We start from the raw sequence: 144,179 nt of genomic DNA, 5'->3' as shown, positions 1-144,179 counted from the left end.
ACTCCTGATCGAATGGGAGAAAAATATATTCCAAAGATCATCATTTTGGATGAAGTGTTCACAGTGTCGTTGGAAATATTAAAATTGTGATAAAAAATCAACACAAACGCCGAAAATTCTGTGCAACTAGTTTCGCATTTAATGTATGCTTCTTCAGGCACGAAATGTTTTGAAAGTAACGGATGACGTCTTTTATTTTAAAACAACAATTACGTCATTACGTAACGTCATAAATGATATGCATCATCATAACAATTATATATGACAGGATCTAAAAGATACACGAGTCTCTAATGAAACTTGAATTAGTAAAATAATAAAATAAACTAGAGACAAACATTCATACATATAATTATATTGTTATAAAGGATATACAATATATCAATTTAAATTATACAATTTTATATAGTGCATTAGCATTAAGTCCATTAGGATACAGAGTATCTAACTTATGAATCCAGTAAGTTTCTTTTATGAGTCTATTCATGTCACCATGCACAATATCTATTGGCATGAAAGATAAATCAAGTAGAGAGTGATTATTGGTGTTAATGTGTGTTGAAACATTAGAGGAAAACTGAGGATCTCTATAGTTTTTTATATGAAAGCGATGATTATTCATTCTCTAAGAAACTTGTTAAAGTGTTTGCCCAACATATTGCATGCTACATTTTTTACAGGTTATTAAATAAATCACATCAGTTGATATACATTTAGTGTTATCGCGTAGAGAAAATACCTCTTTTGTATTAGCACTACTGAATGAAGTACTTTCTCTTATGTTTGCACATTGACAGCACCGGTGTCTGTTGCACTTAGATGACGAAAAGTGTATTTTTTTATTTTCTGTATGTTTAGTTCTGATTAAACAATCTTGCAAATTCTTGGGTCTTCTATAAGCGAGAATTGGTTTACTTTTGAAAAGTGATTTGACGCTAGTTTTATTGGATAAATTTAGGAGACTATAATATTTATTAATTATACGACCTATATTAGGTAATGAAGGATTATATTGTATTGTGAAAGGAATTACATCTCTCTCTATTTTACAATCTGCTGTGTTTAAAGCCTCATGTTGAGCAAGATTACGGGCTTTGATAAGTGCAGAATCAATTATGTATGTAGGGTAATTTCTATTTTGGAAATAAGTTCGTAATTTATTCAAAGAATTTTGTAATTGACAATCATCTGAAATAATGCTTCAGTATCTTTTAGCCTGGCTATATGGTATACCGTTTTTACATGACATGGGATGACATGAAGAATATTCTACATATTGGTGGATATTAGTTTCCTTGATATGAATATTTGTAGAGATAGTGTTATCAATATTTTTTATTACATTTACATCTAAAAATGAAACATGCGTACTTGATGCAGTATAAGTAAATTTAATTGTCGGATGAAAATGATTCAGGCGATCAATAAATTTTTTTAGTTCTTCATTTTAATGGTTCCATATCATAAATATGTCATCTAAAAATCTGAACCAAACAGATGGATTAAACTTTTCGTTTTGAAGAAAATCTTTTTCTAATTTACCGATGAAAAGGGAAGCGTATGAAGGAGCCATGGGACTACCCATTGCTGTACCCATTATTTGTATGTAATTCATATTATTGAATTGAAAATAATTGTTTTCCAAGATAAGTTTTATTATTTTACATATATCTTCACTAGATAGTGTGCTATTATTAAGATTGTTATCAATAAAATATTTACACGCTTCAATACCATCTGCATGCGGAATGTTGGTATATAGTGATCTTACATCTAATGATACAAGGATTGAGTTATCAGATAGCTGTCGAATAGACTTCAACTTTTTAATGAAATCAGTGGTATCTTTAATGTATGAAGGAAGTGATTTCATTAAAGGTTGTAAAATACTATCAATATATTTGGATAGGTTTTCAGTATATGAATTATAACCTGATATAATTGGTCGTCCTGGATAATTTAAAGGTAAATTATGGTCAGGATTTTTATGAGATTTGGGTAATATGTAGAACTGAGGTGTACGTATGTTAAGAGAGAAAGTATCAAATTCCTCAATTACGGAATTATTATTTTTAACAATCTCATTAATGCATGTTGAAATATTTGATTTAATTTCTATTCACGGATTTTTGTCAATATGTTTGTAGTATTTTTCATCTTTTAATTGACGTTCAACTTCTTTAACATAATCATCTTGATTCATAATAATAATAGTGCTTAATTTATTAGCCTTTTTAATAACTATACTGTCGTCATTCATTAGATTATATAAAGACTTAATTTCGTCCTTAGAAATATTACTATGATATTGCTTTCTATGATTATCAGTTAATATCTCTTTTGTGATCGCGTCAATATAAAAATCTAAATATGTATCACGTCCACTAGCTGGTGTAAAAGATGATTTAATTGTGTTAAAATAACCCATTTTTTTAGAATGAAAAGAAATCGATTTACTCTCTGAATTGTTGCATACTTTATCATAAAAAAAAATTCTTTTAATTTTAAGCGTCTAGAGAAATCAAAAATTTCTTCAGCTAATTTAATATTATTGTGACATTTTGGTTTGGAAAAAACTTTTAGCTTTTGCCTAACAGTATATAGTCATTATCAGTTAATATTCTACGTGAGAGGTTTAAGACTGTTTCTTTGCCTCTCTTAATTTGTTTTCTTCGCTTTGTTTCTTTTTTCCACTCTCTTCTACTTTTGAATCTGTGGAACCTCCTATTATTTTGTCTTGTGATGTCGTCTCTATTAGACCTTGTAAAATCTTTACCAGGTTTGTCAGTGGCTTTTTAATGGTCACTGTTTCTGATTCCCCCCGTTTTACGGCTTCTGCGTATGTCTTCTTTGTTGTGCCCTGGGGAGTCAAGTTTTTTCGCTGTTGTTCATCCTGTTGGTTCTTGTTTGAATTTTCAAAATTCCTACTTATGTTGACTGTCTGGGTTACCGAAGTTTTGGGAGGTGCTATAGGAATATTACTCTTCCTTGCAGTAGTATCTACTGGTTTTGAATACTTCTTTTCTTGCTGTTTATTACTCTGTTGTTGTGTTGATTTGTTGCTTTTATGCTGCTGTTTATTCTGTTGTTGTGATGATTTGTTGCTTTTCTGCTGCTGTTTTTTCGGTTGTTGATGGATTATATGCTGTTCTCCATCTTTTCGACATGTTTATTTTTCTTTTCTTTACTCTTTCGTAAATTGTTGAGTTTTTCATTTTGCTTCAGAAGTATGTCATTTTTCGTTGATTCTGTTTTTTTGATATACTTCTTGGTCGAAACTGAAAAGTCTTTGCCCATCTATTTTCTTCCTTAGATCATCCCTAACATTTTCCATCTGTTTTCCGACGTTTTGTGATATTTTTTGTTGTTCTTCTGCTAATCTCTCAACTATGTTTAGCGAGACTTTATGTAACAGTCTGTCAATAGAATCTTGGAAATCTTCATTTCCGCTTCCTATGTATATCTTCAGTTTCAGTCGTAAACCTGATGGAACGATCCTCTCCTCAACACATTTGTTCAAGAAACTGCTGTGAAGGCTGCTTTTCATTTGTTTTTCAGATAGTTTCAGTATTTGATATTTCAAAGACGTCATTACTCTCGGCGGATCATAATTTGATGCCAGTATGTTGTTGAAAAAATTGGAAATATTAAAAACATTTCTCGATTGGTTGTTATTGAAAAATACAGCTGTGATAATGTGCGGTGATCACGGTCAACCACCGCCGTTTGTTGGGCCATCTCCACACGATTGGTTGAAGAATTGTGTTGATTATTACTCGGAGATAACTGATGATTATAGATCTCTTGATGCAGAATTAAACGAGTTCAAGAAATTAATCAGACTGCAACCGAACAAAATTCAATGTGAAATAGCGCGTAAAATAATTTCAGAAACTTCTATGAACGACTTTTGGGAAACATGGAGACCAAACGATTTAATAGTGGCAAGTAGAAAGATAGTCAGAGACACACTTCAACAGCGGTTGTTTCAGTTACATAAAGAAAAATTTCCAACGTTGCCAGTGCCGCTGTGTTATCGACCAGTTGATACGCGACGGCAGAATATTGACGTTGATATACCAGGACAGACCGAGTCAAGGAAGAATCTCGTATTAAATGATATTGTCGCAGTTGATGTCAGTGTTGTTGAGGATGCTCTACACGCTGACCAATCTCCGTGGACGCTAGGATATACGATGACAATTCACTCATCACAAGAACTGACTATCACTGACACAGTTGTTTGGATCGTTGATGATCGCATCGAATGGTCAAGCTTAGTTTACTTAGCGGTGTCCATAGTCAGAAGAATATCTCAACTGCGAAGGATTATCTTAGATGAGTCAATGACCGATAAAATTAGCGACAATGACAAGTGTGACAGTGATATAATAAGAAAAAAATTAGCTGGTTATAAACAAAGCGACAAAAAAAACACGACTTTGATCTCGACGTTGAATTTATTAACACTCTGAAACAACAGCAAAAAAATTACTGTGCGAGCTCTAATTGTATAATGTTATGGCAGTATTCGATTAAACACCCAAGACAATTTACCGTAGACAGAAAAGATAACCGTCTTGGTCATACACGAGAAAATGTGATGCTGACCTGTCTTGAATGTAATCGACGTCGGGGTGCTAGTTAAGTGATCTGGGCGGTAATTGTGTGTCTTCGGGAATTGCTTGTAATTGCTCACGTATAAATCCACGTTGAGGAGCAGTTGAATCCAGTCTCTAGATTGCTGGTCTACCCGAGGATCTTGTTATGTTAGATATCTTGTGTGTCGTAATACTCCAAATAGGATCAGTCGCTCTTTTTTTACCACCTTCAGGTTCACTGGGTTCATATAAATATCTCACAGTGTCATTGCCCAGCACCGGTTGTGTTGAAAAATCACGTCATTGTACGGGTATATTCTTTCTGGTAATTGCGTTAATAGGTTTCATGTTAGTTGTTCGAGTAATTTCATTATTTAATGCAGTTATCACGCTTGGTAATCTTGCAACCCATTCACGAGATCTCTTGTCTTGAATGAATTCCTTCGCGTATTGATATCCAAATAACCGCTCAGCAAGTGTTCGATTAAATCGTTCAACAATTGCCTCATCACGGTGAATTTCAGTATGTCCTCGTCTGATGGTGACGTTATGTTGTTTCATAAGCGATGATACTGCTCCCTGAAATTCTTTGCCAGGATCAGCTTGTAACAACTGTGGCCATTGCAACGGTCCACGTTGATAAATTCGTTTAAACGCAGAAGCTACTTCAGTTGCTGTCTTTGTTGACAACGGTTCTGCTTCTTTATATCTACTTGCAACGTCAACTACAGTTAGCACATACTTGTATGTTATTTGACGTCTTTGGATTTTAACGGTATCATGTGGTAGAAATAATATATCAGATTGATGAACTTCATTAGGAACACTAACATCAAAATGTGCAAAGTGAATTTGCTTAGGTGGTGGTAGATAATTTGCCATATTGCCTGTTTGGATAACCTTTTTTAAGCAGTAACACGTGTAACTTTTGCTGCCTCAGCGAGTTTACTAATCGCTGCGGTACCCTTCCAGTATCCTCTTGGGGAATAATAAATCGATTCCATTTATAAAGTACCAGCACCTAGCGCTAATTTACCTTTCATTGCGGATTTTATTAACCATCTTGCTAACCTTTCCTTGAAAGATTTATCAGTGATGGAATTTAACGCGTGAATTAATTTCACATCTGCGAGATGTCGCTGCTGCAGATCCTTACTTTTATAAGCTACATCATGAGCATGACACGCTTTATCAATAGCGTTTTTTGGTTCCTCGCCTGGTTTTGGTTGGTCTTGGTTGTCAAGTCTGATATCAAGTCGGGTTCCAGGACCGCAGTAATTATATTCTGGAAGATGTTTTTCTCCTGGATATTTAGCCCACAGAGTTCCAGGTAATTTTCCTAATTTTGCTGCAATATCACCTCCGTGTTGCTTTTCTTACTTGACTTCGGCTTGTCGCCTGAGGGAATAAATTTAAATTGTTTTTGTACCGCATCGTTCACACTTAACTGTAACCGCAGACCTGTTATTTTTTGTTGTAATGGTTGTTAGATGACCTGTTGGGGTACGCTCCCTGCATTTCACACAATATAAATCCATATTATTTTATATATTTTCTATATGGAAATCACTTTTCTGCAACAAGGAAACGAGAGCCAGTTAAGCATCATGCAGCGCTATCAAATTCTGTTCGTATGCTTATTATAGGCCCATCTGGAAGTGGTAAGACGCAGTTGTTACTTAATTTAATAATGAAGTGGATGAAGTGGGATAAGGTGTATTTGGTAGCACCTTCAGTTGATGATCAACGACGCTACGATGTAATAAAGGATTTTAATGAAAGCGCAAAATCGTTAAATGAGAATGGAGATGATGTTGTTGAATTTATCACCGATATTGATGACGCACCGAGCGTTGATGATCTTGATGCGAGTATTAATAATTTAGTTGTTTACGATGACGTAATGCTGGACAAACAGTCCAATCCAGCTAGAATATTTTCTCGAGGAACACATAAAAACACGGATGTGATTTATGTTACTCAAAAATTTACACAAATACCACCAGTACTCAGAGTAAATTGTAATATTCTTGCTGTGTTTAACGGAGTTGGTATGCATACGCTACGATTATTTATCAGAACTGGTGTGACGATTATATGGATATAAATAAATTTAGAAATTTCTTTTCACGAGCGCAAGCTACTCCACACGGATTTATAACAATAAATCTACATGATCCCAAAACAAGATATCGTATCGGGCTTGATAGAATTTTTGGATAAATGATAGCAGCAGAGAAGGCGCGCCTCCAAATTGGCACCGACACAATCGCGTATTTTCCTTCGATGTATCGCTGGTAATCGCGATAACCAGTAAGTGGGGTTGGAGACGAATAAAGTTCTCTGAACAGCGTTGTCTCATGTCGGAAACTTAAAAAATATCGCGATCGTTGGTGTTTTCCAGGAAGTGCGTATTTTGCGAAAATACGGGTGAACCATTTAGAGGCTGTTCGCCCTCTCTGCTGCTACTTTTAACGTAGCTTCAACAATTTGTCAGTCATATCCCTACAATGTCTGCAGTCTGGCAGGTTATAGGAATGGCTAGCACAGGGGCATCATACCGCAGACATGTGACAACATGTCCCTCCCTGCCCCATTATCCTAACACCAGACCAACCTGTCCTAACACTAACCTCATAATGCTGAGGAAGATGCGAGGAAGATGTTAGTACCATTTTTATAAGCCTTGCTTATCTCTCGTCCCGGATCCGAAACCGCGACCTTCGCATTCTAGGCTGACGTTCTAACCACGTAGGCCACTGGAGCGTTTTGAATATGTTGGTTATTACGCATAAACAATAATATGTAACTTGTATGGTAAGATGTTCATTGTAATCATCTCATTTCGTTTTGTGAAAATATGTTGAATTTTACAAAATGAACATAAAAATGTGTTTGTATCATTTCAAGCACGACGCTACATAATAGAGTACTCAAAAAGAACCTTCAGACATAAGCCTTTGAAAAGCTATTAAAATATCGAATCGCCGAGAAAGAATTAATCTTCACAGTCGTTTTGAAGAAAAAAATTGGGAACTATCGTACCTTAAGCATGAAAATAGTTAAATTAGCATATGTACCAATTCACCGCTCAAAACAAATTATGAAATTTGTCCAGGTCCAGATATCAGCCATTGGTAAAATATTTTAGCGATCCAACAATGTTTCACACACGTAATCCAAGTCCAAATACCTTTGTAAAAAAATTGCTTCCCCTGACTTATAATCTACTCGCCCGAGAAAGCTTTATAATCTACTTGCCCGAGAAGGCTATATGTTTCCTATTACTTTTCAAACATACACCCCGTCGATAATAAGTTATTAGGACATAGGTCACTGTAACCTAATTCGCATTTTGCTGAAGAAGGCTCGATACCAATGTTTCCAGCAATTTCATTGTGTCCGCGTCCTAAGGATCAAATGTCGAAACATTTATGGAATACAGCTCTGATCTTGTGATGTCTGACCCTTGGTCCTCATGTCAAAATGCAGTATATATTTCACCAGAGTCGATATGTAGCGATGACTACTCGAGGGTCTTCGAGCAGTTCGGCTGCAACAATCTCCACGTTTCCTGACCAAAGATCATGTATATAGGTACCAATCTGTGTGTAAAATACCAATATTTTTGTAGATACCAATCTGTAAGATACTAAAATGTGTTTTGTGTACAAATTTTATAGCCACAGAAACAATTATGTATACGATCTTCATAATGTGGAGCAAGCTACAGCTGAAGCACAGGAGTGAGATAAATAAGAATAATTTAGCAATGTCTTTCAAGACCTTTAAATTGTTAAAATACAGCATTTCTTTGACGAGCTGAAAGTTCCTTTCAGGCAAATTAGAAATCATTTTTCTGGAAAGGCCCCACGAGCAACTCGCGTGTTGTAAGAGTGATGCATAATCTAGATTTAAAGTTGATTCTGACGTCAGGCTATTGATTTTGTTTATTTCTGGTATATATCCTACTATTTCGATTGATTTGTACTTGTTAAGTTTTCCAAATAATAAATATGTCCAAGGGACAATTGTGCCAGTGATAGTTGATAATCATAATTTTAATGGCTTTATCATATGTTTCAACACACGTAGGAAACTCTTTTATGATATAATGTGAACTGATCTGCTTTTTCTATGCAATTTTCAAATGCATAAAAGTTGCTCAATGGCTATAATCAATGTTAAAGGTTGTATTGGATAATAAACGTTTGAAGAAACTTATAATATGCCTGTTCATGATATTGCATTATGATAGGCATGTCTGGAATAGGAATGCTATGCATCGTCACAATTCTGGATCAAATGGCTTTCACACATTTTTGAAACTTAAGAACCAGTATATTGGTTGCTGTTAAAACAAACTGCGAAAATCTGTCATCACCTGTATATTATCGTGCATAATGTTACAGGTAGTTTACATGCCTGACTCTTTAGCCGATGCACTAGAATAAATGTTCTCCTTGTCATCGAACTCACCATATCTGCCCCTCCCTTTCGATATAAAATGGGGTCATAAGAATAGGCAAAGTGGCATATATGACTCTGTTAATAATTACGAAAATAGTGTTAGATGCATACATTAAGAAATGGATGGGTAATATTTAAAGGAATTACTAGTTACATTTGTTTAAAACTATTTTAATCAATATGAAAACTAGGTTTTGGTCTTTTAAGCTTAGAATTATCACTTGGTTATATCCCTTGATACTTTTTGGCGAAGTGTATACCTTTCGTTTGTTACAGATTCGTCTGAGACATGAAAGTAAAGATGGGATCTACGGAATCAAGAGATTCGGTCATCATTAATTTGCATTATTAATAAATACCTCATTTTACGTGATGGTGGTAAATGTGTTCTCTAGATTCAATCCTGTTGACTTTTTATTATTAGATGGATAAATACATTTAGAATATCATATGGTCCCTATTCAGTCATGATGCCATGTTCTTTTTTTTTTTAGCTTTGTTCTGCAAACATTCAAGGGATTATGACAAATCGTCATCTGTCTTTTTACACACCGAGAATTTTCAAAACAATTTTGTGAAAAATTTACTCCTAGTAGTAAGGGACCAGCGGTATAAAGAATAAAATGTGTTCAATCTATATTTTGTAAGCTTAAATTATGTCCAAAACTCACTTTACCCATTTTAGTATATTCGTTTCTAGTACTTAATTAGAACCTGACATTTAATTGGCAGATATTTATAATAGTATGCTTACATCCCTGATATGTAAAATAAAAACATGCATGCATACGAATCTTTAAACACATATTCACTATTTATATTACTACGTCTTATGTAATCTTCTATCATAACTTTATATGATTTGGTCATAAAGATGTAAATATAAATATTCCATACCTACGACTCATTTTTTGTACATTACAGAAAAACGTAAAATACCTGTGTTTGTTCAATGGTATTTAATTTTTTTAATTATATGCTGAAAGAGTTCTAACAATTCATTAAAGTGCATGGCGGCCGTGCGAATTACCTTGACCAAACGTCCGAGGGAAGGGTTAACACTCTCAGTTAGATATATTATAAGGCAGAAAGACACGAAGAAAGAAAGAAGCGTTTTATATTTCTGATATGTAATGTAATTTATTTAGTTATTTCAAGGAATACTCGCCATTTTAAAACTCGGGCATACATTTAGAGTCTGAGAATAGTCTTTGGCGTACTTGATTCAGCCGTCATTGTTTATTTGTATCTGATGAGTGAGGAGAAAATCTATTTATTTACTTTTTATGTGTGATTACAGTGGAACAGAGTAATTAGTTAATAGTGTATTGCCTATTATTCTAATATAATATTGTTAAGAATTACAATAATTGCGACCTAATGATGGAACTAAACATTTGACAAACAATAGATTACTGAATCACTGAAATTGTGACTATGAAATACACGCAGAACGAAAAGTCAAGCAAGGCCCAGAGAGGTTTGGTATGTAGTTGTCGCGTGTTTAACCTAAGAAAGACTTTGATAAATTAGCAAAACACCTCAACTCTTTGGTAAGTTTGTAAACAAGGGTAATACAGTGCAGTAAATTCAACATTTAGATTCATTATTTGACTGAAATTAACAATGGAGTCATTGTTCAACTGACAGTTATCCGTAGGGCCCGAAATCATGTACACACATTTTTATACCTATAGTAAAAACCACAGGAGTCTGACGTTGTATCAGTAAAGTACGGCGAAATCTCTGACAACATGAAATCACCTTATCGGTAATATAAGTTTCATTTATATTACCGATAAGGTGAATTCATGTTGTCAGAGATTTCGCCGTACTTTATCGATAAAACGTCAGACTCCTGTATAAAAACATACTGAGTACAGGTCAAGTAAGCGCATTTACTCCAACTAAAATCAGTTTTAATCGTTGTTCTAAAATTAAATACTAATATAGTTTAACCAAAGCCTATTCAATTCTAAATGTGTAATGATCTGTATCGTAAATGCCATCCCAAAAACTTCGATACGAAAATTATCGCTACAACAGGCACCTAATTCATGGGGAAGTCAATGAGAACACCCCGAATTGGGGAAACCAATGATAACACTCCCAATTTACACAAGGTAACTAACTCTCGCAGGTCACAGTCTGACCCCTTGAAGGCTTGATGGCTCCATTCTAATTTTTACATACTATCTGCTTATTTAGTCATGACTTACACCACCGTAAAGGAGTTATTCCATGCCTTTAACTGTGCAAGTTATCATTGGTTCCCCATTTGGGAGTGTTCTTCTTGGTTTCCCCATGAATCAAGTGCCTGTGATCACTACAGACTTTTACAATGGTAGCCTATCGTCCTACAAGGTAGGATGCATCCCCTGACTTTTACGTTTAGGTTGACGTCTTCACAATTGACAGCATGCTGTAGTATGTACCCCAATGCCTTAATACAACAAGCGCACTAAGTATTCATAAAATAATGATACATTATACTAAAATTCCTATAAACATTAAGAATTATTTATGTCCCTTTGAGTTTATTTTAAGTTTACATTCACTTTCTGTTGCAGTTTTGTTTAGCCGGGGAGTTCAGGGGTATTGTAATTCATTTTTGGCTAACTTTGATTTCTGATTGCTCATTTTCATTTATTATCATTGAGTAGGCTTGTCCTATCTGAACTATACCCTGTAGGACCCTCGAATATCTTGATGATAAAATTGAAGCGTCAATTAGATTACAAAATACTTGTGTGGTATTGACCCAAAAATGTATAAAATGGATTTATTTATTCTACCTTATTTAACGTCTAAAAAAATGAACAATGTGTTAAAAGTACCCCTCATTAAAATAGTACTGTACATGTAGTTACTCTGCAAAATATACAGACAGCTTCACTGTAAATTATAGTTTTAAAACAAATTCTAATAGCAGAGTGGAAGCCCCCACAAGAAAAAAAAGACATTATCTTTTTTTAATCTTTTCTGTGTTATAACCTTGAAAGAAAAAAATTACAGTTAAAATTTTCCACTCTGGAACTTCATATCAGCACGTGCACTTTGAGAGTTTTGTATATGCTTATAGTGGTACGCATATGTACATGTATGTATGTTATAAAAATTGCACGATTTGATAACTGATGGAATTAGATAATGTCACATTTCTTTTTATCTCCATGCTTTTTTTTAAAAGCATCAAGGTTATTATTATACCTTGTTTTGACCATCCATTCATCTATCTCTCCATCAGTTACTGTAGAAAATTATGTAACTTTGTACTTGTGGTGTCCTCTGCATAAGGGGTGTCATTATTGGCTTCTCACTGTGGAACCCCAGGAATGGGTGAAAGGTCAAATGCACACTATATGCAGATGCAATTATATTTTTTCAAAATTCATATACAAAGTCAAAGCAGGAAGATATATACAGATTACAGATTTTGCATTCTGGTCTCTTGGTCTGCAGCGAAGTGAGATTAAGAATATGCATTGAAAAGCACATGGTTTTGTGATGGCGAGTCATTTCAGTTGTTTTAGTCATTCTTTCAGTAACAAGATAATGTTGGAGCCAGTCTGTACATTAGAAGGCCACCAGGAGACTGTGTGGTGTGTAGCCTGGAACCCTAGTGGAACACTGCTGGCATCTTCTAGTAGTGACAAGACAATACGCATCTGGGGACAGGAGGGTGATCATTGGGTGTGCAAGAGTGTCTTGATGGATGGTCATCAGAGGGCTATACGCTCTGTCGCATGGTCACCGTGCGGAAATTACCTTGCCAGTGCCAGCTTTGATGCAACCACTGGGATCTGGAGTCGAAAAGAGGGAGAGTTTGAATGTATTGCCACACTGGAGGGTCATGAGAATGAGGTTAAATCAGTTGCCTGGTCACAAAGTGGGAGTCTACTTGCCACATGTAGTCGAGACAAAAGTGTATGGATTTGGGAAGGTGAGGTGGTAATTTCATGTTGTATTTACATGCAGAGTCATATATTCATTGAAGAATAAGATTATTGTGCATAGAAGATGTGGCTTATCTTACTGTGAATTAAAATCAGATGCAAAGAATGTTGATGGTAGAATTTTGCAGATCTGCATATCCTGCACTTTTCTCAGTTACATTTAGTTCCTCCACCCATCACACCCCAAACCTGAAGTCATCATCCAATGACTAATTGAAAGAATACAATGCTGGAAATGTGAATATTGATTGCATAGTGAACAAATCCATTATATGAGTGCCTCTGATAACGATATATCTTTGAATTTCTTTAATAAACAAGAAACAAGCACACCTCTGCCTCGATAACTCGCGCACATCGGGGTCCAGAAACATCTACCACATGTGAGGCACGAGTTATCGAATGACATATAATAAAAAAAGACAAAAGCAGTAAAGGGATCGACGTAAAGGCAAAAGGGGGTGGGGATGGCAGGTTATAGTGTTGAATACTCACTTTATAATCGTACTGAGATTAACTGTGAATAAATATCTCTTCATAATGGTATACTTTGTTTATTTTATCCTCATAGAGCAACATTAATTCAGGAGATCATCAAAAACATTATTCCACATGGTTTCCATTCGCTTAACACGTGTACCACTTCACACATTGTGTACTGCGTCACTAATTTGTGTGTTGAATTGGATACATTCTAGTTTTATTGTTTTATCCAAATTAGATGGGTTTTTTTAAACCCTTTACCTCATGCAAGTGCCTTTGGACACCTCTATTCGCATGGAAGTGCCTTTTGACGTCTCTACTCATTTGCATGGAAGCGCCTTTTGACGTCTGCTGTAAACATCAGTCATTTTAAGCCGGTTTTTGTAGTGCCTCCTTCGGGGAAAACCCCCTATTAAATACTACATTCATTTCTGCGAATGACAATTACTTCAGATCATATGGTCACTGTTTATGCTTTGGTTGATATCTGCTATTTAAAGTAACTGGGTCGTAATCTCCACTCTCCAAAATGGAGGTCACGGATTTCATTCAGTACTTATGACGTTTTCACAGTTAGAATCACAACTATGAAAGCGTCAATAACTTAGGTAAAGGCTCTGATATTGATGTAGGCAGCAATTAGTTTTTATAAATTGTCAAATTCAAATGACTTAGTGATGTAGACGCAGACAAAAAACTTTTAAATTTTGAGTATGAGAAATAGCAGCTACGGTTGGTCACGCCGTCTCACTGACTTGACGGTGAACGAGTTCTCTCATGATTTTAAAGCACATAAAAATTCTTCCATGAAAAATAATTGCACAGCTATAACAATCGGACTTTACTCTTAAATTTTTCCACACATAATAGATGTGTACCAAAAATGTAAAATGGTTAAAATTGCTGTTAAACGTAACATACCCTACATTGCTTAACAGTTAACAGGCAGGCCTATGCATATGGAGTCGAATAGGTAACAGATGTTCTATTTACAGCGTGCTGTACTTTGTAACTATGCTGTATGAGGTAAAGGGTTAATATAAAAGATTGACACTCTTTTCAAGAAACAATGTTGAACGTTCAAATGAACAATAGATAGATAGATTTGATTGTGGTAGAAGTAAAATGAAAAAAACTGACAAGGGTTAATCATTATCAACATGAATTTAATGGGTCTACAAATTTAAAACAATGTAAATTTGAACACGATAGTACTTGTCGTTTGTGACACGGTTGACAAATATAACTTCATATTTTGAAAAAAATCAGTTACTTTTTTTGTTACTCCTTGATTTCTCTGTCGCCGAACAAAATCCCACAGATTTCTCAACTATGTGATCTTTACATAGGCAACATTTTGGGGGGGCCCCGAGTGGCCGAGTGGTCTAAAGCACCCTCCGTTACGGATCACTGCCATCTCACCTCTGTCTGCGTGGGTTCGAGTCTAGGATTCGGCTTATGTGGGTATGTGACAAATCTTGCCTGTAGCTTCTCGTGGGTCGGTGGTTCTTTCCAGGGTTTTCCCCGGGTTCTTCCTCCACCATTAATACTGGCCGCCATGTATAGCCTATCGTGTGCTGAAAAATGGCGTTAAACCCCACAACAACAACAACAGCAACATTTTGGGTCTCCACCCACCATATAAAAATGTGAAACCATTTTCAGTTGGTCAAATAAAATGAACTTTGATAACGGTAGTGAACACAAGAACTTATGATCAGATTTGCATGCCTTTGAATTTTTTCTTTGTACCTCCCTTGCTTGATTTGATACAAAAGACATATTCAAAGTGATAAAACAACACAGGTCTCTTTTAATTGATTTTTTAATGCAACAAACTCTTGCCCAAGTTGTTCATCAAAACAAAGCTGGCATGTAATTAGGTTCTCACAGAAGTACTTACGGGTGTTGATGTGACGGTCGATTGGCTCTTTTCATTTTTTCATAGAACAGAACATGTTGCGATTATAATGTTTACACTGAAACGAAATTAAAGGATCAGAACAGGACTTTCCCAGAGCAAGACATTTAATTGGTGTTGATTTCATTCTCTGTTGTCACCTGTTAGCATTTACCAGAAGTTTTCATTTATCGCTATTTCACCAGACTATTTATTTACAGTGTATTGACAACTATTTATCATACAAAAACTTACATAATATATGATATCTTGTTTAGAACTTGCAAATTTCACAATATGGATTCTTTCTTTACGGGCATTAATCACCATTTTCAATGATAAAACGATGTATCAAGGTTTAATTTAGTAATTCTTATTGTAATTTTTTTCACGTTCTGCATATTTTAAAGATATTTAAAATATATTTTCTTTGGAAAAAAAATGGGCCCATGCTGGACACCGCGTTATAAGTGGGATCGCGAGTTATCCGGGCACGAGTTATCAAGGGAGTGGTGTATGGATGTTTGTGGCCCATTTTTCTAAATGACCCCACTTTTTCACCTCATAGGGACATTGGACCCTGCTTTTTCACCTCATAGGGGCAATGACCCTACTTTTTCTATTCCTGGAATGAATACTGCATAAACTCAAAAGTAATGATGGTAGTATTAAGCATCAAATATAAGACTCATCCACAAGGAATTATGGTAGTTTTAAGTATTAAATATAAAACCCATCTGCAATGTAAGTATGATAGTTTTAAGTACTAAATATAAGACCTGTCTAAAAGGAATTATGATGGTTTTATGTACAAATATCAGACTTGTCCACAAAGATCGAGGGTAGTATTAAGCACCAAAATATGAACTGTCCACAAGGCATGAGGATAGTTTTAAGCAAATGCAAAAGTAATGGTAAAAGTAGTGGATAAGTAGGCTTTGTTTTTACATCTGTCCATTATTTGATGCATATTCAAACATCCAATTGACCAAAGCCAGTAGGTTGCTATTACTATGACATATATATATATATTATCATGCAAGTGCTCTTGTTATTTTAGAGCTGTATTTGTATGGCATATACACTGGCAGCTTTCACTACACAATATATGAAAGTTTTTACTTATATAGTTTCACTTTCCTCCACCTTATAAGCACAAACATTCCAACATAGGCCTGAATTTTTGGATAATGTTTAAAGATTTTTCTGGCAAATAGTTTCTTAGCCCATTATCAGAATGATTTTTCTTTGCTGTCTGTTTTCAGTGACTGAAGATGAGGAGTATGAGTGTGCCAGTGTGCTAAGTTCCCATACACAGGATGTAAAGCATGTGACATGGCACCCAACAAAGGAGATCTTAGCTTCCTGCAGCTATGATGATACCATTAAACTGTACAAAGAGGAAATTGATGACTGGACCTGTTGTAACACTTTACAGTCACATCAATCTACTGTCTGGAAAGTTTGCTTTGATCAAACAGGGTCAAGGCTTTTGTCATGTGGGGATGATAAAACTCTGAAAATTTGGCAAGAATATCCACCAGGAAACCCTGAGGGAGTTGCAACTGTTGGTTCAGACTCAGCATGGAAATGTGTCTGTACACTGTCAGGATATTTTAGCAGAACTGTTTATAATGTAGACTGGTGTCACACTAGTGGCTTGATAGCCACAGCAGGTGGTGATGATGCTATTTGTGTTTTCAAGGAAGAAGAGTGTTCAGATAAAAATCAACCCTCTTTTTCTCTTGTCACAACTGTAGCAAAAGCACATTCACAGGATGTGAACTGTGTGGCATGGAATCCTAAAACTCCCGGACTCCTTGCTTCATGTAGTGATGACAGACACATTAAACTTTGGCAGATTACAGGACTATAGAATCTTAAATTTTCATAGAGCAATATATAATTGTCAGTTTAAAAATGTTGAATGGAGTAAATTGTATATTAACAAATCAGTTAATAAACAATCAGTGCTTTAATGAAATAAAATCTTTACCTTGGTGCTTTAGATTTAGGTGTGAATTATTTATTGCTAATCATCCCTACCAGTGTTATTAAATATTACTTGAAATGTAACAATCCAAACTTGAGCAATGAGTCTAGTTTTTTTTAATCATGAAGGCCAATATAATGCTACCTTGCTCAACTTCATGTGAACTACAGTTAAAAAGATCAAATTTATATGTAATTTTGTGTGATTGTTAACTTCTCTCTCACTGTTGCTCACCTGACACTGGGATGTGAGGTCAAGCACATTATGACAGACTGAAGTTGCCACAGAGACATCCAAGCAGTAATGCACTTAGTTGTTTGCCTGATGTTACGATAACCTTTAAGCAACTTAGTAATTAGTATAGGTAACTGTAATGTAGTTTCTTTTGGGGAGGATCACAAGATTGCATGGAACACCTCGACTAATTTCCACATAGATACCATTCTTGCAGTTGGAGTTTTGTCAAGACAAAACTGTTACATTGGGATAAACCTGTTAATTACAGTCATTAGTGTCAGAATAGTAGGTCACTGTGACAGACACTTCCCTGGACTCATTTAGAACAATGAAGTAAAGATCCAGAACTAGTTCCTTGGCATGTCATGCCCACAGCTGGAGATTTACTAGATAAGTCTGTAAACAACAAATGTGTAAGAAAAGTAGGTTACTGTAAACTAATTTCTCTGGAAGTGGTTCAGCATGATGCAAGGAACACCCTGACTACATTACAGGTAATTACCATGCCTACAGTTGGAGGTTGACCAGGACAAAACTTTACTCTGGGCTTAACATGTTAACAAGAAATCATTAGCTTGAGAAATGTAGGTCACTGTGATAATAAATTTTAATAACGCACTTTTTCTAATGAAGTTGTTCATTATTCTGTTTAAATAACATTTATTTTCAAAATATCCAACATATGAAGGATCTTTCCAACTGGTTTGAACAACCATCACGTGTACGTGAAAAATCTGTATTACATCACTGCTTTTTGTTTTCTTGAGGAGTATGGTTCCCGTAGTGGTGTTTAATAGTAACCTGCCAAATCAGGAGTCCACAAGCAGGAAACTAGACTAACTGTTGATATACCACTAAACAAGATTCCTTATTTTTTTCAAAAATGAGCGACATTTATTTCATGACATGTCATTGTTGAAACTTAATTTTTTTATTGTTCAATTAGTACAGTAATGATGTCAAAAATTTCATTGGAAGTAATAATTAAATTTCTTATCATCCCTGAGGATATCTCTAAGTGCCAGTTTAATAATTCTCTGAAACTAGCTTGCCCACAATGGTTTGTATCTGTGAAATCAAGCTCTTTATTTTACAAAGTATTCATTTCGCTTGTCTGCCTTGTTATCTTTGATCACAGTTATGAAAGAGTTGGTTAATTTAAGGTAGTTTATGTTATATACACAATAACATTTATAAAAGTGTTTGATTGATCAAACGAAGTGAGTTCACCTGACATACGACTGAGGCCGCTAGATTTAAAGCTTGTAGGATTTTCGTACCTTTTAACTTTTTTTTATTCAAAAGACATAATTAACATGATAATACAAAGGAGGCCAGCTTTTAATTCATTGCAACAACACAACAAATACTTCTGCAAGTTAGTTATCAAAACACTGCTGGCACTTAATTAGGTTCTCGGAGAAAAGCTTGTGGACATAGCTGTTACGGTAATTGACGCATTTTACGTTTAATTACAAGAGGACACATTGCATTTATGATGATTACACTTAAAAGGAACTAAAAGATGGAACTAGAACACAAATTTCAATTGATAAAAAAATTATTTAATTTGTATTTATTCATTAAAATACTATGTTGTTCTGCTTGACCTTGAAATCAGTGACGATTCATTTCTAACTACCCATTCTGCATATGCTGAATTCTTTCAGAATAAAGACTTTTTGGGTCCAAATCCATATCAAAGCCTCGGAACTATTATTTATAATCAGCCTGCTGTGGAATTGTTCAAAATGATGCATATATGCATGCAGATTGCTGACACTAAAAATGAATGTGCACATGAACAGTTATTTTTTTCTACATATCACATATCCTCAGTTCATTACTTTAGGCCTATGCTAGATAATTAAAACTTTACTTTCAAACATGTTTCTACATTTCAGTATGTTAAAACATTTAGATGATGCAATATTTATGTAGTTATTCACAACTTTTCTCCATATAAAATATAATTCTATTCCCTTATAGTTCATTGATAAGGAACCAATACTAATCATACATAAAATGATAAATAATTATAAATTTACTTTGGTTGCCATGGCAATCAGAAAGTAATGTTAGTGTTTGAAAGGTTTAAGACTTTTTAAAATAATATTGTTGGCAGAATCTTTTATCCAACTAAATACAGCATTCATTGTTCAAAGAACTCAATGTTATCAATATGTTTTAATTATGATTGTAAAAGACTAATTATCATAATGTAGAACAATTATATTGGTCATGTTTTAGTGTGAAGAAGGTACTGTTTATTCATTTCAGTCCGACTAATGAAAAACTAGTTTTCTCATCTGAAAATTGTTGAAAGGCAGATGTCTTAAGCATTACTATTGTTTGAAAGAATAAATTTGATGAATACAAGTATATCTGTAGATGTGACGAATGTAATAACCTACAAAAAATTCATCTGCAGGTTTGTCATTGAGTACAGTGGGAGTTTTTCATCGCATCATATAAAATGAAATAATTTTTTAAAAATTCTTTCAAAATAAAAAATACTGTTGAAAAATGTTAGGATTTCATTCATGTATTTAACAACTTTTAGGGTTATATCTAGACTCATACTACATAAAATTTTCTTTTTGCATATTCATTACTAAATCTTATGTATGTCTTAACTTTCCTTTACCATCTATTAACATGCAAACTGAATGAGTATTAATAGTATGGGATACATTATGTGTTTGATTTCTTTGTTTGCTTTTATAATGAATGCATTCTTTAACATATGACAGCACATATAGTTTTAGAATAACTTTCTCTGTTTTAAAATCTTATTTTTAATACATGTTCAGCTAGTTTGAGCACCACTGTCAATGTCCTACCAAGTAGACATATATTATTCTGTAACATTCTGCATCTGTACGATATTAATGTAATATCACCAGGTAGAGCAATATTATCAGTCTGACATTAGTTTGGGTTTTTTCTCAACTATTATTATAATAGTGTACTATTTTTCAGTTATAAATGGTAACAAAAGACCAGCTGAGAAATTCCAATGTAATACCATGTCCAGTGAGTCCTTTGATCTTTACAGCCAAGTTAGGCAGAAATAAACAACAATATGAACACCAAGATGCAAGTTTGCACAACTGGATGGGAGTACTTATGTCAAGTATACAAATATGATAATGACATTGGTTGTCTGGTATTTTTTTGAGTGGAGCTGTACATTTGAGAGGCCTAAAACTCATTATTACCAAAGATTAACATAAATATTTCTCATCGATTATAAATTATAGAGCTGTGAGGTTGACAATGATAATTATTAATGCAACCTGCCAAAAATATTTTAAATAAAATAGATTTCTCAGCAACCATGATCACATAACTGTGTGGTCAAACGTTTGAGGAAAATTTTAAAAAAAGAACAAGTTTCACTGACCTACCTCTGAAACTAGCTCTGTAAAAATAAAACTGATGAGGAAAAATGATTTCCACCAGGTCGAACATTCAGCTATTGAATGAAGGTCTTGATTATTAGATTCCCAAGCCACATACATTTCACACTGCTGTCATGATTATTAGATTCCCAAGCCACACACATTTCACACTGCTGTCATGATTATTAGATTCCCAAGCCACACACATTTCACACTGCTGTCATGATTATTAGATTCCCAAGCCACACACATTTCACACTGCTGTCATGATTATTAGATTCCCAAGCCACACACATTTCACACTGCTGTCATAAGAGTGGGTTAATTAAGAAGTGGATATCTCCCTCATTCATTTCCTTTTCAACTTGATTGTAGAGAGAGAGAAGCAGAGCAAAATGAAGCTTATAATACAAGAAGAGTATTGTGCTTTTTGATTTTTTTTAAAAAATTAAAAAATATATTTAAAAAAGCGAAGTTTTTAAAAAGTTGAATAGGCACAGAAAGGAATACCTCGGAGTCTAAACTTTACACCCCAAAAATATGAATGGTTTGTCCCTTTCAAGCTTGTACACTTCTCACTCTTGATGATGCAAAGTACCCCCAATATAAGAAAAGACTCTGTACATGGCAGACTTGTTGATAAACTTGGCTACTAGTTTAAGCTCGATTTAGTGGAGCTTTAAGTTGTTATTGAAAGGGATGGCCATGTATATCAACACGTGGAAATGTGGGAAACTCTGCATATTGCTATTTATACCTGTACACTTTCATACAAAACCCTAACGAACCTTTATTCTAATTCCGAATATCCCATTCATATATATGGTAATCAGCGGCAACTGGCTATGAGATGCCTGTGAGACTGCGACTACTTAACAGCCACCATATTATTTACATCAACATCCATTGTTGACATCAGACTTTCCTGGACAAATAAGTCTGTTGTAATATTTGTTTCACTGATGTTCTGTTACAGTAATACAGAACCGTGATCTACTGGACTATTACATGTGCTATCTCCCTGCCATTATTAGCACATGATTAATGATTGGCATAGATTGGACATCCATAGATATCACTGTTCTGTGCCATACAAATATGATATCTGCACACAGAGCTAGGTAATGTTTGACCATAAATGTATGTTTTCGCATGCAAAGCCAGGTGACGTCATCCATACATATATGGCTCCCGCACTACCAGGGTTCAACGCCTTTACAAAGTTTGATCAAAATCTAAACCAGAAATTACATTCTCTAGAATTTTAACAAGTGCATTCACCTGCAATATCACCTCATTAATATACAAGGATTCCACTTATTATCAGACTCTGAGACCTTCATCTAATTAGCCTACATTCCAAATTTGATCAATATCATTATTAATATGTGGATCTTGCTCATTACTAAAGTCATCTTTATATGTCCATATCCCAAGTTTGATTAAAATCTTATAAGAAATATTGCTTCCAGTGTGGTAACAGGCTGAGCCAACTAGATGCACGATCACCTACTTAATATGCAATCCTGATCATTTCAACTTATGCAAGGTGTTGATCTAATAAGCCAACATTCACAGTTTGATCAAAATCATTGGAAATATGGCTGCCAGAAGGGTAACAAACTATGCCAATCAGATGCAATATCACTTCATCAATATGCATAAATCTCATTCATCATAGAAATTGTGTGATATCCTGAAGATAAAAGTTAAATTCCAAATATGATCAAAGCGGGATCTTAGAAATGTTAACCTGAGTGGTAACAATACTAGCTAGTCAGATGAAATGTCATTGCAGCATTATGCATGATTTGTGCTCATTATCAAAATCATCCAAGATCTTGATGATAGAAGTCCACATTCCAAGTTTGCAAGAAATCTAATGAAAAATATGGTCTTATCAAGCGGTAACAAGCTCAGCCAATATGATATAAGCTCACCTCATTGATATCTTGATGATATAAGCACATATTTCAAGTTGAATCAAAACTGAACCCAAAATATGAAATTTAATTTAGAGCCAGACCATAAAAATAATGTAGGGACATGCTGTTAAACTCAATAAATATATACTAAATGTGGTACACAACACACCTTCTAGTAATAATATATACCTGTAGTCAACAAGTTACATTTTTAAAAATAGCTTTACAATTACAGTGGAAAAATTATCAAGCAGAAACAAATGTCACAAAGTGATTTATGCAAAAATAGGTCACTATGACCTGCTTTAATCAGGGGTGGTTCAGAGAATGAAAATATAATGTCTAAAGCTGGCAGTGGTTGTAATAAAACAAAATTCTTACAGGGCGTAAGCTTAACAGTAATTTGTACAAATGAAACAGATAATTGATTCAACAATATTTGTTGATAATCCTACTTTTTTGCATCCTTTAACCAAACTGCAAGTAGGTATTTTCAACTTGGTGATTTGGCCTTGTAAACACATTACATCACAAATGTACACTTCTGGGACAAAATTTAATAAAGTACTGTTTACATTGTGAAGCAGTCCATTTAAGCACGACGTTTCAAGGAAGACAGTTGCTCAGTTGAAAAAATTACAGACCTGTAATCCCAGGGTTGCGGGTTTGACACTCACCCAGGCCAGCAAGAGTTGGCAACTTCTGTCTGTTAAAAGTGTTGTTCCCTGCCCCCACCATGGTAAACTTTGCAAGCAAGTTGACTGGATTTAATACAACTAACACTTTATGTTATTGCAAAGCAAAGTGTTGTTGGCAAGACCAATGTACCTAACTGCATATACCCCATTAGTTTCATCCAGTTCTTAAGCCACATGTAATATATTCAAGGCATTTATATGCAAGGATGCATATCTTGCGCTGAGGCGCATCAGCTCCATTCGCAAATCTTTCAGTTGATGCCACTAAAACACTTGTGTGTTCATTAGTACTTTCAAGACTTAACTATTGTAACTCAATTCATTTGGTTCATCTCAATATCTACTCCGGAAACTTAAAAAAGTTAAAAACACAGCTGCTTGGATCATCCTTAGAATGCCACGATCAGAGCACACCTCCCCACTGCCCTGTACCCTATACTGCCTATCCAGTCGATCCAGAATCAAACACAAATTTTGTTCTCTGTGCTACATTTCACTGAAAGACTCCAGTCCAACATACCTATCTGACCTCACCCATGTGTACACACCAGCAAGATACTTAAGCTCCTCTTCTGACACTTGTATACTCATTATTCACACTATGAAAACAAAGTCATATGGACAGCGTTCTTCTGCATACCAGGGCCCAGCAACGTGGAATGAATTGCCTACTGAACTTAGACACAAAGACAGTGATCCCATTCAAGAATGCTCTTAAAACTCGAATGTTTCGACTGCAAGAACAAACTTAAAGAACTAATAATGTTTTCTAACTTGAATATTTTCATCATGTTTTTTGTTTTCTAATTACATGGTGTTTGTTTTTTGTAATCATATTATACGATCTTTTTGTTATAGATGTTGACTAATGTTGAAAAGGGCTTAGAGCTTGTAAAGATTAGGCACTATACAAAGTCCTCATTATTATTATTATTATTCACTCTGAGTATTTCTAATACAGTCCAGATCATTTGTAAACTGAAGTAACTTTGTTACAGGTCTGAAACTATAGCTTATTCAAAATTGATTGAGGGCTCTCTGCACATAGAGCAGAACAAATCATGATAGAACTATTCTGAGGTTATACAAGTCTGACAGGAGTAAGTACATGATTTAAATTAATAATTGAGTAAAACTGCATGTTCTCAGTGTATTAAAAGATCTGTTTATACAAATACATGTACTGACAACTCTTTCTCACCCAACCCCTATGCCTAAAGTTGAAACGAGTCAGATGCAATGACTACACTGAAAACAAATGAGATTATTTACCTCCATCCAATAGTTAGAAAAGGCAACACTTCCTACCATAAATGGAAGACAGGAAGTCATATGCACAGCCTCCTACAATGACAATGGCGTGTACCAAATGAAATTGTTTTTTTTTTCACAACACTATAAAACTGAAATTGAACTTTTTCTATGTTATCAATGCATAAATTGGTACAAAAATGGAAGAAAGAACACATAACTGTTCAGCATGCCATTAAAAGAGAGTAATGCTATTACATCTGGCAAGATCCTGTTATCAGGCATTTGATCCAACTGGGGTTTTTTTTCCCATTTTTAATTTTGGAAGTATTTAAATTATAAAAATGATGAATCTAAAAATTTTGAACATTTCACATTTTCTCTAATAAATTCAAGGAGTTGTGGGAAAGATCCAAGTTTATTTTAAAAACAACTTGAAGGAGATAAGCCAACTTTTTCCAATTCAATGAGTTTTCAAGGCAACCAGCCTCCAATACAAAACAGTAATAACTGTAACAAAGATCAACATGGCAGTCACTAACCAACAAGGCCATCTTCTTGTGATAGTCATAACATGTACCAAGAATGACAGGAATCCATCAAAACTGAGTCTTATTCTGATGGTCAAATTAACTGTAGCTGGACATGGAAGGGCAACAACTCTTAAATTGTGGGAAAATGGTGACTAGTGAATATGAGCAGACAGTATATTATGAATCTATGGTCTTTAAGTAACAGAAAAGAAGCGAAACCAGCAAGTTTAGTGAAATTCACAATTTGTTTTATTTCAGTTGCAAGTTTCATTAATTCACTGCATCCATTTGCAAATCATAGCACAATAATTGGTCAGCAAGCACATCTTCAGATGATAGCCATGTTAGTACTAAATGTCACAGTAATTGGTCAGCATGTACAGCTTCAGATGATGACCAAGTTGTACCAAGTTTCATAGTAACTGGAGAGCATGTACATTATCAGATGATAACCATGTTAGTACCAAATTTAACAGTAACTGGTCAGCATGATTGTACACCTTCAGACGATAACCATGTTAGTACCAAGTTTCACAGTAATTGGACAACATGTACGTTATCAGATGATAACCATGTTAGTATAAAGTTTCACCGTAATTGGACAGCATGTACATTATCCAACAATAACCATGTTAGTACCAAATTTCACAGTAATTGGTCAGCATGTACAGCTTCAGATGACCAATTTGTACCATGTTTCACAATAATTGGACAGCCTTTACATTATCAGACGATAACCACGTTAGTACCAAATTTCACAGTAACTGGTCAGCATGTACACCTTCAGATGATGACCAAGTTGTACCAAGTTTCACGGTAATTACAGTAATTGGACAGCATGTACATTATCAGATGATAACCAAGTTAGTAAGAAATTTCACAATAATTGGTCACATATCCATCTTCAGATGATGACCATGTTTGTACTTAGTTTCACAGTAATTAGTTAGCATGTACATCTTCAGAGGATAACCATGTTAGTACCAATTTTCACTGCCGAGTGGTCTAAAGCGCTCCCCGTTACGGATCACTGCCATCTCACCTCTGTCTGCATGGGTTCGAGCCTCGGATTCGGCCAATGTGGATATGTGAGAAAGCTTGCCAGTAGCTTCTTGAGGGTCGGTGGTTCTTTCCGGGGATTTCCCGGGTTCTTCCTCCACCATTAATACTGGCTGCCATGTATAGCCTATCGTGTGCTGAAAAATGGCGTTAAACCCTACAACAACAAAAACTGAGACAAGTCCTGTTTACAAGACTTTGACAGACTGGAAGATGGATGGACATGAGGAATTGCATATACCCATCATCTAAATAATTCACACATGGAATGTAAAGACAGAATCTGAATGAATACCTTTATATTGAAAGCATACTTTGAATTCATTCTTCTCCTAGATTTTGTTTTTGTAGAAAATTGCATTTTCACTGAAATTTTAACTTAAAAATATTTGTCATAACTCCATTCTTTTTAGTAGGGATCTGGTTTGTAACAGCATTAGTGTGATGAAAATTGGTACCTCAAGAATAAATTACACATCGACATAGACTCTACCTAGATATTCCCAAAGAATATCTATCACTAAAATGGGGAGCAGAAAGAATGAGCACTCAAAGTTTTCATAAAATCAGATTTATTACCACCAATGAGAAAAATCTGGACATATCCTCTCTTCAAACTATATGCCCAGTTGAAAAATCCCTGAAATATCAACGTGGGGTGTATTTATGCCAGCTGGTCACACGAGCATATAAGCTGGCCAAAATAAGTATGCAAGCAAAAATCAAAATATGACTGCCACGTGTGCCACATCTGTACTGATCACAGTCTTCTTTAACTGTGAAACTTCTTTACAAGTGTCTCTGTGGTTTGCAGACATTTTTGTCAAAATATTGTCCACCTATATTAAATGCTGAATCAAGCTGAAGCTAGTATGGTCTCTTTCTCTCCATTACATTATTTTCTTTGCTCTCTTTTCACCCATGGGATGGTTCACTGCATCCTTCAAGTAATGTAAAATTGCCAGTGTGGTGAAGGCTCACAAACCCTGCCATTGGTCTATGGAATGCAGATCTGTGCAAACCATGTGCAGCCATTCATAAAGCAAAGATATTACTTTGTTACTAAATAACTGCATTATCATCAACATATACCATATATGCCTGTGTACAAGTTAGAGCCAACTGCAATTAGTATAGACTCCGATCTGTTAAGATAATTAGTAAAGCAAACAAAGATCAAGATTTGCCTGTAAAACATGTGACAGCAGATCTGGGTCCATGTTGATGGAGTTGGATCTGACTTGTGCATGAGTATCTATGGTAACCAGTTGTGTGTCAGGGTCACCACTGTTTATTTTTGAAATTGTAATACAACAAATGAAGTCCCTGATTTGTCACATATCATGCAAGGCCATACTGTTCAGAGTTACCTGAATAAAATAATACAAGAGTACGTTTGGTAAGATCATAATAATGTATGTAGTTTCATGGCGTCACAACGAACAATATTTTTTCTAGTACAATGTCTATGATAATGTACCATATTTACTCGCGTACTAGTCAGATCCAAATGCAAAATGCAGACCCAAATTTGCAATTGCCTATTGTTTCAGCACATCTAGGTCCATGCAGTTTATTAGGAGTAGAACAAAGACCCTGATCTACTGGTAAATTCTACAATGGCAGATTAGGTCTATGTTGTTTGCAGTTTGTTCAAATTTATGAAGATGTATATACAGTAATTAATGACTGAGACCTGTCTTAAACTCAAACTGAAAGCACACAATTTAGCAACCAAACATTAAAAACTTCATACAGCCTACTCCCATTTATCTGATGAAATCTGCTAATTAAAAACAAATTCTGCACAGTTCATGATTTGATACCTCTGCTTTGTTTACCTATTGCTAATAAGGCAAAATTTGGTAGTTATAATACTCCTTGAACATTGCACTGGTTGTTGTGTCAGCTATTCACTATACTAACATGATACATTACCAAAGCAACTCACCTGACATCACAGACATGTACTAATATATATAATGTAAGTCAAATTGTGAACAACACTGCTCTGGATCAGGGTAGGCCCTGATATGATAATCTTATATCGTACACCCATAAATACTGTTATCTATACTCTTTTACCCAATGGTTTTGCACATCATATATTTTTTCTTCTAATTATTATGCTGTGATTATTCTTTAATGAAAATGGATTCTCTAACAACCTTATAATGCTAGGATTTAAACATTTTGCTGTAAATTTTGTTTAACTCTTGTAGTTACACAATAATTTTCATCACCAAGTCAGACAGGAGTCCAGAGAAGAAACTGATGCTCAACTATCTTCAACGCGAAATCTATGCTTGTCTAATGTTTGATGCATATTTTCCTTATGGATGCTGAAAAATGAGTTAAAATGTGCTGATGCAGTTTGAAACACTAAAACTAAAATTGTATTTTGTTTATTTAGGTTTGACATGAATTTTTTTTTTACATATAACATTCCCTTAAGATGCAAGTAAAAAAAATCCTTTAATTACCCCCAATAATTATACTAGATTTGGTCTACATAATCTCAAAATAACACATGCATGTAATCCAACAATGTCTATGTACATATGTACACCTTAAATACTGCTTGGGAGTCGCAGTGCTTCAGTAGTTCGAATGTGTTGGACACACTAACTACAGGATGCTGGTCTGCACCTGACCATCAGATCATTGTGGATCAGCCAGTGCAGTGTGAACTGTGGCAAAAAAACTTGACTCTTACCACCTCAGCACTAAATAACCTTGTGTTGCTAAGCCTTCAAGCGCCAAACCAACTGAATACTACCTGGTAGCTTTAACACTATGATCTGAAATACTGAGACGGAGTAATATCTATTTAGGGTACATTCATCAGTGGACTTGATTCTGGATTAAACACATTCTCTTTTGCGGACGAAGTCTTCCAAGAGTTTTCACCTAAATGAGCATAATGCCAACATGTGATATTTGTGCTGACGTTGGAAACAAAGTGTCCAACTCAAAAACAGTATCAATCTATTGCTTCATTCACCCAATTTGGAGTATAATAAAATGTGAAACCACGAAATTATATTTATTGATCAAGGAATGAATGCTGTGACACATCAAAAGATTGTTCTTTAATACACAGCCTCTGCCTAAAAAGTCAAATAACAGCTCTACAACATGAATTCATTTCAAACTCTTAATACAAATCCTACATAGAAAGAAATGATTAATCTGTACACCTCACTGTAAATGATTATATGTTTAAGACTGAGGAAACAAATACATACGATTTAAGACAAGGATATCATTGTAAACTCATCATAAATCAAGGAAAGTCTAACACTCGTCATGCAAAGTTCATCAAAATTCTAAATTGACAATGATCAAAGTAATGAAACAACAATAACACCTTTTTTCCATAAAACACTCAGCTGTATAAAAAGATTAATTAAAAAAATAATAAAATCAAATATGTGTCAGCATACATTCAACTCTGTGCTTATAATTGAAATCAATGCAGAGAATCAACTCTTAAACTCTTATAATGAAAATACTGATTTTTTGGTGGATTTTTTTATTTTTTTTAACAACTGCATTTTTGTCTGTACTTAAATTTGTTCATTAGCAATTGAGTCCTATACTTTTTCACAAAAGGATCAGTGTTGGGTCTTTAAATGTGTGGACTGGAGATGGAGTCATATATTTTTTCCACAAAAGGATTAGTTTGTTAGATTTTTAAATTTGTGGATCAGAGATGCAGTCCCATATATTTTCCATAAAAAGATCACAGTTTGTTATATTTTTAATTTGTGGACTGGAGATGCAGTCCCATATATTTTCCACAAAAGGATCACAGTTTGTTGGCTCTATAAATTTTTGGATTGGATTTGGAGTCCTGTATGGGGTTTTTTTTCCAAAAAAGATCACAGTTTTCTTTGAACTTTCAATTGTAGTGACCATAAAATCATGAAAATCTGTACCCCACTAAAAACAGTGAATTCACAGCATTTCTAGAAGACAGGTATTAGGGCTGTTCCAGAAAAACATACATGGGACCCAGGGAAGGCACTTTATTGTGTGGTACTCACCCATATATGCAATTTATAATTTTCTTATTATTTTAATATTTACTGTGTGATATCAAAGTACCCTGGCATATATTTGAAGAAAAAGAAAACTGCCTTCCTTGTTTAAATGGAACAGCCCTATCATGAATGCAGCTATTTAGCTGATTTTCAATGGTGCAGATTTACATAATTAAATCTACACAAATCTTTTCTCATTAAGCCGTTATCTAATGCTCCAATGAGGTAGTGTTGCCCTTCTGAGAATATATACTATATATATATTGGATCCCATAGCAGATTAGACTCTGCATTACCGTATTTCATGTTATTTTCTGTACATGAAAAAATAATGATTAATTTCAGTGTACAAAAAATTATATGCAAATTAAATAATTACCATTTGGTGGTACTGACCGTGTACAAAAAATAAAGGGATCATACCTGACCAAGTTCTATGGATGGACCACGTACTACATGACAACCTAACGATACAAACATACAAAGTAAATATATATTTTCCGTCCCATTCTGCTCTCAACTCAAGAATCTAATTACAATAAAAATAAAAGTACTCTAAAGATTTTTGTTGTCATTAGTGAACAAGAGAGAGATAGGATTATGTCTCAATGTGCAAGCTCGTCTGTATTTAGAGCATACGTAGCTGTTATGCTGTGTAATGTTCACAAAATGATAGTCCTACATGTAAGATGTATCACATGTTATTATGTTTTAGTGTGCACAAAAGTCAAAACATAAATATCAGCGTCATGGTCTTACATGTAGGACTAGCAAAATGATTAAGATGGTTTGAACATGCATTAGTTAAGTGTATTATTTATTGGTAAATTGTATGCAATGATACGAGTCCACATTGTCAAGAAATTAAGTGCAACTTGTATTTTTACAGCAACAATAATCTCATCATATTGCAATAAAAAATAAATAACTTGAAATCATGTTTAAGTTAATGCGCATGAGCATGTGCGCACATGTGTGAGAGAGAGATGAAACAAAATTTTGTAAGGGTACAAGACTGTATTTATTCAGGGTGTTTATTATTTGTAGCGTTTGCAAAGAGAAAAAAAGACTGTTACCTGATGATTGTGATAATCCTCATGTATTATGACAGTACTATATTCCATTATCAATAAACACTGCTAAATCAATGATTCATTCTTGTTTTAATTACGATGTACATTGTCACAACAACCACATGGCTATGGTTATTTACACGGTAATTAAACATGCATAGTGCTTTGGTTATTCCAGTTGAAATGAGGTTAAATCTGTGAGGCTGCCATTAGGGAAATGAGGTTCTCTTTAGGGAAATGAAAATCTGTCAATGTGCTATTGAAGCCATTGTCCATAAAGCAGATGTTATAAGAACAAGCAATCATATGCATTACTTGTTATTCGAACTTGCCAATAAAGATAATAGAGGGGTATATTGTATAATAGATTTGCAATAAACTGTTATGTATATCCAAGTTAAAACAGAACAAGTACTTAAAAGATAGTCTAAATATATATATGAACCGATTTAACGGAGTCCATGACATTCACATTCACAACAGAAACTGAATAGGTTTTATTATTTTATGTTTGTATATCTCTAATGAAACAATAAGACTAGTTGACCAACAGTCTGTGGTCTTCACTTAAGCATGTACGGAGATGTAATTTTTGTTGGATAAGAAAACATCAAAGGTCTTTGAACTCACGTCAAACTGCACATGGTGTTTTGTTATGGTGATGGACTTAAAAATGAGAAATAATTTAACGATAATATTTAAAGGTACGGTCTGTTAAGTTCTTTGTCCATTTGTTAATAAACACTAGTAGATACTGTCATGACAATAAGAGAGCTTATGCACATGGGCACCCACAGGATTTTTTGCGGGGGTGGGGGGGCAGTCAGTCAGTTAAGGCAGAAGAGTTAGTATAGCAAGCAGTCTGAAACTAAAGCTAAGATTTACAAAACATTTTGAACAGAATCATGTGACATATTTTCAGCTTCATTTGCATGATTAAATTTGTTGGAATATATATATATATATTTTTTTTTTTAGCAGTATGATTTCCAGGGGGTGGGGAGCACGTGACCCCCTTGACTTATGCTGCGGGCACTCATGCTTATGCATCAATCAATGTATTTTCTCACCAACAATTAATTAATTTTTGTAAATGCAAAATGGCAATATGCTATTTTCTTAAAAAATTTGCAAATGTAAATCTTCTTTTTACAAATTTTATATCCGATAATTTAACGGATTTTTTCGAAAAATAATGTGATATGAACGAAAAATTATGATAACATTTAAATATTATTATTTTGATAACTGGTATGTGTATAAAAAATTAAAGGGTACCAAAAAATACATAAAATACAGTAATTGCAATTGGATCTAACTTGCTACTTGACTGTACATAATATACGACTAACTGCATGAACCATACAGTACTGTCTTTACTACAAGATGCACCCAATGGCAAACAACACAGTCCCTGACTTCCATCACATAATTCTCCAAACAATATGCACACAAATCTGGCTTTACATCATTAAATAAGCAAACAGCACTGTCTGTGAAATGACACAAATGGTAAAAATGAATTAATGCTGTTTGCAAGTTTGGTGTATATTACATGTAGATATAAATAAAATATCAGTTAGCTACATCATCAATGAAATCTTTAACAGAAAAAACATGACATGGAACCAAACATTGTATTGCTGTTGTTAAAACCTGCTACTTTGCAAGCCATGTATGTTTGCAATTCTGAGCAAACATCAAAGAAGCTCATTACCAGAAACAATAAAGAAAAACTGTACACACTTGCAAATTACAGACAAATATATAATGAATAAATACATGAAATAACTTTTAAGGCTATTGTGTTAAAAGAGCTTGACAACATTTACATGCAAAGAAAAATATGCACATACACTGACTGAACTGAGTAATACTAAGAAGAGAGTTGAAAATCATTCTTTCGTGATTAAATTTGCCATGACTGGCACTGTTTACAAACTGTTTCCTGTCTATGTACAGTGTTCACATAGTTTCCAATACGTTACAATGACCTTGATGGTCATCCAGTTGGATTCAATTTATATGCGAGTAAATACAGTAACAACTAACTTGATGTTATTTACTCACATACAAATTGAATCCATCTGGAAAATATATAAACACATATCTGCTATTACAGATCTCAATTAATGCAATTTGTTTGGCTTTATCAATAAAACAACACAGACCCAAATCCGCCCATGCATTATGCTGAAGTAGAGAAAAGTTTATGTTCCTTGCAGTTGGACCCAACATAATATGCAATTACATATGCGACATTTATTTTACATTTGTGTATTACAATTAATACTTGCACTTATGATTTAACAAACTTCACACCACAAATTCCAAGAGTCGACTAGAGCTAATAATGATGACTGCATTATAAAGGGTACTGCTTTCAACAGTTTGTTCAGCTGAGCCTGAAGCAGAGGAACTTTGGTGTATATCCAACATTAATGGGCCTTAACTCCACACTGGACCGATGCAAAATGCAGCCAATCACAATCGCGCAATAGTTAAAGATCTTCAGGCTAAAGATAAAATTCACCTTAAATCCTTGAAGATCCTAACAAATACGCTGAAGCTGGAAAAGATGGTCAATCTCTTCAATATTTAATATTTTAACTTTCCAATGAACATGATGGAAAGCAGACAACTGACAAATATGCACATAATGGAAAGCAGACAACTGAAAAATAAGCACATCAAGATCTTTTCAGTATAAAGCAGCAAGCCAAATTTTGTTGAAATATGACAATCTTAGTTAAAGATATACTGCAGAAAGTTAAGGATAATCAGGGGAAATAACTGCCATAAATGATAGCATGGAACAATAGAAATAAAATGTATTCAGAATCGGGGGCCATAACTGCCATAAATGATAGACTGGAACGATGGAAATAAAATGTATTCAGAATCAGGGGCCATAACTGCCATAAATGATAGCCTGGAATGCTGGAAATAAAATGTATTCAGAATCAGTGGCCATAACTGCCATAAATGAAAGCCTGGAACGATGGAAATAAAATGTATTCAGAATCAGGGGCCACAACTGCTATAAATGAGAGACTGGAATGAGGGAAATAAAATGTATTCAGAATCAGGGACAATAACTTTCATAAATGATAGCCTAGAATGGAAATAAAATGTATTCAGAATCAGGGGCCATAGCTTCCATAAATGACAGCCTGGAACGATGGAAATAAAATGTATTCAGAATCAGAATCATATCGATAAAAATGCTGCATTTCAAATTTAGTTAAAAATCAAACAATCCTTATTAAAAATATGTCTGGAAACCAAAGTTAAGAAAATGTGCAAGGTAATAAATAATTACATTAAATGCTGGAAATTTAATTGTGCAAGGTCTCATGTATGCCAAAAGCTGTGCTGCATAAAACTAGAGTTAGGATGACATGTAATCTAGGGCCATTAACTCCTGCAAATTATGTTATGTAAACTGAAAATCAACCTTAGGGCTGTTCCAGTAAAACATAAATATATTTTACTGAAAATACCCTAACAGAGAAATGTAACATTTTTTCTGGCAAAGAACAATAGAAAGAACAGACATAGTGAGAATCTAATGGTCTTGTTTAATAATTCAATATGCAAACCATTCTGCTACTAGCAAGTAGCAACGATGCTTAATGTCCGATTTTTTTCACAGGATTCTGAAAATGGTTCATGTTTTTTAAAATGGGTACTTGTCTAAAATTAAGATATGCTCAGGTGCCTCACCAGAAGATGCCTGAGTATAACATGGTCCCTTTTTATTAGGTGGTATGGTATGGATCCATTACCTTATGTAATAGTAATAGAGTTGTATAATGCATCGCCATATTAAGTCACCTCACACACAACAGAGAACACTTATTACTCCATTAATATTAAAGTGACAGATCATTGTATTTCTCACATGGTAATGTAGGTGTTGGAAACTCCACATATCATATATACTCCGTTATAAACAAACTCCAACTTCAAACTGCATTGATGCAGATCTACCAAATCATAATTCACCAGCAGATCTGTGACTACGAACTTTAAGAATAATCAGTAGCACAAACATTCTACTCTGCTGTTGAATTATGTGACAGCAGATCAGGTTTTATGTTATTTGCAGTTGGATTCTACTTATAAGTGAGAATATATAGTAAATATTTCGACCATTATTCATTCTTATTCTTTTTGTCGGTGGGTTTCATGGTAAAAAAGGATCTGGAAAAAAAGAACCTGGTTTACTTGTTATGGAAGTACAATCTATTTGATGAAGTCTCTCTCAAAATGCCAATGCCTACTATGAACAGCATGAGCCAAGATCTGCAATCAGATGGCAGAAAGATGCAAAGTCCTGATGGATTCAAGCATTCAAGAATATAGTATATTTAAACAGGATCAACATAAACTGAAAGATATGCATGTTCCTTTATTAGAATTGTATGCAAATGCTAATATTGCTCAAAATACATGCCCCTGAAGGATCAGGTAGACAGCTCCCTTCTGGTCTTAGAGTGACTAAATTAGAGAACCTATCTACCTGTGATGTGTTTCACATCAGAATGGCTTAAACTTGTTTAAGAGATTGTGCTTGATATAGAAAAATAATTACATTCTACTTTTAGGATTCTGTCCTAGTTTGCTTTCGATTTGTATGAGGCCTTGCATCTTTTATATTTTGTCTCAAGGGACACTATCATTGGTGTATGGCAAGTTTAAAATCTTTTGTAACTAGCATTTCACAGCACTATAAAGCCAAACTGTGTTGATGTACTATTAAAATCCACATATATATATATATATATATATATATATATATATATATATATATATATATATATATATGTATAATCTGTATCATAAATAATTTTACAAGACCTGCTAGGTATTCAATAAGGTGATTTCCACTATGCCCAAAGGCAATGACTTGGAATTAAAAGTTGCTCGAAATGTTTAAACTGGAGAAACTTATATGTCACATGTGTTGTTGTGTATGGAGCGTGTATGGAGCAAAGATGATCATGTATTGTTCCATCAAGAACAAATCACAGTGGATTTAAGTGATTTGTCCTAACTGCAAAAGTATGGAATCAGGCTGCTGCAAGGGCAAATTAAAATATGTATTAAACAAGTGTTATGAATGTTAACCAATGAAACTCTTCCATGATGTTCTATGCTGATGTGCGATTACATCTCTGTCAAACTCAGATCGGCAATCAATAATATACCTGACCCAAACCTAGAGATGAACATTATGTGCCACCTCTACCCCCCACTCCCCAAATAAAAATGAAAAAGAAAATCTAGATATCTATGATTTCTGATTGCCAGACCCCATTATGACAATGCAAAAGATGCAAAACAAAACAATCTATATCTCTACGAATCGGATTACCAGACCCAACTCTGACAATGCAAAAGCTTCAACTGCACTGGTATAAACTGTCTACTCACTACCATGCAAATTAACAGACAGATACTGTGGTACCTACACATCGTGAATGACCAGGGTCTATGCTGTCCAAGTATGTATGGCAGGTCACAGAATGACCAACAATCAATATGACACAACACTAAACTGACCATATCTGCTGGACCTTTCCCTTTGCACTCACAGAGTACAATACAATAGGAAGGTTCCCAGGAACTATTTACTTTTTAATAACAACCCTTGCATTTAACTATAATACCATTAATGTAATCATGATTTTCTTCTTAGTTAAGTTCCATCAGCAAATGTGAACATGGACCTTTACTGCTTTTAATGAAGACATTTAATGACACATGTAAACATTTCCAAAAAAGCTGTATGTACAGAGGGTATGAAGAGGAGAGCTTGTTATAGCAATGTACACATCTGTGGTAGAAATTACAGTATGTACAGTATATAAAATGAACCATGCAGAATATTTACTGTATATATGTGATAAAGTTACTAAATGCTTTGTCAAATATCAACATTATTAACAAAACACTGCTGGATTATACCAGTTCTTCAACCTGTCTTTTGTCCAGTACGGAGCAACACATGGGGATCCTAACGCTTCCAGTAAAACAGCTAGATGAATAGATGAATAATAGCTAGAAGAAAATCCCTCTTGTGACTTTCACAAACACTTATATGTATACAAAGGGCTTGAGGGAGTCTAATGATACCATACGCATGGATCATAAATACTTGAGATTAAAAATATCAGCAAAATCTTTGCACTGAATAATGACAAAATATACATTTCCAATATCAGTCAAACCAGCAAGCACAGAGGCACAAATATATACACATATGGAATTAATCTACATCATGTAAATGACAAAATCTTGCATGATTCGAAGTTAAATGTGACAACTGTATCTGATTTAATGATAAAAACATGGATTGTCATCTTATTTTACAAGTTGGAGCCCAACTGGTATAGACACTGATCTGTTGCTACAATATGCAACAACAAAAAGAATCTGTTTTCATCCTGACCCACAACATATAGTCACTCCTGGTCACATCCAATATATCTATATATACACACACACACATTCCCCTTCTGTGGCCCAGCTGCTGAATGTGGGACAAGTCAGTGAAGAATCAATAGTCCACATATGAGAAACATCCAACTAAAGATGAAGGCAGCATCATTCAACAGTCTTCAAAAGTAGAGTGACCAGCTCTGAACTTGGGTCTGTTAAGAGAAAAAGAAATATTGTGTCATCAAAAAATATATAAGAGGCCCAAGTGGATCTTTCTTGTATCATACTGCTAACAACCTTAAGCTTCCGGGTGCAGAATGGAAATGATCAAATTAAGGTGGCCCAATAAGCAACACTATTTAATGAATTTAGAAATTATTCCCACCAGAATATTGTTCCCTGAAACATGACAACTTGTGACTGTCAAAATTATTTAAAAAGTAACATCAACATCTTGTTCAATTTTAAAGATCATCTGCAAGATATACAAGTTAAATGGGAAATAAACCATGTCATATATTTCTTCTTTCACTTACTGATAAATGATATATTCGTACTATGATTAGTACAAAGGCCCCAAGTTGGATTAGATTTTGTGAAGTAACTGAGACACCAATAAGAAAAAATGAAATTATTTTTATTATTATCATTATTATTATTATTATTATTATTATTACCTTTGGCTGCCTCTATCCAGAACCTGGACCTATCTGTCATGTATCGTAAGACCTACAACATATTACAATAAATATGAAAACAAATTGTTTCAATGATAGTAGAGTAATATAATGTAATGTGGGTTAACAGTAAACAAGGTTTATTAAAAAAAACTTCAGGTACAAATAACCGGCCTTTCAAGGGATTGTTATAATTATTTCAAGGACTCTTACTTCAACTTACCCACTTTTAAAGTTGAATTCTACTATCTCTGATACTGTATTTTTGTTGAGTTTTTTAAAAAAAGTGTGAAAAGTTTGTCTTGAAATCTAAACATCAACATATATACAATAATGACAGTCAACAAAAGTTATTGACACTAGTAATTTTCCAGTTGCTGGTGTACTTTGTCAAATGGCTGTATTGTAGCCTCCAAGCTATGTCAAATCTCCACATGTTAATTCTTCAGAGATTATACCTAATAAGTGAATTTTTCATCTAGATTATCAAATTCCTGGGCCGTTTCGTTGCATTTTTGCCAACCCCAATGGTAAATGTTAACTGCAACATGGCTTCTGCCTTTGCACTAAGTCTGTCAGGTTTAAGTGTGATGGCATGTAACGTAAATCTGATGTAAAAAGGAAAATGTTGGAGTATGGCCGGTGACCTTTAAGTGTGATGGCATGGGATGGGAATTTGACCAAAATAAGAGTTCTGATTCATCAGGAGGTTTTGTCTTAAAACTGACTAATTATATTTCTCACAATGTGCCTTTAAAAAAGAAATCACCAATGACTTCCAAAGGGCACACAAATGACTGGTGCATTTTACTCCTGATATGTGACTAGAAAGTATGATCTCCCATTTCCCCCCATAACTATAAACATATTACACAGAATACACACTGCTATGGGCTTATCCTCTTTGAGCTCTCCAGACCATGAGAGCTTTTGTTCTGTGAGCCATTTGTAACTGAACATGCATTTCCCTATTGTTAAAGGGATGATTTAATCATCATTCATCATGCTTCATCCTTTTGCATGGACTGTTTTGCTGAATGAAACACCATTATGCATGCTTTGGGAAGTTCAAGAACAAGTAATCACAGTCTATCCAATTGACAAGGGATAATACTGAATTTGGTGTAATTCAATCAGTATCACAATTTAAACCATATAACTGTATTGTACAAACCTCATCTGTGAGAACAATTTGTATAGAAGAAGGACCTTCTATAAAGATGTCCTTGATTCCCTCCTGTGGAACCTGGAAAAGCTGTGCGATTTGAGATAAAAGTTCATCCCTGCTTAGACTCTCCAGGTACAGGGCATGGTACACTGGAACAGAAAGTATCCGGCATATGTATTCATTATGTATGCAAGTCATGAATTTCAATATTAACTGCCAGACACATCACAAATTTTGCCATAAATTTCAAATCAGATGAACACATTTTAGAAACTGCTTATAACATGATCATAAAAATATGGGACATTAATGAAGTAATTGTCAACTCCCCCAGTTATTTGTACCCTCTCCCTATCTATTATTGAGAGGAAAAAAACCTCATTGATATAAAACAATGCATAAAACATATTTCATTAAATTCTTTCTTAAATTCTAACTTTAATACTGTCATACTGCTTATATTTTAAACAAAACAGGAGTTTCTTTACTAACACGCCATCGATATTTGCATGAACAAGTCTATTTCTTCAGACAACTGTAGTTCATCAGCTTCTGTAAGCTCCGAATAATTCTGTAAATTTCTGTAACTATGGAAGTTACATCCCTTTGAACTCATGTACATAAAGAGATAAACTGCCTACCATTTTTATTTTGTTAAAATTTTTTGAAGAAATATTACAAGTAGACATTGCAAATATTGGATGTTGATGACACAGGTTTACCTTCACTGTATTTGTAGCCCTAGGACCATTAACCCCCTGCTGAAAATGGACTTTTCCAAGAAATGGACATGGATACTGAGCAGTGTCATCGTTTACACTAATAACTCAAGCTTGGTTTGACACATGAACAAGATGATAGTGTTAAGGACACCCTAGCCATCAGTCAGACCAGACATTATCAATTAATGAATGAAATTACCAATTTCTGTGCATTTTTTTATATCAAAGACTTTCAGTTTTAAAATTGCTAAGGTTGTATAGACCAGTACCATATGTTTTAGGTCATAATATGAAATTAAAGAAGCCCAATGATACATATTCATCATAAGAATATGGTACATTTTTGGAAAAAGACGTATCATCACAGAAAAACTGTAACATTCAGTATCATTGTTTCCAATCAAACAAAAATAAATCTCTCTAACAGAGTGTTATATTCCCAGTTTTCTGGCACACTCAGCTTTAATATCCTGTGTCATAGATAAGGCACTTTTACCAGTTTTTATTGCAAAATACAACCATGAATATGGGCCATGAGCAAAACTAGAATAAGAAAGAAAATTCACAACAGTCTGGTCAGTTTTAAATGGCATTCCCAGCATGTAGTGATTGAGGACATGTAAATAAATATAAACTGGAAATTGTTCATGTTTTGGACCAAGGTAAATATCACGTATCCTAAAATTCTGATGGCTCTTGCTAGACATTTTTTCCAAAAAATGAATATGGTGGCCTGATATTTATGGAAAAATTATTAAAAGAAACATTCAAAGTTGAGATTAAAACTTGTAATTAAAAAAAAAACCAACATACAAATGCAGGATCTTTCTTAGGTGTTGTAAGTAATAAATGTATCAAAGGAGGTCCATGATGTCTTCTGAGCATTGGATGAAAATCTGCCAATTTTTGGTGGATGGGAGGTGAAAATGAGACAGACCATAAAAAAAAGATTTTGGCAGAAACACTGAATTTTGGTCTAGTTTAATAATTATTATATTGTTTGAGAGGAATATTTAACAACAGCTCTTATTTTTCTTCATTTCATATCAGAATGCCAAAATGTGCTTAGAAACCACAGGCTAAGAAAAATTACAAGTTCCACAATGCTTGTATATCCGAACTGAAGTGTGTGCAGATGAGTTCAAAGGTCCTTAGTTTGCATTTTGTGTGCAAATGAGTTCAAAGGTCCTTAGTTTGCATTGTGTGTGCAGATGAGTTCAAAGGTCCTTAGATTGCATTGTGTGTGCAGATGAGTTCAAAGGTCCTTAGACTGCATCGTGTGTGCAGATGAGTTCAAAGGTCCTTAGTTTGCACTGTGTGTGCAGATGAGTTCAAAGGTCCTTAGATTGCATTGTGTTTTTCAAAGGTATGCATGTTTTGTGGTTCATCAAAAATTACTATACAAAGTTTCAATGCACATAAATTAAGTTCAAGTCCTAGATAAAGTATATCAATTCAAAATATATTACATTTTTTAATTATTCATAAAGCATAAACAAATCGAGCATTTTTTCATCATTTATTTCAAGTCTAAATCAGTTTTATTCTTAATTTCCAATCGTGCCAACAGACTCTTAGATCTGAACCATAACAGAAAGAAGAGCTTGAGGATGATGCTCAGGAATACACCTTATGTCCAAGTCACAAACTTCCTCTTTGGGATGAACTTAGCTTGGAGGAGTATTGGAGGGCAATCAGCAACTTCAGAAACCCCGTAACAGGAAAACAACTTCAAACTGCTTTGCAAGGTGAGTGTCATTGTTATGTCATTGCCACATTCTGATACTAAATAAATATAGAGAATACATTTCCCATTCTTCACAAAATACAAACTGAAGGGGAAACAAATTTTTCCTAGTAAAATATGTTTTTTGAGAATACTTACCCAACCATAATACCTTAGTAGTAGTTCTCCAAAGGTATAACTATGGGTAATGTATTTGAAGAAGAAATCTGGACAAGAGAACTATTGAGAGTTTGTTAAGTGTGAAGTTTAATCATTGCATATCATTAAAGGTCACCAGACAGTGATTTGTGATAGAAAATAAAATGCTATTGGCTTTTATTAAATAGACCATTGCTATGAACCCGAAGATAAACAACTCTTCCTTGTTTATTGAACTGAGCATATACTGAATCATATTAGCTAATTATTATTGTGAGTTTCCATCATAATTCAAATCGGACTCGTGTTCGAAACATTATTACAGTATGAAGTCAATATATATTATGACCAAAAAATTCACTTGTTTGTTTTCAACCCCCTCAAAAACATAAAATGTATGCCAATACAAAATCTACTATCAAAATTTGTAAGTATGCTGGTTTGAAATCCTGATTCTGTCATATGTATGAGCAGAGATCAATATGCAACTGTTCAATCAATTTTTTTTTGTTTTTTGGATTGTTTTCTTTTTTGCAAGGCTGATGGTGTGTAGCTATCAAATATCTTTTTTGGGAAGCTGATCTTAGGCAATTACTGCACTACTCAGATCATAGAATTACAAAGACTGAAATGAAACAGGAATAAGTAATATTCAGTAAGTCCTATATATACTAATTTCACTTGACATAAGACACAATAGAATTTCCAAGGGAAAAATTCAGGTGTTTTATACAAATCCAGGTAAACATCTTATCTACGTCTCAGAATAATGGCACAATTCTGGTAGGCATTACCCTCAATAGCCTGAAAAAATTAAGCACACAATATACACAACAAATTGATAATACTGAAACTGAAATAACAGCAAAGTCTAATCGGGAAGGTACAACTACACCTTTTCTTATATATCAGTTAATGAAATATATTGGTTTTCTTGATATTTATGATAAATAACATTTTTAAATGAATTTAGAAATAATTTTGTCAGTATCCAGTGGCAACATTATTTTTTCAGGAAAAAAATGTCAAACAAACCTTTAAGTGATCCTGAATACAATCTCTTTGTCCAACATAACTGACATATCAGAGCTTTGAGCTGGACACTACTGTTCACAAATGAAGCCAATTGCTCTTCCATACCCAATTTAACCTGCTGGCAGTAAGTGGCATAGCCCTCAAACAGACGAGCTGCACTAAGCTTAATCAACTACACTTATAATGATTGTTGGATGAAAAAACATTCAGGGTAGATAGCATATTTTATTCAGAATTTTCAAGGTTTTTTCAAGGTTCCAAATCGTGTTTTTCAAGGTGCATTATTACATTAATTTTAAAGGATACATAAATGAAACTGTATGTAAACACAAATTAATATTTACTACTACTCCAAACGAGGAACACTTCTTGCAAATTTATTTTAGAAAAAACAAAATAGAACATAAAGTCAATAGTATGATCATTGATATCTTTCCCATTAATATTAAACATCCTACATCTGGGCATTAGAATAATGTAGTCACTGAACAAAGTTCATTTTACTGTCTACACTACACTATTTACAAAGTCCACAATATTTTAGAGTGAATTTTTTAGTTCTTGTAGCTTGTCATCAAGCTGTTTTTCAAGAGCTTCAAGTTCAGCGATTTTGTTCTTTTCACTTTTCCTCAAATTATTTTGATGTCATGATAAAGGAAATTTTCCTATGAATCTTTGCTTTCAATACATAGTCATCAGCAACAGCTGTCATTGTCTCAATGTCTTTTTCAGACCTTCCTTTCTTCTTCATTCATCCCCATAAACAAAAAAAGTAAAGATATTTTTTATATTATTGCTTATTTAAAAACAGTGCATGGATATTTTAAACTATTTCACATTAGATATATTAATATTTCTCTCAGCATAACTGTATTCTAAACTTTTAGATTTATTGTGTTCACTGCATTTGTTGTTGTTGTTGTGTAGGGTTTAACGCCATTTTTCAGCACACAATAGGCTATACATGGCGGCCAGTATTAATGGTGGAGGAAGAACCTGGGAAAAACCCCAAAAAGAACCACCGACCCACGAGAAGCTACTGACAGGCTTTCTCACATACCCACATTGGCCGAATCTGAGACTCGAACCCACGCAGATAGAGGTAAGATGGCAGTGATCCGTAACGGAGAGCGCTTTACACCACTCGGCCACTTGGGGCCCCGTTCACTGCATTTATCGTCTGTCCTATTTCCACTCAATCCCAAAACAGAACCGGAATGAACTAATTTCATAATTAAGATTATATAGAGTTTCTGTTCAAAACTTGAATCTCTGTATTCACAGACATACCTCTTTCATCAAAAATGATTTCATGCTGAAGGCTTCTTGTTTTACCTGTATTAAGTGCCATTACAACAGCTTGGGGTTTTTTTTCAGCTGTATGTGACCGTGGAGCACTCTCTCCCACTGCACGCAAATTAATATCTTTCTAGCATAATTTGCATTTTGCAAAGCTTTCCAAGAAAGATCTCATAAACCAAACTTTATATTTTTCTTCATCTAGCCACCGAAGTTGGAATCGGCAGCCAGCCATGTCAAAATGAATGAATCAAATTTAAACCACTGCTACATCCAGGCATCATACAATCGGAAATTCAAAATGTACAAATGTGCAGTGGCCAGTTGTGGAAATATTTCTGTTCCAGCACAAACTTAACGAGAGATTGGGTTTTTTTGTTGTTGTTCTTTTTCCCCTTTCTTTTAATTTAATTCTGTAAAATGAAAATTATTTATTAATTCTGTTTGGTTTCATGAAAATCAAGGCTTTTCAAGGTACCCAGACAATATTTAGAATTTTCAAGGTGTTTTCAAGGTTTTGAAGGAACAATTCATTTTTCAAGGCTTTTCAAGGTCCCCTACCCTGAACACTGCATAAACCTAATCATGTTTGGATCTTACTTCAATAAGGTGTTTTTTGGATGCTTTAATGGATAAACCAAAGACAATCTGATGTTGTGACATTTGACATATTCTATGAGAAATGGCCAGCTCCATCATGTCCAACTCAAAGCTCTGATATGTCAGTTATGTTGGATAAAGAGATTGTATTCAGTATCACTTAAAGGTTTGTTTGACATTTTTTCCTGAAAAAATAATGTTGCCACTGGATACTGACAAAATTATTTCTAAATTCATTTAAAAATGTTATTTATCATAAATATCAAGAAAACCAATATATTTCATTAACTGATATATAAGAAAAGGTGTAGTTGTACCTTCCCGATTAGACTTTACTGTTATTTCAGTTTCAGTATTATCAATTTGTTGTGTATATTGTGTGCTTAATTTTTTCAGGCTATTGAGGGCAATGCCTACCAGAATTGTGCCATTATTCTGAGACGTAGATAAGATGTTTACCTGGATTTGTATAAAACACCTGCATTTTTCCCTTGGAAATTCTATTGTGTCTTATGTCATAGTATATATAGGACTTCAAGAACAATACTTATTCCTGTTTCATTTCGGTCTTTGTGATTCTATGATCTTGTACTTGTTTCAAATATAATTCTAGTAGAATTATTTAAATTATTCATTGGAAATACAATGTGCTCATTTACTTTTTGAACTAAAACACTAATTTAAAATTACCCAGAACTCATTCAAAGACATAATGGATTGTATAATTGTGGTACAGCAACACACTCAAGACTCCACCTATTCAAGACTCATGGTACACCAGCACACTGGAATTCATTTGGAACATTCTGTACTTTTGGACTTGTGCTACAACATTCAAGATTATATCTCAATTTAATTCACAACACTGTCTTTTAAAATTTCACTTTGCAATTTGGACAAATAAATTTCATTTGTTGATTTTACTGAACTTGTTTGTTTCATTTCATTCTGTTACAGTTTGCACAGAATCTTACCCTACAACTCTATTTTTCCTCTTTAATTATGATTGATTTAAACAAGTTTTACCTTTTATTATTATTTCATACACAAAAGGTCTTGAAAATAAATAACATTTATGTAACATACATGTTTGGCAATATAAGAAGTTAGTTTTGTTGTTTTCCTTAGTTCCAATTAGAGTCTATACTACCTGCTTGTTGTTTTAATGTCTGGTATGTGCTGACACAGTGCCACATACAGTGTGAGGGGCTGATGCATCAACAATCTTATGTCACCAAAGTAAAAAGCCAGGGACAATCATTTAATTGCAGGATTCTGAGATGTCTCAAGATTAGGAAATATATGTTTTCACACCCACATTATCTTACAGTTTGGGGTTGTCCAGTCTTTAAATTATTAGCATAATATAATTACTGAATAATTGTAGGGAATAATTATGAGCATCGTATAACAAATAATGCTAAGTTAGCAGCCAGTCATTTCAGCTTATCAGACATGACCAGTAAAAAGATGACGACCATGCAAGCAATTAAGACGGTGTTCAATAAATCAATGGATGACAAAACTGACATATGAGAGGTTAAATATACCTCAGGAATGAAAATGGAGCAGGGAAAAGGTTGTAAACAATGATATTTCAATGAAGTGAGAAAACTGCAAGATGTTGCTTTAAAAAGTGGACAAGTACGAAGAAAACTGGAATCTGAGGTCTTTATAACCATGCTCTATGGCACAAGCAGACCTAGTAATTATACAGTTTTTAGCAAACTTGATGACGCTTAACCTTTTGCCAAGCCAAGCCAAGCCAAGCCACATGAAATATCTTGTTAGGCTCGGAAGGGCTTCATATATGAGGCAGTGGATATAGTCCTATGGTATTACACTTGGGTAACATATTTAAAGAAAGTTGTAACTGCCTGATATGTCCAACAAATGACAGACATCTGACACATGGTATCCCCCAGTTATCCAATTATTCCTTGAAATTATTTAGTCATTATGCTTTCCCAATTATTTAAACAGGATGTAGTTTGTAAGCACAAGATAAAACCTGTTTACACTTATCTCCTGGACTAACAACAAAAACATAATATGATTCATTGAATGCCCTCAGACTTTGTACTATAGCAATCAATACATCAAATCATGTAATCTGTTACCATTATGTGGCAGTGTGTCATTGCGTTTAATAACATTACAGAGTGATAAATCCAGCTTACCATCTACACTCACTTACACTGCTGCGAGTCCAACTGCTAGCAACACACTGATCTGCTGTCGCATAATGTGCTGGCAGATCAGTGTCTTTTAGTTTGGTCTACTGGTTACTCCTAACAGACTGCACAGACCCTGATCTTCCAGTGCATTATGCAATTGCAGATTTGGGTCTGGTAAGTCTGCAGTTGGATTCAACTTAAAAGCAAGTATATATGGTAGGTCATTACTTAAACTGAACAAAACGATACAGGAACAAAACTCACATTTATTATCATTCTCAAAAACTTTCCGGAGGACTGGGTAAGATAAAACATCACTGTTAGACTCTATCAGAAATGTTTGTCAATTAAGTGTTTTGTATATCTGAATGTCACAAGTATGCAATTTTTAAACAATAAAAAATGTTTATAAACAACAAACAACGTAAAATACTGCTTTTAAACAAATTCTAGAGCAAGAAAATTCTATTTAACAAACAAATATTTAGAGTGTAAACAAAACAATCATGGAAAGAAAATACTAAAACTGAAGGAACATCAAATACTGAACAGAAATTCATGTGGCACAGAATGTCAGTCAACCTTTACCCCATTTAATCTCGAAACTCAGTAGTTCCCAGTCAATATACAACAAGTATGCAGATTTCAATTCTCAATACCCAGTCAATATACAAGTATGCAGATTTCAATTCTCAATACCCAGTCAATATACAACACATGTAGATTTCAATTCTCAATACCCAGTCAATATACAAGTATGCAGATTTCAATTTTCAATACCCAGTCAATATACAACACATGTAGATTTCAATTCTCAATACCCAGTCAATATACAAGTATGCAGATTTCAATTCTCAATACCCAGTCAATATATAACAAGTATGCAGATTTCAATTCTCAATACCCAGTCAATATATAACAAGTATGCAGATTCAATGTGTGTGTGCATATGTACACACACACACACACACACAGAGGCAATATATCATTTGCTCTGTAATAATGCTAACAAAGATGCTTCGATGTTTTCATGACATTTTTCTTAATGTCCTGTACTTACTGGCTCCAGGTTCCTGGCAGACATACAATGTTAGCCTGGGCTGTATAGGCCTGCAAAGATGCAAAATGTAAACACTAATAACAGGTAAATAAACATGAAAAGCTGGAAATTAAAATCTCAATTTTCGATCAAAGTGCATAGAAAGAAATTGATTGATGTAGTTAGTTATTATTACTGCTATCATTATTGAAGATTTTTTAAAGCTCTAAAAACCACAGTAATGGTGTCATAAAGTTATGTCAGTGATTTACACCCATCAATAAATGCCTTGATAAAGACAGCAGTTGCCAAAACATTGGCAAACAAGTAACATTTTATTATTATTCTTATTATCGTTGTTATTCTTATTACTATTATTTCAGAAGAAGTTCAAAACAGTTCTTCCTCCATTTATACTGGCCACAATGTACAGCCAATCTTGTTCTGAAAAATGCCATTAATCCCTATAACAACAACAACAACACCATCCAAAGCTCATACACCTTACACCAAGGACATAAATAGCATAGCATTCATAATATCCTGTACACCCCAATGAACTAACACCTAATAAATGTATTACTTCGTACATAGATCAACTTTTTTATTGAAATAAAAACATAAAAATTCACTTAGTGCTATGTTTCAGCAGTCATCTCCCTTGGGCCAAAAAATTCACTTCTAAGCAACTGACAAATCAGCTGCACTTAATCAGAATCTAGCCATTTTTTTTTTTATGTTGACATCTTCCAATTGTAAGAAACCATAAATAAACTCATTTCTATATATAATACAAATTATTTCATACATCTGGATCAAAAATTAAATATTAACATTTTAACTTTTGAAGCGAAGTTAGTCTAGTCTTGTTTTTACCCAGTAGTGAAATGCCAATCATGTTACTTGCACCTGAGCCACATGATCTAGTCATAACCATTTTTTTTCTGAGTTCTTACAACCCATTAGAATTTCTTTAAACAGAAATATTAAATTTTATATCCTGATAATTGATCAATCACATTGGTGATATTCCTATAATTTGTTTATTAGTTATTAAATGATCTTACCTGTTATGTAAAGCATTGTTTAATCGTATACCGTCAGCCAGGCCACATATTTGAATGAGATCATCACGTGATAACCGTAATATATCTGACCCTGCAATTCCAAAGATTAAAGACTAAAATTAGCCAGTGATCGATGTACTTCTGAAAGCAGTATCTAGATATTTTTTAAAGATAAAGTAAAAATAAAAGCCCAAGTGGGAAGGAGATCACTCACTTGCCAGACATTTACAAAAAAACAAACAAATGCACGAGGTTAGGAAATGAAATATGAGGGTTTTGGGTGCTTTCTTTCAACATTTCTTAAAATTTTGTTTAATGGTTATGATAGTTGTTTCAATGTTTTACTCTACATTTTTCAACCATATCTGATGATAGATCAGCATCATTTGTATAAAATTTAAAGGCCTTTAGACCAGAATGCTTCCAGTCAAATTTGAATAAATTTTTTAAATACTGGATATTTATTAAAAATGTTTCTATTTTATGTACCAAGAGCTATAATTGAAGGCAAGTCTGTACCATGAAATTATACAAAAAATGCTGAGAAGTTTTTAAGATGCGATTTAATGTTTCATATTTTTAGCAATGGTAGCCATACCGGATTATGTATGAACATGATTTGTGCTAATTTACGGTCAAGAAAAGTAATAACACACTTGTGGATATGGATGATGGATTCCCCAAAACAGGCTATCACATAATCTCTTCTAGTCAATTACCAGTAGACCTATAAAATTAGCCAACTGTAATAACCTATCTCTAGCTTACTATAACACATAGTTCTTACTGCAATGTATGTGGCCACAAAGTTATAGGTGAATAAATTCTTGTTACCTGAAAAATTTTGGAAAACCCTCGCGTAACTTGTGAATCTATTTAATTGCAACCACTGTTGTACTTCTTTGGCTGCTGCTTCTGATGACAGAGGCTGAAAAGAAAACAAATATATATAAACTAATATTCAGAAAGACATTAGCTTTCTTTTTTAAATATCCATGAAACCTGAAATCTTTATGGCACTAAGACAAATCACACTGAGCATAATTATGCAATATGGCATTAAGAGTTTAGAAAAATAATTGTCAAACATGTTTTATTACAACACAATGTTGTCACATAAAGCTATTAATTTACCCCTGAATGTACAGTCTGCAAAATAAATGTCAATCGGCAGGATTGTTTATTGATGTGCCAAGCAAGAAAACTAGGTTGCATGATATCTTTACTTGCTAATGAAGAACACTTACATAACTTTTTGATACTTTTTTAATAAAGGAAGAAGTCTGGCTACTGTTCTGAGGTTTTCTTTTCTTTTGTTGGTAAAATTATGTAAGTCTGTGTATGTACTATGTATTGCAATTGAGAGATAAATGTACATTTTTAATTTAAATCCAAATACCTCCATCTGAGATCCTCAAATTTTCAGGACATTTTGTTTACAAAATTTAACATGGCAGCCAAATATTTGCAAAACATTTAAAGACTATATAACACCTTGTAACACAACTGAAAGGTCTGTATCAATTTCAGTTACTCATCTGATGCTGCTTTAGTTTGATTATTATACTTCTATGATTGACTGGTTAAATCACAAACTAATTATTTAGAACTGATCTTTTTACTAACAAAAATGTTTTTCATAAGAGGGGATTAAAATTAAATTACTATACAATACTTATCTGTGCAGTTTTGGGAATGGAAAAATACTGGATCAACCAGTCTGACTTCCTTTACAGGTCATAAAAGTGTATTTTCACTCTTTTCTAGAATCCGAACTAATGAAGGACACAAGAAATGGGTGGGAGTAGAGCAGTGATGGGTTAAGTATTACAAACGTAATACGAAATTTAACATCAGTACCTGTCAAAATTATTTAGCTAAATTTGCCAACAAGGAAAGAGGATGAAGAATTATATTGTAAAAGAGTAAAAAGTAAAAAATTTCTCACCTTGTAGCCCAGCCATCAACTGCCATTTTACAGCAGCAGTCTGGGTCACTGTTTGTAAAGCAAATGTTGGACTCAGAGAACAAACACCTTGCTTCTGGTTTGCTAAGGACCAAAGAATAAAGAAAATTGTGTGCGACTGCCAGAATGCAACCTTCAAAACATGAGTGACCAAGGCAGACCCAGGAAGCTGAGATAGCCCTTACTTCATCAGCTCTTATCATCAGGTCTTTTTCAGTGAAAGACTAATCAACTCCCTGATGTTTGGCAAAATCCATCTCTCGTGGATGCCGAAATATCAGTCAAGCCCCTTAAGTGGAGAAAAAGCATTTCCTACCATTCCTCCTCCCTTCAGCAACTGCATAATAAAACTGAAGTGTTAACTAGACAATGGTGTCTTTCATGAATAGCACAGATGCAACTGAGACCAGGGATCGCTATCAAGGATCTTGGTACTGATGGAAGCTGCTTTTTTCCAGAAAAACCTGGCTGAAAAGGAGTGTGTGTATGTGTTTGGATTTTAATGCAGTTATTTCACTAAGATGTCTGCAGTGTGTCAATTTATAGTGATTTCTAGCACTCTGGCATCAGGCCACAGACATGTTGCATCATGTCCCACCCAGTCACATCATCCTGAAAACCAGGCCAACCAGTCCTAACACTAACCTCTTAATGTTGAGCACCAAGCTAGACAGCTACTAGTACCATTTTATAAGTCTTTGGTATGACTCTGTTGGGATTCAAACCCGTGACCTACATCCAAGGCAGATGCTCTAACCACTTAGGCCACTGGAGCGGTTGGCTGAGAAGGAAACAGAATTGTAATTCATACTGAAGCAAGCACATCCTTCCTTGATTAATAAAACATGTAGTTTGCTTCTTTTCCATACTGATGCAACATAAACTTAATATTTTCAATGAAGGATCACTCAATTTTTCACAAGTGTTAATAGTCCACAAAACGCATGAAAGGTTCCATCTTAGCATCAATGGTGATATACCGATCTCTGCAGCTTTAATAAGATCTGCCAGATGAGGATCTGAGTTAAGTAAGTGAAATCTTGAGAATTTAAGATTGTTTGAATGGGCCGACATATGATCTTTAATTGTGGTGTCCAAATATTGCTCCTTGAAAAGAAAAAGTAGAAAATCAGCCACTGCAGGAAGAGGGATTAACCCATTTCCTACTTCACCAACCACATTAGCTTCTTCATTTTGCATCACAGACCTTAGATGGAGAAAGCTTTTGTGCCTGGATGGTGCAGTCGGCACCCTTGCCTGAAAACATTATGCAACACCCTGGGTTGGTTGATCAATAGGACCAAGAGGTTGCTGAACCAAGACTTCTGAGGCCACAAAGGGGTGACCTGGATAACCCATGCTTTGGATTTCCTGACCTTGCAAAGTACCTGTGGAATCAACCTGAAAGGTGGGAATGCATAAATAAACAACTGATTCCACTTCAGGCTCAAGACACCCACTGCCCAAACTCCTTGATCCCACTTCAGGCTGAAGACACCCACTGCCCAAACTTCTTGATCCCACTTCAGGCAGAAGACACCCACTGCCCAAACTCCTTGGTCTGGGTATGGGGAAACATAAAATGGAAGTTTGTTGTCGAGTTTCATTGGAAACAAATCCACTAGAGGTCCTCCCTGACTCTGCAACTGTTTTATGCAGACACCATTCTGTTGGGAAAACCCTGTTTGTTCTTGACCAACTGCCCACATGGATTTATTTTTACTGGAATGCGATGAACTCAGCATGTAATCCTTTCTGACCCTCCCCAGCATAGAATGTTCCAGACTTCAATGCAGAGAGAAGGACCATGAGTAGCTCCTTTTCATCTGAGGTATGCAATGACCAAGGTGTTGTATAATGAGGTAGGAACACAAACATCCCTTTGTGAAAAGGGCAGAAGACATCCTCACCTTACCTATGCATCTCCGTCTTGAATACAATTGATGTTATTTGGGAGTGGGCTTACAGGAGTGTTGGCTACTTTGCTGCTGTGGTTGCCTACTTTTCTTCTACTGTCCCATAATTCATTCAGACCATGTTCATTTATTGGCCAGTTGTGGTCCTTAAAATCATGAGATACAACAGCAGGAATGAGATAGCCAAATAGTCTCAGATTCCAGGGGTACAGCCCTAAGAAGATTTCTGCTATACACTAACAAAATCTTTGAGGTGTCTAATGTGACACTGCATAGGTAGAAGAGCTCTGGCGACATAGATGCCCTGTGGAACCATTCATGATGCTCTGTGGAACCAACTATAATAAAGTTCACTGCATTAAATAACAATAATGCAACTAGCTGATGAACCCCCTGTACAATATGTAAACACTTAAAAGTGAAAAGAATGAAGGGACAATTGTAATGACCCATTAGAATATTCTACGTATTGCTCCAAGTAATTTCTGAACTCATGAGCAGTAGAAGGGGTAGGTGGCTCTTCATGCATAAAGCACTAAATAAATTATCACTGGACTTTCAAAATGAACCTTTTGCTAAATGAGGACTGAGGATTAACAAAGAAATGATAAAGCACAAACAGCACTGTAACATAGATGCCATGTGGAACCATTCATGATGCCATGTGGAACCATTCATGATGCCATGTGGTGATAAAGCACAAACAGCACTGTAACATAGATGCCATGTGGAACCATTCATGATGTCATGTGGAACCATTCATGATGCCATGTGGTGATAAAGCACAAACAGCACTGTAACATAGATGCCATGTGGAACCATTCATGATGCCATGTGGAACCATTCATGATGCCATGTGGTGATAAAGCACAAGCAGCACTGTAACATTTTTTCTATGAGAAGGAATGAGGATGTTGTTATTATACATAGGCCTATGATCAGAAGTCAGACTGAGTCGATGCACATGTTTCAAGAATTTATAGAACTGGTGGATGGTGCATCTAGCAGGGACATGGGTTTATCCATTTTAGAAAGATTAAGCTAAACAAAAGTGACAGGTATCATATTACTGTGATTAGACATATTTCTCCCAACAACAGTGTTTTATTCCACTCTACTGGTTTAAAAAAAAAAAAGTAATTAATAACTTACAACAAACTTACCACATCCAAAATATTTAATACCTAACTGACAAGCATTTCTGCTAAAGCTGGATGGTGACATTTTATTTGATCAGATCCCCTAATAAATCTTTTAGAAGATGACAATAAATTTTAGCTGTTGTTACATGTGCTAGTATTTTCTTTTCCTAAATTTGTCTTAGTCTTTCACATATTTTTTTTGAAAAGGTATGACGTACTGTCATACTGGCGTAAGGAACCAATATAATATCTATAGTACACACCCCGTGGCACTTGTTCATTAATATGGATTTTGTAAAATCTAACAGACAAGCTTTCACACATCTACTCCTCTTGTTTAGTGGATAAAGAGTGCTTAATCACTTTGGTAAAGATAATAACCAGACAAGCTAAGTTACTGACATCTCTATTGTCTGACAAAAAAAAATGTCTAAACTAGACCCAGTCATCTATGAATTAAGCTTAGTCCCTAACACCTTTACTGCTTGTAAACAATCTATAAGCTGTATCTAGCACCATTTGAAACTTACCGGTACTGCATTAATGTGTTCATTTGGCAGTTTATTGGTTAACAAATTAAAGACAAGTTGATATTATGGTATTTGAAAAATCATATCATGTAAGTCAGGCAAAAAGTTAAGGACCTCTGATTATCAGTTTTCTGCCATAACTGATAACAATAATTTCTACAACTCCAGGCAAGTTCAAAATCTGAAATACATCATATTCCTATTTTTTTCTGGACACAAAATATTAACAAAATCAACTGATTAACGCCCAACAAGATTCAAACATTGCTAGCAATGTATCTCTAACCACAACCATGACCCAGATTATAATTATGTATAAAACTGCTGACTGAAACCCTTGAAAATTTTAAATATAATATTTTCTTTCAAAAATGCAAGAATAAATCTTCAAACAACAATTCCAAATAAAGCAAGGATTCCCTCAATATGCAAATGAACCAAATTACTTTGACTAGTTCAGAAATTTAATCACAGAATAAAGTTATTTTTAATGTTCGAATATGTCTGAAGATGAAATGAACTACATCCAAAATGAGGTTATCAAGAAGAAACCTTCCAATTTAATAAAATTGAGATGACAAGAACTTGTGTGACCTCTCTGTTTATGCAACTGTGTAATCAAAAGTGGTGTCAGCTGTTTTTACTGTTGCCCATGGAAAACATCAACAGTTAGTTCATACAATATATAGGGTAACCAATGCTGTTTCAATTACGGTCAATCACCTGGTCCAAGGTGTGAGTAAAGCGTTCTTAAGTTCATGTTCCAAGTTGAATTTTTCATTTTTAATTGGATTTTTAAAAAAAAATGGAAATGTCTGAAGATTGTACATACAACTGAAAAGTATTCCATTTTAAATTAAAGTGTCTGGAAAAACTTATCTGCATTTTTCCATTAATGACGGTATGTACGTCAGTGTATCCCCCTATAGATACAATACTTGGGAGTCAAAATTCTCCTTGGTGTAGAAATGGATGTAAGACTGAGTAAATATAAATTCAGGTATCAAAACTGGGGGTCAAATAAAAATTGTTGGGGGTCCCTGAAGCACAAATGAGGGTAAAGGGAAACAATGACTTACATGGACACATTGCTAATGTCTAAGAAAACACAAAATTATCTCACTTTAAACAAAAAAAGAAGTAATTTGAATCAACACTTGCCACATTCACAAACACAAACAAGAAATTAGTCTAGGGGTCAAGAATGCTTTCAACATTTGTCAGTGAAGTTGCTAAACATGCATGAAAAAACAAGCTCATCAATCTTTAACAGGAGGACAGTTAAGTACATCTAAACAAGTACTTATTTCTTACCTAAAGTACAATGTCTATCATCTAAATGACAAGGTATGTTAAACAATTAAACAAACATGCCCATTTGCACACTATTACATACATTTTTATGAAGGAATAGAATATGCATCATGGAAACTTGGTCATAGTGACCGAATTTTGGCATACACATTTCCTTCCAGATGCCTGCATGCATATTATCAGTAGCTTGGAAGAAACAGGAAAGATGCTCACTATAAAACACATGGGCAAAAATATAACATTTCAGCACTGTCAAGACATCAGAACAAGTAGGTCACAATGACCTATATTTGGTAGTGTAGTGATTTATTCATTGGCTGCATGAACATTTCAAAGTTTGGGACATTGCAGCCAAGGTATGAAACTAAAGCATATACATTACAACATATATGACATGACACACAACGGGAACAGCATAAGAAATAGGTCAAATTGACAAACAAAAATGCTGACACTTTTAACTGCAATTAATTACATGACTTCATTCCAAGGAATACCCAAATGCAACTTTACTTTCAACTAGTGAACCAATATTGAAATTCAAGTCTTGAGACAAGTTTTCATTAATTTTGAACACACATTCAGAAGTTGATCACAGCAACCTAATTAAAGCAACCACAATGGCACAAGATTGTAAATCTCTGTGCTAAAGATACCCATGCTACTATTAATAGCACTGACAGGTCCACATTGCTGGTGGCCTTTGTAATGTATCAGTCACATGTACTTTCTAAAAATTTGTGCAATGGATGCATAACCTCATGGACTTTTTTTCTGGGTTACATTATACAAGTTAGCAGCCCAAAACTTATCACTGCTTTCTGTTTAGTTACATAATAATGCAGTGAAACCGTAAGAGAAAGCTTCACTTGCTACACGAGATGCTTCTGATCAAATAGAGGCTTAACTAATGCATGCTCAGAAAAACTGGTTTGATTGGTAGGGTATGGATGCACAGCCCTATTAGCTGACCTGTTGATTCTGCACCTTTGATCTGTATACACCGCAATATACAGTGTCCTTCAGCTAGTAAGGAATACAAAAGTTTATAATGGGTGAATACAATAATAACAAATTTGAGAAAATGGCAGTTTGAAGCAACAAGATTTGGTGATGCAAAACTTTAAAAGTTTTATAAACCTTAAAAACTAATCAACAGCATTACATAATAAGAAAGGAGGCCATCAAAATTTACCTATTTCTAACCAAATGAGTAACAGGTTTAAGGTATTTTTCATGTCAATTTATGTTACTAATGTGCAAAAACTAACTTTAGATGAAAAAAGGAGAGGTAAAGCAAACAAAAATTAAATATCTACCTTCACATAAAGGTCAGAGAACTGATGAAATACCTTCTTAATCTATAATACACAGATTCTTTAATTAGTCTATGGATATATATGCAAATTTTCCATGTCACAATAAAAGACATGTACATTGCTAATCTGGACTTGTACAAAAAGATCTCAAATACAGGCATAGTGAAAAACAGCAAAGAAAATGAACTTAATTTATTTTTTTCAAGGATATTATCAGCATTGGTTATTTTTGGAACAATTTTTCTGATATTCGACATAGATGACAGGATAAAAGTATGAAGAATAAAAGAAAAAGCAAATTTTACAGTTAATTATGTTTCTCTGAGAATATTTACCTGATCCCATTAACATTATTAATGTCAATAACTGCTAACTCCCAAACTGAATCCAACCAAAAGATGAAAATTCGTCTTTTCTGTCTATATCATAGACAAGGGCCAATAACTCTTGTTCATTACCTCCACTTGAAATTTGAATCTTTAAGCTGAGTGCCCCACTAATGAGGATGTTAGCAGTGTGTGGTGGTTAGGAGGGTCTTCAAGTAATGTGATCAGGTAAATATTCTCAGAGAAATGTAATTTACTTCAAATTTTGGTGTCTCCTTTGAATATACTCCCAATCACATTAACATTAGGATAACAGATAATAGGTGACGGGAATGCTAAGCATCCTACCTATACTTTGGGTACCATTCCAAGTGAAAAAGACTCGATTCCCTACGTGAACGATGACCCATTTTCATGCTTATAGCAACTCAGCCATGACCACTATCAGGGTAAGATGACAATTGAAATCTGCTTACCATCCAAATTCCCTGGCAAATCCAGTAAGTTAAGAGGCTGTGTTGATTTAATTTGGCCTTGTGGTCATCTGAGCCACATCCACAAGATACAAGAGTTAAAGTTTGTCTCTGCAAAGCTAGATCCCCAAGATTAAAACTCCAGATAGTTGACTCTGCATGCCAGTCAGCAGTTTCTATAATGCCTCAGATCAAAACGTTGTGTTCAAATTTGAGGCTCACAGATATAGTTGTAATTTCATGAGTTGAAATCCTCACAAGGTGATTTCGATCTTCTGAGATGTCACAGTATGCTAAATATGCCAAGTGCAATGGGGAAAAAGAGTCATATGCAGTTGCTATGACTAGTCTGTACACTTCAAGTAGTACTTGTGGGTGTGAACAAGGTTTTGTATGGCAGCTGCTCTCAACTTATCTACAGATGACACGAAGCATATGACAACTCTCTGATTGACCATTAACAGTGACTGATTCCTAGCCATGATGCCTGCTTGTGTCATGAGGTTCACCAAACCATCCAATCTGAACTGAAGGTACTTTGTGTTGAATGAAAGGGCATGATTTGTATAACAACAGTTCCAGCGAGATCATGCCTAACAGAATGAACTTCTCTGAGTTGAGCATTGTTAGGACCAGGGCCACGGACAGGGTAGAAGAACTAGGACAAAATTCCAGGGAACCATGACAGTCAGGGGTCAACTGCCATTACAATTTCTAATTCATAGAGGCCTACAAGAGAATTTTTTGTAGGTCCCAAAAATACTGTCCAGTGCCATGGTTAGGACCATGCTAGTAGGTCTGATAGATCTTTATGATGACTAATATCTCTTCTGCCATTATGCATGAATGTGTCAAGTATCATGGAGCAGTAGTATTTGATGATAACTAGATCCAACATAAGGCAAGAGAAATAAGTCAGTCGGATGCAGGACTGAGCCACTCTAAGGGACAATAGCACTGATTCAAAGATAGTCCCTGAAAACAAGCACATTTGCATCACAAGTCTTCTAAGTGGAGAGCCTTCCTGCTCTTGAGATTCTCTCTAAAACTGAAGGTTTGAATTTTTGCTGACAATCCTGATAAGAGCCAGATGTGAAGGAGATGATGGTCTGGGGAGGGGTAAAACACCTGTGACCTTAGCTGTTTGGGGAGATTCAGTTTGGCCATAATCTGACTGGGTAGGTCTATTGCTAGCTCAAGAAGATTGTTTACCCAGGACTAATTCATTCTGAAACAGGCAATCAGCGTTATCTTGCAATCTGGACCCCATATTTTCTGCACTAATTTTGAAACCAAGACCATCTTCTCCGACTCACTATCAGTACTTCAATCACTACACAATAGAAAACTTGAGAATCCATTATTGAAAAACATACTCGACAAAAATACCGAGATGAGTGTCTCCCACAATATAATATACTGTTTGTTACCTAGCCATATTGGTATTAAAGGTAACGTAAAAGTGGATTGCGTTGCTAAAATGGCCCTTACTCAAGAACCATCTGATTTTAAAATACCATATACTAATTTTAAACCTAGTGTCAGAAAGTCCTTATGTCAGAGGTAGCAGGCATCATGGAATGATGCACTGAATAACAAACTTCATGCAATCAAGCCAACTCTAGGAGAATGGACTCCTTCCTACAGAACCATGCGTAGGGAGGAGGTAGTCATTGCAAGAATCCGAATTGGTCATACTTATATCACAAACTCCCACATATTAAAAGGTGAAGACCCACCAGAGTGTGTTTCTTGCAATGAACCATTCACTGTCAAACACTTTATGATAGAGTGTTTTGACCTGCAACCTACACGCAATCAGTATTACAATGTGCATGACATGAAGGAACTTTCTGATACTATAAACATAACTCGTATTATAGAGTTCCTGAAAGCAGTGAATATTTACTCTAAGCTCTAACTTTTATGCTATCACCTTGTGCAGTCTTATGCAATATATATACCATCCCTTTTTAATACCTTTTCATCATTTTTCACTAACATACAACATTTACATCCCCCAGGGAAGCTTTATTTTGCACTGCAACCATCTTACCGTTTCAATTTCAACTAATTGTTTTTTTATATCGCTGGTTGATATGAGACTTTTTATAATTTTTAAAAGATAATACATATAACATTTTGTATGGCACTAAATAGCCTAAAACAGTGCTGATGTGCCGTTAAAAATAAAATCAATCAATCAATCAACGAAACCAAGACTAGAGGGGTGGGGGTGGTAATCTAAGGCCCATAACCCCTCCTACTTGATTGACAGTGCATCGATGGCGTAAACTTTTGGGTCCAGGACTGGTAAGACAAAGTGGGCAGCTTGTGGTTCCACCTTGTTACAAACAGGTCAATCATTGGATGCTCCCAAACAACACTGGCCAGAACACTGAGCCTTCTGGGAAAGTTTGATTTGCACAATGATCTGAAGTTGGTAACATCAATACATAAACTGCCAGGGGTCTCGAGTGGCCGAGTGGTCTAAAGCGCTCTCCATTACAGATCACTGCCATCTCACCTCTGTCTGCATGGGTTCGAGTCTCAGATTCGGCCAATGTGGGTATGTGAGAAAGCTTGCCAGTAGCTTCTCGAGGGTTGGTGGTTCTTTCCGGGGATTTCCCGGTTTCTTCCTCCACCATTAATACTGGCCGCCATGTATAGCCTATCATGTGCAGAAAAATGGCGTTGAACCCTACAACAACAATAACAACAACAACACAAACTGCCAAAACAACATGCGCAGGTAAGGCAATTTGGTGCCCACGTTTGATAGGTAAGTCACCGCTACAGAGCCATCTAATTTAATCAGGAATGACTACTTACAGAATTTACCCTTCTGGAGCTAAAAGGCATTTATTTCTATAAAGTTCATGTGAAGAGGTTATTCCTGTTTCACACTAATCATACATGTACTGGCTGAGATGTATGTATTGGTGTCCTTGAACCTTAAACCTAAACCAGGATACAGGAGGCATGGCCAGCTGGACAAGTAGTTTTTGAGCTGCCTGCCTCTGAACTTTCTTCAATTTTATCCTTCAACAGCAATGGTTTAATCCTTAAAGCCAGAGCATGATGTAGTTTTAGCAATATGGCATGTAAACACACATCACAACAAATTAATGACCCAAGCAATTTGGGCTATCAAATCACAGATGTATTGGATGGCAGATCCAGCACTGAAGATGTGGCAACAATCTTTAGATCAAGCTTTGATGTGGCAACAATCTTTAGATCAAGCTTTGATGTGGCAATAAATACATTCTTAACCACCTTATTAAATGGTGAGGAAGACAATCAAACCACTGTTATACTTGTATACAATGTTGGGGGTTCAGTATGGTAGGTGGTGTTATGTGTCCTGTGCCAAGCTTTCTGAAAATCAAAGAAAGCTTTAACATCCCCCAGGACACAGATATGTTAATGTCCTGGAGTTTTACTGACTGAGGAAGCAGCCAGAAAAATGGAGCCTCTTCCTCATGATGTCAACTGATGCTGTGACTCGATAGGCAAGTATTGTGTTATGGGATGGACGGCATTTCAAAGCCAGCAACACCTGGTAAATCTCATTGATGGCAGTCTTTAAACTAAACTCTGGTTAGATAGGAGTAGGGCTGATGCTCAGATTTATCATCACACTCAATGAATGCTCTTGGTCCTCATATGCTTTAATTTCAGGATACACCATGCCCTGAGGTAATGACCCTAAATAAATCTGTTAATTCCCTTTGGGAAAGCAGTGAAAATAGGGGAAGCCTCAGCAGATGGCTGGTTTGATGGGAAATCGACAGCATGATTGCTAGATGTGCAGACTTGTTGATTTTGGTACTGGTCATGCTGGAAACCTGGCTACTATCATCCACGTTCCGATATGCATCTGCATGTGTAACCACTGGCATAGCTATACAGATTCCCATATATATGAAGCCATGACCATTGTCTATATGATAACAGATTGAGAAGTTGGACTGTCATCTTTCAGCAGGGCTGGATTCAGAAGTTAGCAGTTTTCTATATTCATAAAGTAATGTGATCTGGGAATGTATTTAAAGGAGAAAATTGTATTTTAAAAAAAACAAATATATTAACATTTTTATGCTGCACAACAGTTTTGTTCCACTATGAAGAAGAAAGGATCTACCTTGAATGGGTATGAGGAAAAATACAAAAAGTGTCTCCCATGGTTTATACATCAATAATGGTAACTACAAGGAAATCTAAATATATCTTGTCATCACAGAATAAATGTTTTGACAGCAGAAAAGATTTTAGGAATGATACTGTAAAAAAAATGGTCAAGAATTTACATAAAATGGAATTATCTGACCGACCAGGAATAGTGCCAAAGACAATGTAAGTCACAAATGTTACAAAAAGGGGAAATGTCCCAATGCTAGCCTTTAAAGTCTGTGGAAATAAGCATGCACATTGATGAGCATTAGAAATCTGCAAGAAGGTAGTATGCAACATGTGCTTTTCTCAGTTACTGATCCCCTTCCTCTTTCTTTAGTAAAGAAATAATACTTTCATATTCCATTTACAGACTGTGTAATTTAATTAGAATTACTAGGAAAAAGTTTCAGTGACATCATGTCTACCAGTCAATAATGCAGATAATTTATCACTGCTTTCAATGCCACACGCTAGTCTACCTACAATACTTATGTAAGTCTATAGGTGGGATTGGTCAGTATTTATCCATTGCTGTTATTAGATGTATTGTTATGTCCTGTTCTACTCACCTTTGTGCTTTCATGCATTATCTTGGTAGCAAACAATTTCTATGTATGACAGCATCATATTAATGCATCAAAGACAATTTGATAATAAAATACAAAAATCCAACCCATTTACTGTATTTAGATGCCTATAAACTAGATCAAACTGCAAAACCAATACCAACAGAGCTGTAGACAACCTGAAGTAGTGTTAGAAAATGGATTTTATACCAAACTAAATTAGTAAATTCACAGTGGAGAAATCCAATGATAAGAGTCATGCAGATTTATCAGATTGTCAGCACACACATCTGCCTCTTTGTTATGTCATTATTTACATTAATAAAATTTTACTAAAACATGAAATGTATGCTTTACAATGGTGATATTCTCTACAGTGAATACATAATGCATATGTAACTATGAAAGTGTACATTTTAAATTACAGGTACTTTAGTAATGCACTGAATGAGATTTAATAAATTAAGTTAAACTGTGTGCTACATTGCTTAACTTTTTACTCATACTTAGAAATTATGCAATATTTTTTGTCCTAAGCTTGGTTGAATCATATGGGTGTTTGCCAGTAAAAATCCAAATTGTATCAATGGTGGTTACAAATTATAACAGATGTATATCTGTCAAATCAGGCAGTAATACCAGATATATATGTCAAATCAGGAAGTAATACCAGATGTATATCTGTCAAATCAGGCAGTAATACCAGATATATATATCTGAGTAGATCAGGCAGTACTCCCAGATATATACCTGTCAAATCAGGAAGTAATACCAGATGTATATCTGTCAAATCAGGCAGTAATACCAGATATATATCTGAGCAGATCAGGCAGTGATACCAGATGTATACCTGAGCAGATCAGGCAGCAATATCAGGTAAATAAATCTGGCACTGATACCCAATGTGTATCCAAGTAAATAAGGCAGTGACACCATATATCCATCAATAAATTAGGTGGCATATCCAATTAAATGAGGTGGCTCTAAGTAAATCATTGGTAATACCAGATGTGTATCCAAATAAATCAAGTGGTGATACCAAGTGTGTATGTGAGTAAATCAGGCAATGAAACCAGGTATCTTAAGTCAGGCAGTGATACCAGGTGTGTATCTAAGTAGATCAGGCAATGATACCAGGTGTGCATCTGAGTAAATCAGGCAGTAATACCACCATATGTGTCTCTTGAGTATATCAGGCAGTGATACCAGGTGTGTATCTGGGTAAATCTGTGATACTAGGTGTGTATCTGAGTAAATCAGGCAGTGATACCAGCTGTGTATCTGAGTCAATCATGCAGTGATACCAGATGTGTATCTCAAGTAAATCATGAAATGAAACCAGATGTGTGAGTAAATCAGACAATGATATCAGGTGTGTATCTGAGTAAATCAGGTAGTGATACCAGGTGTGTATCTGAGTCAATCATGCAGTGATACCAGATGTGTATCTTGAGTAAACCAGGCAGTGATACCAGGTGCGAGACTAAATCAGGCAGTTATGTCAAGGTGCGTATCGAGTAACAAATCAGCCATTGATACCAGGTGTCCATCTGAGTAAAACATTGGCAATATCAGCTGTGTATCTGAGGTTATAAGAGTTAATACCCACAAAAGTAACCTTTGAAATCTCAAAAATGATAATTTCATCAAAATGTCTTTGAACATCTTTTCCATTCATTTCTTTCTTTGTGTCATAATTCTATTAAATTTCTTTACATGTTAGGCATCGCAAGCATCTGCCAACCTGCTTAAAACTTAGAAGTATCATTACAGCTACTATGATGGTTGAAGCATGCTTGTCCCTTCAAAACCAGATAAAGATTTCCAAGTAGCTGACTACTGATCAGCAGAGTGGACAGACATTCAGTTTCCTTTTAGGTTATAGTGTTACTAATCAACATAATAGAGACATTCAGTTTCCATGTAGGTTATAGTGTTACTAATCAGATGAATGGACAGAGACATTCAGTTTCCATATAGGTTATAGTACTACTAATCAGCAGAATAGACAGAGACATTCAGTTTCCATGTAAGTTATAGTGTTACTAATCAGCATAATGGACACAGACATTCAGTTTCCTTTTAGGTTATAGTACTACTAATCAGCAGAATAGACACAGACATTCAGTTTCCTTGTAGGTTACGATGCAACTAATAAGCATAATATACACAGACATTCAGTTTCCTTGTACGTTAAAGTACTACAATCAGCTAAATGGACAGAGACATTCAGTTTCCTTGTAGGTTATAGGATACTGTAAATCACTTATGTTTCACATTGGTGTTCACTTTCACACTCATTCCCTGGAAGTCCTAAATGGAAGTTCTTTTTCTTTTGTGATTATTACTGTATAGATATTTCTAAATATATAGTTATATGTCCAGTAATTGAAATGTTTTGAATTTATTAAAAAAGACCTAAGATTTAGTCCATTTCTCACATATCCATAACTTGTCATCAAATCCATTTGTGGAGTTTTCATACCCTTTTAAGCCATCTTCATATTAATCGCTTATAATACAGTGTGACCCTCTATAACAAGGTGGTTGGGGTCCATAGAATCCGACTGTGTTATAGATGGAACCATGTTATAACCAACCAAGTCGGGGGCCCCCGAGTGGTCTAAAGTGCTCACCATTATACACCACTGCCATCTCACCTCTGTCTGTGTGGGTTCAAGTCTCTGGTTCGGCCTATGTAGGTATGTGAGAAAGCTTGCCAGTAGCTTCTCATGGATCGGTGGTTCTTTCCAGGATTTTCCTGGGTTCTTCCTCCATCATTAATACTGGCTGCTATGTACAGCCTATCTTGTGCTGCAAAATGGTGTTAAACCCTACAACAACAACAACCAACCAAGTCACTCAAGCTGAAGAAAATGATGCATGTACATGAAAAGTGGCCCAGAAGGGTGTGGGTAATACAGGGTTAGTAGCATATTTCTTTTAGAAATTTCAAGGTTTTTTTTCAAGGATTTTCAAGGTTCATAATCATGTTTTCAAAGTGAATTATTACATTAATTTTAAAGGATATGTAAATGAAACTGTATTTAAACACAAGTTAATACTTACTATACTTCATATGAGGAATATTTCTTGCAAATTTTTTTTAAAGACAATTATGATCATTGATGTCATTCCCATTAACATTAAACATCCTACGTCTGGGCATTTGAATAATGTACAGTCACTGAACAATGTTATTTTACAATGTCTACACTACACTATTTACAAAGTCCACAATAATTTATAGTGATTTTTTCAGTTCTTGTAGCTTGTCATCAAGCTGTTTTCAAAGAGCTCCAAGTTCAGTGATTTTGTCCTTCACTTTTCCTCATACTATCTGACATTGTGATGAAGAAAATTTTCCTGCGAGTCTCTGCTTTCAGCAGCTGTCATTGCCTGAATGTACCTGCCTTTCTTCTCTTTAACTCTGCTCATCTAATGACATGCTGTACCTACTATATGCACTGCCTGCATCATAAGCATCTTTGGTGTTATATCAATCTTGTGTATCCCACCAGCATTTCTTACATTGTCAATAATTACTCTCCCTGCAATCAGAGTACTTTCTTTCATATTTACGTCTTCACACTCTTTATTGATGAAAAAAACCCATTCAACAGTAGCCTGTCCATGAGACAAGAGAAGAAATGTTTTAACAACTGGCCACAGATGAAGTCTGTCATAAAAGAATTTATCAAGTCTATCTGTTTTCCTAGAAATTGAGCTCCGGGACTCACTGTTGACAGCTTGATCAACAAACAAAGAAAATTCTCTGAGGACAGAATCACACTTTGTGATGTCATCTCTTCTCTTGTTGATGTGCTGCGTGAGTAGTCTTTTAAGTTTAGCCTTTGCTCCTGCTTTTCTAACAAAAATTACTTCTGGATCGAGACTTGCCATGTATCTTACAAGGGAGAATTGCAGTGGTGACTTAGCAATAAACTTGTCTGTAAAACATCAATGTCGATTTACATTCATCACAAAACTTAAGGATTTACAGCTTACTTGCTTTTTTTCTTCTCTTTTTCAATTCATTAATAATTTCTTCTGCCACGAAAACCTATATCTACTTTATGATTGATGGCATGGTTTGCGGATTCAGTGACTACAAATGACAATACATCCTTTGTTGACTTGATAGCTTCCACTTTTTCTGGCTTGCAGTATTGTTTTATGATCCTGAATGCAACTGCATTTGAATCATTATGAGCAAAGGGAAGCATTGGTTGGCTTGTTTAATACTCCTTCAGTGGCAAGTTGTTGAAATTTCCGTACAGGCACAAATTTAGCGAGAGACCAGGTTTATTTTTTTAAAATTTTTTTCAGATATTTTTTTTTAACTTAAATCTGTAAAATGAAATATATTTATCACTGCATCAAATAATTGTATAATACTGAATGAGACTGGGTTTTTTTTCATTTGCTTTCAGCAAAACTATTCTGGGTACATTTTTATATATAAAAAAGGAATTAGCCATCATTTGGCCAATTTTAGCAGTTACTGTTATTGCCTTCAAAGGTTGGTCAATTTGTAGCTGGTCCTAGTGGCATGACTATTGGAGTGTATCACAGTATACAGTACTCAGGCCAGATGTCAGCATAAATGGATTATGATAAGACAATGCACTGTGAAGATGGTTTGTCAATATGAACAAAGAATTTGTTTACGCAACAACAGATAGATTACAGAGCATTTTGACCAAGTCTGTAGACTCCTTTCATGGTGCCTCTGAATTTCTCCACTTCAAACCCAAGATACAAGTTTAAACAGCCAACAACATTGCAAAAATAAATATCACCAAGATGGTATATTTTGTCACCAATAAGGAAAAAAAATCACAATTTGTGATATTGGTGAAGCCCATCGCAATCTCTGAAAAAGCCTTTTACATGTTATTTTCTTATACTTCAAGAATATTTTTTTTTCGTGTACAAGAAAAATACATTATATGAAATTTCAGAAGTCATGCCATGATCATCTTATACTAGAGTCTCTTCCTCAAAATGACAATAAACTTTGTACACATTTCTTTTTGTGCTTTTGAGAAAGAAAAAGAATTCTGTGTGCAAGAAAATTACATGGATATGAAATTTCGGGAGCCACACCATAATTATGTTATATCCAAATTCATGTTATGACAGAGCGTGCTATAGCAAGGTCACACTGTATAACTGGTGGTTTCTCTAATGGATAAATACATAATGGAAACTTGAGGCAAATGGTGATTTCTCTAATGGATGTGTACATGATGGAAACATGAAACAGGTAGTGGTTTCTCTAATGGATGCATATGTACTGGACATCTGAAACAGGTAGATGCATACATAATCAAAACATGAGGCAAGTGGTAGTTTTTCTAATGGACATGTCCATAACTGAAACAAGAAACTGGTCCTACTGCAAAGTGTTTTTCTTTCAAATGCTTGTTAAGTCTAGAGTTATAGATTACACAAATGTCTATAGAAATAAAGCATTCATTTGCAAATACAAGTCAATGGAAAATATAAGTGATTTACAGCAGATGTGAAACATACTGGATTTACCATACATATTCCTGGGGATGCTGGTTCACTCATGGGTTGTGGAGATATAGGACTGACTGACTTAGTTTCTGACACAGGTCTGAAATGTAAAGTAGAACATCATTGTCTTGCCAGCAATTACTGGCAGCAATACCATTCTGATTCAAGACACAGTGACCTTGTTTGAATACAAAAGTACCATTACTTCATCCACCATTTATACTGGCTGCCATGTATAGCCTCTCTGGTGCTGAAAAATGGCATTAAACCCTACAACAACAACAACACAGAGTGTAATTTATTGATTCAAGTTTATAAAATAAAGCTTATTAGTTCTGATGAAATTTCAGTTTCTGTACATCAGCAAAATCTCTGTAAGAAACAGAAATAGTAAATTTATTTCTATTGCTATTCCTATTAGCGGGAAGAGTAAAATCTCTGAATCATTCTGTAGTAAGATAATTTAACTACAAAAATGAAATATTAAGTGTATTATTAAGAAAATATATAATTATAACCTTAAAATTTTTATGTGCAATACAAATACTTCTTGTATATCCCAATTTCACCTTTTCAACTTTCTTTTTTTCTTCTTTTTTGAAATGTATTTGATTATAGAGCGGTTTCTTAAATTATTTATTTTGCATTAATAAATTTGGAAAGTAACTGGGTTAATAAAAAAGTTATATTTTTTACTTTTTTCTAATCTTCAAATTTTCAACACCTTCACTTAAAAATAAAACATGTGTCCCCATTCAAAGTAATGAAACCATATTTATTCTTCCTGTTTATTTTTCTAGACCTGCATGTATTGCCAACGCATTTTTTACATATTGAAAATCAATAGCTTATATGTAGGCAAATGATAAACTGTAAAAATAAAAGTCACATGACAAAGAAGTTTCTGAGAAGTTGTGCAGTGAAAACACAAGCTACCAACTAAAAAATAATTGTTTTTAAAACCTTGATGGTTACAAGATTAAACCATTTCTTCATCTCCACACCAAATCTCTGCATGATTCAGAAATATTTATATAAGCTTTAAAAGTAACTTTACAGACTTCCTACAACTAAAAATAAAAATCTGTTAACTTGTTTGAATATGAGGTAGGCAAGATCAAAAACACTGACATATTAGGAGAGGAATATATAATGAAATTATCAAAGGACATAATAAATGTTTTGGCAAGATTTTGTATTGGCTTCCAAACTTCTAACAGAAGGAAATGTACCTTAAAAAAGATATGATCTTATGACAATATACATGAAATGGACTGAATGTAATGTGTTTTAAAAATGTATGGGATACACAAATATACCAGGAAATTTTTCTTGAATATGAGAGCTTTAAAGCAGAGTGTTAATAAAATTTCTTGCCTTTCAAGGCATTACTAAGACTATTAGTCATTATGTACAAAATTCAACCAAAAATTTAACATGTACATGAAAAATAGCAGACCCTTAGTACTGTACCAATTAGAAATTCTTCATAGCAATAAAGGTTGTCATGGTTTTTTAGTTATTACGCAACTCAAATGTTTCAGCAACATATGAAAAAAGATGGCATTCAATTTCAACTTTACAAGTGACTGTTGACCAAAATATATAATCTACAGTGTTTAAAGTAGCAAAAAGCTCACAATTACAGTAGTTTCACTTTACATATAAAGTGTTACTATTTAATTCATTTTTGCATACAATACATGCATATGATACTGAAAAATGTGCTTTTTGTAATGGCTGCCCTAAAACAATAATGCTTTGTTTGAGGTGGGGGTGTAATGTGGTGAATACATTATGGAATGATGTTTCCTACTTGATTTGAGATGATGTTTGAATAGCAGTCACTTCCTGCATTAAAATCATCTTAAATGGAGAAATGGATGAGAGCAACAATATGAAAAACCTTACTACATGTGCTTGTACAAAATGAAATGACACACCAATATTAAACAGCTTTAAAAGTACATTTAAAGACTGTTATACATTACTAAAATGCAATGCAGTTCAATCAGGCCTGAAAATAACAATCACTCTCTCTTTCATATCCACTTATTTAAGTTATTGAACGAGATGCACATGGTATTAATGCTACTACTTTAATCATGGCTCCAAAGCTTTTTAAAAAACAAATTTCTAGGTCTTGTCCAAGATGAAATTAATTTTTTCAATGTACATATATGACCGTTAATGAATGGAATTAAAAAACATTTTGCCGTAGAAAATGTACATGTTTCAATTTCATGACTCTCCCATAGTATCTGAATTAGACATATTTAAGAAACCATAATCTCTTTTTTTTTATACAGTAATATATCTATATACTGAAAATTCACATAAAATGTGTATGTTAAGTCATTTACATTTTACAGAAGAGAAATGTTTACTTTACTTTGTTGAACATCATTGTGGTGGTATAAGGAAACAATAACAGAATGAAGAACTGAAATAAGTTTTGTGGTTGCTTTCAAACTTTTAATCTTAAAGAAATCGGAATAATACATTGAAAATCAAGATAGCAATGTCTCATGAAGAATATATAATGATTGACATAGCATTTAATCATGGAAAACAAATTTTTATTAGTGTCAGATAAATCAACTTGAAATTGACATGCATTATATACAAAGTAAATATTTCTTATCTCAGTTTTTAAAAAAACACAAATGCAAAGAATCAGAATCTTATTTCAAAACAAAATTTTAACCTTAAATTAATAATAAATAATTAACTTTGCTAATAAAACAAAATAATGATGTTTCAAACAACCTCAACTCCTTAAGATGATTTTGGTTACAAATTCATAATTTTTCAAGACTTTATTACAAATTACTATTGCTCGTTTCATGATACACAACTCTCGCTATCTACATACCTGTGATGTAAGAGGTCTAATAGTCACATGATATCACCCTTTCCAATGTTGCCGTACATTAATTCAAAAATATTTAACGAAAGTCACATACTGTTTATAAAATCCCTAAAACTACACATAGTTCTGAATACATTATCATAGACTCAGGATTAACCAGCTGTGCACCATAATAGGGTTGGGGTGGATATTTGCTACTGAATGTGAAATTTCCCTATGTTATTAGAGATGTTTCTTTTACGACATAATCCCATATTTATTATGCCTGTAGGAAATCTCTCAATAAGTTTTAGCTATTACCATGTTGATCATTATATTACACTTGGCTTGTCAAGGTTTGACATTTTATATTCAGCACCGTTTCTTGTACAAATTACATGCCCGTGTTACCTCATTTAACACCAAATGTGTTTCTCCATTATGTGGTTCTTGATGGGAACATCACGACACGTGTATTAAACATGAAGTCTCAGGTTATTTTCAACGATCAAGTCAAGTTCTTATGGACGATATTTTTGTTCAACTGTGACTCATGACCTCGATGGTTCAATATTACAGGTATGTGATTCACATACATTTACACTCAGATGAAATCACAGTGAACTTATTGCCAAAAGTAATATCTGAAATATACTGGCTTTATACAAAAACTGTTAGATTTATTGAGTAATGCAATTTGTTTTGTGCATAGTTACAACCTCCCCAGCAATCACAATTCTTTTAATATTAATATACTCTGTCATTGGTTTGCCAGTTTATCCATTAGATAATTCTTATTCTGCTACCGATAACTACATAGACAAATTAGGATATAGTTTTTGTCTCAAAGTTTTGTACAGAATAAGATATAAGATGTGAGAATGTTTTATATACTGAAATATATTGAACCTTATTCATGTGTGGTTGATACTGCAAGATTTGCGCTACACTGAGGTTTGCCAGTTTGCCACATCTGAATCGTTGGCAGATTCAGTCTGCCAATTCTGATTGGTTCAGTACTGTCACGTGGTTAAAAAATGAAAGTTATATATTGGAGTGGAAGACAGTACTTGTCAGATAACTGCAGAGCGTGGTCAAATTCAAAACCAGAAGTAACACCTGTGAAGTCCAACACCCCTTTTAGGTAATGACATATACAAATTGCTAAATGATGATAATAAATAATAATAAAAGTATAAAACTGATAAAGTAATAATAATACTCTTAATTATTTGGACATTATTTAGGTGAAAAGCTAGTACAATAAGCAATACTTTGAACATTTGAACGTCCATGTTTTTATCAGTATGCAGAGGCAAGCATTTTGGAAAATTATGTAGGAAATGTTAGAGTAAGTAAATTAATCTTCCAAATTATCATGCAGTTATCTCCCACCACAGTGGTAACCTGGGTTAAATGAATACAAAGCAAATCTTCAACTCTCGTCTGTTGGGGTCACTCTATGATTTCCAATCATTATTTAATTTATTTAACATTGAAACAGACTAATATGTGCTGAGACGTTTTATTGAAACGATCCAGGAACAAGACATCGAAAATTAATGTAAGTATCTAATTGTTACAATACAAGAGTGCAAGCAACGAGTGTTTCCTTGCATGGGTATATGTGATGTGTCTTATTCCAATGAATATTATGTACTGGTGACAGCTTTCCAGTTTCTCAGTTGTGTTACTCTCATTAAACATTTTTGTTGACTTTACTGGTAGGTGGAACTTCTTCAATGAACCTTCCCTTGCAGACAGGAAGTAGAGGTCACTTACAATATTATTCCAAGAATAACCAGAAACTTGTCACTGCGGCTGCAACCTGGACACATCCCAATTCATCAAGCTGAGAGCACATGTCCATACAATAGTCATGTGGTACAACAAATCCATCGTAGAATTGTGCTCTATTCTTGATGAATCTGATTTTCTCCAAGTTGCTACAACAGCAAAAAGGTTTCTGGTATTTGTTCTCTGAATAAATATGTTGTGAATTATGCATCCTTTTGTTCTTTTACAGCATATGACTTTCATTTAATATTTTTGAGCTCTTGTACAACAACATCTCAAAGTGTTTTTCTGCTGATATCACATAACCATTAGATTTCTGATGGCATAACCATGTAGGTTACAAGATTTGTGTAGTCATGTGACTACCAAAGCAATTGGCAAGTATCAAGTCATAATTAATCAAACTGTAGTTTCATCTCATCTATTAGCATAATAAAGACATAACAAACAAAATAAAATAATAAAAATTTCATCAATACTGTAGTTTCTTCTCATCTGACAATTTCTCAATTTCTCAGAAAACAAATAATTTCCTATAGATTTCATGCAGAAGTGACTCAATGTAACATTTTTTAAGTTTGCTGGGCCCAGTGGTAACTGGCTATCCTATGCTGCCACCAAATGAAGGCAGCAAATTCCAACTTTTTGATAAGCAATTGACTATGACCCTACGCCCCAAAATAAATATCTAGATATCAGAAGAGGGGCGGGAAGGTTGAGAGTAAATTTTGATTACCCATTTTCCAACAATACCGTTGGACTTGGCCATATTCATTCTAGCTTAACATGTGAATGAAACACGACAAATTGAATAATACCATTTCAATGGTCCACAAAAATAAGGTTATCAGCGGGACAAGTAAGTCATTTCATTCAACTAATACATTAGTAGATTTTGAATTGGTTAGCAATGTTTGGTGGTAAAATTCACTGCAAAAGCGAGTTGTGGCCAAGGTTACTATTGGTTACAAAACTAATAAAGTGTGTCTATTTGGACTGACAATACCAGTATGTTTACAAAAGCACCCAAATGATGTATACAGCAACCTCCAAATATTCTGACCAAAACTCGATAAAACAAACTCATTAGTTCAGTTATGACTCAATTATGCAATTGTTTATGTCATTATGTGGTTGTGAAAATTTCCAGAGTTTTTGCCGACTTTCAACTTATTTGCATAATTCAAGAACTTTTCACAACTGGGAAAAAATAAATCATTTCCCCCAATGTTTTCCCAATTTCCCAGGAGCATGGTAATGCTGTATATTTGTTGAAATCTGTTATGCTGTATGTAGAGCAATTGCAAGGGGGAGAGTAATATATACTCTAATAATGTGTGATCCAATCCCATTACAGATCATACATGAATGCTGTCATAGAAGATAGACACATACTGTATGCAATGATTATGATCCCAGGAAAAAATCTCAATGGGATGAGTGGAATTTGATGGATCATTTATTAAAACATAACGGGATCTGCCTTCGAAGTTTTAGTTGTTCTTTAGAAAAGACAAAAGAAACTAGCATGACCTATATTATGGTCCCTCACAATAAAACCTTTCAGTGTACTACACCCTTTTATAACATGTGCATGGTCATGGATACCATGTCAAATATTTTTTTTTTCATCATCACTATTTTACTTTAATCTCCTTTCAAGCTCATGTGAACAAAAACAATGATTTCACATCATTTCACTTTTTTGTTTGTTTCACTGCACTGTCAGGATGCAGCCTTGTTACAAAGCACCTCAGTACAAGGCTCACTATAAAGGGAGATCACTGTAATTGACAAAAATGCACATTACCACACATTTTTGGTGTTACTTAAGTTTTCTACAGAAAAAGCACTTTGCACAGTAGTATGCAAATTTGTTACAATGAAAAGACTAATTTAATGAAAGCTTACGGTTGTGTGTTTTGATGGCTGCTGCGCCACGACCAGTTGCCTGCATCTGGTGGTTCTTCTTTCGTATTGTTGCTGAAGAAAAATTTGAAGACATAGAGGACTATTCAATAATGGCAGTTTTCTTAATTTAATATCTATATTACATTATGAGATGGTGTTACTTTTCATAACTGACAAAGGTTTTGTGTTCATGTACTGATTGCCATTAAAAAGAGAGGTTTAAAAAGATGAAAGAAATGAAAACACTTTCCAATTTTACTTGTTATTTATAGGGTCTATTTGTACATTATTCACCAAGTTTAAATATATTTAAATAATTTGTATGCCATGAAGTTGCATACCAAAATTTAATATAAAAAAAGGAAAAAACTTGTCCTATGAGTTAACTATGAATATGCCCAACTTACAAATCAACTTAAAAATACTTCAAATTCTATTTCTAATTAAATCTTTAATTAAGTTTACACTGAAACTAAAAATATTAAAATAACAAAATATTTACTTCCATTATGGGAACAGAAGTGTGTTTTTCCAAGTGGCAAACTGCTGTTTTACCATCTGAGCTACAATCACAACTGACCCTCATGTGTCATTGAAAGCTAAATATAATACATTTGCAATGCAACTTGATACTATACTGTACAGTATCTCACATTTACTGCTAAGATTAACACCAAGATCAACCACATACAACTTTCTTAAATGTACCTAAACCCTATCCACATTCTTAAGTGTTAAATTTTCTTTCAGGAGTCATGAACATTCCTGATGGAAGAAACGCATAAAATTATCTACTCATCTGCTTCAAGTTACGATGTCACTTGTACGAAGATAGAAATATTCAGGCTTGCTGAACAATGAAATATGACTTAACAGAATCCCACTGGCACTACCTCAAAAATTCAAGTGTTTGGCTTGGTTTTTTTGTGGGTTTTAATGACTTTATTCAGCATATTTGGTGGAGGAAGCAAAAACAAAGAAACAGGAAGAACCACCAATAAACTGGAAGCTAAAACCAAGTGTTCTCATATACCCACACTAGCCAAGCCAAGACTCAAACCCACGTGGACAGAGGTGAAATATCAGTGATCTGTAGATAACTCAGTATCTAGACTGGTAGCAAGCTCAGCTAATCACATACAAGATCTCCTTGGTAATAAATGTGGATCCAGAACTCATTTGAGATCTTGATCATATAACCCTTAATCTGATGTGTGATGTAATCAAAAATATGGTTTCAACAAGCTCAGCAATTCAGACGCAAGGTCACCTCATTACATGGTTCCTTCTCACTTTTAAAAAAATAGTCCAAGATTTATATTATGTATGTCCATATGCAATGTCTGATCAAAACTGGACCAAAAATATGGATTCCATAATGGAAACAAACAAACTAACTTATTAATATGCATGAAATTCACTTTTTATTGAACCTGTTCAAGAGCCAGATGATATCTTTCCACATTGCAAGTTTGAACAGGCAAATCACAAATATGGCTTTCAGAGCGGCAGCAAGTTCAACCAATCAGAGACAAGATCACCTCATTAATATGAACCCATCCAAGATCTTACTGCCATATGACCTGTTAAGCTAATGCAGTGGAGTAGTCAATACAGTAAAAAGAGTGTAAACCTCATTCAAGAAAGCAGTAGAGTAGTCAACAGAGGAAGATGAACATAAACCTCATTCAAGAATGCAGTAGTCAACAGAGGAAGGTGAACATAAACCTCATTCAAGAATGCAGCAGAGATGTCAATACAGTAAGACGAGTGTAAACCTCATTAAAGAATACAACAGAGTAGTCAACAGAGTAAGATGAGTGTAAACTTTATTCAAGAATGCAGCTGAGCAGTAAATAAGCTAGTTACCCCGGATCCTTTTTTATAGGTTGTGGACCACTGCCATTTCCAAATGAGTTTTGCAGAGCGTTCACATAATTGTTCTGCATCTGAATGGCCTGTTCTAGAGGTATCTGGTAAAAAAAAAATACAAGCTTTAGTAATACAAACAATTGTAGACCAATTTTGTTTTGGGCATTATTTTCGGTATATTAAGGCACATCAACACAAAGGTTATATCTTGCTGGAGCAAAAAGAGTAAAGTACCTTACCTGAGAACACACCACAGCAGTTCATCCGAGCTGATTATATGGAAAGATTCAAACCTGCATCATTCTATTCACAGATCCAAAAAGCTGTTTAGTACTGCTCTCTGGTAAAATTGTGAATTCCAATTACAAGAAAAATGTGAAAATTTGATAAAAGTTCCTTATCACTAACAAATCGTTTCTTTTTGTGAAAAAAAGAAACATAGTTAAGTTGAAACTGAATCAGTACATTTCTACTGATATCAAAAATCACTACCATTAAGGGACACTGCCAATAAATATGCCTCAATGTGTGTGGGTCTGTGCATGCACACGTGCATGAAGAAATGGGCAAATCTATAAACCAATATCCATATTCCTGGAGAGGACACCTGTAATTTTTGCTCCATTGGTTCTTTCTGCAAAATTTATTTTTTTACAAAGTGAGAACATTGGACAATTGTTAATAATAATAATGATAATAAAAATGGGAACATAGTACAACACCTAATCTAGAGGTTCTAAGTGCTTTACCATGTTAGATAACACTTAAAGCATACAAAAACAATTCTACAAAAATAAATACCATGAAATTACAAAACAAAAACATGCTGACAATAATTACTGAACTAAACATTAAGTCTTTAAGTCTGTTTTTATAGTCGAAATAGACGAGTTTTAAGAGCACTTATGAATGAGATCACAGTGTCCTTGTGTCTAAAATCTATGGGCAATTCATTCTACATAGCTAGGTCCTGGTATGCAAAAGAACATCCATATGAATTCATCTGAACAGTGGGAACAATGAGAATGTCAGTGTCAGAAGAAGTGCTTAAGTTTCTAGATAGGGTCTACACATGGGTGAGGTCAGACTGGTACCAGTCAATGAAATGTAGCACAATGAACAGATTTAGTGCCTGATTCTGGATCGAACAGGTAGCCAGTGAAAGTTACAGAGCAGGTGAAGGTGTGCTCTGTTCTTCATACTCAAAGGATGATCTGAACAACCTTGTTTTAAACTTTCTGAAGATGAACCAGACAGAAGTGAATTAATAACAGTCCTGAAAGTACTAAGGAAAACACAAGTGTATTAGTAGCATCAAATGAAAGAAAACTGTGAATTGAGCTAATGTGTCTCAGCTCCAGATGTGTAGCCTTGGACATATCATTACATGTTGGTGTAATGGGAGTACTGTCAACAGCGACACGGGTTTCATTTTGTGTCAATTTAATGCTGGAATTGCTTATTATCTACAGTAAAGGATGTAACTTAAAAAGTCTTTGCATGGTGATCAGGATGGCTTCAGTTTATCAACATTTATCTGCAGCATGTTTCTTGTCATCGACGACTTCACACTGGAAATTAACCTTTCTCTATACCTTGGATGGAAGCTTCAACTTCAGTTGGGCAGCAAGATTTGTATATGCAAGTGTCATCAGTGCAAAATGCTGAGACACCAGCATCTGAGTGTACAGAATTAAGAGGACTGGGGCAAGAAGAGCCTTGTTGAACATCAAAACAATGATCAACTGAGCTGAAATCTTTTCCATTTATGGACACAACCTGTGTACTGTTGACTGCGAAGGAAAACAATGGGAAGAATGTATTGTGAATACCAAATACATGCTGGAGACAGTGAAGTAATATATCATGGGCTATTTTATCAATGCTGCAGACAAGTCAAGGAGGATGTCGACTGTAATCTATCCACAGCAGAGAGAAGGTTGTAACAACTCACATAAGGTCAGTTTCAGTACTATGGTGAGAGCGATATGCAGAATGTTATTGCTAAAAAGGCTATTTTAATTCACGCGAGATAAAAGTTGGGAAAGAACAACATTTTTCTAAGATTTTTTAAATGAATGAGAGGTAAGAAACCGGTCAGTTCTTTAAATCATTTGGGTCAAGTGTCGATTTCATTGACAATGGCTCAACAATGGCACAAAAAATTATGTCAATTCCCCAGATGAAAGAGACATATTGATCAACATCAGTTAGTGAAGGCAACATTAAATCGAAGAACTCAATTAGCAATGATGTCAGAATCAGACCAAATACATGTGACTTCAGGGCGCTCTCATAGCTGCCAACCCTCCAGGCTCGTAATTAGTGAAAATAGGGATAAAAATTAGTGAATTTTGACAATCTTCAATTCCGGGAATATTTGTCGTCGGAACAAAATGTTTAGCATGGTCTCCAGCTGATAAAGGTAGATTGTGTTCAACAAGAAAACTCACAAACAATGCTTCAGTGGTGTTACCTTGCAGGTCTTAGGTTGATGGCTTAAAATATTCCAGAGCTGAAATCTGCTGCGAGTTCTTAATTCTCCCAATCTCTATGTGCTTCTTGCTACTAATGTGCTTCCTCATATCGTGTCTGCCATCATGCCCAATGCTAAAATTTGTGACACACTGCATGCAAAAAGCATGATGTACATAGGTGTTTGATGGCTGAATGCACTGCCAATTTTTTGTATATTCCAAACTAAACTTCACTTTTTGTGCAATACATTTCTTTTTCCTTGTTGGTGAAGACATTTTCAAGATGCAATGCCGAATGATAATTCAAATCAGTGTTTGAGGATCATGCATGGAGCAAAATTCCAGTTTCTCTCAAAAGCTTTTGTAAAATTACTCTTATACATATAGATTAAAATACGCTAAAATACTTGCTACCGAGCCAACTGTACCAATCAGCTATAGTTCCACTAATATTGCAACCAGCAGTACCAGACCATTTCGGCAACTGCCAATATCATTACTAGCACTTAACCCTTTACCTCATAGAGCATAGTGACAAAGTGCAGCTCGCTATAAATAGAACACATGTTACCTAGTCGACCGCATATGCATAGCCTGCCTGTGAACTGTTAAGCAATGTAGTGTATGTTACGTTTAACAGCAATTTTAACCATTTTACATTTTTGGTACACATCTATTACATGTGGAACAATTTAAGAGTAAAGTCCAATTGTTATAGGTGTGTAATTATTTATCACGGAAGACTTTGTTATGTGCTTTAAAATCTGGAGAGAATTCATTCACCGTCATGTCAGTGAGGCCGTGTGACCAACCGTAGCTGCCATTTCTCATACTCGAAATTTACAAGTTTTTCGTCTGTGTCTACATCACTAAGTCATCTAAATTTGATAATTTATAAAAACTAATTGCAGCCTATATCAATATCAGAGCCTTTACCTAGGTTACTGAATCTTTCATAGTTGTGATTCTAATCATGAAAACTTCGTAAGTACTGAATGAAATCCGCGACCGCCATTTTGGAGCGTGGAGATTACGACCCAGTTACTTTAAATAGCAGATATCGACCAGTACATAAACAGTGACCATGTGACCTGACGTAATTCACAGAAATGAATGTAGTATCTAATAAGGGGTTTTCCCCAAAGGTGGCGCTACGAAAACCGGCTTAAAATGGCTGATGTTTACAGCAGACGTCAAAAGGCGCTTCTATGGTACTTTTGTAGAAGTGTCAAAAGTCGCTTCGATGCGACTTTTTGTAGAGGTATCCAAAGACGGTTGTATGAGGTAAAGGGTTAACAGGAAATCAGTTATTTTTATTAAAGATTTAAAATAATTGAGAGTTGGGGAATTCGTTATGTTTTTTTGCATGCGGTGTGAATCCGTGAATCGCTGAAAAAGTCGTGAAATTCGTGCCAAAATCGTGAGGGTTGGCAGCTATGCGCTCTTCATCACAATTGTATATACCAAACCCACTGAGACAGGTCCAAATGCGGTTAATGGTTGCCATGCATATTTCCTGTTCACAACTTATGGTGATTATTAGTTAAATGAAATTGTTTTGTCAAGCTTATCTCTAATAGAAGAAACTTTGTCATGGAAGAAATTTGCAAACAGATCCAGAAGGTAGACCAGAAAGATGGTTGTTGGAAGTGGTGTACATTTATTCATTAACATTAACGTATCTGCCAGCCTATAAGTTGATGCGGAGGATAAGTCGAATCAGCAAATTTGGCAAACTTTCCATCCTTTATCCTTATATAAGTTGATGCCAAGTACAAGACAAGGCCAATAAACACCTCGGATTGTTTTTCACTTTGTTCCACACAGCATCGTGAATTTTATCCTACCTGTAATTCAGTAACCTTTCCAGTCAGGATCATTAAATGTAGCTAAAAGTATACCTAATATGTTTCACAAGAAGTATTTTAAATGTATTATGTACTTTTAGCTACATATAATGGTGCTGACCCAAACATTTACTGAGTTATAGACAGGATAAAACTCATGATGCTGTGTGGAATTAAATGTGAATAACTTCTTTTTTCATAAATATAAAAAGTATCATTGTATTCTATCTGAGATTACCAGCAATAGGGAAATTGCATCCTTAATACTAAAATGCATCTTCCGGGGGGGGGGGGGGGGGGGGAGAGAGATACAGAGAGAATGATGCATATGTATTCCATTGCATTTTTCTTTTTGCACCTCATGATCAAAATAACATATGGTCCAATACAAGAACGAGAGAGAGAGAGAGAGAGAGAGAGAGAGAGAGAGAGAGAGAGAGAGAGAGTTGAGTCCAACTGCAAACAACATAGATCCAGATATGATATAGCATAATGCGCCTGCATATCAGTGTCTGTGTTGTTTGTTCCACTGACTCGTCTAATAAATGAGTATATATGGTAGACTAATTGGATTGATACAGAAAAATACTGCAATTGACTTCCTGGATGTATCACACCACCCTGGGAATGCAATTTGGTTCTGTGACTGCTTCTAAAGCCTGAGCGCTCCTCCCTATGAAGTACTTCTTAACTGCTTCTCTTTTTAGCAATAATGGCCAGCATTGCATTAAAAAAAAGGTCTATCCCTTACAGATTCTCAACTTTAAGATACCTTTCCACACTGTTCTTCAGAGTTTTACGAGATCCTGGCTCATAATACTCCTTATTCCAATCTCTCCCAGAAAGGAGCTTAAATCAAAAGATATGTTCTCGATGACAGCATTTTATCTCCCTCAACCAACAGTGAACATTACACATGTCTTGTTTAATGGACCTCTTCATGTTTTGCTGATTGATGAATCTCCTCATTTTCCCACCTCAACATCTCTCCCTGACAAACTTTCTTAAGATGGGTTAAGCGGTTCTTCACTTTTTTCAGCAGAAAGACCAAACACATGACACAAGTCACCAGTAGTGAGTACCAAATGCTGACACGTCTGTTTACCAGTAGAAACACTTCCTCTAATGAGTGGAGCCTTATTCATTATAAGAAAATTATTTTCCATATAAGAAAAGTATTAATTTTTTACTGAACATGTTCAACATCACAAAATACTGCATATTTTGAATATGAGGGAAACATAAAGGATTATGGATTATTTAACAAGGATAAGATTTAACATCTTTTTATCCAAAGCTAGAACACTCCGGTGGCCTGGTGGTTAGAGCATCCACATCCAATGCAGGAGGTTGTGGATTCAAATTCCGGCTGAGCCATACCAAAGACTTATACAAATGGTACTAACAGCTGCCTCGCTAGGTGGTCCGCATTAAGAGGTTAGTGTTAGAACTGGTCAGACCAGAGTAATGATAATGTGACCGGGTTGGACATCATGATACATGTCTGAAGCACAATGCCACAGTGCTAGATATCACTATAAACTGCCACAATGCAGACATCATAGTGATATGACTGACATTTTTTTTAAGCTACATTAAAAAAACCAAATCTCACACACATTCAAAAGCTATCTTTTAAAATCTTTTTACACATGGTAATATAAGTATACCTTTTTTAAATTTTCAAGTTTGCATTCCATATATGAATTTACATTCTTGACTATAAAATGCAGTCAGAAAAAATACTCATTCGTCATTTTTTGTATTGTGCATATTCTGATTGTTTTGGACATGTAACAACAAAAACAATTTGCTAAGCTCAGAAAGCTGGTCAAGAAGCACAAACAATATCCTGCAAACAAGCTACATAATAATAGGTCTCTTACCTCTGTTAAAACTGTACATTCATAAGATGGTTGGAACTTTTCCTGCAATAAAAAAAAAAAAACAAGTAGTCTTGAGACTGCTCACCTCTCTGACATCTACCCTGAAACCAAATATCACAGGACTTCCCCAAGAAATATGGGATAGTACTACAAATTTCAAATGATTTTGTTTTAAACTGCTTCCAGTTCTCTACACTTTGAGCACTCACAGACTGTTTCAGAGAAGCACACACTCTTCAGTAAAATGTCAACTTAGAAACAGACAGTGTGCACACACAAGTTTCAAGTTAATGCAGCTAGTGCCTTGCTAATCAGAGTTTCTTCTGACCCTTGTCACCCCAACTCGGACTACTGCCTTGCCAGTTATTTTCAATATGGGAAATCACATCAATGGATGACCTGGAGAAATAGCTGCAACAGCCCATTTTCAACTGATTGCAACAAAATCTAAGACAAATATATAAACTGAAAAAATTAACATAATGAGTCAAAGTAACATTTTGTTTTAAGAGGCTCAGAAATGAGAGTGAGAAAAAAAATCTATCAAATGATGAAGTGATACTACTGATATTATTAAAATGACTTCATCAACTAAGTTACTTGTTGGATTAACAAACTGTCATGACAAATGTCCAACTTCATGTCAAAACTTTTCTATTTTTAACACAAACATGAATCAGAATTAACCAAATTACCAGATCCCAAACTGATTAAAAATGAGATTTCTGGGCAGCATAATGGAGATCTGACATGCTTGCTTGCAAGTACATGCATGGCCTGGTGAACTTCTGATTTCCAGGTCCACATTAGGCAAAAATAAAAATAATCTTTCATCTTGCACATGTTTTAAAATTACAGTAGGCATTTAGGCATTTTTTTAAAAACATTATATATATACACCACTCCCTCAATAACTCGTGCCCTGATAAGTCATGAAGCCGCACATAGCACAAGCTCAGACATGGATCCCATTTTTTTTTAAACCAGAAAATACCCAAACATTAATCCCCGTTTGTTGAACGTGAAGAAAATTACAATCAAAATTGGAAACTGAAATGCTGATATATCACTCATTTTATGGTAAAAACGGTAAATAGGACCTGGAAATTTTAATCAACATTATGATACTATCAACTTTTAATAGTCATATAATTTGTTACATTTTCTTTTCAAATGATATTTTTAGTACACCATAACTGAAGATATTAAAGAAAAATTTGATCAATGAAAATGTCTCTTACGCATTGTGTATGAAGTATATTAATATTTAAATGCCAATTAAATAATTTTTATTAAGTGATATTTGTGTTTTAATTCAATCTTTTAGTTCCTCTGAAGTGTAATCATCATAAATGCAATGTGTATTTAAATGTCAAATGTGTCAATCTACCATAACAGCGAGCATTTCTCTGAGAACCTAATTAAGTGCCGACTGTATTTGTTGTATTGTAGCACTGAATTAAAAGCTGGCCTCCACTGTATTCTCACATTAAATATGTCTTTCAAATCAAATAAAGGAGGTGGAATAAAAAAAAAGTTAAAAGGCATGTAAATCCAACATACTGAAAATCTAGCAACCCCTATCGCATGTCAGGTGAACTCACTTCAGTTGATCAATCGAACAATGTTATAAATGTTATTGTAGCATAATTAAACTACCTTAAACTGATTCATTCATAATTGTGATCAATGATAGCAAGACAACCAAGCAAAATGAATACTTCGTAAAATAAAGAGCTTGGTTTCACAGGTACGGTCCTTTGGGTTTCAGAGAACTGAACTGGCACTAAGAGATATCCTGAACGATATCTTTATGGTTTCCTAATCTCATATATATATAAAAGTGTTGTAAAAAAAATGTGTTTATTCTATTTACCTTTTCTGCTTCAGATCTTTTGTCCATCTTTTCTCTATCTGTTTTGTGCTTTCTGTCAGCTCCCTTGGGCTGAAAAGGAAAAACTTTATGCATTGATCAACTTGGAAAACTTAATCAATCTGGGTGCCCTTTTAGGTAGTGAGGTAGTGGGTGAAATAAAATGAGGGACTTAAATTTGTTTAAATGCCAAAATTTGAAGGATGAATGGCAATTTAAACATTTTCGACACCTGTGTTAACCATCATCAAAGACCAATCCTACATATGATTTTTACTATGTCAGGAGAAACAACCATGAAACTATGCCTTTAAAAACAGTACACTGTGAAAGTAAGCCTCATTGTAAGTTCTGTGAAAATAAAGTTGTACGCAACAACAAAAAAATACAATACAGCCATGACTATCTTGTTACTAAACTTTTTAGTAAATAAAGACTGAAATCATGTCCCTCAAACATTTTAACATATACAAATATACTGTATTATCAACACTTCAATCATCTACACCATTCTTATATCATCATAAAGTTTGGATGAACGTGATTCTATATTAAGAGATGAGCCATTGTGGTTCAGCCATTAAAATGACTAGCTCGTGACCAGATGGATGCAGTTTTAATCCTAATCGGGTCAACATGCATCAGCTACCATGATGTATCACTTTACATTAATTGCCTTGGCACTAAATAACTTGAATGTGCAGTAAAAGGTCAAACCAAACCATCTACAGACTGTGATCATACACAGTTACTATATACAGATAATGCTTGATTTATGCTAGTTTGATTTATTCACTTTCATTTTAAAGCCATTTACAATGAAGAACAAGAACAAACATTCAACTTGATCCACTTTTTCATTTTTATGCCAATGCTGGTGCCATGTGCTGTGTGATCTCTCATACATGTATTTACATTACTTTCAATTTATACCAATTTCATTTATGCCATAACCTCAAGAACACATCTACAGTTGCATAAAACCAGCATCACATGTACAGATTAACACATTAACCCCTGGAGGTTTTTGTCGTTTTCGCCTGAAATTCAAGTAGGAAACACATTTTGAAAGCTATTTCTGAATACATCCTAATACATCAACTTCCAGGTGATTTTCCAGTAACCTAATGCCTAGTTGTGTTAGAAACATCATTTTTCATTTGGCTATTTGGCTCGCACATGAGCAGAAGAGTAAAAGTTGGGGGGGGGGTTGCTTAATGGACCCATTATTTTCTTACTGAGACCACTCTTTATTCCAAATGCCCATCTTATTCTACTTTTTGCAAAGGTGTATCTGTCTGTTTGCAGTTCATACCAGCCTGCCTTAGATCTGAGATGAAAAAGTCTAAAATCCAGACACAAAATCAGATTCCGACCATGGGCGAAGTTTGGGTGGACAAAAATCGAGTCCAAAAAATGAGTTTTTTCCCTCTGTATTTTGTAGTACAGCTAGAATTTCCAGATTATTTGGTATCATTGTAGAGCTACATCTGTCTACCTTTCTATAATACCACCCACTTTAGTATATCATACATGACCTTGATGCTACAGAGCTCGGCAGTAGGCTACTACCTCCTGCCAAGTAAACTCGTCACCAGGGATTAATGTGTTAACACTCACAAGACCTAAGTACTGATAGGAAAATTAAAGACAGTAAGTGACTAGTCAACTTTCTTCTGTTTATGACCTGTGCAGATATAATTATAACACCAACTTTTGTACAATGTCTCGCACCATCATGTTAGACTTGAATTTTATGGAGAAGTGACTTCTCCTTTTGGACAGAACAGGGACAAGTGGGAGCTAAACAGGGACAAGTGGGACAAAAGCACGAAGCAATATATATACATATATCTGCGGTTTCTTATTTTGATTATGTTCTTAATTTCCCAGCATGCATTTAACAGTTTTACACAATACCTTATTCAAGTTGAAAAATCTGTGTTATATATTTATTATCAACACATTTTGTATGTGTATACAAATTATTATATTCATACCCATTGTATTCATACTTGTAGTATTATATGTGTTTGGATCGAGGTAAATTCAGTGTATTTTAGCCATATGATTTAGAAAAGCACAGCAGAAACTATACATTGTAATTACTTTAACTGATGGCAGTAACAAGATTAGAGTCTTGTAATTGCAAGTTGGTAATAATGCCTAATAAAGTACCACTTAATTATTTTATTCTCTAAATGTTTTGTGTAAAATAGCAGTCAAAAACATTTCAGGCATACTTTAAAACAACCCCTACAACATGTAAATTGAAGCAAATGCACAAGTGACTTCAAACCATACTCTTCATCCTGATTTCATTGTTCCCAATAAAACATTACTGTATCTTTCATAAACAACAACCTGAAGCATTAAAGTCAATATATAAATGAACTGGACCCTTTTTTCCAACTGAACTCATCCAAGAACACGTGTTGCACCATGTGAGTGCATCTATTTTTAGAAAGAGGGTTTTTCTTAATATAACTATTCAACTTTCTAGCCTCGTTACAAATAACTGGACTGCATAGTTATGGTTTTATTATTTGCCTATGTACTGGTAGTAATGACATGCATTGGTTAAATAGTATTTGCTTCGCTACTATATAGATTTTTCGTATTTCACGTTTCTGACATACATTATTAAATATTTAGGCTAAATCTTCAATCACATAATATTTAAACCTTGTTTTCATTAAATTATATATTTTCCTGAATCTAATTGTCCAATTATTTACGAATACAGACAATCTAATGAAGTGGTATATCACAGGTGATGTCCGCCATTTCAGGCTCACTTACAGTTTCAAACTGATTTCATAAAGAAAATAAAGCAAACACGGCTGTTAAAATCTCCATTTTTAAAACAGCAATAAATGAGAAAATGCTCTTTGCTGATAACATTTTTAAAAAATTACTATTTACATATTGATGTTTAAATTTCAAAACAGAATTTAGTGTATTTTCATCACAGTACAGTAGGTCCAGCTTCATGAAATCGAGCAGTGATAATTAATTGGTATCAACACCACATAAACACATTTTGCCTTGAGTTACAACACTGCCAGAACATCCTGGCTGCAGTGAGGGGGGCATCTCAAAAGCTGAAAGCTACAGTCATTTTCAGTCTGAAAAATCAGAGGGTGAAGTCGTTTTCACTTTCCTAACAAAAGAAGGCAAAGTTTACATTTTTCAGGCGATTTCGTCACCCACTTCACCTGGTAGCATGACCCCTGATGCATATTTTGTCAATGCAAGCTAAAGAACTATGTGACTCAGGCTATCCCACAACCTAAATGCAGCACAGGTAAACTACTGTTTGCATAGTATTAGAAGGACCTTGAGTCGACCAAAATATGGGACCTGTCTGAAGAGGAAGCTGGATTGCAAGGGGCAAATTGAGGAAAATTTCAAAGCATATCATCACACACTTGCTCATGGATTAACTTTAAATTACTTTCAATGAATTGTTTCAATACCTAATGTTATATTAAAGCAATACTTCGATAAATATATGTCAAATGTGTGGGATTTGACTGTCTCTATGAGAAAAGTCTAGCTTCTGAAATAGTACATGCAAGCAATCAGTTCCCTGCTGAAGGAGAGCTTTTTTTTGCTACAAGTAAATAGAGACTTCAGTTTGATACATGACCGCTTTGTATCTGCATCTATTATGCACAGCTCATCTGTATATACATTCAGCCACAAAGCAAAGTAGATCCAGATCTGCCATCACACAATACTCTGGCAGATCATTGTCTGTGATGTTTACTGGAAATCACCAACCAGATTTGCTGTCAGATAAGGTGCCAGCAGATCAGGGTCTGCAATGTTCAGTGGAATCACAGAGATGACAAACTGCACAAATCCATAATATGCAGGGTTCCCAGCTTTCTGAAGCAAAAATGGCCAAATCTTTCCATGGTTTTTTCCTGAAGGAAACTAACCTTTACAAGATTCACTCTTGACCATTGCAGAAAGGAATCAAATATCAACTACAATTTAACCTGGGCAAAAATGCTTTTTTAAGAATAAAAATCAAAAGCTGTTTCTATTTTGACATTCCCATACCATCTGAATTAGACATATGAACAGGAACAAAAATATTTAAATTTACAGAACCAGAATGTTAATTTTACCAGTTTACTCTGCTTCACTGCACATGTATCAGGACAGGTTTTTAAATAAGGAGTTTTTAGAAATTTGGCAAAAAGACCGTAACAAATATAAACCTTTATATATCAAAAGAGGGACCAAATATTTTTTTTAAATCCACACATGACTAGTTCCTCATTGTTTATTTTCAACATAATATGACAATGGAAGAAATATATAAGGCAGTCATTATCAACGACACCATGTGGGATTCTGCATAAATGAACTGCCCAAATCTAATTATTAGATTTCTATGCATTTAGTATGGTCTACTAGCAAAATCTGCAGCAAAGACAAGTTGAAGGTGGCAAAGGTTACTACAGACAACAATACTTAACAAAGTGTTACAAGTATGAACTACCAAATAATAAGTAAAGATATATCAGAATACATTTTTGTTAACTTTACATGTCAAATGGGGAACTGGGGACATTAAACTTTATAAATTTCCTCTTAGGTATGTTGGACTGGAGTCCGTCAGTGACAAAATTTTGTGTTTGATTCTGGATCGAATGGATAGCCAGTGTAGAGTACAGAGCAGTGGGGAGGTGTGCTCTGATTGTGGTACTCTAAGTATGATCTGAGCAGCAGTGTTTTGAACTTTTTGAAGTTTCTGGAGTAGATATTGAGATGAACCAGACAGAATTGAGTTACAATAGTCCAGTCTTGGAAGTACTCATGAACAAACAAGTGTTTTAGTGGCATAATGCAATTCCACTTATAACATAATGGCAGCACGGCTTCCATTTTTTAATTTACAATGACCTCTCTTTTCAACATCCTAAATGCATACTGTCAGAAAAGCTGATTATTTGTATCCCTAGCAGATTATATGAGCAAGAGGTTAGTTACAAAGAAAACTGATGACATTGAAATTTCAATGCACATTTTCTGTGGGGAAGTTTATCGAAAAATTTGTTAACATCATCCCCTTAAATCGTGATGTTATTCTTGGGACCATGAGCATCACATTATAATGGGTTTTACCTGGATCTCATCAATTACTCATTATGTATTTTTCTCTGTGATAAAATGGAAGCGGAAAATTCCGTTTTTCCCCTGACTGATCAATATTCACAAAAAAATAATGAACTTTGCCCAGTCAGTAATGACTGCTCTGGTGGCCTAGTGGTTAGAGCATCCACCTCAGATGTGGGAGGTTGTGGGTTCGATTCATACCAAAGACTTACATAAATGGTACTAACAGCAGCCTCGCTTGGTGCACAGCATTAAGAGGTTAGTGTTAGGACTGGTTGACCTGGTGTCAGGATAATGTGACTTGGTGGGACATCATGCTACATGTCTGCAGCGTAATGCCCCAGTACTAGACATCACTATAAACTGCTGCACTGCAGACATCGTAGCGAAATGACTGAAAAATTGTTAAAGCTACGTTAAAAATCCAGATCACACACACACACCAGTCAGTAACAAACATATTCTTTACCAACATTTTCCCACTTTCCTTCTAGTGTAGGGACCATGTATTATACACCAGCATATCAGGGTTTGCCATGTTGATGGGAAATCACAGTTTGGACAAATAACACTGTTCAAAATTTGTCATGACATAATATGTCAGCAAATAAGGTCTTCAATATTCAATGGATATCACAGATGGGACAAACTGTGTTGATCAAGACCTGATATCACATAATACACTAGCAAATCAGTGTATTGCAGTATTCAATGGAAATTACAGATGGGACAAACAGTGTAGATTCAGATCTGCCACCACATAATATGAAAGTATATCCAGGAAAAACAGCATAAATCCAGGTCTCCCATTAAATAAGAGGGTTCTCAATAGATTACAAAACATAAGAGTCAGTGGACCCATGACTCCAAAATCTCAAAAGTCAGAACTGAAATCTTGAGAGTCAATTCTTTTGAACAGTCACGAGCCAATAGCTGTGATTTCTCGTAAATGGTGGAAACAAATGCTGTTTAAGATATCTTGTCTCATGCTGAATAACGAGAAATACTTGTACAGTATTTTGTAAGAAACATACAATCTGGTTTTTGGGAAATGATGTGTTACTGTGTATATATTCTGTATATGAAACAGACAGGATTATTTTATACTTTATTATATTTTTAACTTCTCAACATATGCTATTATGATCTGCTCAAATCACTTTATATGCAAAAATATACCCATACAACTGTGAAGGTTATATATTATTCAGATATAGAGGATGTATATCGTAGAATTGCCAGTTCACTCCACTTGTTCTTAAATTTTCTAACAAATTTCAGAGATTGACTCTACTTCTCCTTCTCCTCAGAGCAGACACTATCTTTGTTTCTTTCGAGTCTGAGGGTTAGAAAATTCATCACTGGCAGGTCATTTCCAAGACTAAGACAAAAAGAAAATATACCTCTTTATGCCATTGTGATTTTAAAGTCAGAGGTATGCACTGAGTGTTATATCCATTAAATTTCTTCTGAATGATGCAGTAATTAAAAAGCTTGAGGTTTTAAACATTTTGCTGATTGAAGCAAATTAATCACCAATAAAACATAATGCCATGCTGAACAAACAATGACTTCGTGAAAAGCCATATATTTCCATTTTGTATGATTATAATTTAAAGCACAAACAAATGCCAATAATTAATCAGAAATGATTCCTAAGTTTTAAACATTCCTCCAAATGACGCAAATTAATTGTCAATAAAAATACTCAAGTTGGTCCACACCATGACAACCTGCTTCACGAGCCACCACTGCTCCAGTTCTGACCAGTTGATTATAATCTGATGTTCAAACATACCAATTCTGATATGTGATCAAAAGGCAGTCTATTCGCACCATAATTGTTTCCTCTTCTGCTATCATAAACTTCAAACATAATTTCAAAACAATTCAACCAAATTCAGTTGCACCTAAGCGCTATCTCAGCCAAGTTCATATATATATTCCATTGGTGCAATATTATTGGCAGTCAAAGTTGTCAACTGTTCTCAATCAGATGTCAATCACTGCCTCCTACAGTAAATTTGTTATGGACAGTGCACTCTAAGAAACTAAGCCAGAGGTAAATCTGGGACAATTAAGATTGATGCTCCAGCCAAAACCTATATACATCAAAAAGATGCATAAGTCAGAATTTCAAAATGGGTCATACTTAAATACCATGTAACAAAACCAGAGGGCACGCACCCTGCATAATACATCAGCAGATCAGGGTCTATGATATTCACTTTAAATCGCAACGTGATAGCATTTTGGTACCATATGCAGAAAATGATTTCTTGATAATGAGATTGGATAATATTTTTCTGTAATGTATGCATTATCAACACATTTAAAGATAAGATAAAGCATTGCACAGAAAGAATCATACCTGGATTACTCTGACTTGGCAAGATGGCAGTATGGTACACATCATCCTCAGAAGAATTAGGTTTGTTGATAACAGGACAATTTTTTCTAAAAATGTATGCATTATCAACAGATGCAATCACCTTCTAAAACGCTCTTTATAAAACATTAAGCATACAGAATAATACCTTGAACACTTTGACTTGGCAAGATGCACAGTGTAACATTTTAGAGGGCTGATCATCCTCATATGTATAGGTCTCTATCTGAATACGGAATGGCACACCCTTCTCTCCACCATGCTTCTTTGGTGTGAACTCAGTACTGATGCAATGCACTTTAACATAAACCCCAGTCTCTTTTGTAGGGTCCCATATGTATTCTGCTGCATTTAAAGTAAGGGGGCTCATTGAATAGTCAACAATTCCATAGGAAAGAGGCACATCTGAAAGAAATATTGATAAAAGAAATGATATTCTCAATGATAAACAGTTTAGTAAACCAAGATGATTGTATATAAACTCAATACAATGTATAGTACTTCCTCACTATGATGTGACCACCTTATGATGAATTACATGATACCCAAAATTTTACAATTTCCTACAGTGGTGTCCATGGTCAATCTTGCCTTAGAGATTGTTGTTGTGGGGTTTAACGCCATTTTTCAGCACAAGATAGGCTATACATGGTGGCCAGTATTAATAGTGGAGGAAGAACCCAGGAAAACCCTGGAAAGAACCACCGACCCATGAGAAGCTACCAACAAGCTTTCTCACATACCCACACTGCCTGAATCCGAGACTCAAACCGGCGCAGACAGAGGTGAGATGGCAGTGATCCGTAATGGATAGCGCTTTAGACCACTCGGCCACTCTGGGTCCCTTGCCTTATAGAAGGACCCAAGCTATAATGAAGGACTTTAAAGTGAGGGAGTACTGTACTTCTTTTAGCATGAACAAGATAAATGACTCTGATACATTAGTGAAGCACACAGTAGTGAATATTTAATATCTGGTTGGAATGGATGTTTTTCTAACAACATGGAGACATTTTCACACACACACCCCTCCCATGCATACATCCCTCAGAAATTCAACAATCATATAGAAATTTAGTATCTCCCACCCACACTTTACACACACAAACCCTAACATACTCTCGCATGAACAAACCATGTGTTCTAAGGGCCAACAGTGCTCAGCAATGGCTAATGATGCTGGCAACCATACTGCTGTTAATCCAGAAGGTTTAACATGCAAACTGTAGCCTCATAATAATGCGGTGAACCACCATTTCAAATGTTACATGTGCATGAAAACTGGATGAGTGGCAAGCACACTTTCACACCATCAGGATGCTAGCAGCAAGTAACATGCATGAAGGTGTGCAAATGGGTTGTAACTACTTAAATTAAAATTGTGCCTTCAACCAATCACAACAGATTTACAAAGGCTGGAATACTTCAGCAAAATGACAATGATACAGGAAACAAAGTTTCTAAAGTATGTCTTGCAACAGTAACAGACATTTTCAATGACAACAATTCCGGTTTCTTTTCATATTTCGGTTTAAATGCTGATGGCTTGGACACTAGTATAACAGCGGTAAAGCATATTAGGTACTATATTAAATAAAATTCTTTTCATTTTTATTTTAATTGTTGTTACTTTTATCTGTAAAAACACATTGCGATAAAAACTCTCACACTGATATATTTCGTTACAAAAAGATTGCAATTTGTTTGGATTTCAATTGCTATCACTAGAATTAACTTCCTGGCATCCATTTTTGTCATGATAGTCGAACTTCTGTTATCATTCTGTTTAACATAAACATTTAAAAATGATAAACACACAACTATTAAAACTTAATTTGTATAAAATTAAAAAGAAGCTGATGACTGCGATTAGTGGGAAAAACAACTGGTATAGCCCGCCCACCAAGATACCCTGCATTTGGTGTATGGGGTATGTAAAATCCTGTATAACCTGCAGGATAATATTCTTGAAAGTACAGTAATGTGCTTAAGTCTATACCTATCTCCAGGATTCTCTCCCCTGGCCGTGTGGTTTTCCACTGTTCCAGATGCTGCCTCTCCATATATTGTAACCTCCTGTCATGGAATGATACTCGGATCACACTCTGCAGAAAGATAGACATACTGACAGAAAACTGCATTTTTCTTTTCTTAGTCTTAAAGAATATTAATTATTAATATTGATTTGGAGGCTAACATTCACTATTATATTGTGTGTAGTGATTCAAAACAAATTCCAAAAATTATTCATTAAAATAAATATGGATCCTTGCATCTCACAACAGAATGTGTTTATGAATTATAAAAAGAAAACTCCCTTCATCAATGGAACTGTCAAGATTTCAGAATGTTTGTTTAGTTTGGTGTTTGATGTAAGTAAGTAATTACCATTGATGCATACTGATAATGATGCACCATGCCAATCAATCCATGTTAATACCTGTTAGTAGGATACCCTTTCAATCATTAATCTGGTATGCTAGCTTCTGAGCCAGCATGGTTCCTGCATATAATAGTCACCTCAGTGATATGTAGGAAGAGGACATATTTCACAAGGAATCAAATGACTGTATTTTCCAGAGATGCAGAGATTTTTCAGAGTTTATTTGTTACTGATGTGATCTGCTTTTATTCAGTTATTTTAGTTGATAACAAAATATAAAACAGGGAGTCTGAATCCTGAATTAGAACAATCATCAACCATCTGTAACCAGCTCCCACCCAGTTAGACTAATCAGTAAGCTCAAACCATCTGGAACCAGCTCACACCCAGTTAGCCCAATCAGAAAACTTAAACCATTTGGAACAAGCTCTTGCCCATTTAGACCAATCAGAAAGCTCCAACCATCTTGAACCAGCTCACACCCAGTTAGCCCAATCAGAAAGCTCCAACCATATGGAACCAGCTTTCAGTCAATTAGACCAATAAATAAGTTTCAACCATCTATATCCAGCTTTCACACAATTAGGCCAATCATTCACCTCCAACCATCTGCAACCAGGAATGAATCTAGTTTTGGAACAATCAAACCTGTCAGAAAAGATCAATCATGGAAATGGAACTGGCCTTTTTGACCAGGTAAATTGTATTTACATATAAATCAAAACACATACATGAATTTATATTCATAAGAGACTTATTTTAATTAATTACCACATTCAATGAAACCACCATGTTGATATGACATCCATTCCACTGGAGTATCTATACCAAGATTTTCAAGATGGACAATCATAATGAATATTCAAGCAGACACATTTTCATTTAAGACCAACTAGACGTTATTAAAATTCTTTTGAAAACCCTCTATCGATTTGCCTTTCTGTTCAGGAGTAACAGTAACAAGGTTTTCAAGATAGCTGTCATGGTGATGTCCAGTGTGTCACCATCTTCATTTAGGACCAATCTTCCAGTGAAACCTTCATGCTGATATGACCACCCATTCAGAAGTTGCAATAATGTATGTGTAACTTCCCATAGCAATCTTCCAAGTGATTTAGGAGGAGTAACAGTATGTGATAATGGATCGACAGATGCGGATCATGAATGACTGACAACATTCTATCCCATATGCTCATCAGGTCTTTGACCAGCAGAGATAAAAACTCTTCATAGCCATATTGTTAAAACATGTAATTAATTGGCATTCCAATAGGAGTTAATATGGGCTGTCAATATGGATTCCTGGATCTTCCATTCCCCCATGAGTCACAACTTGGAAACCAATGAGATCTGCACTTAAGGAAGCTGCAGTGTCTCAGTGGTTGAGGTACTTGACACCTGACCAGAATGTTACAGATTTCAGCGATAGCATCTGATCAGTCTGGATTGATACCAAATTTCTCTGGGTTCCCTTTTTTTTTAAAGGTCATGGGTTTCTTTGCACTGGGTAATTAAATATGTGTTTCAAAGGGAAACCACACTGGGTTATTGTATTTTGTAATTAAAAGGTAAATGCTAAAAAAATAATATGTGAGTGGCAGTGAATATATGAAATGACTTAATGTAATGTACAATAAATGTGATAACATATAAACAACGACTTTTTCTTTAAGACCTTCATGCATTAATGCTTTTCTTACCGGAACAGACAGGGGATGCAACTCATGGAATTTCCAAATATTGTCTTTTGCATCAAGTACTGCTTTTTTAATGTCTGTTGATAGATGTACATACCATTTCATTTATGTTCCCAAGTTATTAATGGTGAAAAACTGGCACCTACAAATTACCTTAATTAAATATGCAGAGGTAATCACTTTTTTTCCCACAAAACACACACTTTTATTTCCCACAAACACATTACAAAGATCCTTGCAACTAAGCAAATTAAAGACACCTCTGAATCAATTTGGAATAGTTCAATTTATTAGCCGCTTTAAATGAAACACAATATACTGTGAATTTACTATCCTTCACAGATATCAATGTTAGTTTTCATAGCTGCTAAAACTGCAAAATAAATGGCCTGATAAATACTGACCCATCTGTGAAAACAACAGGACCCCTTACCCAAGCAACCAATTTAAGCTCCAACAAAACTGTCATCTTTCGTAAACTCATGAAAATAAATTTCTTCAAAGAATAGTAAAATAATATACTTACTCTCAGAACTTTTCCTTGAAAATCGGATAAATCTCCAAGTTTTTTTACTTTGATTTCATATGACTGCCCTGCAAGAATGAAAGAATTAACTCTGAATTATGGCTTTTATCATGGGATTCATCACATGAAGCTGATGGATTTTTTAAATATTTAAAACGAGGAGGACTATGATATTCCAAGCTCTGTACATACTGGTATGGTAGCAAGTAGTGGAAAACAAAAATCAATTTAACAAGAAAAAAAACAAGAGGCCCAAGTGGACATGAGATCACTCATGTGTCTGACACTGACCTAACAGTCAACTCCAAAAGAAGTCAGGATCAGTATGATTTTTTTTTTTTAAGTCTTGAAAACAATTCTTTTGAGGTTTTCTATGTTCGTTTGGTACCTTCACCTGTATTTCACTTGTCCAATACTAAAACACCTTTATGCCATGGAGCATTCTGTCAAAGTTGACTGAATACTATATAGCATCTGTTGGATAAAGTTGACTGAATACTGTATAGCATCTGTTGGATAAAGTTGCTGAAATGTTCCTCTATTCTAGTAATGCAGGACTCGAATTTAACACAAATTTCTTTGTAGCCAGAAGGACTAGTATATCGAGAAATTTACTAGTACTGTCAAATCTTTACTAGTCCTGTTCACAAAACAATGTCACACAGCTTTCATGTACATTTACCGATTCAATTTTAAAGTTCGAACAACCTGCAACAAAACTGGATGTTTTCTGTGTTTGTTTTTGCGAACTGCATACACCAGTTACACCACATAATGTTCCTTTCCTCATCATAATTCAGCCATTCTCTGTCTTTTGTCCATTTCTTCTGAAATTTTCCATTACGCTTTTCATAAGAATTATTCCCCATCATTCTCATTCAACTTTTGCTTTTTTCTTTCGGCAGCTGATCACCTATCAAATGCCACATTTTGCCTGTCTTATAAGGAAGGAATTGTGCCTTGTTTTGAAATACGAGATGTTATAGTATAGCTGATGCAAATTATTTAAAGCAAGAAAAGGAATGGCACAGTGTTCTTTATAATAGAAAGTCAGAGCAAGAAACACATTTCAAAACACGTGTCTTTGCCCCCTCCCACAATTAAATGGCCTCTCCCTAACAAAGACTTAACTTCAGCAGATGTTCTGCACGATCAAAGCAGTGGCTATTGTAAACACTGTTATAAAATATTAGCATCAGAAGATAGTGTTAGTTTCAGCTTGGAAAAGGTGTGTTCCCATCAAACGAAGCCATCTGACACTTGGCGCGTTGTATTTAACAGCTCCAATTACGGTATCATAAGTCGTAAATTGGTAATTATTCCTAATTAACTGAACCTCAATGTATTGTTGAAATTAACAATAAGGCAGAAAATTTTCAAATCTTAGATGCCCATACTCAGAGATTTTAATTCCCAACAAATGTATGGCATTCTGCTTGGATATCTCCACGTGCATTCAATTATCTGTTCATTCTTGTAAGGGAAAAATATAAAAACTATTCTTATCATCATAGAAAAAGTAGTTGTATGAAAAGGATGTGTCTATAACTTAATCGTAATAAATTGATCTAATTCTTATAATTATTTCGATGGAAATGTAAAATATGTAGTTTCCTATTTGTGACTGTTGGAGCATTTGGGTAGCTAGCAAAAAAAAAAAAAAATCTTAAAACAAAAAAAAAGTGCAAACTAATTTTTTTGAATAGTTTTTGCCGTGTTCTTTTGTGTGGTATACCGCTTTGTAGTTTGTTACTGTGGTCGAGTGAATAAAGTGTGATACCACGTCATTTTTTCATTTAATTCGTTATCAGATTAATTAGGATCAATTACCAAACTTCCATTGTTAATGACGGGAACCATAATTTGCGCTGTTAAGTGAAATGCACAAAATCAGATGGATTCATTGTTATAGAAATGCACCTTTCCGAGGCTGAAATTGAATTCATCTTCTCATGCTAATATTTTATGACTGTGTTTACAATGGCCACTGCTTTGATTCTATAAAACATCTGCTAAGTCAAGTCTTTATTAGGGAATGAAGTAAACAAACGCTGACTACTGATAACCGAAACTTACAAGCCCATCAGACTATTAACATTATGAAAGTTACTAGACCGACAGGAAATCTGCTAGCCTCGGACTAGAGGACTACCGCAAGTTTCGAGCCCTGTAATGATGGCTTATTTAACAACAGTTTGGTACCACGTGTAAAAATCTGAAAGGCATTCAAGCTTGGATGTTCTGTCAAATTTGTTCAGATGCTACTGAGCAGTTTGGAAATGCAACAGCGGTCATATTTAATGGCAGCTGAGCATGATCTTTATAACTTTAAAGTGCCACCACTAATCTGAAGAAATTTTCATTTTAGCTATGGTGGCCTGATCTAATGATGAATTGGCACCATTCAAATATTTTTTTAAGTCCGAATGTTTTGTCAATCTTGATCAAATTTTGTTGAGTAATTGTTAATAAGAACTCATTGAAAGATTTTTCTATTGGTTTTTTTTTTACAGCATCTGTATTTAATTGCAGACTGGTATCAGTTTAATAAAACAAAAGCCCTTCATGCATTGATGCTGTCATATTCTGTAGACTGGGTTTTGAAAAGAAGTTGATGAGGCATGACAAACGATTATACTTTAAGCTCCCTGTGCCTTATGGCTAAATATTAGGCATATCTACATGACAAACTGAAATATAGGTAAATCCTTAGTTTCATGTATATAACCGTAATAGAGCATGTGACAATATTCTACTTGAAAAAAACTGTACCCATATGTATGTTCATACACCTATAGAGTTATATGTAATACAACATGTCAATTTCTTATGATATACATATAGGTATATATTAGGCCTATATTTCTTTCCAAACTAGAATTCCTCTTTCCATGCATGTTCCTCTTTGTTATAAATCCAACCAACACTAAGGTACTACTAATCTGGCAGCCTATTGGTCAGAGCTTCTGCCTCGGATGCAGGAGGTCACAGGTTCGAACACTGCACGAGTCATACCAAAGACTTTTTAAAATGGTACTAACAGCTGCCTCGCTTGGCACTCAGCATTAAGATGTTAGTGTTAGGACTAGTCAGCCTGGTGTCAGGATAATGTGACTGGGTGGGACATCATGGTAAATGTCTGCATCATGATGCCCCAGTGCTAGACATCATTATAAACTGCCACACTGCAAACATCGTAGCAATCAGACTGAAAAATGGTTAAAACTACATAAAAAATCCAAATCTCACACACACCAATACCAAGGTCTGCACCAGCTGCTGCACAGAACTATCATATATATTTAAGTCCAACTGCAAACAACATAGGCCCTGACATGCTACTGCAGAACAGATTAGGGTCTGTGCTGTTTGTTCTACCGACTACTCATAACAAACTGCATAAACCCAGATATGCTGCCACATTATGTGATGACATATCTGGGTCTGTATAGTCTGCAGTTGGACTTGACTTAAAAGGGAAATCATCTCTAAACAAGGCAGAGTCAGGACAAAAGGTTTGGGTCATTTAATTGAGGTGTCTGGTATATATGGAGTTTATAATAAATAAAATGGAAACTTGCCCTGATTTAAATATGTCAGAGTTTCCTCATTCATTTTCACAGCCGGGGAAGTAGCCGCTCCAAGTATGTACTGGAACCTGAAATAAAGAAGACTTTGCATGTTTTACAGCGTGGATTGCAGGGCTCAAACTAACAGGTGGAAAAGTGACTAGAATTACATTATTGGGATTAGAAGTTAATAAAGCTATCAAATTATCATTTGTGTATCTCATTTTTGGCGTACCTGATTATTTACTTACTGCTGAGTTTGGTTTTAGGTGGTACTCCTCACAATAAGTTCATTCCTAGTTATGGTGAAAAAGTGAGGTAATCAAAGCAATATATACATAAATCATGTGAAGAATCTGTCAAGGCAACATTTTCATAAGACCATTGAAGAAAATATATTCATTATTTGCTAGTAAACTTGTTGGTGAATAGTATTTTATGCAAATAATTTGCAAACTTGTTTACACTGTTGGTTCTTTGAGAAAGATAAGAGTCACTAATTAATGTTTGATGTGTGTGAGCCATAAAACCAAATGTGCAAAAATAGTGTTATTCGTTTTTTATTAGTACATGTACCATGAATGTGGGTGAGTTGGGGTTGAAATTTTAACATTTTTGGGAATGTGATTCAATTTTTGGAGGACTTAAAGAAGTGTGCATGTTTTTGGAATTTAACATAGCTTTAACAATATGAGTCATATTGCTATTATGTCTGCAGTGTGGCAGTTTATAGTGATGTCTAGAACTGAGGCATCATGCTGTAGACAGGTAGCATGATGTCCCACACAGTCACATTATCCTGAAACCAGGACAACCAGTCTTAACACTAACCTCTTAATGCTTAGCACTAAGCAAGAGCTACTAGTACCATTTTATAAGTTTTTGTATGACATGGTCAGGATTTGAACCTGCATCTGAGGTGGACACTAACCCCTTTGGCCACCTGAGCAGTCTAACTTAAAGGAATGATGATAAGTTTTAAAAAAAGACAGTGAGTTTTTCAGCACTGATCAGAATTTTGGAATTAGAAATTTTAAATGTTTTTGAAAAATGTCATAGAAGAAAACACTAAAAACTTGCTAAAATCAAACAGAAATACATACTAACCAAAATACTTCATTTCTGGCATTCACCTTTTGAATACAGTCTATCGGCAAGGTGACATGTTTCTTTAAGAGTTAACATTTTTAACAAATCATTGGATATTCCTACTGATAGCATTATAAACTGTCTTCACTTACCTTCTAAGTTTAGTAAAAAAGTAAACAATTGCATCCATTTTTCTCCTGGCTTAAGGTAATACTCATGTAATTTCATAATTTTTCTTTGTCTATGTGATGAAAGTGTTCAAGTTTATGTGTCTGTAATATATTTACCATTTAACTCTAAAACACAAACCTGACTCTGGTTCTGAACCTTGATTTAACTCACAAAGTCGCTACCACTTTGATAAGTTAGGCCAAACCAAAAACATACATGTTTTCTATTGTACTAGTTTTAAAATTAGGGTAGGATAGATCATTTTTTAAAAAGAAAAACATTATATATCATTAATGTGATTTTTTTATTTACCATGGGGGAAAAGTGCTAGGGTCAGCAATGAGAAACTTGGACAGTCTGCCAACCATAAACACATTTTTTGTTTGGCCTTATATGAACAATTTTTGGAAACCATTAAATCATTCTTAAGTGCAAGATAATCCCCAACCCATAACAGACATAAGGATCAATGTTGACAAACCACCACATAATACAGTCTTAAAAAAATAAAAAATTGGGTAATGGACTGATGCAATGTTTCTTGTAAAGACCCTGGGACAATTGTTCAATTACAAGATTTTAGTATGTCCAGGTGATAGCTTTCCCACTCTTGTGTTCTGTGGCTTTAGGGTATGTAACAACTGGGAAAACAAAAGACCAAATATACCATGGAATATTTATTTGTACTTTATGTCCAATGCCTGACATAGCAGCTAACAGTTATATGAGTTGATTTAGATATATACACACAAAGTTGTCCTAAATGTTGCCTGGTCAGAATGGCCATTTTATTTCCCCCTCCCCACCCCAATTTCCTATATAAATATTACTGCCAACATTGAAAAAATAAAAATCAGGAATCTGCCCCAAAATCACCATTAAAAATCAGGAGGCAGGGTAAAAAATCAGGAGGTACAAGAGTAAGGTGTATATATCATGATAAAGATGTTTACTTTTGTTATTTCAGTCCATTGTATGTTGCAGATTTGCATTCCTGAAAAAGTTCATCATTTACTTGTCCTTGGGTGCCAAATTTGCTAACAATAATAGCTTCAAGGGTTGCTGCTGACAGGCTGGCTCTCTGGCTGGTTGTTTTTTTTAACCACTGAGAATGATCTCTCAGCACTGCTGTTGCTGTGTGGTATTGAAAGTAGTGATAGCATTACTCTCCCAAGGGTTGGAAACAACAGTTGGTCAGATCCATCCTTTTTTTTCCTGACAGCAACTCACTAAAGGATGACTTACTTATTCATGCAAGCACTGCAGATGTGTCTGAACAATCTGTAGTATCATTTAAGGACCTGGCCTTTTTCTCCAACCAAATGGAACCAACTGATGATCTGCATAGAGTTACAGCTTTACCAAATCTACAGAACTGAATGTGGAAAGAGCCAATCATTAGTGGTAGAATGCATGATAGGCCCTGGGAGTCAATGGACAAATGAAAGCAAACTGCTTCTCCCAATCACTCCTATATTTTTGATCCCATTTCTTTTTCTTGGCTGGTGGAAAGTCATAGTTACTTCCTTTTCTTCTTTTTTGCTTCTTGCTGAGAAACTTATCCATTATGATGTTGAGATTTGCTGATGGGGTTGGAACCACAATGTGAGACAATGTCTTTGTTTATTGTTGACATCACATGACCATATATGTCAACCTGCCCCCCCCCCCCCCCCCCCGTAGAGGTATAAGTGTAATAATTGCTATTATAAATGGCAAAAAAGCATAATTTGGGTGTAAAAAGTAATCTATATATTGCATGCCAGAATTACGGCACGTATGAAAAAGATTTATGACTAACCTGGTTCTGCAGCTGGTTAAAATTTTTGTCACAAAGGGTAAAATCCAAATGGATTAGAACCAGAATACAAAATATGCTGAAAATTTATTTATATTCAGCAATCACTTCAACTGGTGACATGTGTAACTGTCCCTGAATGATCGTGAACTGGAATTCTGCAATGATCATGGTCAGGTGCTCAGAGTGCTGTATTACATTACTCTCATATTCTTGTTGTTGTTGTTCTAGGGTTTAACTCCATTTTCCAGCACAATATAGGCTATACATGGTGGCCAGTATAACTGGTGGAGGAAGAACCTTGGAAAACCCAGGAAAGAACCAACGACCCACGAGAAGCTACTGGTAGGCTTTCCCATGAACCCATGGACTCGAACCCATGCAGACAGAGGTGAGATGGCAGTGATCCGGAACGGTGAGGGCTTTAGACCACTAGGCCAATCGGGGCCCCCCATATTCTTCTTCTAAAGTTTGTAAAGCAGTGTTGCTTGTCACTTTTTCTGATCTGACATGTTTTGAAGCCTGAAAATATACTCTAACATTTTCCATTACATAACATCCACAATTCACACCATAAAGAGTTTCACTTAACATCATGCACCATTTTCTTTAAAACAAATATAGACTGGTTCACTAACCACCTCACTTATCAATAAAAATAATCTGTTAGGGAAAGTTCATTTATGAAGAAACCCGTCTGTTTTCTTGGAAATATATAGCAAATAAGGACAGTACTCTTACGCTATTCTTACTAAGCAGTCACACTTTAAAGAATATTCTCAGATTTATATGAGTGGAATTAAAGAGATGATAAAAAAAATTACAAAACAGTTATTTATTGTTTTATTTTAATTTTTTAATATAGCAAAATCCATATCATGGAAAATGCAATTTGCTGAAAAAAAGCATAATGATTATACCAAAAGTGTAATGGATGGCATGTACACATGACTATTAGACCCATGATTTGGTTGCAAGATATGTGTAGTCATACGACTAAAATGCAAAAGACGAGTAACAGATCAAATTTCATCAACACTGCAGTTTTGTCTCGTTTGTCAACAGATTAAAGATGTAAAAATTATAGTACTTGCATTTTCTCAGAAAACAGATCATTTTCCTTTTAATTTCCTGTAGGTATTACTTGAAGTAACATTGTCTAAGATTGCTAGGTTCACTGTTAAGGGGCTACCCAATGCTACCATGTGAATTACAACTAATCTGACCATACACCCTGCGATTAATGTATCTGTACGGGAAGGACTAATGGTTTAGGTGCTACTAACAATAGCCCCAGGAAGCTTCTTTCCATCCACTAATTATTAGAGGTGACAAACAAAACCCAATTGTCTTTTAATCTTAGCGAGTTTGAGAAACTGATCAATTGTTTAAAGTGTGAACACCTGTTCGTGACTAATTATACTATCTGCCCTAACGAAAAGTCAGCTGTGTGTTTCATAATTACAAATATACTGTCAATTAGTAAGTTTAAGAGCAATGTCTACTGAAAATTAGATAAAATGTGTGTGTGTGTGTGCGTGTGTGTAAGATAAAGAGATGTGTATAAATGAGTGCATGTACACATTTGAAATTTTCTTGATTTGTTGGGTTTATTTAAATTATCAGATTGGTTTTATAAGAAATGAAATAAGAGAGTCGAGTACTGATAAATGCACACACTGTCACTTCTCTACAGCAAATATAACACCTCTTGTCACTGGCAAGTCACACACAAAAAACAGGATACAGTGGAACTTATTTTATAAATTTTGTTGTTTCAAATAACTAAATACATGTAACTTGGCATCATATTACTACTGCTAATAATAATACTAGTACTATTTGATTCAAAATACGTAAATTTTTCATGAACGATGTTTGAGAGCTAAACCTGCTTTCAAAGGTCACATATCTACTCTGCTCATGACTGGCTGCAGTAGACAGGTTTGACTCTCTCTCTCTCTCTCTCTCTCTCTCTATATATATATACAGTCAAACCCGGTTATCTCGATTACGTCGGGGGTGTAAAAAAATCGTCGACATAACCGGGTCCCGAGATATCCGGGTTCATAAAAACCGGTAATTTTAAAAATGTCCTTGAGCATTACTCCTGTCTCTTGCTGGTGTTTACTGGAATCCCCTCCCACTGCATGTTACAATAAAATAAACAAAACGCTTAATTGATAATAAAATGAAATGAACTAACCTGGTGTTGTTATCATTTATTCCTTTTTTATCATCATAAGTAATTTATTAAAGAAAAAATATATCTATGAACTCCTTATATCACATGTAGCGTATGCATCCATTACTGTAGTGTGCATCACTTATGTCAGATAACACACGACGCATTTTTATAATTGATGTGAATATTGAAAAACAAATCATGTTTGGTTGTACTCAGAGGTTTGAATATGTTATCAGATTGAAAAATGGATCAAAGAAAATCACAAACGAGAGAGTGAGAGAGAAACATCCACCGATTGCTTTCAGGCACCCGCCATTCACGCATAACGCGGTGTTAGGTGCAAAATAACCAAGATTGTATTATATCCAGGTTAATATATGACAGTATCTCGCAGATAAAGATCAATAAATGTTTTTGAAAATACATGTACATGTACATGTACATTGACTGTGAGTGCAAATGAGGAAAAGCGATCCTATAAACCAACTCTGCTAGACGCCATCATGTATGCCCGTGCAGCTTGGAACAGTGTATCGCCGAAAACCATTCAAAACTGCTGGTTCCATTGTATTTTTCCGGAAATTTCTGATGAAGAATTTCACCAGCAGTGTTTAATTGCACAAGAAATTAAAGAGCCTCAATCAGAAATAGGTCTTGAAGCGATGGCTGATGAGATTGCGGACTCCATAGGCATTGCTCGGGATGAATTTTCTAATTATGTTCACGTGGATGATGATGCCAATGCCTATGGTGAACTTACTGATGAGGAAATAATCCAATCGGTGACAACGAAGCAGATACAATCATGCAAGCAAGATGATGATGATGATGATGATGATGATGATCAGCCTATCACTATCCCAAGCTACAGTGAAATGGCTGAATGCATTAAAAAAATGAAATTGTTTGTGGCAAGTGTCGACGGTGCCGAGCATGTGTATGAAAACGTAAGTGCTTTTGAATCGTTCGTTACAGATCAGCACCGGAGTAAACAAAAGCAGACTGATATTACTTCATATTTTCTACAAATCGATCGCTTTTGCTGACTATTTCTTGTACAATTTCTGTGAGATTGACGTTAAAAAGTTGCATTTCGTCGAATTAAGCGGGTCCACATGTTACTTCGGACCGAAACTTATGCCCGACATAACCAGGTTATCGACTTAACAGAGGTCGAGATAAACAGGTAAAAAATAGCATAACAAAGAAGAATTTTTTCGGGACCGGACCAAAACGCTCGACATAAGCGGGTTGTCGAGATAACCGAGGTCGAGATAAGTGGGTTTGACTGTATATATATATATTCAGGATGAGGAGTCAACTCTTGGAATTCTGGTGTCCCCAGCCTATTTCTAAAAGTCACATGCATAAATCTGCAGTTAATCACTTTCATAAAAACAGAAAGGAAAATGAAAAAGTACATGAATTGTTTAAATTATGTATCTTGATTAAACTCATAGCCACAATGGATAGAAACTATTTTTGTTCAAAATGATTTTAATATTATAATGCACCAGCTGTAAAGTAGTTTTTCAAAGAAGTGTGTTTCTTCGATTGCATGGTATTCTAGGAAATGAGGTCTTCAAGAATCTGATTATTAACTGTTGCATTGTAATAGAATTGTGCTGCTTTGCAGTCATTATTTTACACACTAATCTCAAGACTTTACACAACAGGATATGGGATTGTGTCTTTTCTTTGCATACCACAGGAACCCTCAACAACTATTAAATGATTTTAAGTTTGTGATGGCTAAAGGCTGATAGCTGCAATATAGTATTTCCTTATTGAGCAAAAGAAAGGATGATGCTTTCCTTAAAACACTCAAATTGTTTTTAATGTACCATCTCATTCTACTTTTTTTCAAACATGGTAGCAGCTTCTCCCATGTTCTCACATTGATAATTATGTCGCCATTTCTATCACTATATGCAGCCTTGACAGAGATGGAGTCTGCATTAAATACCCTTCTTGAGTTAAAGTTCTCTTTGTTGTTTTCATTCATGCTCTTACTTCCATCTATTTTTGTCCCTTTTGTTAGCATTAGTTTCAGTTTCATTATAATTCTATTTCCCAGGAAATGAAAGCATACTTTACTGACCCATTTTTACAAGACAAAGCACTTTTCTGCTCTCTTTTAAAAAGTGTCTACAGAGTAGTGTCCTTTTTACCAAAGTAACAATTATTGTTATGGAATATCAATGATTTAACAATACTGTCCAACTCTAACTTTGAGAAAGCTTTTATTACTTTTATGATATATATATACACACTGCCACCAATATAAACATCAGTAAAACAAACAAAAAAATCATTGTTTGCTGGACAACAACAGGTGCTTACATACACACTTGGTAGATCATTAGAATCTTTTAAGTTACATCAGAGAAGAATTAACTGTAAGCCAGTCACTGATTTCATGCCCATTCACATAAGCCAAACCATTTGTTATTCCACAGTTCAGCCATGGCTGATCATAATATCAAATCGGGGGTGGGGAACAAATGGGGAAAAGCAAATGCATTACATGAAGAACGGTGTGTCCTTTTAAAATTTATTTTCTATGTGAAAGCTTCAGTCTTTGACAATCCTCTGTGTGTGTGTTCATTTTTGTGTGAGTTGGATTTTTAATGTAGCTTGAACAATAATTCAGTCATACTGCTATGTCTACAGCATGGCAGTTTATAGTGACGTTAACGATAGGCATAATGCCACACCCAGTCACATTATCCTGGCACCAGGCCAACCAATCCTAACATTAACCTCTGAATGCTGAGTGCCTAGAAAGGAAGCTGCTAGTACCACCTTTTTTATATGTCTTTGGTGTGACTCAGCCATGTTTCGAATCCACGATCTCGTGCATCCGAAGTGGATGCTCTAACCACCAGAGCAGTCACGCACGCATACATACATGTGTGTGTGTGCTTTACATAAACTTTGTAATGTGACATTTTAATATGGAACTTTTTGATTTATAAAGTGGCTAATCTTTTTATGCCTGGGTTCTTGAGCAAAAGAAATCTAAATTGATGTGCAAAATATGGATGCGCCAATCAAACTAAAATAATGAGCTTCAAGACTCAATGCACAGCATCTTTTTCACCTTATTTTGTGAAGAATAAAAGGCACTGTTTTTCTGTCTGTCTTACTGACTCAAACTTTAGCCCACCTCAAAATCCTTGAAGTGCCAAAGTCCATTCTATAAGCTGCCATGGTCAAATGGTCCTCCAGGATTTGGGTCACAAAGATTCATGGAGCAAAAGCAGGGTTAAAACTTAATAGGAACTTTTCTGTGTGCTACTTAGTTTTACAAGAAACATCATATTTAGAGGCAACTTTTTAAAAAGTTTTGTTGGACATTTATTCAAGCCTAAAGACTGATACAGGGTCAGAAAGGTACAAGTCTACATAACGGTAGGTTTGCTGGTTAAAAAAATGAACTGTTCCCTTTATGCATTACCAGCAACAATTATGCAGGAAAATACCCTAGATGTCTTTGAATGACAAGACCATTGACAGGATGTACTTTCTTCCCAGTTTTATCTCTTGCAATAGAAACAATAAATCTCTTTCTTGCCCTTTCAGAAGTATTTATTTTTAATAATTGTAATGTTAATTATTGACTAATTAAAACATTTCATCATTCATCAATTTTTGCCAAAACTGAATTTTTAAACAGGCATTATATTTTTCTATAAACTAAAAGCTGTTTTTGTCAAAAGACAGTTGCACCAAACAAAAATTTGCATCGTTGACAGGTCAAATCTGCTGACATAGACATAGACACGGGACCAGTTCCTAGGTATGATTAAACTAGAAACTTTTTTTTCACTTATGAGCACATAAATGGTTAATAATTTTATATCATGGCCAGTTTCAACAAACCTCAAGAAAGTTCCAAATTGCTATGATATCGAATAATACTTTATTATGTGAAATTATAACCCAGAAGGGTTTAAGAAATTGCATCATTTCAAAGAATATATTATAAATGGTGCATGGAAGTGAAAACACTCAAGAATGCAACCTGGCCTAAACAGTGAGGAACAGCTTTAGAATCCATTCAAATTGTTACATTATAACTCCTTGAAAAATAAAGCACATGTAGATAAAGGTGCAGAACAAAATGAGGTACTTTTACAATGTTTTTTTCATGTGCAAATATACGAAATTTCGGGAGCCACGCCACAACCACATTATAACTGAATTCGCATTAAATTGGGATGCGTTAAGCGGGGTTCCACTGTACTTTTACAATGTGCAAGGTATCTGACTTGTGACTTACCCATTGTCTAGGTTCTCCTGCTTGAATACAGGTAAGGCAAGGAGAGCTTCACTGTAAAGAGAATAGACTTAACAGTTATGGAACTGAACAATATTTTCTCACAGTAAGTGTAATTATGTATTATATAAATAATAAACTGCATAAACCTAGATCTGCTAATGCATAATGCACTAGCATATCTGCATACATGTATCTTGTTAGGAGTTAGTAGAAAAAAAAGCGACCTTGATCTGCCTGCAGACTATACAACAACAGATCAAGGTCACTGTTGTTTGCAGTTGGACCCAACTTATAAACAAACATATATGGTTCCTTTCATTACTCTTTTCATTGCGGATTAGAGGATAGGTAAGGCTGACACTAAGCTAAAATAATTCAATATTCTGAACCATTCCTGGTGATCATTAGCACCAAGAGTGACTGAGATCTACACAACAAAGAGTTAGCACTTGGAGTGTGACACTATTGGTAGGTATCAAGTGCTTACAGCAGTAGACAATCCTGCTTATAACTTCTGCAAAATAAAGCTCACATTTTCTAATGCATTAGTTAAGAAAACAATTGATTTATCTTAGGGATTATATTTTTCAAAAATCTAGATCTAAATTGGACTAAAAATATATTGTTGTCTGACTTGCAGCACTAAGGCTTCCCCCACTTTTAAAACAAAAATGTTGAGGTCTTTTCCCTTGATGATATCTGTTTTTCACAATTTGGTTTAGAAAATGTATTTTAAAAATGAAAAGCTCTTTCTTTTTTTTGACTCTCACTGGATTAGACATTGATACAGACCTGCCAACCCTAACGAGTCTGTCTCAGTAAGACAGTTGATTTTTTTCCATTAAGACTGACCAGTTTTCAGTAAGGTGTAACAAAACATCAGTAACTGCTATTGTAAAGGTGGAAAACTGAAAAGTTTGTAAAGTACACAAAGACTTTCTTTACCATTAGTACAGTTGCACAAACTCTAGTCCCTAACCCTATGCAACTCAATGGCTTGTTGCTATCTCTCAACTCGACATAATTCTTTGAAAATCTTTTCCGTTTCACATGACGATGGCAATCATATCTCCCGCCACGAGACATACTCAAATTGGCATGTGATGTCCAATACATGTAATTGTGACCTTTCCAGCTTTTATTCACAAGAATTTGAATACTCCTTTTTATTCTTCTCTGTTGATTATTTACAATTTTCTAAAAGCTTATTTTCCCTTTCATCTTAAACATGCATCTCTCTCTGGATGCCACTTTTAAAAATTCTATCATCAACAATTTGATCATGCAGATGCTTCGCATGAACAAATAGGTGCATTTTAAAGCATCTGGGGTGCTGCTGTAAAGTTAGTCTAGTTCCTGACTAATTTCACTAATTCTAAGATGAAACCTGGATCCAAATAAAACACAGATGAACCAATTATCTGGATTTTTTGGCAATGATCATTTTTCCATAGTCTTTGCTAGTATGCCGTAAGTCCATATTCTAAGGGTAACTTTCGTAAGTCTTAAGGCAAAATCATAAGAGTTGGCAGGTCTGTAGATATGACCATGTACTAAGCCACTAAATTTACCTCTAACCTATTTTAATTTACAGAATAAAAAGGTTAATTTGTCTCTCCTTAACTCATTCGGCACCAGCACTGTTATCAGTATCTCTGCTGCTATGCCTCAGAAGCACAAAGCTGTGTCTAGTTGCTTGTGCCCCAGAGTTTTTACCTGTTTGAACAATTTTTAAAACATCATGCACATGCATTCACTCTTACCTTAATTTCTCTTCTTATATCCAATTAAAATCCATGAAATTTTCACCATTTATTCCAAATGAATTTGTCTACACAGTGATGTATTTTTTCCCTATTTGTCCAAGTCTTTCACAACTTATTTATACAGTATTTACAAAATTATGTGCAACGTTTATCCGCAAGAACTTTCATCACTGTCTGCATCCTCGTCTTCAGATGATTCAATCTCAGAAACTTCTATGTCCGAATCTGAATCTCACAAAATATCCAACTGCCGAACATATCTTTCCTCAGCTTGCTCAATATTTTCAAGATCAAACCCGAGAAACTCCTCATTTTTGCTCTCATCAAAAACCACTCTTACGTCCGCCATCATTTACAATTTTTCATGAACAGAACATGTGTAATTCAACCGCTCTCAAACAGTAGCTCTTAGCTTCTGAACAATTCAAATTTCTACAAATGAAAGTAAAATCATTTCTGATTGGTTTAATATTTGTTTAGTTCTTGGAATTAACCCATTTCTAACCAATCAGAGACGTTGTAGCTAACACACATTCATCATGTCTGGAGATGGGATCGACCAATGAATGCAGAAACCAGATCACGCCTACAGACGGGATCGAGTTAACTTCATATTTCCATATGAAAGTTTTAAAAAAGTTGCTTTACATTCTGACAAGCACTAAAAAGTTATTTTAATAACAACTTTCAATGAGTATGATTTCATGAGTGGTATTCAACACAGGTGATTAATTGGTTAAATGATCTGGAAGACAGTGGAGACGTACATTTAGAAGGTCTCAGTTGACCTGAAAACATCTACCTTTAAGCCAATTCATGCAAAATGGTTTATCTATATTCATGATAAAGCAGTCCATCAGAAAGACCCCGACCGAAATGTGCTATATGAAAGCAGGACTATACTGTTTATTTTGCAGTTAGTTACATGTGCAAAAGCTGTATTTATAATAGGAACAATGTGTGCTTTGGGTAATAATGGACACAAATAGTAGTTGTTGTTGTTGTTGTTGTCGGGTTTAACGCCATTTTTCAGCACACGATAGGCTATACATGGCGGTCAGTATTAATGGTGGAGGAAGAACCCGGAAAAACCCGGGAAAGAACCACCGACCCACGAGAAGCTACTGGCAAGCTTTCTCACATACCCACATTGGCTGAATCTGAGACTCGAACTGCCGCAGGCAGAGGTGAGATGGCTGTGATCCGTAACGAAGAGCGCTTTAGACCACTCTGCCACTTGGGGCCCCAACACAAATAGTGCGTAAATCTGCATTTATTGCTTTACATCGGGTAGATTCATTACAATCTTACATGGATTTTTGTATTCATGAAATTTTGCACTCAAATCAAAATGTAATCAATCTATTCCAGCATTTTCATTGTTCGTATCCTAATGTATATTTTCACATTCTCGTCACTAATGACAACTGTGGTATTAAAACAAAGAAAGAAACAGGTGACGCCATTTCACTGCATATGATGGGACAAGGTGAACGCCAGCATCATTGATATTTCACTGCGGCTCTAAATTTGTGGTCTGACCTGCCCACAAAAAACCACAAAAATTGGAACCCCATAAATTTCACAGGATAATGTCTCCCCATTTAAATTAATGTTAAAAAACGAAAATGAAAATCCTTATTCTCCTTCACTAGCTCATATTTTAAAGGTTTTGGATGTGTTTTGCATTAGCTAGTAAAATAACATAACCATGCTTCATTTCCACCATACAGTAAATTATTTACATGTCCATTCTCAAGTTTTGAAACAGTAATGAACATTTTAGCCTTGCTGTCAAAGTATAAAAGAAATGAAGAATCAACTTACAGCTGAACATCAACTAAATCTGGCACAAACAGCTAATCATGATTCTTCAACCAAATGAAATTCAACAACAGCAACAATGTACAAGAGCAAAATGGGTAATTTCTCAATTTCTTGGAAATAAAGTGTTCATGATTTATGAAAATCTTCACACAATCCTGTTTTTTATGCAATTATGACCCCAGAGATTAAACAATTTGTAACAGGATTTTTACAATCAGATGCCCAATATGCAACCCTGAAAAAACACGACCCATATTAGTACTATAATAATTAGTCAACATTTGAGACAAGTACATAATTTTATATGCAGGTTGGTGAATCTTTACAAACAGATGTCCAAACATTGCACTCACCAAACTAATGTAGTACAATGTTTCACATGCTGAATCTGATTTTCACTTGCCTTTGGTCATAGATAAGTGTCTATTTATCAGAGGTCTCGCTAAGATTTTAAAACAGTCCTGGACTCCCATTTTGGTAAAATAGGAGTCCCACCATCAAAAGTTGCAGTCCCTTCTTTCCTACAGAATCAACACAGACGTGAGTGCATCTATTTTTAGATGGAGAGGTTTTTGTAATGTAATCACTCACTTTAATATAGCTTCATTACAACAGTCCATTGACAGGATTGCAGATTTATGGTTTATTTATTTGTCTACGTCCTTGTAGTAATTTTAGGCAATGGTTAAATAGTATCTGATTTGCTGTTTTTCCCCTGTATTTTTGCAAATACGTGTCAAGTCAGAAAATAGATTAGACCTTAAAGTGCATCTCGCGAATTCCACAATATAGCATTGTCCTATACATTTCTGTCCTACATAATTTGCAGTTTAAAGTTAAATCTTCAATAAAATAATACCTTGGCTTTGCTTTCAATGATTTGTATATTTTTTCTGAAAATATTTGCCCGATGATTTACGAAAACAGACAATCTAATAAATTGGTACATCACAGACTTAGCGAAGTCCGCCATTATTTCCCGTAAAGCCTACTGGTTCACTTACAGTTTCAAACTAATTCTATGATGAAATAGTGCACAAGAGGCAGATAATATATATCCAGATCACCGATTCTGATCTTAAAACACATGTTTGTATTTTATCATCAAAGGATATCATGCAGGAAATTGATAGTTGCTACCTTACTCGGAAAAGGGTTAATGGTCAATCAGCTATCAAAACATATGCTTGTGAATGGGCAAGAGTTTTTTGTCAACGTAATTTATATCAAACCTAGGCCTAGCTACTGATCTACTGATGAATACATTTTGCTACAGCACTAGAACTAACCGGGCTAAGGCAAGAGGCATTTTAAAAAAAGTATGGTCAGTCAATGTACCTCTTAAATAGCTCTTGTTCGTCCAGCAGAGTGATATTGAATTTTGCCAATCCAAGTAAGGACTTATTCCAAACACTAAGCTAGGCATCACACACATTCTTACATATAATTAGTGTCCTATCCGAACTATCAATTCTAGCAGCTTTAGTACTCTTCTGAATCTTGTTACAATCTTCGTAAGTTTGCCGTTTAACCCCAAAATACTTATCCAAATTTACGAATGGCATTTTGTCTAAGTCTCAACATGTCTTGATTTTCGTGCACTACTTATTCCGATACATTCGGAATTGAAAACAATAACGAAAGCTAAAGTTGTTTATTTGATGTACTTTTATAAATGACCACATGTACATCTCTGGGTCTTTCTGACTCTGAAGTCAATCACTGTAAATATCAGTACATTTTCCCACACTGCCGCCTGTCAAAGCCTTTGAACATGCTGCCCAGCTATTGCATCATGTTTTTTTTTATGTACTCTTACAATGGCAACATGTATGTACATCAAGGGGTCTTTCAATCACTGAATTCTGTCACTGTAAATATCAGCACAGCTAATTGATCAACACATTTTCCCACAAAGCAGGTGGCTGAAGCAGGACTGGCAAGTCTTTAAATTTTGCCGCATATCTATTACATGCGTATGGAGGACCACCGCCTCAGTAATTTTCTGCATCCCAGATCAAAAATTGGCGTCCAAATACACGTAATTAAGCGTTTCCGAGATCTCTGATTTATGCCATAATCTCAGGACACTTCATTCTCATTTGCAATACTATTAACACATTAACCCCTGAGCCAAACAGCTAGACAGTCCCCTGAAGCATACTTGCAGAGATCACCTAGAGCAGTGTTATCCTTTCCAGTGCCTGTATCCCTGGGACTAGCTGACAGCAATTGGATTGTTGGATTGCAGATTTTTACAGAGGGGGCTACTTGCAATAAAATTATTATTATTTTATTTGTATTCATTTAATTCAGCTGAAATTTGGCACGGCAGTTCTCAATAAACTCATCTACATAATGGTATAAATTTCATGCTACATGCAGAAATAAAACTAATGCATGATGGTGAAAACAAACGATGTACTTGCCAATTTGCTTCTCTTGCCGTGAATAATCCATAAAATCCATTATGAATTCACAAAGAATTATTAACACCATCAACACATGAAATAATTATATTTTATGTAAACAAAAATTCCACTTGTCGTCTCTTGTAAACTAAACATCCTGTGAATACTGTACACAAATGGGCATATTTTACTTGCTCTTTACTTACCTTTCTTCCTAAGAACTCTCACTGAAATTTTTAAAACTAAGAAAACACTTAACAAACCTTGAACTATGAACACTCATGTTAACAACGTATATTTCCCAAACATTTATTTAACGATTATTCAAAAGAAAAAGAAGCTCCACGAAATCAAATGCATTTGCATCAGGGTCTAAATCCGTTGCTGGTCCTTGGTATAGCCTCTTGTCAATGTGTGTTTTATCATTTACGATCATCGATCAGCTCTACTTTCATTTTCTTCTTCTTCTTCAACATTCTCATTTTCGTCACTACCACTGTTATTTTCATTAGCTTTTTCGATGTCACTATCAATCTCATCTAATTAAAATCCAGAAAATTCTCCATCAGAATCCGTCAAGTAAAAGTCTGCTCCTAGAGGCTGATTCTCATCAATCTGCATCAATTTAAAATCGAAATATTTTCACTAAATCAACTGATATCGAAGTGAAAAAATTTCCCGCTGTTCAGCAATGTGCGCTATATCTATGTAAGCTAAAATTTGATTGGTTAAACTGCCTGCATTAGTAGGAAATGGCTTTAAATCAACCAATGGTTTGCGCCGAGTTAACTCGTCATGTGGGATAAAGGCCTTGCTAAATACTGCCTCTTAAACTCGGCGCTCGGGAGACAAGCTATGCAAACTCAGCCACTTTAGCGAGGCTCGCGGGAGATCAGGTGTGTAAAGTACGACGAGTATACTCGTCGCCAGGGGTTAATGTGTTAAATATGGGTCACTATTTCATATCTATGAAACATGCAGCATGCAAAAACAACTAGAGTTAAAACTACTGATACCAACTAATATTTCTAGTGAAACAGTAGTGCCGCTCATACCTCATATTGTATGGGGCACTGCCAAGTTCTGATCCTAGACCCGACAAAGATCCATCAAAATCTGCAGCTAGTCCCGCATCAATATCCCAGGTAGTAATTGTACTGCTGCTAGAAGATCCTGGTACTGAACTGTGTCCAGAACTAGGAGTGCTGGGGGTGTGGGACATCTTACTGCGCTTGGAAGCCCCTACATCATCCGAACAAACAGCAGACCAATTGAAGGACATGTGGGATAGATCTCTCTGCAAGCTGCTGTAAAAGATATAAAAAGGTCACAATCAGACAGAGTGCAGAGTATTTTTAAAAGCCTTCAAGTTTAAATACAAGTATTTTTGTTGTATTAAGTTACAGAACAAGTACATGTACTGTTAAAAATGCACTTGTAAGAACATGTACAAGTAGTGGAACTACAAAGAATTCAGAATCTTGACATTATGCAGTGTGGAAAAACAATAAAGAAATCAAATTATGTTTCAAGATTCCATATTTTTATGCCTATTATTGTCTAAAAACTAGTTATTTTTTATGCCCCCAATGCCTACTGTGGGGAAATCTTTATTTGATCCAGTTTGTCCAAAGGTACTGTATAAATCCATTAAATTATCATGAAAAGTATATTAGCAAACTTCTAAAAAAAATCACTCCAATCAGCCCAATATAAGGACTACAAGAAATGTATTTTAAGACAATCATGGCACTAGCTCTAGATAATGATTAACCCAATGCCCCCAGCCATGGATTAGACACTAGAGCAGGAATGCCACTGAGAGCAAGGAAATGCGCTTTTTTTAATTAAAACATATTCCACAATACGTCATAAACAGGGCTGCAGCAAGTATGCTATGGATGAAGCAAATTCCCATGCAACTGTCGCCTTTAGCAACCACCATTTAACTGGCTAAAATACTGCAAACTCCAAGAAATGCTCCTATACACAGTGTGGCACCATAGGATGTGATGTGATGTGATTTTTATTTTTAACGTAGCTTTAACAATTTTTCAGTCATATCACTATGATGTCTGCAATGTGGCAGTTTATAGTGATGTCTAGCACGGGGGCATCATGCCACAGACATGTAGCATTATGTCCCACCCAGTCACATTATCCTGACACCAGGCTGACCAGTAATAACACTAACCTCTTAATGCTGAACGCCAAGCGAGGCAGCTGTTAGTACCATTTTTTAAGTCTCTGGTATGACTCGGCCGGGGATCGAACCCACGACCTCTCGCATCCGAGGCGGACGCTCTAACCACTAGGCCACCGGAGCGGTCGGCACCATAGGAAGTTGGCCATATAAAATAATATTTTGCTGACTCATTTTATGAGTCAACATACTTTTGCTGTACAGTTTTAAAAAGTCTCGTACTATAATGCCCTATAGAAATTACACATATTTAAATAATCGCTCCAGTGACCTAGTGGTTAGAGCATCCACCTCAGATGAGGGAGGTCATGGGTTCCAAGCCCGGCCAAGTCATAACAAAGATTTATAAAAATGGTACCAAGAGCTGCCTCGCAAGGCACTCAACATTATGAGGTCAGTATTAGGACTGGTCAGCCTGGTGTCAGGACAGTGTGTCTGGGTGGGACATGATGTTACATGTCTGTGGCATGATACCCCAAATCCAAATCACACACTTAAATAACATTATTATTATTATGGCATATCAATGGTTTGACAACATCGTCTGGGAAAGCTCTGAATACTTTTATGATGGGGCACTGTTTATTTACCAGTAAGCAAGGGTGCCTTCTGAGGGACAGTCCTTTTCACAAGATAATTACAATGATAAGGATCAACTTTTAATTAGTCACACTGGCTTCATACATCTTTACTCAAATCAGCCTACAGCTAACCAAAATGTGAAAACAGGGACTGTCCTGATGAAGATGATGTTTGTTACTGGGGGCGGGCAGGTTACAGGAAGAAACAGTGTCCTCTGTGAAGTTCACATGCATATGACCTGGAAGATCAAGTCCCAGAGAGCCCTGCCATTCTGATATGACAATTCATTAAAGAGAAATAATAATGAGATTTTGAAGACTGCCCCTGCGGCAAGCATACTGAATGTTGGAATGGCATGATTAGGACCAACTAGATATCATAATGAGTTGTTTAAATTACAAGCCCATATTGATATGAACATCCACTGAGGAAAATTAGCATTAACAAGATTTTCAAGATGGCCACTGTGTCAGCCATACTGGACCTCAAACTGGTAACATTTTTAACTAGGACCAACTAGACATCATAAAGTCATGTAATGAAAACCCCATAATAATATCTATTCAGAAGTAGTAGTGAAAAAAGATTTTCAAGATGGCCATTGCAGTGGCCATGATGGACATCAGATCAGCACTACTTCCATCTAGGACCTATTAGACATCATGTCTTCTGACAAGGTGATACGACCATCCATACAGAAGGCACAGCAATAATTCAATTTTCAAGATGGCCACTGTTAGAGATGAGTACCATGAAATATTTAGTACCCAGGTATATTGAGACATTTTTGAATATTTCCATCTGACAATAGCTGGGAAATAATATCTCACTCTGGCTTATAACAAAATACACATTACATCCACTATTATTTCAAGATTTTGTTATATCTTGAGATAAAAGATGAAATATCTCAGCTCAAAAGAAAATCAAAGCCCACCCCAAACTTAAATAGTCAGTCACTTATACTTTTATAGTTGATGAATTTACTATGTGTATGTTCATTTTTGTATAACGTGTCATCTAAAAACCTCAAAATAATGCAAAATCTTTCCTAGCTGGTTTCATTTATAGACCACCTTCCTCCAAAGCATTTTGGAATGACAACTTTTTGAAACAAATAGAAAATGTTCTAGCACAGGAGAAAGAAACATATATACTCGGAGATATAAATAAGGACCTTCTCAATACTCAAATAAGGAACAACTGGATGGAATTTATTGAATCATTAGGCCTAGACCAGCTGGTAAATGAGCCTACAAGGGTAACAGAAAAATCAAGCACTCTTATTGATCACATTTATACTAACCTACCAGACAATGTGGCTTGTGTTAATGTACCGAATGTTGGTCTTAGTGACCACTATCCTACTTTTTTGACAAGAAAGGTTAAATGCAAGAAAAATAAGAAAAATACACATAAAACGATCACTTACAGATCGTTCAAAACTTTTAATGAAGAACAATTTCTCAATGACCTATATAAAGTTCCATGGAGTATGATCCAAAATTTGGATGACATAGATGAAGCCATGAGGGTGTGGACTGACTTATTTATGGATGTAGTATCTAAGCATGCACCACTGAAAGTACGTCGAGTAAAGACTGATATTCAACCTAACTGGCTTACTACTGAAATCCTAGATACTATGAAAACATGAGACAAATTCAAGGCTATGGAAAACCATGCACAATATAAAGTATGGAGAAATAAAATAACAAGTATGATCAAAAAAGCTAAAAAAACTTATTATCAATCATTGCTTGAAAACAAAAAGAGCAACACAAACTCCATTTGGAAAGTCTTCAATGAACTCACTGGAGGAACGAACAAAATACAGACAAATAAAATTCACTCACTTCTGGTAAATGACACCATAGTCACTGATGAAACTGACATTGCAAATGTTTTCAATGATTTTTTCATCAACATTACCACAAAGTTAAAAGAGCCAGTGATAGAAAACAACTTTAATGAACTGAAAAAGTTCTGCAGCAGTAAAATCTCAAAGGAGGTATGTTTCTCTATCCCACCAGTGTCAAAAAACTTTGTTAAAAAATGTCTCAGTGAACTTGATACCAAGAAAGCTACAGGACTTGATCAGATTGGTCCACGACTCATTAAATCTTCTGCCTTTGCTATTGTAGATAGCATAACATTCATAATTAATTTAAGTATTGCAACCTCATCTGTCCCCAAAATATGGAAAACTGCAAAAGTAACTCCTATTCACAAATCTGGTTCTAAGGATGATGCTGATAACTACCGACCAATTTCAATGCTACCAAACTTGTCAAAATTGATTGAAAAACATGTCCATGACTCATTCATGTCATATTTAACCAAACACTTGCTGTTACACCCTAATCAATCAGGCTTTAGACAGAACCATTCCTGTGAGACTGCCTTGATCTCCCTAACTGATAAATGGCTTCAAGCACTTGACCAAGGTAGAATAATAGGAACTCTATTTGTAGATTTCAGGAAAGCTTTTGACATGGTGGATCATGAAATCCTTTTGAAGAAACTGAAAATCTACCAGTGTGATGAAAGAACAATTAGATGGTTTACTTCGTACTTAAATGAGAGAACACAACATGTTTACATAAATAATGTTCTGTCTGAACCTGAAACAATTAGATATGGAGTACCACAAGGCTCAATTCTAGGTCCACTACTATTCATTTTATTTATTAATGACCTACCACTTTTACTAAGAGACTCAATAACATCTACAGATCTCTATGCAGATGACACAACATTGTCAGACATCCAAAACACAAAGCATGAGCTCGAAATTTCTTTACAGAATGCACTAAACAAACTGGAAAACTGGTGCACATGTAATGGCATGGTGGTAAATACTGGTAAAACTAAAATATTACTTATCTCAACACGGCAAAGAAGGACAAATCTTGATAGTGATGAACTATGTCTGACATGGAAGGATACAAATCTGCAAATAGTCTGTCATGATAGGCTACTTGGTGTTCTGGTAGATAATAACCTATCATGGACTGAACATATCAAACATACCAGTAAAAAAGTCAATTCAAGTTTATGGCTTCTCAGTAGGATAAGACATTTTCTCCCTGAAAGGCACAGGAAACTATTTTATAACAGTTACATACAACCCTATTTGGACTACTGTAGTACAGTATGGGGTAATTCAAATGATAAAAACATAGCAAAGCTGGCACATCTTCAAAAAAGAGCATTTGGGCTAATATCAATCCAGAAAGAAAGCAAGGAAAGTTTAGCTGGTAGGTTAAAAATATTACCTATTAAAGACCGAATCTGTTTGAGAAAAGCCAAATTAATGTACAGGATATCTCAGAATAGTGCTCCTGAATATTTACAATCACTATTCCAGTATAGGCTACCTGGTAATACTCCCCACCTGCGATCCATGTCAACCAAACAGTATAAAATTCCCAAACCAAATAAGGAGTTATTTAAAAAAAGTTTCCAATACTCTGGAACTCTGCTCTGGAATAGTATTCCAGCTGAGATTAGAAATGCCCACTCTATTTCCTTCTTCCAAACCCAATATATCCAGTGGCTTCAGAGATGCAGCTTAAATAAATGAATTCCCTTGTATGAGGGCCTCAAGGTAGATTAGTTTTTAGCTAATTGTGTTACCCTCTTTAAATAAGGTCATTATTATTATTATTATTATAAGTAGGATGAGAAAACTTAAGCAATATATGATATCCGTACAGACATCGTGCCAACCTTAGAGAGTTTGTTGACAGAAATAGAAAGTGTGAACAATGAAGTACACAATTTACTAGCCACTCTGTTAATATAACAGGCAGGGAAACAATGAATGGGATGCCAATACTCAGATAACATATTTAGCAGAGTGAACGAGAGAAGTTACTTAAAATTTAAACAGGAAACAACTGCTATCCTAAAAATCTTAGAATGGTTACATGGTTATATATACTTAACACATTACCATGTGATAGTCAATTACTAAAAAATGAATTTTATATTTTGTTTGTTTTAATGCAAAATTGTTCCCAATGTTGGATCTGACCTGTACGTTTCACAACGTTCCATTTGGCCACGATGTTGGCACATGATAATTGTCAAATATGTGATATAAATATATGTGTAAAATATTAAAACATGCTGCTAATATCGTTAAATTCATAACAAGATTACTCCAGATTTTCTATACATTTCTTACTGATGGGAAGTACAGAACTACCAGTACTGTGAAAAAATAGTGGTTACATACATGTACCACCGAAAAAAAATACATGGTAAACTGCTATACTGCACACCTCTAGCCACTGTGGTGGCCTTATTGGCCATTTTATCTAAGACCAACTAAGCTTCATAATTAGTATTCTGGTGAAAAATCCATATCAACATTACTTTCTATTCCTTCAGAAGCCATAACAAGATTTTCAACATGGACTCACTAGAGCAGTGCTGTCCAACCTTTTAGACACCATGGGCCACTGATAAATGTTTTTCTTGAAGCCAAGGGCCGCAGCAGAAAACTGAAAAGCAACGACTATATATAGCTGCTCGAGCTCTGGCGGGCCATTTAAAATCAGCCCACAGGCCGCGGGTTGGACAGCACTGCACTAGTGCATTGATGGAGTCTGATGATAAACATTTCATTAAGAATCAGCTACAGAATCCTAAAGTGTTTTAGGAAAAAAAAACCTAGTTGATGTGCCCAATCATTTAAAAGAAAACATAAAAATATTTCCATGATAACCAATTAGAGGCTGGATCTTAATTATTCTAATAAAAGACATAAGCACATATTGCAGGAATGAAGCGCTTAAAACAAAAAACTTCTGTATGGCCACTCATGTAAGTGAAGTTACATCTTCACCATCCTAATTTCCGATATGTTAATCTATCTACACTTTGGCAGGCTGATCCAATATTTCAGTGCTTTGGGTCTGTGAATTTCATTGGATTTAATAGCAAGCCACTGCATCCAATCAGAATAAAGTTATTCAAATCTGAACACTGTTCCTACATGATGGAGACAAGGGAGCATACAGCCTGAATGGACTCATAAATGAGCATTTTTTCCACTGCCAACTGTGTTTGCACAATTACATCCTTTCCCTCAAATACACATGCAATCTCTTCTCTATGGTATATAGACAGACTTTCAATATTAAACTCACACATTATCCTTTTTGAAGTCAACTGCTTCCCCCATTTTCTTCCGATTTACAATGCACCGCTATTACACACTACTGGTTAGTTTGTATTACATACTAAGGGAGGCAACTCATGAAATCCAATAAATGTTGCTAGTACAAAACATTGAAACATTAGATCTATCCACCAAGGAATAGATAGATAAACATTTCAGAACCCTGGCTTGCAAAGATGGTGAAGTTTATGTTAAAAGATTTATCACATTTTGACAGTCATAACTGCACCATATTCTTATACTGAACAGGTACTAAGAAATGTTTTAATGAAGCTCGACTGGGTTCATTCGATATCAAGTGGGCCAGATTCTGGAGAGTTGGGAATTTGACCCCCTCAAAAAAAATTGTAAAAAAATATATATGTTGACGTACATGTTGAGGAATAAAGACTAACATGATATTAGGCTTGTAGCTCAAAAATTTACTGAGACAGTTTTCTGAAAAGTAAGTGTCGCCAATAACTTGAGAATGCATGTAGCTGGAGTTGATTTTCACATAACTTTTTTCCATGTTTCTAACTGGGCTAAACAGCTCAAAATCTTTTTGAAGCTATCTTGCATGGTTGCTGTTGTATTATTGCATTTAAACATAAGATGAGACGCAGTGTTCTAACTATCAATAACTTCAATATAAACAAACGACTGCTGTGAGGTCTTAACAGAGTGGTATCAAAGAGGCAGTTGCCCGTAGATAGTACCAGTGTTACTATGACTCATGCAAACAGGGTACTGATTGGTCAGTTACACATGTATACTGTTACAGTTGCCGTCTGATATGGTCACATAACCCCATCCCAAGCAATGTACTAAACTTTTTCAGGCTTTTGCAGCAGTCAAGATTCACATGTAAACAGAGATGAAATACTGTAGTGAGGCAATGGATGATACTCAGTGATTAATTTTTAAAACAAAAAGTATCTTCATTAGATTTTCTGATTTGTTTGCCTTAAAGGAGACCAGAAATCAAACTTTTCCTTTTGCGTATGTAATTCTCTACAGATTTTAATTTGACTGTAATATTGATAAATTAAATATCTTAAGTGGGTAGTGATTATATTGCATGGAAGATACCACGATTCCATAAATTGCCGAGTTTTTCAGAGTTTTGATGAGATGACAGATCATGTGGTCCCGTGATGCAATACTAGCCAGTCCTTGAATACACACATAAACAGGGCAAGACAGACAGACAGGAGACCAGATTTGGGTTGCACAAGTTGAATCTGCTGTCTGGTATAACAGTTTATGTACTGTACTGGTCAGTGCTCAAAGAATTTTTTTTTAGGCACAGGCCCCGGGCTGATGACTTAAATAAACTCAAGCCCTGACAGTTCATATCTGTCAACTCTCAAGCCAGAGAAGAAAAACATCCAAAATTTTGGGGTATTTCCTCATCTACCTCCCGATCTCAAAATATCTCCCAATTTTTCACAGAAGTCCCGATTGTTACATTATGTCTGTCAATATTCATTTCTCAGAAGAAGAAAAAAACAACAAAAAAAAAAGCGTACATAAATAAATATAACATGTACAATCCACAGATGCCATATTCTATTTTATCACTTGTAAATACTGTAGTGATGAAATCTGTGCCAGATTTAGGCATAAGCTAAGCAAGCCTCAGCTTAGGGCCTCACAATCTGAACTCATAGTCTGAAGGAGCCTCTCAATTTTATTTTACACCAGGTAAGGCCTATACTACTTCCCATAGCTTTGGGGCTCCCTATGTCTAAACTGCCAAATGGCAGACATCGTAGCGATATGATTGAACAATTTTTAAAGCTACATTCAAAATCCAAATCACACACATCTAAATAAGGCACCGGACAAAATAATTAATATCACACATTTTTTTCTTTAGTAAGTATAACGTTAAGATTAAACATTATTCACGTAAATTTCAGATGATTTAGTCATGTAGCTACGACTGCCACATCTAAGCATCACCTGTAAATAGCTCCTGAACCCCAATGACGATAAGCCTCGTTTACTACCCCAGTGTTGCTTATGTGCGTATAGTTCAGCAGTACTTGAAACCCCAGTGTCTATGCAGACGTGACCACTATGTTAACTAAACCCTGATTGGTTAAAAGTATAGAAGATTACATATTTTTGATTAACCAATGAGAGGACTGTTTACTCAACATTTTGATACAAGTTTGAAAGCTGAAAGGCTAAATTTTGACACATTGTAAGGGCTTTTCTGCACTTTACAAAACACATGGAGTTGACATAAACAAAAATGGATTCCAATTCAGATATGAGTGACTCTGAAAGGTTTAGTGCAAGCGATATCGAAAAGTTTAATGGATCATTCTTAGAAAATGGATCAGATATTGATGTTAGTCCCGTTTCAACACCAGATATAAGTGATTTTGAATCAGATGATGAGGAGGAGTACGGCTCACTTGCACAATGGAGTGATGACCTCGTAGTGTTCGAGTTCAATTATTTTTATTCTCATGTTTGTTCTACAATCAAGCTTGGACCACTAAGCAACAAGAAAGATTTTTTATCTCAAGTTTTTTTCCTGAATATGGTGGAAAAGCTTGTGAAACAAACAAATGACGATGCCAAGAAATGGGGAACCAAAAGCAAGACCTGAAATGGTATGAAACCAACATGATGGAGATGTCGGCATATCTTGGAATATACATCGTCATTTATGTGTGGATAATGACTGTTTTGAGAAGTATCATTCTCAACTTTGTAATCATAGTGTGGATTTCATTCACGTTTTTATATGTACATATGTAAATATTGGATTTATTTTGCAGGATTCAAAAGACTTTACATGACTGGGATTTCTTGTATGATTGGATGTAGGAATATATAAAGTGGAAATATATGAATAACAGACACTACACATAGGTCTCGCTAGGAGGTTAAAATAGGAATCCCACCATCAAAAGTTACAGTCCCTTCTTTCCTACAGAATCAACACAGACGTGAGTGCATCTATTTTTAGATGGAGAGGTTTTCGTAATGTAATCACTCACTTTAATATAGCTTCATTACAACAGTCCACTGACAGGATTGCAAATTTATGGTTTATTTATTTTTCTATGTCCCTGTAGTAATTTTAGCCCATGGTTAAATAGTATCTGATTTGCAAGGTTGTTTCCCGTATTTTCGCAAATACGTGTCAAGTTGAAAAACTGCATAGACCTTAAAGTGCATCTCGCGAATGCCACAACATAGCATTGTCCCATACGTTTCTGACCTACATACGTGTAATTTGCATTTTAAAGTTAAAACTTTAATAAAATAATACCTTGGCTTTGCTTGCAATGATTTGTTTATTTTTCTGAAAACATCTGCCTGATGATTTACGAAAACAGACAATCTAATAAACTGGTACATCCCAGACTTAGTGAAGTGCGCCATTATTTCCCGTTAGGCCTACTGGTTCACTTACAGTTTCAAACTAATTTTATGACGAAATAGTGTACAAGAGGCAGTTAATATATATCCAGATCATCGATTCTGATCTTAAAAAACATGTATGTTTTATCATCAAAGGATATCATGTAGGAAATTGATAGTTGCTACCTTACTCGGAAAAGGGTTCAATCAGCTATCAAAACATATGCTTGTGAATGGGCAAGAGTTTGTTTGTCAACGTAACTGATATCAAAACTAGGCCTAGCTACTGATGTATTGATGAATACATTTTGCTACAACACTAGAACCGGGCTGAGGCAAGGGGCAATTTTTTAAAAAGTATGGTCAGTCAATGTACCTCTTAAATAGCTCTTGTTCGTCCATCAGAGTGATACTGAATTGTGTCAATCCAAGTAAGGACTTATTCTAAACACTAAGCTAGGGCATCACACACTTTCTTATACTTAGCTACTGTCCTATCATAACTATCAATTCTAGCAGCTTTATCACTCTTCTCGATCTCGTTACAATATTCGTAAATTTGCCGTTTAACCCCAAAATACTTATCCAAATTTACGAATGGGATTCTCACGCACTATTTATTTCAATACATTCGTAAATGAACACAATAACAAAAGCTAAAGTTGTTTATTTGATGTACTTTTATTATTTGACCACATGTACATATCTGGGTCTTTCTGACTCTGAATTCAATCACTGTAAATATCAGTATATTTACCACCCGGAGGCCAGTCAAAGCCTTAGAACTTGCCGCCCAGCTATTTCATCATGTTCTTATTGATGTATTCTTATAATGGCAACATGTATGTACATCAAGGGGTCTTTCAATCACTGAATTCTGTCATTGTAAATATCAGCACAGCTAACTGACCAACACATTTTCCCACAAAGCAGGTGGCTAAAGCAGGACTGGCAAGTCTTTGAAATTTCTGCACACCTTTTACATGCGTACGAAGGACTCCCGCCTCAGTGATTTTCTGAATCCCAGATCAAAAATTGGCGTCAAAATAAGCGTAATTAAGCATTTCCGAGATCTCTGCGATACAAGGTAAGCTGAGGTATTTTCATTGAAATCAAACAAAAACTAACGCAATAATGAATATAAATGTAACTATGTTTTTATTGTCAGTTTCTGTAGTCAGCCTTGATGATGCTCTAGATTTCAGCCTAGCAACCAGCCTCAGTAGTAGTCTCAGTAACTGATGTGATAGCACTCAGCAGTAGTGAAACTGCACTACAGCTGTAGTAACTAAAGGGTTATACAACTACAACAGTACTATAGTAACCAATTAGCTTAAATGAATGATCACTGTGAATGCTGTGAAATTTTCTCTGCAAACAAAATCGCACCTCCATTTCCGCCAAAGAAAATCAGCCAGTTAACACCTGATATTCATCTACTGTATATGTAAAGTTTAATTACCATGATTAAATTAAAAGAAGGAATAAAACAAAAATATACCATGCAGTTCATGTGCCCCTAAAGAACTAATTCAGAATAAATATTTTATTCAGTAGGACAGTGATCTGATTTAGACTGTGCCATGTTAAGGCACGTATGTCAATATCTTGAAATCAAAATTTCCTCAGGCAAATAATTTTAGTTATGACAAGCCTGACGGGCACCTCACTTTGAATACAGGATGGGCCCGAACTAAAATCAGAGAGGCCCCAGGTGTCAGGCTATCAGATTCTACTCTGACAAATTTAATGAGAATTTGTATTGATGGGTCCAGTGTTGAGAAATTTTATTTCAGACAGACATTTAAGAAATGGTCTGGGGAAGAAAATGAGGTGGATATTGATGAAGTGTCAGCGACATTTTTCATAAAGACTAAGCAGTATTTTGTATTATCAGTTATAAAGATACATTCTTATTCATTCTTGCTTTTCGTATGTTTGAACTTCAAGTGTATATAACAATATTGTTATATATATATATATATATATATATATATATATATATATATATATATATATATATATATATATATATCAGTAATTATTCTTGTGCCTTGAAATGTAATAAATACATGTAAAAACTGTTTCATTGTCATGTTTATACAGATTAAATATAGGGCCAATATAATATTATGCTTATATTTAAGTCCCTGAATCTTGGCATAAAATGGCTGAAAAGTGGCTCCAATTTTTTAATTTGACGAATTTCATGGAGCAAAGAAAAATATTTCCAAGGTTAGCCCTGAAAAACTATCGACTGTAATTGGTTACAGATCACTGCCATCTGCGTGGGTTCAAGTCTCGGATTCGGCTAATGTAGGTATGTGAGAAAGCTTGCCAGTAGCTTCTCGTGGGTCGGGTCGGTGGTTCTTTCAGGGAATTTCCCTGGTTCTTTCTCCACCATTTATATTGGCCACCATGCATAGCCTATCTTGTGCTGAAATATGGCGTTAAACCCTACAACAACAACAACAACAACAATTTTCGTTGACAAAAGGGAGGCAACCAATTATGTTTTCTTTCCCTGTGTGGCTGTCGTGCCTGTAACTATGGGGAAAAGTCTATGTACTTCGAGATACGCCGTTTTAAAATGGTAGGAACAAGCAAAATATGTTAAGTAAAATTTATATCTAAAATGAATAAACAATTCTATAATGGAACAATTAGATGATAATGAACAATTTGCAAAAATACCCTTTACTTTCGAAGGACATGCCATTTTTACTGCTGTTTACGGAGAATAACAGCTGATCATACTCCTTCAAATCCTAACAAATACCTTCGCCCAATATATATGTCACCAAACTAGCTTTAATATAGCTTTTAATGCCTTACCTGCTATCCAATAAGTCAGTAGATCGATTTTCTGACCTATCGGCCATAACTATAAGGGCCTTTCGCGAGATCATAGTCTCGATTAAATATGATATATCGCGTGGCTCCGTGAGATCTTCGCCAAACATTCCGTACGGCGGAAAATAGACTAGCTTTCTGTTTCTCTTATCATTATGGAGGAGGCTACAAATGTGCCGGGAACCAGGCTAAGAGCGAACATTTCACGAAATTATGCGAAAAGTCTGGCTCAATGACAATATTCCGGAGTCTTGGTTTTTACGACAAAAAAAAGTTACGTGATTTTATTTTTTAAATCATTCTCATTTTAAATGTTATGGGGAATTTGCACGATACTTTAAGGAATGAGTTAATTTAAATATTCATCAGAATATGGAATTTTTTTAGCACTCATTTGTTTTCAGAATCACTCTTTTGTGATCCGGTCACTTAAATGCTTAAATACTAAACCATATCCGAGGCACTATGCATCTTACAAACCTATTAGCCGGTGAAAACAATAGCTAAATTATGTTCGACCTGGTGTGCAAGCTTGAAAATAAAATGATTTAAAATCCTGTAAATGAGAGAGGTTGCATACCATTTTGATTTCTTAAAATGTATACAATATAATGAAGAAAACCGGTAGGTGACTGGATAAAGTTCCTATTTTTTTTTCTTTTTTTTTTTTCTTCCGATATTACTGGTGGCGGAGACCAGCGATATTTGACACACAGGACTTGTGCTGGAGTTTTCAGCCTTCATCTCTAACAATGCTAGACTGCTCGCTTCTACGCATACGTAAGCAATTAACACGTATTCAGGTCAATAATTGATAGATACACAGTGTTCTGTTCTGACAGGGATTCATACTACAAAAGTGAGTGCTCTAAAAAGACAAGAGATTTTACTTATCGTTAGCCACAAAAGGTCAGTCAAATAAATGTATTAATTACTAGCGAACAACCGATAGTCCGACCTAGTTTGGCTGAAAACTCCAGCACAATTTAGTGCCAAGCGCTGGTGTTCTCCACCAGTAATGTCAGGACAAAAATAGGATTTGGTATGACTCGGCCGGGGTTCGAACCCACGACCTCCCGCATCCGGGGTTGACGCTCTAACCACTATGCTGGTCTCGTAGCCTACATTATCCTGTAAAGCCATCCGATGGTGTTTGCTTCAACAATAACAGCTTTAAAAGCATTTCCATTATATTTTTCCAAACGAACATTCATACAGTTACGGATCTATATTTATAATAATGTATGTCCTGGAAAAAAGTATTGTTTTATTTGTAAATTGCATTTTTATTGTATCGGATTTTTTTTCTTTTTTTTTCTTCTCTTCACACTCCATTGCTACTTTCCAATGAAGCACTTAGATCCGATCAAGAAGGTATTTAAGCAGATGTACATGTAAGTATTTAATTACTTTCACACTGAATATTCCCACTGTTTAAATACCTACTAGGAATTTTAAATGTCTTACAAATAAACCTGGTATGAGTCTGACAGGAGCTTGAATGTTTGAGGTAAGTTGAAGCCCATCTGCTATACGTATAATAATAATGCAAGTCAATAGCTTTATATTAACGTGAAGTCTATCCGCTTGATATACGTATAATAATAATAATAATAATAATAATAATAATAATAATAATAATAATGCAGCGTCATATACGTATAATATTTAAAATAGTATGGTTTTATATTGTAGAGAGTAAGTGTAATTTATTTGAACCTACATATCTTAATGCAATTTATTCAACTCATAAGGATAAATTGTAGGACTTGAATATTGATTTGTTGGCATACGCTTGGAACGATTCGTAAGATTAAATTGACTAATTCAATAGGGGCCCCAAGTGGTCTAAAGCGCTCTCCGTTCCGGATCACTGCCATCTCACCTCTGTCTGCGTGGGTTCGAGTCTCGGGCTCTGCCAATGTGGATATGTGAGAAAGCTTGCCGGTAGCTTCTCGTGGGTCGGTGGTTCTTTCTGGGATTTTCCCGGGTTCTTCCTCCACCATTATACTGGCCGCCATGTATAGCCTATCTTGTGCTGAAAAATGGCGTTAAACCCTATAACAACAACAACAACAACTTATAAGGATAAATTGTAGGACTTGTTCTCAATTGATTTGTTGGCTTCACATATTATTATTTTGTTCTCAAATGACATACGCTTGAAACGATGCGTAAGGTTAAATTGACTGATTTAATAGGGGCCCCGAGTGGCCGAGTGGTCTAAAGCGTTTTCCGTTACGGATCACTGCCATGTCATCTCTGTTTGCGTGGGTTCGAGTCTCGGATTCAGCGAATGTGGGTATGTGAGAAAGCTTGCCAGTAGCTTCTCGTGGCTCGGTGGTTCTTTCTGGGTTCTTCCTCTACCATTAATACTGGTCGCCATGTATAGCCTCTCGTGTTCTGAACTGTTGGCGTTAAACACTACAACAACAACAACTAATTTAAAATACAGAATACTTGTTGTTTTAGTGTGTGTGTATGTGTGTGTGTACGTGTGAGAGAGAAGACATTTGCATGGCTTATATGTAAAAAAATAAAAATACAGTGGACTCGTAGTGCCTTATTCGTGTTTAAAATCTTGTTTTTTCTTTCTTCTTTTTTGCAAAGACAATACAATGCAAAACGAACATTTTCTTTAATAATGTGATGATATTGTGCTAGATTTAAAATAGGTTGTTACCAACAGGGCAACATGAATACTATCTTAAACGGATACTTTAATTGCAACTTCTCGGAAAATGTCTGACTCCTTTTAAACTGGAGTCAATGTTGGCCTGTGCTAGTGATACATCGAGTCATCGTGTGTTGTTTTCAATGTAAATTTATTTTGCTTACATTTTTTCTCATCTTTTTGTTGAATCGTTCGATCTTGTACAGTGTGTGAGATCTTTAAATCTTTAAACTATACAGAGTATGAGATCTTCAAATTATACCGTGTATGAGATTTTCATACCGTATATTTTATGCGATCTTCAAGCTCAAATGACATTTTAGACCTAAACAAATTATTATGTTTACCCACATACAATTTCCTCCATTATCGTGCTGCGACGTATCTTTTTAACCGAGTTGATGATATTTGTCTGTTAGTCTCCATATTTTCTAAAGCTTTAGAGGTTACCTTTTTGTATTCAAAATACACACATTACCACTTTTGTATTCTTGAATTGTCCAAGAGAGCTAGATTCGGCAAACTTTCATTCCGTCCACACTTGCAAAGTAATGGGCATTACTTATGGATACGGACATTTGTTGCTAAACTCATTCCTCTGACGACTGTGCTAGTAATTTTCTACTTTGATCTTTAAATTTACTTGTCCCTCTGTGACCAAAAGTTTTGCTTTGCTTTTCTTTGTTTCTTTTTTAATAAAATTTTATTTACGAGATGGTTATACACAAAACGATTATCACAGTGCCAGTAAGCATGAGAAGACTTTAATTTAGTTTTTCATGCGGTAATTTTGTTTATAATTATTATTATTATTATTATTATTATTATTATTATTATTATTATTATTATTATTATTATTATTAAATGAAAAGAGCATAGACAAAAATAAATAGGGGACCATTACTTTTGTTTTCACCCTGTTGAAGCTTTATCATCGTCTGTGATACAAATTTATTTTAAACTAGTTAGAAAAATAAGAAGATACATTCTATCATTATAGGAAAGACATTTTTTAAACCACTAGTTTCCCAGGATTATTAATTCCATTACGCAGTACTGTATCTGAACATCTACACGTATCTCGTTGTATTTATTGATCAAATAACGATTCTAGCGACGAATATCCGCAAGTTTCTGCGACTAATCGTATCACTGTCGTCTTCTGTCATTATATGTGTGTTTTATATGTTTTGTGTTCGTACCACGTCGCATTTAAAGTATCTTTTTATATATTAGATGACTCGCCTTATATGTTAATGTTTATACTAATCAAACAAACAAACAAAATATAATAAAATATAAATTAAATAAATAAAACTGGTGGAGCATCTGGTCATCTCATAAAGCGCCAAAAATTAATTTATATATGTGTTTTTGTTTTATCGCACATCAACACAATACGACTATACAGTGCCAATTAAAAGTATAGTTCTTCAAAACCAAAACGTTCAAAAAGTAACGTGTAACAATTTAAAGCGCAAAAAAGAAACAATATATAGTATGTGTGTTCAATACAAACGTGGAGCGTTCCTTTGCATAAACGTTAACGCATTAGAATTTAATATATTTGGTCAAAGTTAACTGCTACAAAAAACCGTAATATTTCTAATATAAGTAACGTGTTATATTTTTTGCATTTTATGTTTGTTTGTTTGTTTTCTTTTTTCTTTGTTTTAAGTGAATGAATGAATGAATGAATGAATGAATGAATGAATGAATGCGTTTCGACCATTAAAGATTTGATTTCATATACTTTACGCGGTATCTCCTGGCGCCTTTATTTTGGTGTCGATGCAGTAAGATGTAGTGCTCCTTAAGAAAATAACATTTCATGGAACAATACAAGGTGCAATAAGTTCCCGCTGTCTGCCTAGAGTGGATATGAACAGTAAACATTAGTGAAGCAATTTTATGGTGATTGTGGTCAATGAGTTAATAACAGAACTACAAGCAACAACATTCAGGTTTAAGATAAAGTTAAATGTATTAACTTAAGAATATGCATGTAAATCAATAAACGTTCGGACAGCAAAACTGAGAGGTTGTTGTTGTTATTGTTGTTGTAGAGTTTAACGCCATTTTGTAGCACGCGATAGGCTATACATGGCGGCCAGTATTAATGGTGGCGGAAGAACCCGGGAAAACCCCAGAAAGAACCACTGACCCACGAGAAGCTACTGGCAAGCTTTCTCACATACCCACATTAGCCGAATCCGAGACTCGAACCCACGCAGACAGAGGTGAGATGGCAGTGATCCGTAACGGAGAGCGCTTTAGACCACTCGGCCACTCGGGGCCCCCAAAACTGAGAGGAGGGCTGGGAATGTGCTCTTACCGTGGGATTTTGTTCCCTTTTCTTCCTTTTCTCAATGTCATGGCGAAAATTATAGATTAGCAGTTTCACAGTGGTGAACAAATCGTGAGCAAGAAAATATCTTGCACCTTTCCATAGAAATAAGCCCAATGATTTGCTTTCCAAGTTCGTTCGGTCCAATTAGTAGAAGTCATTGAACAGATTTAAACTTCCATCATTAAGTATACTATGCTGGATTATGATGGCCGCTGAGGAGATCCTTCCAATAGAAAAAAATTACTTCAACGATGCCTCCATAATTATATTTAATTTTTTTTCTCGAATTACAGGAGTATGTATTCAACAGCGAATAACTTACATAGGTAACTCTCATCATACGTATTTTATCACTGGAGTCTTGCTGCGTCATCTGGTATGTGTGTGTGTGTGGGGGGGCCGAGTGGCCGAGTGGTCCAAAGCGCTCTCCGTTACAGAAAACTGCCGTCTCACCTCTGTCTGCGTGGGTTCGAGTCTTAGATTCGGTCAATGTTGGTATGTGAGAAAGCTTGCCAGTAGCTTCTCGTGGGTCAGTGGTTCTTTTGGGGGTTTTCCCGGGTTCTTCCTCCACCATCAATACTGGCCGCCATGTATAGCCGATCGTGTGCTGAAAAATGGCGTTAAGCCTCACAAGAACAACAACAACAACAATGTATGTATGTATGTATGTATGTATGTATGTATGTATGTATGTATGTATGTGTGTATGTGTGTGTGTGTGTGTGTGTGTATGTATGTATGTGTGTGTATGCATGCATGCGTGCGTGCGTATGTATGTATGTATGTATATATATATATATATATATATATATATATATATATATATATATATATATATATATATATATATATATATATATATATATATATATATATATATATAAAGTGGTATAGGCCACGTATTTCATATTATTCCAAATGTTGTTGACTGTAATATTTCTTTCTCGAAATCTTGACGCGTTAACTTTCCCGAAAGTAATGAGTGGCTTTTACAGAAGATAACGCGTTACTTTTGCACATGCAAAAGAACGAAGTAACTACACAAGTTTATTTACACATTTTCTTAAGTTCGTTTTGTTTAGGGAAAACTCCCTAGGAAATTTTAATGTTTTAAAGTGTTCATTTTGCCACTACGACATTGGTATTTATTGATATTTAAACAAGGAGAAATAAACTTCGGATTTAAGAAGCAATTTCAAGCAACTCAAAATTAAAATTACTTTTCACTTATTATTATTATTATTATTATTATTATTATTATTATTATCATATCTTACCTCTCATACACAATTTCCATTGGGTGCAAAATATCCATTGATTCAGCAATTTTGTGTATTCTACATAGTTCAATCAAGTTGCATGGTACTTAAAAACTCTGGTGCGACCAGTATAGATCCTCGAACCTGAACACTCGCTGACTTTTAGTAAACATCCGAAAGACAGCTTGTACTTTATCTGTGAGGTGAGTGACCGAAACATCAATAAATTGAATCTCACCCGAACAAAACGCTCGTATATGTATACTCGATATTTTATTTTCCCAGGTATTTATAAACATTAAAAATTATTTGTAGAAAGAAAAAAAAACATTCCTGCATCAGTTTAATAATATTTATATATTTTTAAATAAAAGTTTATATTTTTAGAGCTTAGTGCCATTTTAAAGTAACAGTTATCCAAAATATCGTCATTCAGCATTATTAAGGTCGTCTTATTCCAGGTCAATGTCCGGAGCAAGGTCATTGTACGATGCGAGAATAGAAATTATTTTTATTTTGTTTAGATCGTAAGTGACTTGTAGGGAGAGGACGTATGGGGCAATAGCCTGGTTCCCTAACCGTATATATCTCTCGCCCATATGTTCAAGGTTGTCAAATGCCAATACCGTTCCTAATTATATGTCAACATTATAGGGACCAGTCTATTGGATGAAAGGTGGTTAACTACCACCTACAGTGAACCTAGACAGGCTCTTTTGTCTTTTGCCGTGTTATAGTCAGGGAACCTAGCTCAATGCATACCTAGTTTGTTTCCATGATGATTATTCTTTTGTTGTTCACTTTAATTTTCCGATGGTCAACGAACTTGGCTAAGTTACTCGTGTTCGCTCTATGGTATTCATGAAAGCACTGGATGAAGTATCGGACGCTAACTAACAGAAACGTAGTTTGGTACCCCTAGTGCTGTCCACTCCGTTGCTGTTTTGACGAGCTATAACGGAACGGAGAAAGTTCAGATAAACATACTATCCTTGACGTTCTCTCTCTTGGACTGGTAATGTATCCCATTTATACATATATGGGCGATACATACATACATTCCAGTACTTGTAATCAAATTGGCTATAAATACAACTCGTTTCCGACCAAATAGAGGGCGCTCTACAAATATTACGAAATTATGAGCGAGTGACTGGTGTTAAGGTGAAGTTGTTTGCATTTGCAACATGTACAAAAGAGAGAATGTAAGCATACCTCAATGTTATTTTCATGTGCTATGGCTGATTTTTTGGATATTGTACTTGTGGAGATTGTACATCTTGCAAGCACACAGCTAACCAAAATGACTGACAAAAATCGCCTGGAAAAATCAGACTGAATTAGACTTAAAGTACAATATATTTAGCAGTTATTAAAAATAAGAAAACGAATTTTGCGAGACTACTAGCATTTGAAAATGCAATGAACGGATTGCATCGTGTTTAAAATGAAATAAAATTTATATTTTTAATAATTGACCTTAAGCCCCGGAAGTGACAATGGTCACACGGGGCTAACAGATTTGTTAAAATTTTTAACAGCAGAGATGGTGAAAAGACCACTTGCTTTAAAGTACATTTATGAACATGTTGTTGTTGTGGGGTTTAACGCCATTTTTCAGCACACGATAGGCTATGCATGGCGGCCAGTATTAATGGTGGAGGAAGAACCCGGGAAAGAACCATCGACTCACGAGAAGCTACCCACATTGGCTGAATCCGAGACTCGAACCGGCGCAGACAGAGGTGAGATGGCAGTAATCCGTAACGGAGAGCGCTTTAGACCACTCGGCCACTCGGGGCCCCTATATTTTATGAACATAAAACCTCATTTATATATATATATATATATATATATATATATATATATATATATATATATATATATATATATATATATATATAGTCAGTAACGTCAAACCGACGCCTCTAACTAACCGAGAGTTTCTCTAACTGGGTTACCGCTCCGGTGGCCTAGTGGTTAGAGCGTACGCCTCGGATGTGGGAGGCCGTGGGTTCGATCCCCGGCCGAGTCATACCAGAGACTTACAAAAATGGTACAAACAGCTGCCTCGCTAGGCGTTCAGTATTAAGATGTTGGTGTTAGGACTGGTCGACCTGGTGTCGGGATAATGTGACTGGGTGGGATATCGTGCTACATGTCTGCGGCACGATGCCCCAGTGCTAGACATCACTATACACAGCCACATTGCAGACATCGTAGCGACATGAATGAACAATTGTTAAAGCTACGTTAAAAATCCAAATCACAACAACTCTAACTGGGTTACTTTATCTTTGTCTTTGTTGTTTGTGTTTTTCTAAATTTTGTTTACCCGTCGGACACTTATTTGTGGTCGCACCCTCTCTGCTGCTGTATTGTATGAGTAATGAAATCATTATTATATCAATCTCTCAAATGGTCGTCCATTAATTATGTCAACAAAATAGGGGAGGGGGTTTGAAGAAGTTTGATAATTGTTGACATGGGGGAGGGGGAGTTCAAGATAAATTGAGGTCAACAATGTTATTTTTTTACAATAAATTTAATAAATCAAAAAATAGGAAATTAATCGGTGCGTTGGTATGGCACACGCTCGCCCGTCAACAGCCCACCAGTTTAATCCTCAACCGGTTGAGCTTTTGCCAAGGAAGTCATATTCTTGCATCATCATATTTTGTTTTTATTCAGTGTAGATTGTAGACTGTAGACAGGCCTTAAAACACCAGATGCATCTGAGAGCGACTTACAGATTTCCATCTCTTTTCTTCAATCAGTCTTTGAAAGTTGATAACTTGCTACCTCGATCGGCAAAGACATTCAAAATTCTTTCATATGATCTGTATTGTCCTTCCATTCAGTTGTCGTTGCTTGAACGGATCTGCAAAATCTGTCACCTCTATGTTGCTTCATAAGTCATGTTGAAGAAGCATGTTCAACAGCACCGACAACGCGATCTTGGGCCTAGGCAATTACCACATGCTCCTCAACCGCAAAGAATTCGGCCAATACGAGTGGCTGCCAAAAGACAGAGAGCTGATGGCAATTATTGCTCATGGAGAGATGTTAAGCGCAGAATGGTTAGATGAAGATGATGTTGACCTGTCGGGTGTATCGGTTCCACAAGAAATTAATGAATCAGCCACTATGCTCATTATAACAGTTGAGGAACATTTGGCTTCCCCATGGGAAGATGATAGAAGCTAGAATATAAACTCTCGATTTTTTCATGAATTCAAAGTGTTATAGTCAATTTGAAATCTCTTAAACAAGTTTAAAAAAATGTATTAAAATTTATTTGTAGACCTTTTAATTTCCATAATTCTATTTTTAGCATAAAAGCCAGCCGTATAAAATATTGTTAGTTTGTGTGTGTGTGTGGGTGGGGATTTTATTAGGGGGGTCACTGAAAGTTTGACAGTTGTTGACAAGTGGAGGGGGAGGGGGGTAAAAAATTGCCTAAAAATTGTTGACATAATTAATGGACGTCCCCCAACCAAATATTTTATAAAGACCTGGAGTAGATTGTGCTTTTGAAAAAAGTTTTTGAACTTAATCATATCCATATCCCCACTACACCAAGTTTGATGAATGTTTCCCAGAGTATGTGTATCGACTCCATTAAACACAACTAAAATATTGCAGACATCTCTGATTACTTTAGGTATCTGTGTATATCCACGAGTAACATAAATAACGTCTGTGTTTTTGTGTCTACCTCGAGAAAATATTCTTGGTGGATTTCATTGTTTATCCAGCATCACATCATCGTATACTCTTATGTTACTTGTTTAGGTTCGAATAAACAGTAACACAAGAAAGAGTGAAAACAGCAACCTTTTAAAAATACAATAATTTATTTTCCTGCAAAAATTCTGTAAAAATGAAAAAAATTAGACTCAGGTTTTTAAAATCAACTCCAAAAATAATTCATGAATAATCCACGAAACATTTGTTAGGAGTCCTAAAATTGTTCTAATAATTTGAAGTTTGAGTCCCGACGAAGAATCCAGGTTGGAAGACGAAGACGTATGCTGTAATCTGTAGTGTTGAAGTCTACAGTTCCTTGTAGAAACAAGAAATATTCCGGTTTTGGAAATTTGAATAAATTTTTATAAGAGCTGTCTTTGGTCAAGAATTTCACATGAGCACACGTATTTTCCAGGAATTTTAAAAGTTTTTTTGTATCCAAGTAATTTGAAATAACTCCTAACAGCACAACATACACCTTCCAGTGTAAAGAAAAAGCGCAACTGTACTGAGAATATCTCTCCAAAACAAATGCTATGGTGGCGTTATACAGTTTCGCATTTTGCATAGGGTTAGGAATTTAAAGAAAAAGAATGTCCCCGGCTTTCCTCACTGGTTATACTGGCTATTTAAAAAAGACCTTGTATATCTTATGTATAATGCAAAGAACCTTTAATTCCCTTTATTTTGGTGTATGATTGATGGGTGTACTATGGGTTATAGAGTATACAGCTTGGCCTTACTTCAAATGTGCACCTTTCAAAAAAGTGCTAGCTCTACTTGGTCATTTTCACTTCCTGAACTTCAGAGGTCATTTGTATAAAAAAGAGCTGATAACTTTTTTTACATTTTATATATTTGGTAATTCATTCATTGCACTTTCAGAAGCTGGTATTGTCTAGTCTGGCAAAATTCATTTTCCCTATTTTAATAGCTGCTATGTATAGTGTACTTTAGACTAATTCAGACTGATTTTTTAACACAAGGGAGCAGTCATTTTGGTTAGCAGTGCGCTTAAATCATGTAAAATTTCCAAAAGTACAATATCCAAAAGAAATATCATCCACATTACATTAATGTAGCATAGAGGTATGCAAACATTCTCTCCACTGTGCATGTTTTAAATGCGAACTACTTCACCTTACATACGTCACTCTCTCAAAAGTACATATTATCTGGTGAGCGCCACCTATATCGTATTCTAAAAAGCAAAAAGGGGTCACGTGATATTGTTACAGAACCTCGTCAAAATTACTTGTTAAAATAAACGTACACCCAGTGTGGCCCTGACGAAAACCAACCATTTAACATCCAAAAATAAAAAAATAATTTTTTAAAATATATTTTAAGTTAGTAGTCCCATCATGACCTCGACAACAACCAATCATTTTAAAATAAAATAGAACTTATTAACGTGGCTGCTACTAATTTTGAATCAAGGCCAGAATCTAAATCAACACGTGGTGTTTATAAAACTTACAGTGAAGGTGAAACTATTTTCTGACAAAGGTATCATCTCTTGTGAATAAATTTACATTACAGTAGCATGTAATGAAAATTAAATAATAAAAGTTTAAAAGTGACAAACAAAATTAAATTTAAATAAATATATATTAGATAAGATATAATTAAATCAAATATACATAACACTTCCCTCATAAAGAAAAAGAAAGTTATACATAAAGCTTTTCGTTTTACCAAACACTACTTATCCATTAGGTAAAAAAGAACTCGTATAAATTACACACGGTGTACATGAAATAATACATTCCTATACACGGGAAAGTGCGTCTGCTATTAAATTATCTTTTTCCTTAATGTGCCTAATGTCAAGATTATATTCCTGCAACAACAAACTCAACCTTAGTCGTCTTTGATTTTGTTTCATCTTGCCGATGAAAGTAAGTAGGTTGTAGTCACTAAACACAATAATCAAAGAAGAAGCTGAACTAAGGTAAACTTCAAAATGTTGTAATGCCAATATCAAAGCCAAACATTCCTTCTCGATTGCTGAATAATTTCTTTGCTGCTTATATAATTTCTTAGAAGAATAGCATACAGGATGACCAATACCATTTTCATCTTCTTGAATAAAAACTGCTCCAACCCCATCATTTGCGTCAACAGACAAATTAAACGATTGGCTGAAATTTGAAGCTGTAAGAACTGTTGCGCTTTTAAGTATGGTTTTCAACTTTTCGAAAGACCCCTGACATTTTTCAGTCCAAAAGAACTTGTTTTCTTACTCAATAAATTTGTCAGGGGTTCAGCAATTATAGAAAAATTGGAACAAAATTTACAATAGTATCCAGCCATACCCAAAAATCGCATCAGTTACTTTTTGTTAACAGTAACGGGAAATTCAGAAGTAGCCTTGACCTTAACATCTACATGTTTAACTTGTCCTAGAAAAGTTACACTAGAATGTCAGAACTCACTTTTAGATCAATTAATTGTCAAACATGCATCTGTGAGTCTGTCAAAGAATTTCCGAATTGTTGCTAAATGTTCTTTTCCAGGTGTCGTTGTAGATGATGACATCGTTGATGTAAGCATCACAATTGTCTAGACCAGGGACAATCATATTCATGAGACGTTGAAATATACTTGGCGACCCTTTCATCCCAAACGGCATTACTTTATATTGGTAAAGTCCATCCAGAGTTACGAATTCCGAAATTTCCTTTGCTCTTTCCGTTAGTGGAAGGTCAAATTTCAGAAGGTCAAATTTGGTGACATACTTAGCAATCCCGATCTTATCAATAGAGTCCTCGATTCGTGGTAATGGGATTGAATATCTGTTTTTGTCACACTATTCACCTTCCTATAATCAGTACACATACGGAAAGTTTTATCTGGTTTTGGAACAAATATGCATGGTGAACTCCAGTCACTTATACCCAGCTCTATAAAATCATTCTCCAGCAAATATTGAATTTCTTTTTTCAACTATGCCTATTTGAGAGGTTTCATCCTGTACATGTGATGTTTTAAAGGTTTAGAATTTACAATTTCAGCGTCATAAAAATTTGTGTTTCTTCTTGTAGGAACATATGGAAATAAGTGCTGATATTCAAATAATAACTGTTTAAGTTGATTTCTTTCTTGCTCTTGCAAATGTGAATGTTTCTGGTCGAGATCTTTGATAATTTCTAAATTCCGAAGATTTTTCACTCCAATATCAGTAGAATTCGATGATAGTC

The 144,179-nt window shown here is 35.1% G+C and overlaps 2 protein-coding genes across 7 annotated transcripts; one reads left to right on the top strand and one right to left on the bottom strand.

The window, feature by feature from the left end:
- The first annotated feature begins 10,296 nt into the window (after window positions 1-10,296).
- Window positions 10,297-17,413, top strand: LOC149791630 (putative cytosolic iron-sulfur protein assembly protein CIAO1 homolog). 3 transcript variants are annotated; one of them, XM_089970190.1, is made up of 3 exons: window positions 10,297-10,380; window positions 12,617-13,014; window positions 16,676-17,413. In XM_089970190.1, exons 1-3 carry the CDS (start codon window positions 10,358-10,360, stop codon window positions 17,284-17,286), a joined length of 1,032 nt encoding a protein of 343 aa, XP_089826316.1. In that variant the 5' UTR covers window positions 10,297-10,357; the 3' UTR covers window positions 17,287-17,413. The 3 variants fall into 3 exon arrangements, with proteins under 3 accessions (XP_089826316.1, XP_089826317.1, XP_089826318.1); XM_089970191.1 differs by lacking the exon at window positions 10,297-10,380 and adding an exon at window positions 10,421-10,624; XM_089970192.1 differs by lacking the exon at window positions 10,297-10,380 and adding an exon at window positions 10,425-10,556.
- A 9,652-nt stretch (window positions 17,414-27,065) lies between these two features.
- On the bottom strand, window positions 27,066-131,045 carry LOC149791629 (transcription factor CP2-like). Of its 4 annotated transcripts, none has more exons than XM_089970186.1 (19): window positions 130,926-131,045; window positions 117,804-118,055; window positions 110,745-110,795; window positions 101,226-101,302; window positions 97,645-97,712; window positions 95,038-95,143; window positions 93,187-93,443; window positions 85,520-85,588; window positions 83,644-83,685; window positions 77,431-77,534; window positions 75,562-75,633; window positions 69,015-69,102; window positions 57,586-57,639; window positions 50,580-50,673; window positions 49,746-49,836; window positions 48,700-48,749; window positions 39,928-40,070; window positions 38,754-38,805; window positions 27,066-38,288 (listed from the first exon to the last, which is right to left on the bottom strand). In XM_089970186.1, the coding sequence occupies exons 1-19, from the start codon at window positions 130,997-130,999 to the stop codon at window positions 38,242-38,244; spliced, it is 1,791 nt and encodes a 596-aa protein (XP_089826312.1). In that variant the 5' UTR covers window positions 131,000-131,045; the 3' UTR covers window positions 27,066-38,241. The 4 variants fall into 4 exon arrangements, with proteins under 4 accessions (XP_089826312.1, XP_089826313.1, XP_089826314.1 ...); XM_089970187.1 differs by having other exon boundaries at window positions 69,024-69,102; XM_089970188.1 differs by lacking the exon at window positions 57,586-57,639.
- Window positions 131,046-144,179: the final 13,134 nt, after the last annotated feature.

This window comes from Sinohyriopsis cumingii, chromosome 9, assembly GCF_028554795.1.
Source record: "Sinohyriopsis cumingii isolate HCF-2022 chromosome 9, ASM2855479v2, whole genome shotgun sequence".
Classification (NCBI taxonomy): Eukaryota; Metazoa; Mollusca; class Bivalvia; order Unionida; family Unionidae; genus Sinohyriopsis; species Sinohyriopsis cumingii.
This window is presented reverse-complemented; position numbering and strand designations above follow the sequence as displayed.

Bases quoted from the DNA above. Each gene is read 5' to 3' on its own strand.
- LOC149791630 (XM_089970190.1), top strand. From the start codon at position 10,358: ATGTGTGATTACAGTGGAACAGA. The intron at 10,381-12,616 runs GTAATTAGTTAA...TCATTCTTTCAG, and splicing joins TGTGATTACAGTGGAACAGA to TAACAAGATAATGTTGGAGC. The intron at 13,015-16,675 runs GTGAGGTGGTAA...GTCTGTTTTCAG, and splicing joins AAGTGTATGGATTTGGGAAG to TGACTGAAGATGAGGAGTAT.
- LOC149791629 (XM_089970186.1), bottom strand. From the start codon at position 130,999: ATGATCTCGCGAAAGGCCCTTATAGTTATGGCCGATAGGTCAGAAAAT. The intron at 110,796-117,803 runs GTATGAGCGGCA...TTCTCTTTACAG, and splicing joins AGTGCCCCATACAATATGAG to TGAAGCTCTCCTTGCCTTAC. The intron at 101,303-110,744 runs GTAAGTCACAAG...TCTTTATTTCAG, and splicing joins CAGGAGAACCTAGACAATGG to GTTCCAGTACATACTTGGAG.